A 144179-nucleotide genomic window follows, 5' to 3' on the forward strand; every position below is an offset into this window, starting at 1 on the left:
GCCTTAACAGACCTATATCTATACACTTAATTGCAATGACGTTCAATCTGTCCTATAAATGCCCTTGGGAATTACCTGAACATCAAACACTAATGCATAGTCGGGGTTGAGCTGAGTGAGAGAGCAGTAACACAACAGAAGGAAGAATGTGGACTCTGCTCTTGACTTTCACCATCTGTGATGTGATACCTGAATCTCAGCACTTCTTATCCTCTCCCATGTGAAGACAAACATGTTAGCTTCAACCACACTGTGTAATACAGTAATGGTTTACAGTAACCTGTTTGGCTTTCTGCTGAAACGGATTAGCAGTGCTCATGTAAGCAGACAGCCTGTCTCAGATTGACCGTGATAACTAACAGCTGAGAAACAGGAAGAAGCAATTCCTGAAAATTCCCTGCAGCTTTATGAACTAGGCATAGTCAGAGAGATGGAAATATAGGCTGTACATAAATGATGAGGCACACTGACAAAATAAGCATGTGCAAACATACGTAGTGAGAAGGCAGTAATGACAAGTTGGTTGGCACACTGTTCAGATTTTAGAACAAATCTCAGCTGATAAAGGCATGGCCACAGAATATCTGATCACTATTTACAACAATTTTTTTTTTTTTTTTTTTTTTTTGTAAGATCCAGCAGGATGATTCATCATACCATTATTCCACACCTCTCTTATTAAAAACCTGTTCTCAGACCAGACATGCACTGCAAGTAGAGAATAATAGAGCTTTTCCTAAGCAGATGACTCTTCTGGCATTAAGGCAAAAATGTAGAAGTGCAAGATCTCTTTATGAAAAGATAAACAATTTCAGATACAAGGACTCATCTGAAATTAAGTTATTTCCAAACACTAGTAGTTTTCAGAGCAGCAAGAATTATCAGATGAAGATTACTATAATTCACCAGAAGTTTGGAAACCTTTTTTGTATGAAAAGGAAATTGTTTATACACAATTAAGATCTTCAGACACATGAGTAGAGATGTAAAATTTTGTTCCAGGAGGTCAGCAACAGTACAAATTTAATTAATCCTCTAAAACTATTCCTACATTCTTAGGAAACTATTCTTGACAATGAAGAAAGTGTGATACTATCAGAGCCAGTGATGAAAAATATTATATTTCTGGAGATTTTTCTTCACTTTTATATGTAATACATATATATCAGTTTAAATATAATACAAAGAAAATCTATGTTTTACCTTTAACCTTGAAATCATTGCTCCCACACCCTTTCTTCCACTTCCAGTTTAAGTATACATTTTAAATTACTTGAAAATCATTGTACACTTACCAATATTAAATTTCACTAAGATGTATCGGCCCATTTTTTTTCCTTTTCTTGCAGTTTATTTAAAGGTGTAGCTTTCAACTTGCTTTAACATTACCACGGGAAAGTGTCTAACAGAACACACATTAACTCACTTAACCTTAGGTGGCTGTATTTATTGTACTCTTACAGAATCCGTACTGGTATGTTTTCAGCTTTGAGCTCAGCAGGATGCTTGTTGCTGGTGTTCACCTTTCACCCACGCACCTTGAATGTTCTTCCCTGTCTAAGAGAAACCATGATTGTACATCATAGCCAGTAAATAAAGCCAGTATATATGAACTCAACAGAATTGTAATAAAATAAAAAAATTGTAATTTCACAGCATAGATTTTGCCTCATTTTAAATGGCAGCAGTGCACACTTAATAATCCCAGAGAGCTATAACACAATATCTCCCTCTGCTATTTTAATTTTGAGCTGGTGTGCATTAGTAAATATGTCAAAATGCTTCTGCCTTTTCTTCATTGAGATGCATACAAAATGCATACTCTGCCTGCCAATACTGTAAAGTGATTTTCATTGTGTGTTTTATGGAACTGTTAGATATGTTGGATGAAATCATGGTCTCCTTTGAAGTTAAGGAGAGCATTACTGTTGACTTAATGAGACCGAGATTTCTTTTATGTTCAAAGTTAGGCACTGTTTTTCACTTTTTTTATTAAAACATACCTCAGAAAGTTAAAAAGTAAATCAGTACTTTCAGTGTTGCATCCACAACATCTAAAAGCCTAAAAATGTCAATAATTTAAAAATCCCAGTAAATAGCTTTGAATGCCAGACACAAAGTTAGAAAGAATTTGTATGAAGTCAGAAATATCTTAAAGTGCTTCCCATTGCCAACAAATATGAGTTGGATTAACAAACCCTTATAAAAAAAGTTCTACAGAATTTATTTAAAACTACAGCTGATCTTTTTATAACCTGCTTACCCCCATGAAATTATAAATGCAACAGGATTTGTGATAAAATATTATGCCAAATGATTTGAAAAAGAAATACAGAAAAGGTACAGTTCTTTACTAAAGGCTGTCAGCTTTTAGATTAATTTCTAAGGAAGTCAGTTCAATCTATATAGACTCCTACTGGCTGCATCTCTGTTATTTATTTTCTATGTCATTTACATAGTGCATGTGAGATCATACATGGGAGCTATAAGAAATATCACAATTTCAGTTATACCTTTCAATAACTGGAATTTACAAATTCTTCACACATAAGGGTAGCATTTTTGAAGAGATGACTTCACATATCAGGATATTTTACTGGGTAAAATATCAAACATGTTTTAGACACATTCAGAGGTCATTCTTCAACGGCTGTTTTCTTGAATGAAAGTTGAAAAGCATTTCTCTAAGTACAAGTTTATCTATTTTTGAGATAGGCTTCTATAGACACCTTCAGTTCAGATCCAGATCCTAAAGAAATTTTAAGCCTTTTTTGAATGGAAAACAAGGATTAACTAGGTTAATGTGCTTTACTTTTCTTACTGTATTTTAGTATCTGGAAGACAAGGTCATGGCTCGTGTTAAAATAATTACACAAGGTTGGAAGATAGTAGAACAAGTATTTGACATTTTGATGTAATGTTTTTCCTCATTATTGAATGGGTATTACAAGAAATGTGGAAAGATAGCAATCTGACACCTGGTAAGAAAAATCTGCAATAACTAATCTGAGAGTCTTGAATGCTTAAAGTATCCACTGACATCTAGCAAACATGTCACCATAGTAAAATGGACAACTTCCAGGATGCCTTGGCCAAGTGTTTCTCCAGAAGCAGACTTTCCTGAGTGGATGGCTGCTGATAACCAGCTGATAACCAGCCTATTACTAGGATACAGAATTTGTACTTGAGTGCTTTTGGAGCTCTTTCTGCCATATATTCCATGTTCAAAGACTTAACCTGTATTCTTGGTTCAGATTAGCTTTAGATAATACATAATAAACAATGACTGTCTTTAAGAAAGAGGAGAAATGTGAGTCTAAATCTCTCAAGTCTCCATCTAGTATTGCCTGAGATCACTAGACAGAATAATATTAGAATTCTTGTTTGATATAGAAATAAAAATGCTAAAAAATACATGATGTAAATACACACAAAATATTTTTTAATATAATAAATGTGTTAATCAAACATACACAAAACACAGATACTCAAACTTTGCTTTTACTGTATGTCACATCAATCTCCCATTTTTAATCTATGATATGTCTATTTACACTCTGATTTGTACAGAACAAAAACGCTCAGAGATATATATAACATATAATCAAGCCACTTGTCACTTTTGGAAATGGAATTAATTGGATCCTATACTCAGCTACATCTTATGACTTTACTTATTCATAGCTGCAACTCAAAACCAGGGAGCTATGGATTCCTGTATCTTCTCTTCCCCACAGGTTTTAGCACCCAGGATTAATGCCTACCCACAGTGACCTCCACCACAGGCCTGTATAGGGTTTCCAATACACTGCAATTCCACCAAGTTAAAGAATTCTATTTCCTTTCTTTTGGGACTTTGCAAACCAATACATGTTTTATTCCTTTCTTCTTTTCTCTCTCCTTTCCTGAAACCAAGTCTTTTCAATTTATTATTTTTTTTGAATCATCTCACAAATTTTGTTTCTGTATTTAAAAAAAGAATTGAACATTTTTGACAGATTGTTTTCTTAAACAAGTATCTGTGGGAATCCTGGAGCCATGTACTGTATTATAGGTAACCAGAATAATAACATAATGACATCCAAACAGTATTCAAGTTGCTTTACTTATTCTAATAAGGAAGAACAAAAGATTTTTAAAAGCAGGATATGTCTGACATTATCAAGGTCCCTTACATGGAGTTACAGAGAATGGGAATAGGTACAATCAATTTATCATGAAAGAATCTCGCTCTGCAGTATACAGAGTATAGAGAATTTGTTCGGTATGCAGCAGTATAATGAAGCAGTGAGAGACAGAGATTAAGCTTTCAGTTTTATTCATATTATGCATAAGAATTCAGAATTCGTTCTTTGGAGGATAAGCATCCTAAATCACCTGTAAAACATTTGCCTTATCTTTCAACATTAAAGCAGTGGTAGAAGTACTGCTGAGTTCTAAGAAAAAAATAACAAGCTTAGGAAATCAGTTTAACATGCTGCAAGTCTTCAGTGAAATGTTAACTTTTTATACACAGAAGTGCTTGTGAGCACTTAGGCCTAGAAAAGCAAACCCACCTCCCCCTCCTTACACCAAATTTTTTTATTTTTTTTTTTTCGAACTGAGTAGAAAATATGTAGAAGAAAATGAAACTATATATACTTCTGACAGCTCAAATGATACATAAATATAAGGGCTGACAAGGGTTGGTTTGTCATTGTAGTTCACTTCGATCAACTCTACATGGTTCTGTAGGACAATGAAATTCAATGCACTTATAATTTCCAAAAAAGTGAGCTCAGATTCTTTTAAAAGCATTTCTATGTGAAAACGGATCATTTACATGCCAAAAGCACTTTTAATGTGACATATTTAGCACATGTATTATTGAGAACGAAAGCTGCTTGAACTTAGTGAATTTTAAAGTCTATAAAATGGCACCCTGCTGAGCAGAAAGGTAGCTGTTCAGTGAATTTCCCAGTTATGTGATTATTTTGAATAATAGACTTGTACATAACTTTTTACAAAATTAAAGGTATGACATTTGCTTTAGTTCAGTCCTGTAAATTGCACTTTAGAACATAAAGAATGGGCTGATGTATGAATTTGTTGTTCCTCCAAGCAATTTTACTGATTTTTTAAAGAACAGTTTTATGTTTCATCTATTGAGTAACACATCAAACAGTTATCTTAGTAGATTTAATGAGCATTCATGTATAACTTAACACATATAAGGAAGAGTCAGGAACCTCAAAAATAAGAGTATTGTGTATTACCTTGGATGCCTGGACTCACCCAGACCTGATGCAAGATGATGACTAGCTTGATGAAAAGTCCTAACACATACAAAGCTTAATTAAGAGAAGCATCAGGTAGTACAGAGACATAAAAAACTCATTTAATTTGGCTGAGGTTCTCTTTGACTTGGTTAAACATAGCACAAACTTCAATGTCATGGAATTAAGTAGTGCTACCTGGTTCCATACAAAGAACAACCAGTAGGAGAATAAGCTTATCTTGGATCTTATTTTATTTTATTTTTGTAAATTTGTTGCTAATCAGGAAAAACACAAAAATCTAAAATACACAACAGAAATCCTCCATGTGTGATACATACATAAATATATATATATATTATTTTTATTAGACCTTGGACAAAGGGTAAAAATTGCAATTTTTTTTTGCATGAGATACATTCAGTTGAAAAACAGCATCCATAACAATGGTGCTGCATCTACTAGCATTGGTATCACATTGGCCGATGATAAAAAATCATCTGCACCAATGAGCAAAGTAACAACTTTTATCACCAGAGACCAAAAAGGTTCATCATGACTACCTACGGTATGATACAGCACATAGCCCCAGTTAAAGCTTAAAAATGAAGAAACTATTTACATTTAAGCATGAGCTTAAGCACTTTGTGGAATTTGGGTCTATGAAACAGAATCCAGAGGATGAAATGAGCATTTGTGAAACAGATTCAGGATGCTTTCTGACTGTAATTATTTTGTTCATACTATGTATATAGTAATCCATAAATAAGGTGCTTGCAAGGAGTACAAGATAATCCTTTATTTCAGGGATCACTGTTCTTTTAACCTAAACACCAATACCAAACAAACACACACCATAAATTGACTCTACCTGGAGCGATTAAGGAAGAGAGCAAGTCTCTGGTGATTTGTAAAACACCTGCACTCAGTATCAAAAAACCTCCTCTAAGAGTACAAACACATCGTGCAAATATTTCTTGCTCTTTTAAACAACTCAGGGGCTGGGAAGCAGAACAGTAAGAATAAACTGGAAAAAAGAACATTTGAAGAGTTCACCCTTTTATTTTATATATATGTATACATATATTTTAAAAGGGTGTTTTCAGAAAAGATATACAGAGGTATAAGACCAAAATAATAACATTTGGTATTGCACATGACACATGACCCTTAATTGATCACTTGCTTCCCTTCTACATTTCATTGCCTTAGTGATGGGACTGAGAAATTTCATTTTCTTTTGACTTCAAGTCTGATGGAAAAACAGAAATCTAGAAATGAAGAGTCCAGGGCCAAATGAACCCAACAATTTATCACAAAGGGAATGAAACTCTCTGTTAGGTAAGGAAGCAAAGGCAACGCATTTAAAATTTGGGGGGTATTCAGGGCTCCTCACGACAGACTGCAGTCTGCTAAAATGTGCCCCTAGAAAGGACAAAGGGCTTAAATGGCAGATGGGACACATCACGTCCTGAACACACATCCACAGGAGTGTAGGTGCTTTGCCAGATGTTTTGTGCCTCAACTCATTGCTCAGACTGATGCATTACAAGTTAAACAAAATGAATACATTAATTTAAAAAAAAATTGCTTCCTTGACATATTTTTTATGTGTGCCATTAAAAAATAACAAAACACTAGATTTTCAAAATTTAGTAAATGTGACAGTTAAACAAAAGTAAGGGCTTAAAACAGTTCCCCATTCACTTCTGAAACATTAGGTTTTGATGGATTGCTCAGATCACTCCCTATTCCTCGTAGCCTGTAGTAATCCAACAGTTACTAATCTAGACAAATGTTAGTGGGGGGAAAAAAAGGTTGCTTTTAGCAGACATGCGGCAAGGTTTTAATTTGTAGCTGATAATTTGCTACTGGAAGCTTACCCTGATTAGTCTTCTTATGGCACTAACAGTTTTTGAGGTAGTGTGAATTACCTACTGTGTATGTTTTTACCACCCATTCAGGGATGAAAATGAGTTACAACCTAGGCCTCAATTAAAGCTTGAAATAAGAAAACCTAAAACTTCTTTTATGTCCTCACTTCTAAAGAATAGAATTAGTTGCTTCTGATATTATTGGAATTGTAATTCACACTCCTGGAAATCCAGCAATGGATCTTTCAACCCTTTTCAATGAAGCACATTTCAGCTGTTACCCAATTATGCTGCCTTTGCTCCAAGTCAAATCATCATCCAACAGCTGAGAATTGAAACAGACTCCATTTGTGAAAATGAATGGTGTATTTATCTGGTAATGCAGAATGTTTTTAAGTGTTACTCTAGCTGTCGTGTAGAAATTAGGATGTTATTGCTTGTTCTATTAATTCTCATTTCTTGGAAACTGATTTGTAGGTTGGTTTCATCAGAGCGGTACGGTAGGCTTTTCTATCAACATTATATGCAAACCATGCCATAGACATTACAATGAGCAATGTATTGCCCATAATCTAAGCATCTGGCTTAAAATAAAAGAATCATCATAGGAATCATTATTTCTCAAAGGGGAATCCATATTATCCTCTTTGTAGGCTGGTACTTAATAGTTCACTAATCTTAACTGATCACCTTCGCACAGGATGATAGAAACTAGATGGAACTAATGAATACAAATGACAAAAAATAATACCTAGCTGTCCCAATTTTCTCCTAACACTTTGCAAATACTGTTCAGCTATTGTTTAGGGCACACTGTAGTAAATAGCAAGACACAAAGCATCCTTCACTACTACCCTGCAACCTAGTACAGCAATTTTTGCAAACTTTCACAGTAGCATGGAGTCTTATTTTAGGTTTCATTAACAATACTTTTAAGGAAGGAAAATTGGGACAAATGATAATGGAAAAGACAATTATGATTATTTTATTTCATCACTGTTCACAGATTCCCAAAGATGATTTGAGACAGTGTAACAACGATAAACAGTAACACAACTGGTAGGTGTTGAGGATAGTTGATAAGAAACAGGAGATTCTTCATTAAATAAACAACAAAAAAATTACAATCCAGAGGTACAGGAGTCATGGGGAACATTTTGGCATACAAAAAATAAAACATTTATTTAGGTGGCTACCCTGTGAAATGAGGTGCAATCACTGCTTCTTAGCAAATGCCAGCCACTGTAGCTTGATTAAGGCTATCTGTACTGAAGTAAGTTCTCCTCCCAGTTCTGCCAAAGTAAAGGCGGGGAAAGAGAAGGAACACACAAGCAAAGGGAGGCTACCACACTGATGAGTGGCAAGTGACAGCTCTTGTCCTCTGTGTTACATTTCTTCCTATAACAGCTTTAAAGAACTGTACAGAGATTACAAATACACCTATCAGTTTTAATCTCTGTTAGGGTAAGTAAATCTTTCTCAGGCAGAAAAAATGTCCTATATATATTTCTTTCTCCTCTGTGTATATTAGCATTATGTATGTATCTGATATATGTACTTTATTCACAGTACATATTCATATCTGCCTATTCATCTTTGTGTTTGTGTTAAATGGACTTATTTAGACTTCCTTTGTCTTTTACCCCTCATTACCTTTTCAGTAGCAGTTTTTGCCATGCAGCCACTCTCAAGTTCATTTTTTTATTGTAAAAGTGACATTTAGAATAATGAACTTAATCTAATTCCATTTTTATAATAAAAAGGACAGATTCTTAGCTGCCATAAACTGGTATATCCCCTGTGAGGTCAGTACAGATTCATGGCACTTGAGTTCGATTTTAAGAAGGCCTACCCAGTACAAACAGTTCTTTCAAAATGCTTAAATTCTATGAGGATTTTCCCCTAGGTTCATCAGGCTTTGTTTTGGGCAGATAATTTAGGCACACACCTGTTCTGTCTTTTCTCTACTACAGTCTCCTGTGGAGACTCTGTCTTTCTCTCAAGAAAAAGTAATAACACTTCCAGAGTGAACACAATCTCTGAACTGCCTAACCCAGGAATAAATTTATACCTTTCTTATTTGTTTTTCACACTTGAGGTTACACAGTTGCAGTCAGTAAGTTTCTCCAAGATGGTACAAAGTTAAAAAGTCTTGACTGGCTAATGAAAATGCTGTCTTTGTCTAGTGATTGCCACAGAAATACTACAGTATTGTTCACCACCACTGTTCACCACATGACACAGCTACCTTATGAAATTGTCTGGATCAGAAATCTTTAAATTGGAGTAAAAATAAGGTATGGGTCAAACATTTCACTGTGTTTAATCAGGGCAACACAGACCCTAAAGGAGAAGCTGGTTTCTGTTATCCAATTTCTCATTTGTAGCTATTCTTTCATTTAAATGAATATCCAGTCACTGCTTGCCAGTCCATTCATTTTGAGAATTTGCAAGGCATTACTCAGGGTGACTAGTCACCCAAGTCACTTTTTTTCCTGCAGCTCTTTTGATGACACAAATGTTTCAGATATAGGACGAGAAAGTTATGAAGGCCAAACAGCAGTTACGCCTGTTCACACCCACATTTTCCTCACACAAACTCAGCTACTCACAACACATCCTCCTGTCCCTGGCTCCTGTTATCCTGAATTCACCACAGTTGTCTCATAAAGCTTATTAAGTTGTCCCTTCTATTGTGAATCATCCATTGATTGATTGACATCCACTGATTGAGTGACACAACTTACATTTGTTTTACATTTGTTTCATACTGCTAACAACAGAAGTGAACAAAATCAAGTATCTTTTTCAGTTGTAAAGTGTTTAAATTGTTTTTCCATCTCCCCCAAACTGAAACTAAGAAGGCCGAGTGTAAAGGAATTTAAATCTCAGAAGTTTTAGACTTTAAGTACGTCTTCAGACACGTTCAATATTCAACCGGTTTTAATAAAGATCTGAAAATAACCATGATGAACATACATTCCAACAGCAACAAAATCTGGGAGGTTCAAAACTAATTTGGTATTATGCAAGTTGACATTTCCCCTTTTTGTCAGGGTATAGGTAGATTTGTTTCTACAGACTTGGAAGTAGAAAGTATTTGGAGAATACACAACATCTGAAAGACCTGTTTCTTGTAGTAAAAAAAAAAATTCCCTCATTTGATTAAAAAATGCAGATCTGCTTGAGATGAAACCACCATTAGAATATAGAATATTAGAGAGACTTTCTTTCACAAGGTCCTATTAGTAGAAAAACAGAATGCTTCAGCTCATCATGTCTGTTCATAAGACCACAGGGAATGTACCTACACCACATCCCTTATACCACACACATGAAAGATTAAGTGTCAGGCTAAGTCTATAATTTTTTCTAAGTACTGCATATTGGGTCCTGCCACACATAAACTTGGTAAGTACAATAATAAGCAACTATCTTGTGCAACACAAAATCCAGTTTACACAGTGCTTTGAAACATCAAGACGTTTCAAGGTAATTTACCAGAGATATACAATAATTGAATAATACAGTCTGCAGTTCCAAGCTAATGACGGTAAGCAAAGGGAAAACAAGTGAGTCTTCTCTACTATCAAGGTAGGGAATCTTTCTGTTCCTTAATCTTCTCCTCTCCTGGGGCTGTCAATTGTGCAAAATGGCTTGAAATTATGGATTTTTTTCTCATGGACTACAATTTGCTCAGGGACTATTCAAGTAAACAAAGTCATTCAATTTATGATCTGGTTGCCTCTTTCCCTACTATATTTACAATGCATTTTCTGTAATTGTTACAATATTGATCAAGGAGTGTTTTGTAAATATTCTATGGAGTGGTGTTGTGGTCTATGTGTAGAAAAAGTCAGATGATGTCAGTGCACATTTATTTTATATACAAAAGAGATGAATAACATTTTTACTTTGATCAAGTCATATTTTTATCCACTTTGCATATTATGGAAAACAAAACAAACAATAAAAAACAACAACAACAACAAAGCCTACAGCCTGACAAACACCACAAGCTCAATAAAACTGGAGTTGTGGCTCTATTGAAGCCAGTAAGATTTACTACTGATTTCAGTGCTGCAAGCATTGTACTCTGAAAGTTAAAATGTACATAGTTCCCAAACAATATAAAAGAAGTTTCTTTTGAAATAGAAGAATAACCTAAGTAGACTTCTTCACTATATTAACATAGAAAAAGGAGAAAAAAAAAAAAAAAAAAAAAAAAAAAAAAAAAAAGTAAAAACTAGCCACTGTGATGTTTGTTTTATGCATTTAGTATTCTGTGGGTTATCTGTGATGCATATGATTTCCTGTGTGCATCTTCTATGATATGCACCACCAAAACTCTATACTGAAGTGACTTCAGCTAAAAAACACTGTTAAATTCTCTATGCCTCCTCCAGTTCCTTACCAAATTCTCTGAAGAGAAGAACACTTCAATTACAGCATGGCTTTTTTCATAGATAGGTTAACATTCGGAAGAGGTGCCCAGAGCAGCGTGGTGGGGTGAGCACTCCTTGTGGAGTCTCTCTAATCTGCTGTTATAATTCCAGCACCATCTGCAGGTTTGAGGGTTTCACGTGCATTTCCTTATGGCCCTAGGTGATACAACAAGCAAGCAGAGTTGTACTCACCAGAGCTTTATCTGGTACTCTGTCATGGCTCTGCAGCCTGTCCCTCAGCGACACACTCACCACTTCACTTTCCTGAGTCTCCAATGCTTCTTCAATCACCTCCTGAAACCGGAAGCTTTCTCTCACTCCAATTTGATTGGTTACTCTACAGTAATTGTGTAAAGGAAGTTACATAGCTATGGTTTCCACAGCCCAGGAGTAGGCTTTTGAACTTTCTAGTATGCCAAGGCATGAAACCTGCTATCACAAGTAGGGGTAAATATTTACTCCAGTCCCATGGGGAGCGACATAAGGGGTGCACCTCATCCATTCATGCAGTTGCAGAAGGGCTGCTACATATCAGTGTAAGGGTGACAGTGACTCCTAATGCTTCTTCAGCCCAGGGCATCCCTAAGAAACACAGCCCTTAGGCAGGATACCGGCCTTTCACCCCCTCCAGTTCAGCAGCACATCCTGCACCTGGCACATGAAGGGGGCAAGAGACAACAGAGTCATGCTTACAGTCAGTTCAATCTGAGAAGAAGAAAGTGTGAAGGAGAGAGGTTAACATCACCTATTAGAGTGTACAAAATATCAGTGAGCCAGTATTTTGCAGGTTATGACAATCTGTGCATTCCTGTGTACAGATGACAGGGTGCAGACCGAGCAGTGAAAGACAAAGGTTTTAGTCATCAATTGGCTCCATTAACTACAAAGCACCTACAGCCCAGCTGTTGTGCAATGCTCACCATTCTCATCCTGCTTCACAACTGCAACACACAGAATGAGAATTCATGGTTGTAAAAAATAACAAGAAAAATATTTTTTAATTCTTAACACACCCGATGTCTAAGCATTGACAGGGTCTGTCAGTGGAGCAGGGTATGCACACAGCCACACACCCAAGGAAGGGGAACCACGAGTGAGTAGCTAGAGCACTTTGCTCTGCCCTGCCACTGACCCTGGCTGCAATCAGGGCACACCACACTTTAAACAAGGAGCAACGGGGGTGAAGTGAAAGCAGTTCAGCTCCTCTGCAGCTACAGGTCATTTCTGAGCAAAAACTCTTTTGAGAAAAGACTGCCAATTTAGGTGAATTATGTGTGGTGGCTTTGTGATGCAGATTACTGTCCATGAGGGAGTGGGATTAAAACACTGAACTCATTGTGTATGCACATATAGATTATGCAATAAAGTTAACTATAAATTAAGAGATATATACTGTCATAAAAACTGTCTCAATAAGACCATTAAAACTGTATAGTAGCTGCATTTTAGATTTAGACTGTGGGTCCAAGTTTTTATTTATCTTGTCTACTGAAACTGCACTCCATATGCGACTCTTCCAGGATTTTGGAGATACAGTGAGAAGCTTAGAAACAGCACTCTATTCTAAAATGAAGCAGAGGTGTCTCTCAACCAGCTGTGTCTCTGTTCATCAGTTTCAAATCCTTTTTTCCCCCTCAAACATCAGAAAAAATATCAAAATATAGGAAAAGGAGTTGGGCTGGGTTGTTAGTTCTGATGAACTGAAGTGAATCTGAACACCATTAAATATCTCTAGGTTCGTTTTTGGGTGAAGATTAATTTTTAATGGTTATCTTTGGCTTAATAAGATGTCACACTACAATTTCTGAAACTTTATTCCATTTAGATATTGTGATAGCTCACCATCAGAAAGCCATATGATGCTGAAAAATGCAGGACCAATATTGAAAAGAATTCCTTCAAAATCTATCAAAATAAATTAAAATATTAAAGTAAATTAAATAAAATTTAAAAATGGACTCTAAAGAGTTACAGAGAAGCTAGACTCCAGTACTGTACTCTGTGTCCCTAACTGTGCTTCAATAACAGCCTGCAACCTCAGAAAAATTTTTAAAAGTCATTTTAAAATACTCTGCAGTATGCGACTTGTCTACTCTAAATAGAAAGACCACTGAACAAGAGTTGAAATGAGCAATTCTATCAAAAACATAGATTTTGACATCAGCTAATGTAAGTCCTTCAGAAGTAAGATTCCCCTTCTTTTTTGTTTGTTGTAACAGGCTGACTACTGTGCAACATCTCACTACTTGCCATTCTTTGGGGAATAGATGTGAAGACTCCTCTGCCTTAACACTGCCCAGGGAAAAGTTCAGTTGCCCAAGGAGAGTTCTGAAGGTCAGAAAAGCCATGGCAAGGCCGCATGCAATGGATCTTTGTATACACCACACATGATGCAAGTTAAGATAAGCAATGACCTGCTTTGTTGTTTCAGGATTATTTTACCTGCTTCTTGTAGAAACAAAGAACAATTTAAAGGAGTAAAACATTTAAATTATTATCAAGCATCTTAAGTTACCATAAAAAGAACCAGGTAGATATGACACCACATAAAAACAGGGCAGGGCAGCTGTTCTTTTAATGTCTGATCTGGTTTGTGGGTAGCAAACTCTTCTGCCTACTCTGAATTTTTCAGTTTCTTTTTATTATTTCAAAGTCTACCTTTATAGCTCTCAGGCTTATTCTGCACTATTGAAGCATCCCACTTGCAACCTCAACCACAGAAGACACAAACCACATTAGCAGAAAGTGGTTATTTATGTTTGCTATAGATAAGATGCTCCCTTTATCTATGGATCCTCCTGTTTCTTTGCCAAAAAAAATCTGTCAAGTCTGTCAAGTGTGGGCCAACTGTGGGCAAACTTTCTGTGCTTCCTAGTCTGATTTGAAAAGATTCTTCTGCAGAACCCTACCTTCCCATAACAACATTTATTTTATTCTCTCTTTTGGGGCATTCCCATTGACAGCAGTAAATGACTTTTAATCTTCAATTCAGTCATTGATTCTTCATCCCCACAGCACACTGAACACATACTTGGACTGGACATAAGAAAACTTGGTTTAGGGCAGGGTAAGTTATTACCATGGCATTTAGTTATGTTATGCAGGTCAAATGAACTAAGAACTGACATGCTGACAGGTCCCACAGGCAGTCTTCAGTGAAGAATTGCCACCAGATCTGGGTGTTTCTACTGTGTGAAACTGGTATTGGGCTTGACCCTATTTAAAATTTGTGTACTCATCTGTCAGTAAATAAACAATCAAGACTAATAAAATGGGCAAATAACACGGAGATAAGAAAGTGGTAGTTAAAATCCAGGAAAGCCATGGCTAGCAAACAAGATGGTATAGTATGCTAGGTCCCTCCATGCAAAATACTGACATAACTAAAAGCAAAGCTATATGCTGAAGAACAATAAATGAATATTCAGAACAAGAAACTAACTGCATTTTGGAAAAAAATGTCTGACTGGGATTGGAGGTTACAAGAGAAAGCCCATGTCCTACCATGGGCTTCCTGAGCATGTAGAAGGGCTTCTACAGTGAGTGGCTGAGCAGTCCCTCTGTGCTCCCAGAACCCAACTTTACGAGGCTGCATTGCCATGTGATAGCAGAGTCCGTGTTGTACCTGAATGGTTCAGGCTCTCAGATCAACTCAGCCACCTAGGCTGAAGCTGATAAAAGCAATGACATCAAAATTGTGTTTCTATGAATAATTTTACATGAGAGAATGAGCAAAGGGACTTAGTGGCAGAATAAATTAGTATAGTATCCACTTATTGTTAAAGAAATACTGCAATACAAATCCTAGCTTAGGTCACATTGAACATGAGTTTTGATGTCTTTTGCTGATTCTTATTTTTCCATTTGAAAGACCCAGATAGAAACAGCAATGGCATCACAGGTCACAAGCTACATGCTTTTCAGGGACCCATCTTCTTGCAATGCCTGTCTGTATCCAAGTCTACAGGTCTCATAAACAGCACATTGGGATGTTATATTTTTAAAATAACAATGAAGGAAACTCTGAACAATTAATCCTGAGGGAAATATGTCATGTTAATGGTAAGCATATTTTTCATCACTCCATCAAACAAAAAATTTAGAAAAAAACATAGTGACTTTCTTCCCCAGAGAATATGAAAATTGTAGCATGACACTGTAACAACATGCAAACTAAGCACATTCTTAAGAAATGAGGCTCAGCTCCCATGTTGCACACTGCCTCGCTGGACAGAAAGGCCATACATGGCTAGTTCTACTCAGAAGTATTTGGCATTGGCTCGCATGGCTATGGGCATTTTAAGAACCCACATAATTAGACAACAGTGAGCTCTACTCCGCCACAGAAACTCCGAACTTTTATCCAAACTTTGTTATCTCTGAAGCATTTTAGAGGTCTCAGGTGGGTCAGAGCACAGTGACCACACAGTAGTGTGGGACCTCACCAGCATGCTGGAAGAGCACTATTCACCATGGTCATTATTAGGTAGCTCTGAAGTGGGAGTATTAGACTGAACCAAAAATAAACAAAATAAATGCATTGACTGGGAAAACAGAAAGATAAGTTCCCCAGGGAACTGGACGGGTACCTCAAAGATGTCTGTTCTGGGTTAACACCTAAAAGGAGGTTTTTGTGGGGTCCACAAATTAAGCCCTGCCACTGTCTTCATATGGTTCAGTAAAACATGTAATGAATCAGGACCCCAATGAGTAGTGCTAGAGCAGATGCAGGATCAGGCCCACTCAAATACAACATTGTATAAGTAAGAAACATAATATATTTTTTGTTTGTTTGTTGCACCCACCTATTTCATGCACTCTTTAAATATCGCAGAAACATACGCAAAGTTACGCAGTATTTTTTCTGCGTAAAAACACACAACTGCAAAACTCACACCTAATAGTTTCCTTGAAGTCACTGTTGTTGACTTCATGAAAGGTGTTTACTTAAAAAAAAAAAAAAAAGTTGGTTTGGTTTTGTTGTGATAAGTGTTTCCTTTCAGATTTGGAGATTTTTACTGGTGATTCAACACATACAGTGTTGAAAAAGGAGTCAGGCTGTGGTTTGTAATAAAGCTGAGAAAGGAAGGAGGGAATACAATAAAACAGAAACTTGTAACGTTATTCTCTAAGGGGGAAATTGGTTTTATGTATTAAGACAGGCTTATAAATATGCTAAAATTAAATTTAGCATAAACATGTATCATTCATCCAATATAGTGTAATGTAATTTTAAAAATATAGAAAAAATAAATGGAAATACATCAATTTAATTTGCTCTTTTTCTTTATGACTGAAAACACACAAATAGGAAATTTATACAATAGTCACCACATTTCTTTACCTGTTGTTTCAAAGGCAATTTCATTTTCAGTTGTAATTGTTTTAAATGGCTTTTACAGCAACACAACCACAGGCTATTGCCACTTGTCTTATGGAAACACCCCACTTTCACAACTCTCTGAACCATAAGGCCATGTGAATGTTGTAATTTCTGAGTAGCAGGCCAAGCATATGTTTTTATACAATTGGATAGTAATGGTTTGGGTGTGATCTGAGACAATGCCAGATTAGTTGGAAACAATATCTAAAAGCTTGGAAATACTGAACTCTGAAATACATTGTGCTTGATATTTGGAAAAGAATATCTGTATATATATTTTTTGCCACTTTTCTCATGACAGTAAATAAAAATAAAAAGAATATAGAAACCCTGTGTCCACTCATTTTTCTCAAGACAAGAAGCTATACCTTAAGCAAGCAAGCACCGTGCCCTGCAAAGGAAGGAAAATAGTTCAAAGGCTACAGTCAGCTGAAAAGGAGGCTAAAGGTCTGTGCACAATTGCTCCCTGACATTTCTGCATGTAATTACCATCTGTCTATTTTAGACAGACACCTATCTCGCTGTTTTTGCATTCAGTCACCCCATTTGCATGCACGCTTATGGTAATTGCAAGTGTAAATATAGTGGGTAAATTGACCTCAGGCCTTCATTTTTATTTTTACTTTTTAAAAAATGTAGTCCACATTTATAACAGCACAGTTGGATTTACCAGTCCAAGATTCTGCTCCTCTTAAATATATTTGGGTTTTTATTTCATTCTAAATATTCAGAAGTGAAGGAAAGGAGAGGGGAGAACAGCTGTAAGTAAGAATAAAGACATGTTTGAAGGAGCAGGCAGAGTTTAGGATAAGAAATATAGTGACAATATTGTGATTTACAGATCAAACATTCCAGCCAGAAGCTCTGTAGGAAAGCAAGATATAGTACGGTTCCAAATAACAGGATAGCTCTTCAGCTGATGCAATTCAGCAAAGCTCTACTGGAAACAATGAAGTTATGCTGATTTACACTGGCTTGAGCTCTTACTCAATATGTTTATAGCTTAATGGCTCAATATTAATCTAAAAATCAGAAAAATAACAACTTGTCATTTATTTAACCCCAGCATGATGGAAGGTTAAACTAAATACAGAAAGCCCATAACAAATAGCAGGGACATTCTAAGGTCACCAAATGAAGGCTGTCGTTTTTGTATTCAGGCCAATGATAAAAGAGTTTTTAAATGTTTGGACATTCAATCTATGTAGTGCCACAACCTGAACATACCCCTTTGCCAAACACAGGCTCACTAAATCCTCTTGGAATGTTGTTTACCTCTGAATAAATCAAATTTGACAGCATAGGTTAACTTTACAGATTCATTTTTCAATCACAAGTGATTGATATTTCTTACAGAAAGAAAGCTACAGAATTCTTACTACGATACTGACTATTGGAAGTCATATTGTTCTTGGGTGTCATATGGAAATCCAAGCCATTTTTCAAGTACTTTGTTTCAGAGTCATCTACCTTCTCTGTGAGAACACAGTAGTGAGTGTACTCAAATGGGGATAACCTAGCAGAGATAGTTTATCAATTATTTTAAGTCAGTGTCTATCTCCCAGAGGCTGAACAGGCTGTACTGTGCATTTTTCAGCAGTGGGCCAGTACTAAAATCTTACATCCATTATCCAGGCTTATGTCACACAACAATAAAGAACAGGCTATTGCAAGAAATGGAATGAAAGCTGATATATGGGAAGGTTTATTATTAGTTGATTAAAAACAAATCATAACAAAATAGGGAAGGGAGCTTGAAGCAATCTCTATCATTTGATTATGAAAAAAACCTTTTGGAAAGGCCAGAAAATAATTTTAAAAAAATCTTAAGTTTAAAAATTTCTATGTATATCTTACTCCCATAATTAACAAATAAATATGCATATGAAATATGATGTCAGCAAGAATGTTCATATATTGCATTACTTGTTTGTTCAGCTGAATCTGCTATTTTGGCTACTAGCTGCTTAATTATTATATGTAATATTGCTTAAGGCTATCTGATATGGGTGTCTATGAAAAAAAATGATTGTAATTCACTTTTATTATTATAATGACCTTGGTCTATGACAGGACTGAATTAAATATCAGTAAGAATTTACACAATTCACCATGCTCACATTTATGCCACTTAACATTCAGTGTTTAACTGAAGCACCTAAGTCAGGTGGATGGATTTAGATGCACATTTGTCCCGAGGCTCTCTGTACTGTCAATGAAGACTGATAGGCACTGCCAAAAGGCAACTCAGGCCTAAGATGAATGGAATTACCCTTTGGGGTGCTTGCTTCCTTCATTTTCCATAGAAGGTACCTATGATAAGTACATTTCTACTCTCAGTGCTTCTGCTGAGTGTTTTACAGTTATCTTGGAAAGTACATTATATACACATTCTGGGGAACAGGTATCTTAGGTATCTTGTACTTTTTTTTTTTTAATATTTAATATTATAATATTATGTAAGAACACTAAGATTTCGTGGTTGTAAAGTCAACATCTAGTTGACAAAAAAAATAATAATAATAATCCAATGTTCAAATCAACAGCCTCACATAGAATTTTCCCTGTGTCTCATAACTATGTAGTCTGTAAGTGCAACATCAGCTAATTTCTCGAGTCATCTATCTAGGTACTCATCAATCTTTATTTTTTTAATCTAGTCTAAAGCTATTGTCATATGGTCCCAGATACCTTCATTACAGATGGGCAAATAACTAATTTGAGAAATTTACTTTCTACCTACTCATATATTACAAACAGACTCTTAAGAAATCTTAAGGCTCTTCTTCTGGGGATCTGCTTTTCTGGGGAAGCAGGAAGGGGACTGATAAGTATCAAGTACTCTTAAGTTGTTATTCATTCAGAGCAGCTAGAGTGCATGTTTGTTTCTTTAGATTATAGATGTAAATCCTAGAGATGTCAACTAAAGTATCTCCCCTGGTTTGCTGAGTAAACCTCCTTCACTGAGTAATCCACCAATTGTTGGGTAAAGCAGTCTCAGACTGAGAAACCATTCATCTGCTGAGTGAATGTTGTACTCACTATACTACTGTATAAAGAGAACCACTACCTCCACTACTCTCATCATTTTTAAAGGAAAAAAAAAATAATCCTCATTTACTTCTTTGGAAGTAGAGGCCTAGGCACCTATCTTCAGAAAGGATGCAGTGCTGTGGGTCTCAAAAAAAAAAACCACCACTCTTTGCCTTGAAAAGACACTCTCAGGAGAGTGGCTTCAGACTAGACCCAAGCATTTCTGGAGTGAGTTTAAAGCTTTTGTCTGTTCCACTTACATGCTTTTTTTGAGATTCTCACTTGAAACCTCTTACAGGGCATCTTAAGTACGTCAATTGCACAGTCTTCTAGGCTAAGCCTTGAACTAAGAACTTGAGTTTGGTATCACAGCTCCTATTTTTTTAATTATTTGGATTGAACATAAATAATACTATCAGGATGAGAAAATCATTGAGACATCACCTGCTGGTTAGTGGCTGCGAGAGCACACTACAGAAGCACTGCTCTCTTACCGTCTCGTCATCTGGACACCTTTGCTACCAGCTACTAACAGAGAAAGGATTCCAAACCCAGTGTCCCCACCTGCATTAGCAAGTAGAGTGACCAAATAAAAATAGATCTGTGCAGCAAAACAGTCCTTGCCAAGTACCCACTGCATATACTAACCTTGTATTAGATGAGTTTGCATCAGTTATCCCTATCACACTGACATGGACTTACTACCCATTAGCAATTCAAGTGGATTAAAAGTACTTATGGAACACATCTTTTGGTTTGGCACCAGCTCGGAGTCCAGCCGGCATGCTCAGAAACCATGCCAATGTCTGAACTAAAACTAGATCAGAGGGAACTACTGGGATATTCACATGCTCCTTAGCCAAAATAAAATGCTAATTGACATATACCCAGTGTGTCATTGCACATTTGTTTTCTGCAAAGCTGGTATCCTACAACATATACATAATTTTGCCTGTTTAGTTTCAGTATTAGAATTCTTGTTGTACTAGGAGATTATAAATAAATGTAGTTTCCACAGATGGAATACAAACTAAAAGATCTGGCAATACCCAGGGATTTATTTTTATTTTTATTTTGTAATATTTGTAGGAAATAACCAAAATGAAGAGTATCTTCTTGCCAGAATTTAAAAAAATCATTACAGTTACTGCTACATGCAGTAAATTTATGCTCAGTAGCCCTCTCCCCATTTCAAACACCATATACATTCTGATATCCTGATCATATGGAAAGACTATTCAGTACTCTTTTGCTTTTCCAAAAGGATTGCCTATGGAGTCTCCTCTTTAAGGAGGAATGACCTAATAGGAGGATGTAGGATGGTCCTAGACAGAAGTAATTAAAGAAGTAGGTAAGACAGGGTATTTAAAACACACATTTTTTTTAATGTTTTGTAATACAAGAGAAACAAATAAGTAAGAACAGACTTTTCTTTCCACTTTGTATTCAAAATTTGGATTTCAAAATCTGCTATGAAGTATTTTAGGATACACAATTCACGTCAGACACTTCGGAGGTCAATTTTTGATAATCTAAGTTATTTTCACTTGAACATCCAGTTATCATTTTCAAGTAGTGCTGTTCTAGACAGACTAATGCAGACTTCAAACAGGGCTGCAAAGTAAAGACTTTCCTCTAGTTTTATTTTCATGTAAGAGTAAGACAAGTATTTTACAATTGACTTAGAAGGAAAACAAACAAGCAAGAAGAACACAACTTTGAAAGATACACACCAATTCTAGTTCCTATGGTTCTCAGCTGGATGTATTGGAGAGTTGTAGTGTTGGATAGGCATTTTTTCTTTTTTTAACATTTCTCCACACTAGTACACTAAAGGAAGAATTCAAGACTTTCCAAGGACTTGCAAGGAAAGAAAGACAAAGAAGGAAGAAAAATGTGGAGGAAAGGACCACCAAGTTCCAAATACCAGTAAGACAGTATCCTTTATAGACATGCAGGATGTGATAGTTGTGGGTTCGTTTTTGATTAACCTAAGGCTCCCATTTCCAGAAAATGAGCTTTCTCCACTCTAAGAGTTGGACTCAATGATCCTTACGGGTCCCTTCCAACTAGGGATATTCTATGATTCTATGATTTAACTACCCAGCTGTATATCTGAGTAGGATGAAGATTTTCCAATTACATCAGTTCTGTAAAAATTTATATTGTTACACATACGTAGGTAGCTGACCCAGTCAGACTAATCAAGATCAAGGTCTTTAATTTAGGTCTTGCATCTACCAGAGAAACTACACAAGCATGCAATTGTTTGCAATGTTGTGAGTTGTTCTAACCTAGCAAATCTTTTCATTAAAAATAAATAAATAAATAAATAAATAATAGTAATAAAAAAATAAAGATCTTATATTAGCAGCTATTGGCTTCTATTTAGTAGCCTTACTTTTTCCATAACTTTTTTTAGTAAAAGCTGCCATTATTTATTAACTCCCTTAATTTAGGGAAGCAGCTGCAGAAATGATTGTACTTCACAGAAATTTCCCTCCTTCTGGCTGCCTTCAATAAAGAGGTGCTGAAGAAAGTGATTACATCTAACAACCGGAGTTAGATCTAAACAGAAGAGTTAGCTGTTATGACCCAGCCATGCATAAAAAGCAAAGAAGAATGTTTAGTGCAAAGTTCAGAGTTTAACAGATGTGCAGTCATCAACTCCAGCCAGCTCTCACTTCTGCCTAACATAGACCCCACAACCAAATCCAGTAATTGATACAACACCTGACAAGGGAACTGCCCTTATTTTTGCTCAGGATTCCTGACACAGTTATTTAACCATTCACACATATATCCATCCACCTTTCTACCTTTTACTGGTAACCTCCTTTCTCAAACTCTCCCCTTCTCTCACCCTAAACAGCTGCAGTATGTAACGTATGCTATCATTTTCTTATAAATTGTTCCTAAAATTACCATAATGAAAATATTGTTATGCATTTTATCTTCTATTTACAATAATCTTACATAATAATAATTGTATTTTGCTCTGCTGTAAGGACTTTAAATATTTGGATATATTCAAAATTTAATTGAGGGCCACAACATCCTCATTCCTCTCAGGAAGTCAGCTGTTGTTGAGCAAAAGATAAGCAGAACTGATCTGGTCTGATGCAAAGCTTTTCAGACCTACTGAAGCCCTGGCAACAATCTCATTACCCTCAACATAGCCAGGATTTCACCCTTAATGTTAATCTGAAACTTTCTTCAACAACTAAATCGCTTTGTTTGTGAAACAAAAAGGTCTCCATAACAAAATGACTTGTCTTGTAAGCTTTCCAGTACTTCTAGATAAAAAGCAAACACCAATGAGATAAAAGATAATAACAAAAGATAACAACTGAGTGGTGCCCAGTGACAGGACAAGAGGGAACTGGCACAAACTGAAAGACAGGAGGGTCCATCTGAATGTCATGAAACACTTATTTTGCTGTGAGGGTGACTGAGCATTGGAACAGGTTGCCCAGAGAGGATGTGCATGTATCTCCCTCTTTGGAGACCCTCAAAGGCTCTCTGGATGTGATCCTGGGCAACCTGCTCTAGGTGGCCCTGCTTCAGCAGGTGGTTGGACCAAATGACTCCAAGAGGTCCCCGCCAACCTCAGCCATTCTGTGGCTCTCTAACAGTTTCCCAACAGACTTAGAGTAGGTACCCCAACTAAATGCTATTATTACTTTCTAACCAAATACAACTGATCAAATTTTTACTTGGACCTTGTGATGAAAAGGTGCCTGCAATAAGCCTATAGAAGGAGATTAATAAAGCAAGGTAATCACAGCCTCCTGAAGTACCTCCTAAGACATCAGCCAGCAATGGCTATTTCCCTCCAATCCAATTCATAAAGGAGTATTTCCGAAAGATATCATAATTCCTTGCATTTGCACAAGTTTCCTGTAGGACAGATTTCCAGTGACCTTAGCCAGAGGCTGTAATTATTCATTACATAAAGACCCCTTTTCAGTGCTCAAGAAAGTGAGGAGCAGCTTCATACTATCTAGATGACAGTTCAAGATGAGCAATATTAACTTTAAATAGCAAATTAATCTTTTTATAGACCATGCTTAATCCTTGGGCAGAACCTTACAGTTATTAGCACCACCTGGTGCAGTATGCATAAAATTCATTGCCACTGGTGAGACAGACCAAAGCTTATACTAAATTTCAATTCCACTTAAGGTTTCAAATAAGGATTTAAATGGGATTTGGGGACGTGGAGTGAAAGGGGTGGCTAAGCTAGTCATTTGCCAGGGTGGTGCACTTGCTGTGAACTCATTGTGTGTTCTAACTCAACTGCAGACCTAAATAGGCAAAGTAATAGAATATGTCTTTTATTAATTATATAAATAAATTCTGACTGCAGTGTCATATTTAAAAATTATATGTAACACAGATGATTAAATATATAAAAAACAACAAAAAGGACAATGCCGTATTAGGTCATCTATCTTACATGCCTTGCCCGATCACATGAAACTCAGCTAAAAATACTTCAACATTTTTTGCAGGCATTACAATGATGAGGATTAAAAAAACAATAACAAAAAGCAGAGCTTTGTCTCAATGATTTTTCTAGACCTGAGACACCCACAAACATGCAAAACTGAAAAAAAATAAATAATAAATTCTTTTTCTTATTGATTTGGTCAGTTGGTAAAAAGGGTATGACAGTAAGGGGAATGTACAGTACATGTGTTTTGATCTTTCTTAAGGTTGTAATAGAGAGGTTATACATTTCATCTGAGCTGACAGCAGTTTGAAATGTTATAGATAGGCTTCCCGAGCACAACCATTATTTACTGTTTGACTGTAATGTCAGTCTTTTTCTGCTTTTTCAATATTGTTTGCACTTTGCCTTTGTGAAAAGGGTCTTGATTGAACCATACAAGGGGAGATATTTCTATCTTTCCATGGGATCAATGAAGATGTGTTTACAGGTCCAGGACACAGTGTACACACCACAATAATGGATTTTAGTCTGTTTGTTGACTGAAAGCTCCTTTTCTTTGTACCTTGTCAATCTTGCATCTATTACTTGATTGCAACATAAAAGGCTATTTGGACAAGCTCTGAAACAACAACTGTATCAATCTGACTGAAGTGGTTACCTGCACTAAGTATGCTGCCTTTAGCAAGATAAATCACTTAAAACTTGAAATCATGCAGGACTTTATTTGCTTCTCCATCTGTCATCTCCACTGAGTGCGGTTTTCTTTAAAATATTTTATTGAAATGGTAGCAATCAACATGTGATTGCAATAACAAAAATTAACCCCCCCACTAAGCTTTTATTTTATAGTTCTGAACATAAGCAGAAACTGTACATGCAAATCATTGCCCCAGCACATATCTTTTCTATCAGTGATCTCTTCTACCCTGCTATGACCAACGCATTATTTAGTCAAGATGACTGTCCTTGGCTTCTACTCCTCAAATTGTATCATGGTGTCCATTAGAGGAGAACACTCTTTCCTTACCCCTCTAGCTAAGTGATATACTTGTATCCTAAAGCATCTGATCTCATTACACTTATTGAGTCTTGAAAAAATGCATGCATTCATAATCCCAATAGAAGTATTCATCCCCTAAAACAAAATACAGCTAAACTGTTTGATTCAATGACCTCCAACAGCAGCAAACTCCACAGGGTGACAGCATGAGGCATAAACTCTGTCAGAGTGCTTATGCTGTTGCACAGAAAAATAAAACAAAAGACTCTGGTTTGTAAATGTCACAACGATTCTGAAAGGACTCGTGACACCTCAGGGAACATCAGCCAACAGAGGGGAAGTTTTCCCTAGACTCCCACCAGAGGTAACTGCTGAGGTAACTGAGGTAACTGAGAGGTTGCAGGGGCAAACACTATAATTACAGCAGCAGGGATAGCAGAGACAGAGACTCAGAGTTCAACAATAGCTGTAATCAGCACTGAAGCTGATTTTTTTTTTCCTCTGTTTTGTGCTAACTAGAGCCAGCAGTGGGAGCACCTGATCCTCCTAACTCAACAGCTCTCCAGTTCCAGGGGTCCACATGTGTGCAGCCGGTCTGCCACATACTGTAGGACACATGAGAGGAAAAATTACTGCTTTTATTTCACAATTGACTTTCAAGACATGCATTAACTTTGGTTCAAGTACACAGTATTACTTGTAGCAGACCATAGCAGCTCTACAGAATTGACTGTGCTTTGCTAGGCAGCCAAATACCAAAGGTAATACCAAAAAGAAGCACCAACACAAAAGTTGACAGCTCTGAAAACTACCCAGCAGAAATGATGTCCTCTTAACAAGGCTCTGTCATTTGAAACATATCACAGACCGCAGAATACTGATTCATTTTTTTCTAACCATAGTGGTCATTTCTAAAATTATCATTACTAGAAGCAGCTATTTCTCATTCAGAGTAGAAGAACAATAGTTTGATTGACCTGCACTCTGTTATTCCCTGGTAGCAAGCACAGGAACAAGAAAAGGACAGCAAACACCTGTTTCAAAATAATTTCCTATACAGCAGTGATTGGACTGCTATCAGGGGAAAATGTTGCCATCTCAGTGCTATCACACTGGAAAGCTTCACTGGCAGTAACATTTTTAGTAACACAGCTCTTCAAGCTAAAATGTAGCTTGAAAATTCTTTCTAAATTGCATAAGGCTGTGCCTGTTTTACTCTCCTTTGTTCATAGTTGCTCATGAAAGTCACAAGTAATTAACTTTTATCTGAATGAGTCATGGTTCTAAAAGCTTGTGCTTTTTAAAAGACCATGGCAATGAGTTCAAAAAGAACTGAGAGATATCAGCATGTAACAAACTCAGAAATATTATTTTCACACACATTTCATGTGCTACTTCTGAAGATGCTTTTGCTCTTTGGCCCTTACATTTCTAAGGCTCAGTAAAATAAGCTCCATCATAATTTTAGAAAACATTTGTGTGGTTAGTCAGTGATGACAGTCCTCTTGCCTCTGCAGAAATCAAGCAGAAAACTAAAGGCAGCAAATGTTTTTGGGAGCAGTGAGCAGCATTACATATAACAAAAGACTCTTAGGCCATCTTACACTCTTTTCTGTGTTAACCTACAATACTTAAGTAAACCGCTTCTGTACCTACATGGAGTTTCAAGTATTTCTCTTTGGTATAAGGCAATTACAGAAATGGTGACATGGTTCAACAGGTCTGCATGCACACCTAGCAGACAGGCCTAAGAGGTTGCTCTTAAATTGATTTGTAATCGTGTGGCCAACAAGCTAGCCAAACTCCACACAACTCTGAACAAAAATGCATTAACTGCAGTCTGCTGAATCCTAAAAACCTTTAAGAAGTTTTATAGAACTATTAGTTTTAAAAGTACTAGAAAATTAATTGTAGAGCTGTATTTCCAATTCCTGTAAGTACCTTTGTTTCAGTCTCGATACCATGTAATTTATCACATTAGTCACTGTAATATGGGGCATATGATGCAGCTTGAAGAAAGAGAATGAATAAACGAAGTACATTTCTGTCTTATCCTGTTTTCACTGTCTAAAAAGGAAGTTTCTAAAGATAGAGGAGGAGAGCAGCAGGAGCACTAGTAAAGGATGGAAGCTGTAACAAATCAGTATTCCATTTACAACACCAGGCAGCGAACAGCTTTCTGTGAAGCACAGTATGCAGAGAAACAGTTAAGAAACCTCATTTTGTTGTATGAAGAGAAGGAAGACAAAGAAAATATTCACTGAATGTATATAATAATATATATATTACAACGCCTTGCAATTGCTGATACTATGATAGCCAAAAATCCCTGAACAGGATGAGCTGCTACAAGATGTTTTATAAAACCTCTGAAAAGATCCGAGTTGTGAAAGGCTTACAACACAAGTCAGTGGCGGGCTCTCAGTGCCAGCAATTTAGGTTCATGTAACCAGTTTATGCTGCCACTTCAAATGGTGTTGAACTGAACCTTTTAAATAGGAAAAGCAAGAATGAAGAACTTCAATTCCAACCACATTAAAAGGACATGATACCTAGTGCTGTTTTCTCATAAAATTGTTATAAATTCAGCATCCAGAGCAACTTAAAAGCACTTTCTACCTGTGAACTAATTTGTAAACATCGGGGACATAGCATATTTTCCCCTTAAAGGCACACTGTGTATTCCAGTCAAGTCAATGGAAGCTTCCCTGTTTTTTTGTCTTAAACTGACTTTCCACTTGACAGTCTCATGTCACCTCAATGCTGCTTCTTCTGTCAATCTCAGTTTTTCTCAGCCACAAGTAGATGGAAAAGAAAAATTGTCCACATATGTTGCTTTCAAAGCTTGACACAGAGAGTATTTGTGTAGCTACTGCACAAATGCTCAAGCCTTAGCTGTTTAATTCCCACTAATACACCTGATCACAACAGACTGGCAAACCCTGATCTATGCATGATCTACATGTTGTGTTATGTACACTGAGAAAATAAACATCATTTTCCTATATTTACACATGCATATCAGTGTCATGCACTGGCTGAGACTGGCTGTGCCAACTTCTGCCCGAGTCAAAGATTTTACACTCTCACTAGTGACAGTAAAGTTTAAATATAGAGAGTGACGGTACCACAGAAATTCAGAAATTTGAGAGGAGAAAAAAAATCTAAGAGGACATGAACAAACATCTCCTGTGTGCCAGCAGCAGAAATAAGAATATTTTTGAGTCCAGGTATTTTTCATGAGAAAGAAGTGTTTGCCTTACAGATCCTGGTGTCTCAGATGACATAGCCTGACATCATTTGTCGTGTACCAATTTCTCCACTGAAAACTATCACTTATCCTTAACAGAATTTTTCAAAAGCTTTACAGTATAATTTCAAGTGTGTTCATTTAACAGCCCTCTAGGTACGGTGTGGCAAAAAATAATTTTGCTTGCCTAATTCATTTAATATTAGGAAAGTCTGATTTGGGAATGAAGTCTGATCTTTCCTCAAGTTGCTTGAAAGACAGAAGGAAATGGCTTACAAGTTAGATCTGATCAGTAGGTTCAGGCTAAATTTCACTACAAATGGGACCATAACCATTTGGAAACTCAATTTTCTTATTGTTTAGCAGATACAAAGATAGGTATTTCATAACAGTGTTGGTTAAAAAGGAAAATTTCACCCTAGTGCTGAAATTCTGCCACTTTTTAAATGAAACGTGCAAAATTTACAACATAGTGATATTAAAATTTGTTTTTTGAAAGACAATATATTAAATTAAAAATCTTCCTTTAGAAATCAAAGATAGTTTTCATTAAGAAATGTCACAATAAATTTGCAGTGCCCCTGTCACAAGCAAATGCATACTCTTGCCACTCCCCCTGAAAGAAATGAGAGTCAGAGGTTCTGATGTGTGTGAACACCTAATTACTACATCATAATGCAAATAAGAGCATGAAAGTAGTCTCACATTCAAACTTGACTTTTGTGAGATATCTGGATAGTTTAAAATTAGGTGTATCTTATGTGTTTTGTTGATTCTTAATATTAAGAATCGTAGAAAGATGCACTTTGGTATTATAAAACAAGGCCAAAAAATAATCATTTAAGTTTTGCACTGTTCTCAGTACTGTGACTCAACAGTCCTCTACCTGACTCCACTCTAATACAAAAATAGATTTTGAATGCCAATGTGACCTCAGCAGAACTTTTTGCACTTACGTAAATGTTCCAGTACTATAAGCCTCTTCTCAGATGTAGCCCAGCTCTGGCTCCAAGTTTTCTATTGATATGTCATATGTTAAAGGTTGTATAAGTAGCTGTAGTGCTATCACTTTTATGCACACCAGAAGCACCACAGTTTGATATCACCGATTTTCATGCAGAAGGCTGGCATTCCTCTGTCTGGGTCCCTGAGGAACATGTATGATGTATACATGAGGATCATGTATGATGTGCGTGATACAGATTACCCAAGCAGTGGTATTAAACTCTCTTATTTATTCAGCTATTAATTTTTAACACCGCATTGTTCTAGTGGCAGAGCACTAATCTAAGTGGAAAAGGCTGAATGCTCTGCATCTGAGAAGAAATGAACACACCTCTTCCATGTGCCAGCATAGCATCCAGTCATAAAGGCTTCCTTTGGTTCTGAAAGGCCAGTATACTCCCCATCCTCATGCTGAAGCTGTTCTGCTCAGAAAAATTCAAGGATCAACCTTCAAGTGACAACATCGATGTCTAAAAACACCCTTCTAATTACAGCAATCTCAGGACAGCTGTCAAAAAAACAGTTTGCTTTCAACTCAACAGGAATCCCATAACTAGTCAACTAGTATTACTAGGCTTCATGAACAACACGCCTACCCATCTTTCATCCCATTTGTGAGGGAAAGAAGAAAAAGAGCCTGCTCCATTTCTGTAAACTAGAGTATTCAGTTCTGTCTTCAGGAAAGGATCTTCAGCTGTGGACTTTGTACAACCATCTATTATCAGGCCTCATCAAGACCTGGAAAGGTGTCATACTTAAATTATTTTCTGTTTTAGGGCTGATGCAATGTTTAGTGGTGAGGTAAAGTTTCTTATGTAATGGCTTAAAGTCACCATGTAACAGAGAGACTTCCATGAACAGTCTTAGTGTTTATGAACTTGGTAAATTTGATCAAAATAATATCTGTGGAATTATCTTCCTGATCAAGGACTTCTCAAGCATCATAATTTTATGTTACAGAATCATTGTTTATATTTATAGGTATTATAGGCATTTGTACAATCAGAACATACATGTTATATGAATTTAATGTATGCATAAATAAACATGTATGCTTAAACATTTTCTTAGTGGAAGTGATAATGAAATACTACAGCTGATTAAATCAGTCAGGTAAATTGTCCCTACAAATATAGAAGGAAGTACTGCAAATATTTCCCAGATTTCCTTATCCTGAGAAGTTGGTTATCTTGTTAATTCAGGCAGGTATTAACTATCCAATAAATTCAGCATATCCCTAGTTGTAAGCTGTCAGGATGTGACATAACATCCTATAACATGATGCTACATGGTACATAATGCCTTAAATTAAAAAGAAAATGAAAGCAAGACATTTCTTTCAGAGAAATAGTAGGTAGCTAATCTGAATATTTGGGGTAATTGGCTCTAGGAAGAGAGAGAGAGAGATCATTATTTCAGGTTCCCTAGTGAGTGTTAATTAGTCATATTGCTTCATTGTTTGACAAAGAGAACATTGCTCGTACTGCTAAATCTATAATGACACATAGGCTTTTGCAGCACAGGTATTTTAAACTACCTTGACTGACTGACAGGTGGGTATTTCTATTCATAGTTGTGTGTGCTCACAGAGTCAAAGTTATGTTGTCTAGAGGCACAAGAGTTTTCTCATACAGATCATGATAAGCTTTATTTTTAAACAGCAGAGAACAAATTGCACTCTGACCATTAAAATGGGAGTCCTCTCTATTTGTAAGCATAAAGGGTACATGCTCGCCTTTGAGAATGAGACTTGGGTGCTACAGTAAGGTAGCTAGCAATCAAGAGCTGCAGGTAAATTACAAGGACTTTGTTGTCACGCTAGCCACCTAAGCCCAACACTGAGGTAGGTTCATGAGTGGTGGTATCACACCTGTCAAACCTTTATTGTTTGGCTTTGACAGCCTGATCTTTAGCACAAAAAACTTAGGTAATAGTATCACAGAAAGAACTGCATTGCTCTCTATATCTTTGAAATTACTACATTTTACAAAGAGAAAGAAGATAAATATTGCCTCTACTCTCTATATGAACCTCAAATTAAGGTGCTTACTCCAAATAACGTTAATTTATTGAAGTGAACAAATAGGTTCAATAGAAAGGAATTAAAGAAACAACTAGAAAAGTATGTGATAGTCTGACATTCCCAGACATGTAAAACATTTTCAAATTGTGCTTCCACCCCCTTGAATCTGAAATCTCTTTCCTCCTAACAATAGGATTACTGATTGCAACAAGACGTGTGGTAACTGTTGAGCATTTGGTTATTGAATTTTTTTTCTTTTATTTCCTTTTTTTTTTTTTAATGAGTAACAGATGACCTAGCTCAGGCACTCAGATACCTGTGATGTATCCAGCTTTGTCTTCTTCAGAATATCTTACTGGTTAGCAGGGAGCATCCTTGTTCAGTTCATTGACTTCTGTGTGCATTCATGTCCTTACTCAAGTGCACTCAACATATAAGCAGTGACAAATTAAAGCTAGACAGATGAAGATCCTGCTGCCAGTTTTGTGCTTTCTTAATTTACTAAGCTAAAACTTACAATGCTTTGAGAGACTACTAATGAATCAATTAGTTTTACCTATCTTGGATGTGTTTTCAGAGGGTAGAGCAATAGCTAAGGATGAGAACAACCTCACTCATTAAGTCATCGATGCCTGTCCAACAGAACAACCGGTTGCCTATCTCTTCCCTTGAACCGTATGAAGAATCCTGGCAACAGTTAATGGAGGAGAGCAACCACAACAGTATCTGAATTTCAGTTTGGATCTACACATTTGTCAAAAATAACACTGTACTAGAAAAGACAGCACCGCTTTTTGTACATTTCAACTTTTCCCTTGCTGCCAGATCTAATTTCACTACTTTTATCTGAAAAATAAAGGTATAAATAGACTTCCACAAAATATAAGATATTCAGACTTTTATATGATAGCAGTGTGGAAAAAGCAAACAAACAAACAAAACAACGTAAATTATAAAGGGTTATGCTCAGTGTGTTGGTGTGACTTTACTGGCTTCAGTGAACAGTGCTCAGTGACTAGAGAATTGGACAAGTACCAAAGTTTCTTTTTTTGACAGAACATTTGATCTCTGTTATCTTAACTACCTCAAAAATGTAATGAAGGTTTGTTTTCATAGCATGTACAGGCCTACAATACTGTGTAAATGCTAAGAATTAACCTGAACACCATTGTTTAGCTTTAAAATGTATGTGTTGCATTTGTATCCACTATATTTAAAGAACGAGGGGATTCTGTCAATGTCTACAACAGAAGCACCATTTATCAGAGCTGATTACACCGTACTTGACATTGAAGGGTATAAAAACTCCACCCATAGTGTAAAGACATACATTAATGAAGAAAAGATGCTACTGATTCATAATGACATTTTAAAAAGGTATTAGGTATGGTAATTGATATGATAATGGTCATCTGTATCCAATCTTGTCCACTTAAACTTCAAAATTTGTCATAAGAATTTTAAATAGCAAGACTCCAGATGTGCTGTAACTAAATTTTTTAGGTCATTCTTCTATGAAAAGAGAATTGGTCCCAGTGTACCCTATTGGACCCTATTCCCCTCTTGGGGCACATGAGAAATCCCTATTATCAACAGAATTATGTATATAAATCAAGAAAGGAAGGTACCTAAAATGGTCTTTTTAAACTATTCTAATGATACCTTGCTTTGCAGCATGTGGCATTTAACATTTTCAAGGCACCACACAGGCATTAACTAATGAATCCTGACAATATTCCTGTGAGGTAAGTGTCTATAATCATCACCATTTACAGGTGGTAAAGCTGACACAGAAGGCCAACTCTGTACATGCGATACAGTAGGGATACATTTAGCCAGATTAGTTAAGTGTCATAAGGAATTTTAAGTAAGTCCTTTCTCCATGTTCACAGCAGAGCTAGTACTGGAACTTGGGGTTTCCTGTCTTCAGCCCTCACGCCCAGCATACAACATATTAACTGATGATTTTAAGTAATTCTGGGCTGCACACTCAACTGCCATAAGCAACAGCAATTTTTCTGAATCCAACAGTTTTAACTGCTTACACCAGCACTGAACTTAGTCTAAAGACTATCTGAGCAGTTCCACACCAAAACACTTTATGCCTGATTAAAAAGATATGATTTTTTTATTTTTTTTTGCAGCACCTGGTCTCTTCAGGAACACATGTTTACATTTTGCTGAATTACACAAATATGCTTTTTGGATAGCAGCAGACATATTAATATTGAACTGCAGACAACCACATGTTGGTAATGATCCCATTTTGTGTCTTGGCTCATGGAAAAGAATGTGGAAATACCTTGTTCTGTGGTATTTTTGCTCTGACAGTACTGATACAGTGCCGCAGGCACTCTGAAAATAATAGCATAAGGTTAACTGACAATTGCATGTGTATTTACACCGATAGCCTGATATTATCATATTGTTAAAGAAAGAAAAAATCTGGGGCTAGAATATGCAACTAAATAAATTTCTAGCTGGTGAAAGCAAGTGAAGCTAGAAGAGACATTACGTTCAAATTGTTCATATAGCTCACTTTCTGTATATATGCAATTTCAGAAACCACTGAGAATCCTAGGATGGGCAAAGACACATGGAAAGCTTTAAAAAGCTGTAAAGCATCAGTCCATCAATACCTGGATATCTGCTGCTCCCATGAAACTTAAAAGAAGTTTTCAGCTTTCCATAAATGCACCATCAGGTTAACCAGAAAAAGCAAATGAAGCAATGAAAGATTGATCTAAAAATGGAGAGATTTTGATGGCTGAAATTATCTATAGAGTTTTCTTCAAAACAGTAAGATGTGTTTTCAGGATCTAGAGGAGAGTCTGCAGGACCTAAATGGTAAGGTCTCAAGGAATTCTGCTTGGAGGCCAATTAAAAAATTGTATCATTATGTATCATGCCCCACAAAATGCTCTAATGAGACACCCGAACCAAAACTATCATTCTGGCTTCTTGAAGGCTCCCATCCATGCATTCTTTATTAAGCAGAGAGACAGCTGTTACATTCAATGCAAAGATTCTGAATAAACAGCCTAGCTGTGCCTCTCGCTTGTGCCATACCTTGCAAATCAACTCCCCTCCGTCTGTATCACCTGCACTCCTTTTATGTCTCTTCCTGTGCACACAAGTTTCCATTAAGCTGTACAATTTACTGTAAAACAGCTGCTCCTAAACAGTGCTGAACACTGTTCATACCTACAGAGTTAAACCAGGTTTCTTAATTGTACTTATAAAACATGTCTTACCGTTTTGTTCCATGTAAGGCTTTTGTTATGATTCTGCATGTTCATGAAATTATTGTTTCTCTAAGCTTAGAATTTGCTACCTTTGCTAAGTATATACTTTTTCCCTTTGACTTTGCTGACCTGCCACATAAAATGTCTTGCATCGTATCTGTAAACTAATTACTGTGGAGGTTTTCATTTTTCTTTAGCTTAGAAGGACGAACAAGTTTGACTTACATAATTTTAATGTAGTAAGAAGTTTGTTTCTTGTTTACATAATCAAAATTGAGTATCTTAAAGCATATATTCTGTAACTAGAGATGATTACCTGGAAGTTTAGGTGGCATCGTGGCTTTAGTGTTGATCACTGAAGAATTTAAAGGGTGATTTCTGGGAAAGCACACTATACCTAACCTTTTCACCAACCTGTCTCACTGCCTGACTTTAAATATATTTTTTACTCAATCAATAATTTCTTAGCTGACAAAAACAATTTTCTAAAAGCTGTGGTAGTATGTAGAATCTGTTATACAGCAGTAATTCAACTTGTCATGTTGTCCAATAGAAATATTACCAGAAGGCAATCCACCAGTTTCAGTCACTGTCACCAGAGTTTAAACAACAACATGGCATTTGAGAAACTGGGGGTTGCTATAAAATCTACATTAGCTAGCGGTGGCAACTTTCCATACCATGTCACCTTAGGTGGTGGACCCAGTCAATACCTTTTGAATTGTTTCTTACTGAAAGTAAACGAAATTGTGCAATGCAGAGGACTGAAAAAACTTTCCAGTCCAACGTGCCACTGGCATGTTGAACATGATGCAGTACTGCTATCAGAGCAAACCCTTAACAATTATTAGAGCCTTTAACAAATTATTAGAGCAAAGCCTTTAACAAATATGTACATACATCCCCAGTGAGACATTCTTGCAAGGAGAGGGAAAATAATAGAGCATCTTATGCTCTCCTTGCCTTCCTCCCAATTGGTGAAGCCATCCCCAGTGTCCCCAACCAGTGAGAATGAAGGACTGGAGATGAAGAAAATATAAAGCAGGACTACAGCTGTGTGCCTGAAGGGAGCAGGCAAGGGCTGGTTCAGCCCCTCTGCCACTATCTATTGAGCCAGTGCCATCTTCCACTATAAGCAGCTCATCCTCGGCTAAGACACTGACATGCCACAGTGCTCAGCACTTTCAGGTCTTCTTTGGTGAGCTTGTGTCCAAAGGTTAACACAGCTAACAAAATAGATTTTAACACTAAATATTGTGTGATGTTAACACTGAAAACAAAGGCCAACATAAAAGAAAATTTGTTTCTTCAGTCCCCACAGCATCACTGATTTCTGTGCTTTCCTGCTTTGCATGACAACCGCCTCCCAGCCCAAACAGCATGACCTTTTTAACATTTTGATCTTGTGTATCTAGCACTGATAAAAGAAGTTGTGTAATGCTGACATGCTCCTAGAAATGGTACCTTAGTAGCTAAAACCTAGGGCTCAGACTTTCACTAATTCCTGCTATATTTAACATTGTGCTACCTTATAGTTTTCCTAATAGCCTGCTATTAAGTTAAATGTCATATGCCTACCTCAAACATGCCAAAGACCCAACAGTAATGAAAAAAATATCCCAACAGCAAGGTCACTTGATTCATAAATCATCGTAATTGATGTCAAATTTTCACAGTAACTCCAAATCAAAGGCTTTAACAGGGAGACAGAAGACTTAAAAACAGGGAGAATTCATCCTCTTTGTTTCCCTGACAATACAGTTTGTCTTGCTCAAAACTGTAGTTTATAATCTCTAGACAAAAAATAGTTTCAGATACTTTTCAAGAAACTCATTTATGTATTAAATCTAATTAATTCCTTCAGTGTATGCTTAGTAACTTGTCACTTCTGTGTTTTTCTCTTCAGGATATCATTCTCACTAAACTTTTAATAAAGCTCAACTGTATTTACAGAGATCTGAAAATAAGTAAACTGCAAAGCAGCTATAAGTTACTCAGAGAGGATGTGGAGTCTCTCTCTTTGGAGATCTTTTGGCTTCTCCAGGACATGGTCTAGGTTGTAGGTGCCAATGCTTGACCAGGGGGTTGGACCAGATGACCTCCAGTGGTTCCTTCCAACCTCACCCATTCTGTGAATAACTGTCATTTTAGTCTAAATATGTGACACAAAAAGCAGCACAAATGATCCTAACTGTTATTTTCTAAAGAAAATTGCCTTACCGTTAAAATCTTATTACTGGCTTTTTGTAAGTGGTACCACAACACAGAAAAGTAAGGCAGCTTCCCACCAAAACAATTAGTTTTACCCTTTCAAGTATATTCAAATAAATTTTGTGAGAAATAATTTAAAAAAAATCTTAATCTTTTTCCATTTTTTTCCAAACAGGATTTTTTTATTTATTTTTTTTCATATTTACAGAACTTTGCAATTTGTGAAATTACACTAATTTGTGAATAGTGGTAGCTGGCTTAAATCAGCACTTTCAAAAGATTCAAATATGCTACCAATGCTACACATATCTTCCCATTTTGCACTTGTCGCAGTAACTCAGGCTCTATCTATTGCACCAAGCAACACAGCACTTCCCTTGATTACTTTTCCTGACTGGTGCTACTGCCTTTTCCAGGAAGGACTACACCTTCTCTCCCACCTCATTGCTGACTTGCTGACACAGAAGAGCGAACCCAGGGACAGAAAACTCCACATACTGTCAAACTCCACATTGCAGTATGCTCCATTAAGATGACATTGCATTCAGGGAAAATCTGAAAGAGATTGTAAATGCAGGATCTTAGCCACCTTGCTGTCCTCTGGAGACACACAGAGCTCAAACAATCCCACACGGCATGCTGCACTGGGCAGCTATTAGCAGGCAGCCCTCCTGTTCTCTTAGTCAAGCCTTTGTCAGCAATTCACATCTGTTCTAGTTCTATGGTATGGAATTACCATAAATTGGTTATTTTCCAAGAAGTAAGCAGGGTATTTTAAGATCACTTAGGTACAGATGTTACAAATGCACTCTTTCCAAGGAAAGAAAGGAGTGGGGCACTTAAGAAAAATGAATTCTTTACGTATTAGCAGAAGATGTCTCTATTAGAGATACACTTTATGGTTATGTGTAAGGCTCTCAAAGGCCATACTTATAGCAAAACAGATTTTACCTGTCTGTTATGAAAGTACATCAGCATGAATCTGATTCAGCTCCTCTTTCATTAGGCTTCTCAGATTTTAGGAACAGTGGTGATTCCCAAAGTGTAATATTAACATTATTGTAAAGGATTTCCAAATAATTCTTTAAATATCTAAGTTGATTTTTTTTTTCTATTCCTGAGATTTTTTTCTATTTCTCCTTTTCATACTTTAGACCTGGCTGCAACTGTTTCTTGCTTTACAATGGCAATCATACATTTTTCTCTCCTATCTCCTTCTCAACCCCATGAAGAAATAATAGGAGGCTCTGACAAAATTTTAATTCTTATCATAAAGCCATTTAATGAAAGCTAATGAAAGCATAACAGGGTGCATGTGCTATGCAAGATTAGATTAGAAAATTTCTTAAGAACTGTCATACATTCAGAAGTTGCATTTCTTTCAGAGGAAGGAATACAGAGTTATATCTAACCAAAGGTCATCATTAAGTATTTTCATAAGGGAATATACCTTAGCACCAGCTGTACCTACAAAGAACAGCTCCCTGCTCCCTGTTCATCAACACTTCTCCTCAGCCATAGTTTCTCTTTACTAAATTCAGTAACTTGAAAGCTCCACTTCATTTCCACAAGTTATATTACTTATATTTTCTTTATACTCCAGACTGTCTCCACAAACATAAAAACAAGAGTAAACCTACCTTTGTAATATTGGTCAGGTTCAATACATCAGAAAAGGCAGGTAAAATTGACACTTTTTAACAAATGAATACATATTTTCTTAAGCAGAAAATATTTTTAAGAAAATAAAGATTCCCTAATGCTGAAAATTGGACATATTTCCCATTTCCTAAGTTTGTAGAATTTCTTCATGTGTTTCATACTCACAGTCTCTATTTAAATATCCAAACTCATCATTCACTCTTGATTAAATATTTGCTCTACTGATAATGCTTTCATGTTGCAATCCAGAACACAGAATTGTTAGGACATGTTTAGGACAAAGTATTTTTAGCACAACTTAATATTGTGGTTTTAAGGCAGTCAAAAACTGCTGAAGAGTTTCAAATCTTTTATCAGACTCACTTAATATAACTACAGAAAGTACATGAACTTTCAGCTGTACAAGCCATTCTTCAGATTCTTCTCTGCCTTATATCTTTTTTTTTTTTTTTTTCAACTATGTCTATTAAATATTTTACTTTTCCCTGTAATCTTTACTCTCCTCTTTGTAACTTTTGTATCAGTAATACTACTGATAATAGCTCAGGTAACTGCAAATGCTACAGTGGAAAGGCAATACTTGGAAACTGCATTCCAGATTTTTCAGATTCTGCATACAAGTCCTTATAGTTTCAATCATTGGGGGTACTGGTTGTTATACATAATAAAGATACTATTTAATAATTTAGTATTGAAGAAGAATTATTAATTGGAAAAGATACATTAGACACCACTCTTCTCCCAGTATATTAGGGAAGGTATTCAGAACACAAAGTGATGGTAACTTTCTGGGTTTTGAGTGCACACAGATTCCTTCAGCACTGTAGTTTACTGTCTCCCACTTTGCTGGGCTACACCACTTGGGAAAACTGTTATATAATACGAAAGAGCATTTATTTACCTGTCCCCCTAGGCACCAGCAATTGCCATGGCAGTTGTGACAGCACAGCATCATACCTGCTGGGATGAGGTCGAATGTTGTCATACAGCTGAAAGAGATCTGGCAACTAGTAACAGCTAGGTGGACCAAATAAATATATTTTAAAATTAGACTGAGAATGTTTTGCCAATTGGAACACTTTGCAAATAAACTTTAATTTATGTTAATTTCTCAAAAATGTACAGGACGGTTTTGTCAGTTATTTGTAGTCTGGTAGATTTGAGAGATAATGCTAACAACTTGACTCATTAAGTCTTCTTTGTTTTAAAAAAGAGATAACTGCCACTTGCAACATTTGGTTCTAACCTCCCAAATAAATGATGAGTCATGATTAAATCAAGACTTTCAATCTGGGCCATTATTAAGCAAGGGAAACTGCAATTTTTTGTTCCACAGTTGCTTGTGAATCCAGTCCTCATCAAAGTGCAGCAACACATGAATTAAAGGTTTCAGATTAAACTAGTTTCTCATTGTTATTGTTTGAGATTAGAAAAGTATTTTTTGTATTTTATTTTATTTTTCTTGAAATAGAAATATTTGATCATATCCTGTAAGATAGTAAATTATAATAGCCAGATTGAATTAAGTGGACCTATGTTGGTTTATATTAATAGAGCATGTGTCATCATGTGTAATATACCAATGCTACAGAGATTTCTTTTTTATCTAGGACTGTACAAAGAGATTAGGTATTAAGAGTACTGAGTCTCAGTACTCTGACAAGAGTACTCTTCTCTTACTTCTACTTCTTACTACTTCTCTCCATGACAAGAAGTGGAAATTCAAGCTTCACCGTACCTCTTGGAAGCAGTACCCAATGTGGCCAGGCTCTAAGGCTGGAAACTCCTCACACAACCCCACCACATCCTGTGTCTTTGACCCTATATGCAGCAGGGCATAGCTCCCGCCTGTACCCAGTGCATGGGTGCCTGTGGTGGTGGCAGCAAGGCCCAGTCAGCTGCTGCCCCAGCCAGCAGGGACCCATGTGGTGCCAGGCTCAGCCCTTAGGCTTCTAGTAGGCCTGTCCTTTTTCTTCCCATTGAAAACATTAAGTGTTCTTGTTTATGTCCTGCTAGGGAAGGAATGCTGAGCTGGAATGACATCTGATCACCCTGAACAGTGCCCAGTTAGCAGGAAGCTGAGGCTGCACCTCTTCAGAGCTGTAGTCAGGATGGGGTCCCATCTGTGAGGGGTTTCAGCAGCCTGCTTTTTGGATGCCTGGTGCCCACAGGTGGGCCAGCTGCATGGGTGGAAAGCAGCCTTGAAGCTGTGAGTCTGGTAACACTTCTTGTGTCTGAAACCCATATCAGCATGACAGACTTGAGACTACCTTACAGAATGAGGTGGGTAGAGATGTAGATAATAGACCCGGGAGCTGCCTCATCAAAGGAGTGGGCTTTTACCACAGTGGTCAGGAACAGAGTGGTTACCACTGTTTCTCTGTGAATATGACTCAGGACATTTTTGTTTTCATATCTAAAATCAATCTGTCAATACACGCTAAATGTGCTGTGAAACTGCATTTCTAAGTAAATAAGTCATCCACCAAATAAACTTCCTCTAACTTTACCCGGAAGCCATTTAAAAAAAACAAGACTACACTTTGCTGACTTTGCAGATAACAGGTTTGCTATTCCAAAAATAGTGTCCTTAGTCTTGTGCCCCGGGGACTGACTAGTCAATGACAGAAATGACTGTTTCTTGCTACTGAAGAGATCCTCCAACTGGTCAGCTGCATAATAGATAAAGTGAATGAAAGGGTGTGTTTACACAGCAGCCTGATGGCCTCTTCGTTAATCAATCTTTCAGATGCCTCTAAGGTCAGACTGCTCTAGGCAATATGCATTGCCTTTTTCCCTCTTTGACACCGTTTACATACTTTTTCCTTAATTAACTGAGTTATGCATGTGTGTTTTCCTCATGGGGCAGGTGTGCTGGCTAGGTGCCATTCATCTGAAAAAGAGTTCAAAATGCTCATACATAAACTAACATTTGGGCACCTTGTTTTCACTGACCGCATACTTCAGGAGGGATTTTTAAACAAGGATTGATATAGTTTCCCTTTTCATATTTCTCTACCATATAATGGCATAGCACATTTTAAGTAACCGAATAGCTTTTACTAAATTCAGCAAGGAGTGGTTGGCATCGCTTTATGGGAAATGGAGAAAGTAGACGGTTTAATAGCATAGTCTTGGAGAATTACCTCAACATCATTTCAGTTAGTTCCTTTGCTTTAAAAAATTGTTGCATTAAATCATCTGCTAAAGATGCTGTCGTTCAAAAGGACCATTCCTACACAAGGATCAAACACAAAATTGTTGTACAGAGTCACAGGCTTATGGGAGGAAATGTGAATTAAAAAGATGGTTATCACTTCCGTTCTTAACTGCAATGTATGCAGACTCTCACAAGAGCAGCTTTAAATTTATACCTTCAGGTTTATGTTAATCATGCTATTCTTAAGTTATCAAAAGGGCACTTGCACACATACATTCAAGTATGTGTTCTAAAAAACACTTGCACAAAAACTCTAAAATGATACAAGTGTGTATTGACATAAATAAGATCTTCAACTTTTCTGCCAGCAACATGCTTGCACTTTACCCAGAGAGGGTGAAGGGAATAGTTTTTTTTCATGAACTCCATGGCATTTTGAATTGTCTCTCCTTCTGTTTAGCACTATATTATAGCAAAACTATGCCCTGAAGATTTGACCCTATCCTCAGTCCTCACTTTTGATTCATTCTGTTCCATTCTCAGTCTGTTCCCCCTTAAACTTCCTGCTACTGCACTAGGCTTGGACTCTTTTCATAACTGTGAGCAATTTTTTTTTTTTTTTAAAAGTGACAATCCCCATTTTTTTCTACTAAAGATCAGATGGATCTCTTGATTAATTAAAATTAACTCTTTCTCAGAGGAGATATTGCTACTTAGTCATTCTTCTTGTTGTCAGAGCAAAGACAGTGCAGTAATATGATTAAGACAAATTTGGATGAATGAGGAAGCTTTGAAGTTTTATTGTGAAATAAGAAAACAAGAACATATTTATTCCACTTACTGGAAACTCTATAAAAATGTAAGCAAAACCCACTGAAATGAGTAGAGAGACACTCCAGTGAATTTGAAAGGCTGACCAGCCATGACTATGAGTACATATACAGCTTTATGGAAGGAAGACAGTACCATAGAAAAGGTTTAACTCTTCTGGATAATATTGCAGTGCACTGATGTGGACAGCTTAATTCTGTGATTGGTAAAGCATTGTAGTGGACTGAAATTAAAACTTGTTTTACATACTATGGAATTAAAAAGAAATTAACACACCAAACATTTTTGTATATATAACTGAGAACATTGTTTTAAATTTTGTAAGAATCTGATTTATTTATTTATTTATTTTCCTCAATTTGAATAGAGATTATAGCTGTTAGGTAGTCACCGAGATGGGTTTTGTTTTGATTTTTTTTTGGGTGCGTGTGTGTTTTATAATATGATCCAGAAGTATGTTATATAGTATTTCTCCTATATGCCCCCCTCAGTGATATGATATTTGCCAACTAATAAAACTTATCTGGCCTTAAACATAAATTTCCAGAGCTAACTGGAACCACTCCTTCATCTAACTAGGGTTATTTCTAACCCACTTCATTCTCTCACTGCTTTATTGTTCTTTTTCTCATGTGGATTGCAGCCAATACCCTTGACAACAGCTGACATGTTTTGAGGTATCAGGATTCATATGTCAAGTTTTGAAATGAATTTATTCCTCAACTTCAACAGTTTTTATATCTGCCTTTGCTGTCCTGGTTAGTTGGTCCCAATTTATGAATACGTGACATTGCCTAAAATGTAAAAAGTAAAAATGAAGTTCAATCTCTTTTTTATAATCTTCCATATAATAGATGAAATAATGTTCCTGATTTTGCATCACTTCATGACTAAAGAATATACATTGAGCAGACAATACTGTAACACTGCTTATCTGCTAACTCTAAAGCAACAAGGACAAATATTTGCCATTGAATGTAAAAGACAGCAGACAAGCTTCTGACTTGCTTATTATTTTCATTAAGAAGTAACATATTACCTGTATTCATTGTTTTTAAAAAGTGTTTTTTCTCTTATTCCTTCCAACAGCAATACTATTTTAGATCTGACTGTGGATAACGATTAGAAGCTTGAGTAAGTTGCTTTGTGGGAAGAGGTGCAGCACTGAACTTACACCCAGTGAAACAGGATTAAAGCTGTGGGAAATACATGTGTTCTCCACTCTTTGTTGGCTTTAGGTGATGAATGGGTTACTTATAAGGGCTTTTCACCAGACACCTGGGGAAGTAACACTATGTAGAATCCTGTAGTAAAGTTTCACACCTTTCCCTCTTTTCACGCACCTTATTTCCTAGGTCTTGTCCATGGTGTGCTCCCACTTCGGAAGCACTGGAAAAGATAGTCTGTAGGTGTCTTCTTCAATACCTTCAGCAAATATAGGAGTAAGAGGGCTTTATTCTCCTGTTATGCCTTTTTGCCCTCTGCATATAATCTATCAAACCCATTATATGTGAAATGATTGTAATGAAGATGTTTGACTCATACTAGAAAAACGTTCAGTAATCCACTGAGGGATAACTCCAATATTATCATTTAAAATCTAACCAGTATTAAAATATTTAGACAGAGGACAATAAAAATCCATAAAATAAAATATGGATCTGATTCACTGAACTCAGCAACGTTTTGAGAAAAAAGAACTACAAATGTAACTGCAAAAGTCTTTTACAATCTCTGTAGGACATTTCTGTTCATGGTTTGTCTGATAAATTTCAGATGCCACTTCAATTTAATTACATCAACAGAAAGATACTTAAGTGAAGGTGCAGGAAGACAGCAATTTGCATTGTCTACAATTTCTTAAACTGCAATGGTTTTGGCATGTCAATCAATAGGACGTGATGTCTGGTTATTTGAAGTTCATCATATATCATTTAGTATTGACTGTCACACCATATCCTCAACAGGGCAATCTATTATAGGTGAATTCAGTCATGTGGTTAGAAAAATGGGTAGAAATTTATTCCTTTATAGTGTTATAAGCATATAATTAATAACAGAATAAATAATTAGAATAAAAATGTAGTGCATACCATAGATTTTTCTGTAATTATGATATTCTCTTCACTCTTTTAGGAAATAGCTGATTTCTTTTAGTTGCCACAAGTCAGTTACTGCCAAATAGAGATAAAATATAAATACCTTTCTAGTATTAACAAATACAACGTTGTGCCCTGTTGTTTTTTGTTGTTGTTGTTTTTGTTTTTGATTTAAAAAAAAAAAAAAAAAAAAAAAAAAAAAAGTACCACCTTAATACTCCTGAGACAATACCAGAGATCTTTTAAAGGCAATTGCAGGAAAAACAGTAGAGCAAGTAAGTATATGGATCTGCCATTCTTTTAAATTTACTTTCTGGTATGTTTTGATTGGTGACACTATTTTAGAGTGAAATGTCTAGAAGTTAGGAGTGTACATTATGGAAATAACATGCTTGTACTGTTCTTGAACTCTTTTCTAAATTACGACCATTGTAGGAGACCTGTTGTTTCCAGTGATGAAAGCTATTAGTTAAGAACCAAGTAGGATACTGAGCTACTCTAAACAAGTAACTCTTGCTTTTATTTTGGTTTAGTTGTTGTTTTATGACCCCACTCCCTCACACTAGCGGGTCTAGTAATGTCACAATAGAGCTGACATTACTTGCCATGATGTGAGAACTGTGTATACAAAGGTTCTTACCCTGAGGACATACTGCCCATTAAATGTATCTCTAAGAGCATGTGAAAGTAGAGTAGAGCATGGAAAAGTAGAGTAATGCATAAGACAGGAGATCACTTCATTAGAAATTGAGTTAAGGAAAGAAACAGCTGTGAGAAAGTTTTAGCTTGCTTGAACACAAATCAGGATAAGAGGGAGCCCTTGGTATTTGAGCCATACCACCTTCTTCTTGGATGGGCTCCAGCATGAAAGATGGTCGCAATGCTGAGTGCCATTTTATGAAATTTTCTGAGTCACTCAAATCTTACTGACTACCCAACCAGCTGGAACCTTTTTTATCACTACTGCATACTCCCTCCACCTTTTTCTGTCCATATCCATCATGCTATTTTCAGCAGCTTTCACACTTAGCTGTTTCCTTTTCCCCTTTGCTATTGAAGAAGGTGTACTTGCTCAGTTCGTTCTAACTTAATTTGCCTCAATGGTGGAAAATCAGGAAGGAAAAAAGTAGCAAATATTTCATTTTTTTCAAGAATATAAATTGAAATGTTGAGCATTTTTTAAGCCACGTTCATATGAAATATCACTATCCACAAAGAAATGGTTGGTGACCTGCTACAGCACTTGGATGTGCGCAGGTCGATGGGGCCGGATGGGATCCACCCGAGGGTATTGAGAGAACTGGTGGAGGAGCTGGCCAAGCCGCTTTCCATCATTTCCATCAGCTCCATCATTTCCATCATTTCCATCAGCAGTCCTGGCTATCGGGGGAGGTCCCAGTTGACTGGCGGCTAGCAAACGTGACACCCATCTACAAGAAGGGCCAGAGGGTAGACCCGGGGAACTATAGGCCTGTCAGTTTGACCTCAGTGCCAGGGAAACTCATGGAGCAGATTATCTTGAGAGTCATCATGCGGCACTTGCAGGGCAAGCAGGCGATCAGGCCCAGTCAGCATGGGTTTATGAAAGGCAGGTCCTGCTTGATGAACCTGATCTTCTATGACAAAGTGACGCGCTGGGTGGATGAGGGAAAGGCTGTGGATGTGGTCTACCTTGACTTCAGCAAGGCTTTTGACACTGTTTCCCACAGCATTCTCCTCAAGAAACCATCTGCTCATGGCTTGGACTGGCGTATGCTTCGTTGGGTTAGAAACTGGCTGGATAGCCAGGCCCAAAGAGTCGTGGTGAATGGAGTCAAATCCAGTTGGAGGCCGGTCACTAGTGGCGTTCCCCAGGGCTTGGTGCTGGGGCCGGTCCTCTTTAATATCTTCATCGATGATCTGGACAAGGGGATCAAGTGCACTCTCAGTAAGTTTGCAGATGACACCAAGTTAGGTGCATGTGTCGATCTGCTCGAGGGTAGGAAGGCTCTGCAGGAGGATCTGGATAGGCTGGACCCCGATGGGCTGAAGTCAACTGCATGAAGTTCAACAAGGCCAAGTGCCAGGTCCTGCACCTGGGGCGCAATAACCCCAAGCACAGCTACAGGCTGGGAGATGAGTGGTTGGAAAGCTGCCTGGCAGAGAAGGACCTGGGAGTATTGGTAGAAAGTCGGCTGAATATGAGCCAGCAGTGTGCTCAGGTGGCCAAGAAGGCCAATAGCATCCTGTCTTGTATAAGAAGCAGTGTGGCCAGAAGGTCTAGGGAAGTGATTGTCCCCCTGTACTCAGCTCTGGTGAGGCCGCACCTCGAGTACTGTGTTCCATTTTGGGCCCCTCGCTACAAGAAGGACATGGACATGCTCGAAAGAGTCTAGAGAAGGGCGATGAAGCTGGTGAGGGGTCTGGAGAACAAGTCCTACGAGGAGCAGCTGAGGGAGCTGGGTTTGTTCAGCCTGGAGAAGAGGAGGCTCAGGGGTGACCTTATCACTCTTTGTAAGTACATTAAAGGAGGCTGTAGAGAGGTGGGGGTTGGTCTACTCTGCCACGTGCCTGGTGACAGGACGAGGGGGAATGGGCTAAAGCTGTGCTAGGGGAGTTTTAGGTTGGATGTCAGGAAGAACTTCTTTACCGAAAGTTTTGTTAGACATTGGAACGGGCCGCCCAGAGAAGTGGTGGAGTCACCATCCCTGGAGGTCTTTAAAAGATGTTTAGATGTAGAGCTTAGGGATATGGTTTAGTGGAGGACTGTTAGTGTTAGGTCAGAGGTTGGACTCGATGATCTTGAGGTCTCTTCCAACCTTTCAATTCTGTGATTCTGTGAAATGGTCAGATCATATGGGATTCCTGCCCTCCCACAAAGACCATTCTGAAGATCTCTGTCTTGTTTATATTAGGCAGTAACTTGGTACTTATGGATACTTGAGATAATATCATGCCACAGAAAGGTATCTGATACTCTTTGGGAGAGCTGTTTTTATATGTTCCAAAAAAAAAAAAAAAGATGCATTAATAGATGTTTCCAAGATAATGAATCAGATTACTTGGTTGAGATGGCCTAAATGCACCATGATTTCAACAGAATAAAGTTGAAATTCTAAAAGAATTCTCTCTGACAGACAGCATTATTTGACATTGATTTCTTAGGGCTCATCTTATTGTAAATTCATGATCAAAAGGCTTTTAGGGTCTATGACCCCAGAGGTGCCCACCATGTAGACTGAAGACCAGGCATCTGACAGCATCAACAGCTCTAAAAGAGATACTTAAAAATAATAATAATAATAAAAAAATCCAAGGTTGGGAGATGCTAGATGTTGAAATCATATGAAATAGAGTTATTTTTCTCAAATAACAGGTTCGTTTTATTAGCTGTATATGAAGACATAGATTCTCATACACCCCTAGTTTGCTGGCCACATGGGAAAGAATATGTGAGGCCACTGTGTTAGAACATACAACATGGGGGGTTAGACAAGGCAAAGCCCCTTCAGCAGCTTCTCTGAACTGATATTGAGGCAGAAGAACCAGGAACAGTCTGAAACAAAATAACACTATAAAGTCACTGGCATATTATCTGTAACTTTCTGGTCTGCTGCCAAGTGGTGAGTAACAATGAAGTGACTGGGTCAGAAACAGTAGCTTACCGTGCTGATTTGAAAGCATAAACTTATCTGAGGTCTCCAGCCTAGTGGCTCTAAAAGTGGTAGACTTTGTCATGTATCCTTGAGGTCACCAGCTCATCAGTATATTGAATGCTGCACTGATGTCAAAGCAGGGCCCTCTCTGGAGAACTGACTCAGGCCTTCTGTCTTTCTGGACTGATGTCAAAACTTCTGTAGGATCAAGCTGGACAAAAGCCAAGGAATAGGCTCTTGTAGAATTACTGGCACATCCCCTTGAATTTTCTGGGTTTATGTCAAGATACTGACAAGGCCATTCTGTTTCCCTTAGCTTCCGTAGAGTATCCGTTTTATTATGCAGAAATTGAATTTAGGCAGAAGATTTTTACTTTTGTTTCTCTTCTCCAGAGAATCTTACAGTAGCAGAGATCAAACAGACACTAGATTTTTGGTCCTGACCTCAGTAACTTGCCTTTTAAATAGTACAGATTTGTTACTTCTGTTAGGGTGGAGGCAGAGGGAGATCAGGATTCTCACATCCCCAGTATTTGGCACCTTCTTTAATTGCTCCCTCCACCTGATGAGTTTCTTATTTCCCCTACTTGAAATGAAAGAGTAGGAGATAACTGCGGTTGAACTCATGAATTGATTATTGATAATAAATATTGATAATATTGCCCCACCCAAGTCATTAAAATATTATGTAAATATTCTTCTTAGAGTTGTGATGAGAAATTTATCCCTGTCTTACATGTACCTTATGAAAATTTTGTTTAATATAAATACCTCCCCATGTCCTGTGAAATCTGTAGGCTGTAGTTAACAAAACACAGTGTTCTTATCACATCAGATCATCATTACAAGGAAAGAGAAGACTATTATAATCGTTTTATGTAACAGAAGAATATTATGAGTTCTTCTGAGTTTTCAAGTATATTATTTTAGGATATGAAAGATTCTGAATATACACAGTGACAAATATCTATATTCAAAAAAAAAAAAAAAATTATTTGTTGAATCAAGTGATTCAACCGTGCCAGTTTCCTGACAGCAATGAGTCCAACATTACATTGCATTCACAAATAAAAGGATCATAGTCCTTTTGATGGGGATGCTTAAATAAACTGGAAACCTCACAAAGTGGCACTTGAGTCAAAAGGCTGGCTACTATTCTAACTAGGGTTAATATTTCAGCAGTTCCTAAAAGTGACCTGAGATACTGTGTGTCATTGTTTGAAGTGGCAACAATCAGTGACAGAAGCCTCACTGAAAGCTAGTAAATTTATGCTGTTATCACAGCATAAATGTTATACAGGTTTTTAAAAGCATTTAAGCACCTATGATAAAGGACTTATGAGCTTCATACTTTCAAATATCTCGTCCTAAGCCCCTTCTGAAATTAGAATTTAGTATCCTAATTGGTTTGGATGCTTTTGAAAAATTTTGCCTTGATATTCTCCATAAGTTGTATACATTGTGGGCACAGTGCAATATATTTTTAAGTAGTCTTTGGTATCTTTGCCCCATTTCAGTTGAAAGGAATTAAAAATTGTAATGCAGATGAATTTATTGCAGTTTAATTTTTAACTGAATAGTATATTTGATTGATACTGTTTCAAATCAAATTTAAAGGGATAACAACTTAACTATATTTAGAAAAATATAGTGCAGTGTTAACAAAACTAGCTTCTAGAGCTGATACTTCATCAGCCTGACATGTCACTATAATTTGAATGTGAAGCTTTCAGGAAAATAAATATCCCATAAAAAAATCGTGTTCATGCTTTATCCATCAATTTTTTTAAACATTTGATTTTGAACAGAGCATTTAGTAGCTCTTTCTCTGTTTACTAGAGCCATGTAAAGTAAGTTTGGCTTGTCTTTGAAGAAAACAGGAAAAGATCAGTCTCATTTTTGATTCTGTAGTTGTGTAGCCAACATCATCATATTTAAAATGCTAGTTTTATGAGTTGTAAACCATATTTCCTAATAATTACTATAGATAGAAACATAATTTAGTATATTTTTACAGGGCTAGTACATTTTGTTCTATTGTAAACCATATTTCCTGATAATTACTATAGATAGACAAATAATTTAGTATATTTTTATAGGATTAGTACATTTTTATAGTATGGTAAACCATATTTCCTTATAATTACCAGAGAGAGAAAAATAATTTATATTTTTATAGGTTAGTACATTTTTATTACTGTACAATTTCTGCAGATAAAGTACTTTGTACTTTTTCTTTTTAAAGCAGTCACATTTCCTCAGTAACCACTTTTTTATTATTTATATAATTTACAGATGATGGCTTCTTAAACTTGTTTTCCCTATTTTGCATTTTGATGTTTCTATATGAATGTATGTGCTGCTAATTTTGAAGGAAGAACAAAGCATCTGTGAGACACTGTAGAAATTAATGACATTGTTAAAATGATGACAGATTGCTTTAATGGTAGATATGCACTTAATTGGAGGAAGTATAACAAAATGTGCTATTTCATACTACTAAAAAGAGTCAGTCAGGAGCCATCACCCATTTACAGTCTTGCCTTCACCCAAATCACAATGCATGTACAGTGTGATAGACATTGCTAGGCATGTATTCATGTACTGTACATTCATTCCGACAACCCATTAAATAGTGTTTGTTAACCTTTAATTCAGATGTCTGCAATAAGATAATACAATGTAAAACACAAGTCAATGGAGGGTCGTAAAGCTGTTTCTGCTACAGTTTTTATTAGCCTGTTATTCAGTGCTGAATGCAGCTACACCCTGAAGCAAGTCTTGTATAAAAGTACAATGTCAATATATTATGATACAAACTCAACCTATAAAATCAATGACAAGTATTATGTCTGTTGCTATCACCTACTAAAATATAGATACTGTTTTTAATGGATGCAGTGGTGCTAGGCTCAACATCATTGTGCTATTAAACGTAACCCCTTAGGCATGAAACATACTTACAGGGTTCCTGGACAATGACTGCTTATTGTAGGGTACTGCAACAATCAAGACAGCATATGTAAGTGTAAGACCAAAGAATATGTAAGTGTTACATTCCTTTTAAAAGGACGTTGAGGCAAAATAGAATTCCAATCTATGCAGTGTTGTGATTCTCCATTGCATTCCACTTCATAAAGCTAATCTGTTAAAAAGGGGGCCATCTACCTCATTATTCACATGTTTGTATTTTGATTAAGGACTGAATAGAAAGTTTACTTGTAATATCTGAAAATAGCATCAAGCTGAGTATTTTGAAGAGCATGGCTAGCATTCAAAGAGATAAATTGCAAGCAGGACCTGAAATCAATAGCATATTATTCAATATGAATAACTGCAAAGTGGTAAGGGGAAATATCTCCCCAACCTGACTGCATAAATAGAAATGGAGTAAAAACTAGAAGTGATAATCACACTGTGTAGAATCCAAGCTAAAGAAAAAAAAAAAAAAAAAGTCAGCAAAATTATACTATTATTAATAATAATAAACAGACAAATGTCATACTGTAACATACCAGTAAAGTAGATGAATGTAAGACTGGAAGCAAGTATCACTCTACAGTTGTGGTTTTGTAACTGGATTATGGTGTCCAGTTTTGAGTACCATGGGGTTAAAGATAAGGAAGAAAGATAAGGATGGGATAGAAACTCTAGAAAGTGGCAAGAAAAGTCACAGGAGATCTTGTGGAATATAGGATCTGAAAAGACGCATTGCACAAGAAAAGAAAGAACTAATCTGCAATTGTGGAGTTTTAGGCATTCCCATACAAGGAAAACAACTCTAGCATCAAGAGTAGTTTAATTAGGACAGGTCACCTGGAGATTTAGAAACTTCTGTATAAATATACTTACTCACAGTAGAGGAATGAATTAGATATTTTAAAGATTTGTGTCAACCCAGCATTTCTATGATTCTATGAAATCATGCCTAAATTGCATGTAACTCAGAACTGGTAAACAAAAACACTTGAAGGGCAAAAAGAATCAGAACCCTATAAAAGTAGTTTTGCCAATTTGTAGTCTAAAAACTGTTTACTGTATCTGAAGTAACGAAGTAACTACTAGCAATACAAGATTTAGAAGCATTTCATTCAGAAGAAGCAAATACCTGTAGAATTACTGCTATTGCAAGCTGTACCTTTTTAATTTGTCTTGTTCGTGTATAATACACTCTACAGTATTGCTGTTGGTGGAAGAAAGTGTGTCGTTTCTCACAATGATGTAACTATTGGCTGTGCATTTATTGATGTCACAGCTTCTGACTGCTCTGCTCTTTCGATTTCATTTTCATACTTAGCTGGTGGGAAGGTTGTTTGCTATACGCTCTGCTTTGGATGGTGTGTAAAGTCCATGTAATTATCATACAATATGAAAATAGTTGTGCAATAATTGATGGATGAAGTAATTCATTATGAATATGATATAATGAAATAGACACCATGATTTAATCGTCAGAGGAGATAATCTGTGGAGACCACACAAAGGTATTAAAGTCATTCCCATGATAAATAGCATGTGATAAGCTGTTTAGAAAACCATAATGCGAGACACAGAAAAATGTACAGATTGGAGGCATACAAATTCCTTAGATGGAAAGCAATTGACTCTTGAGAACCAAAGAAGAGATAGTTTAATTATGAGGAAGGGAAAGAAGAATGTCCATGGATCCATCATTCTTTTAAAAAATGATCTTGTTTTATAGGCATATTTGTTAGGATTAAAACTTACTTGGTAATCATTCACAAAGCATTACATCATTCACAAAGCATTTTACTTGCTATTTACTTAGGAGAATAGTTTAAGAAAATGCTTTTAGGCATATTTAGGCAGAAGTGTGACCCTTTTATTTTGATATTTTCTTGTATGGGCAATTTTTCCAATATATATATATATTTAATGAGATCATAAACCAATTTTAGTTTGGTCAAGGCAGTAATTGCACCTTAATTTCAGCTGCGGTATCTTCTCCTATCAGACATTATAATACCAAATGCGCTATTTTGGTTAAATATAGGAGATCCTCAGTGCAAATCAAAATTCCATATATGCAATTTATAATGTGAAAGATAAGAACTGAAAAATTAGTAGAGGGAGGGGAATGGTACTTCTTGCTCTGTAATAGACTTGTCACAGTTCACTGCTATTATGTCACTAGTTATCAAACATCAGCACTGCTACTATTACTCCTCCGGGTCTTTCCATGCCATCAACAAGAACTGAACAACTGAGATTGAATGAAGACAAAATAACTAGGTTATCTTGATATAAGAGCTTTCAATGAGAAAATTACCAGAGATTTCCAGAAACAGCTTAAATATTACCAAAGTCATCAGGGAGACTAGTGAAGAGTAAAAGCATATGCTCTTGATCTGCTGCCATGTTACTTTGCAGGGAATATAGTCATCCAAAGGAGAAGAGTCATATCCTTTCCAAGCAGAAAATATGTTCCCAGTGTTATATTTTCAGATTTCATTTACAGTACCTGCTAATCAATGTAAGCCTTGTTTTCAGAGAAACAGTGTGAGGAGCTTAGTATCCACTCCAAAATATGAAAATTCACATAGATTCATTCATTTTTCCTGTAATACCCTCAGGTAGCCCATAAACAGTGATTGTACTCAGTTCTAGGGTACATTTTACCCTGTTGGCACAAACCCTTCCACAAATCAAAGTCTGCCTATTTATGCCAGAATATGATGGGAAATGATGGCTCTTCAAATATCTTAATTACCCCCAGATTTCCCAGCAAAGAGCAGTCAACATCCAGAGGATCTTGTAAACTCTGTTGGGAAAAAATGAGAAGCACATACTGAGATACATACATACATTATGCATCTTTTCTTCAGCCAGTGCCCAGATATGCATAGTGTTTGCTTTCTTATATGTATTTTCAGATCCCTGGTAAGCACACAGCATAAAGTTTGTACTCATTTAGAAAAAAGTAACCACATATGATTCTTTTCCCCTGATTCTTAAAGTACAACTAAAATAACTCATTTTGAAGAAACTGACCCAGTGGCATCTCCTGAACGGACCTCTGTTCATGTTTGGCATCGCTATAGAGGAGATAACTGGATGCCAGGAACTATAAGACACTATTCTTGATGTACTAGGCTTGTCAGCCAGGTCTGGGAGAGAGATATCAGTACTCTCGAGGACACATGGAGCTCCACCTGGCAAGGTGCAGACATATGGTGTCAGAGGATATGGATGCTCAGTGAATTCCTATAGAGCAGCCAAGCATCATTTGCTCCAGATAATCAAATATATTCTTTGTGGTGAAACTGCAAAGCTAGAGCTTACAGCTCTAAAAGATGAAAATGGGAAGATATTGCTTGGGTGGCAAATATAAAAGATTTTTCTTGTCCTGTCACTGGTGTGTTCAGGTCCAGGAGGCAACCTAGATATCTCCTTTAAGAAAAATTGCTACATTTACAATTCAGATAGACACATAAACTCTGAATAAACACGTATATTTGGGGGACTCAGCTAAAACAGACAAGAACCACAACATCTTTTGAAGTAGGCCCATCACTGATAATTACGAATGTGAAATTAGCTACCGTCATTTATTCTTGTAAATAATGTCATCTCTTCCAATTAAGATCAACTACTTGTATCTCCTCAATTGCTTTATTAGCATTGTTGTCAAGTTGTGCAGAAGTCTTAATTAAATAGTTATCATAATTATGGCTAGTTTCCCAAATGATCGAAGTAAATAATTTATATATGGGTTATAAGAAAAGTTTGTACTTACTGGAAGACTGTATTTCAAAAACTTTCCAAGTGCCTATTTACAAAGTACTTTACATTCATCCTTCAAACAAGGTATGTGTTACAAAATAAGCACGAAAACTGAGCTAACTGAAATTTTGTTGCTTCAAGCATTTATATTTCTCCAAGTGACAGTAAAACAAAATTAAAAACTGAATGAAGAAAACTTCATACTTCATAAAACTACACAACTGAGGCTTTGAGCAAGCAGTTAAGTATTTAATACAAACTGAATTATTAAAAAATATTTTTATGATTTTTGTATCTTACTAATTAATTATATTACGAATACTGGATCATACAAAGAAGAAAAATAATAAATTTCAAAATCCAAGATAGAGGGACTGAAGGCGCTATAACAATGCATCTGTATCAATGAGCAGTATACTGAGATATTTTTTTACTTTCTAAAAATACTTTTTCCCAATAGAATTATCTGCAAAGCTTTTTCCTAACTTTTATTTGTGGGCTAAATGTACATTTTCTCAATATTCTTCTCAATGCTAGTAAAATGGCTTGCAGATTATTATTTTTTTATTTATTTTATTTATTTTTTTTTCAGTTAGGATAGAAAGTAGCATTACAAAAAGTTCTCAACACTGACCTAGTTCTGTAAAGATGAGGCTATATTCCTTAATAATCAGTATTACTACTAACAAATATTTAAATGAAATTTTACATGTTCCCCTTAGTAGAGACATGTCATTTCCATTACCCTTAATTAGTGTTATATGTGCTCTTTGAGAGAAGAAGAGGCCCTTTAGCTATAAGTTCTGACTTTTGAAACAAAAAATCATAACCTTTTTGTGTTTCTGGTTGAGGTAACTGCAACCTAAGTTCATTTAACAATTGTGGCAGATCAAAATCAAAATATGGAAAGAGAAACATTGAAATTATAAACATGTAAGACTGTTTTTTTTAACATTATAACTCAAGATAAAACTAATATAAACATTTCATTTTTTATTAATGGTGTTATGCTTTTTGTGTTGTGTTTTGTTTTGTTTTCTGTTTGCATGTCCCCCAGATTAATCTCTTGTTTTTGTTTTTTTTTGACGTTTGTCTTTTTCTTTTTTTTTTTAATATATTAATGCATCCTGTCAAAGGACACTTGCTTTGCTGGAGTGTGTACATTTGTAGCATTTCTTAAGTCACCACTGATCTCTGTTGAATGCACCTATTTATTTTTAGTTCACCTACTTATACAGCACAATATTTTGAATGTTGTGGCTCTTACAAAATTTTAAGAGAGTGCTCTAATTCCTATCTTCCTATTCTCATTAGAAGCTTGACCTATGAAATTTTAAAGACGTCAAAGATATTTATTTTTATAGTGCAAAACCTTTAATTTAAATGCATCCCCTCACCCCCAAGATTGATCTAATTTGAAAAGCAGTCTTGAACATAGGGGCACATTCCTAGAAGTTCTTTCAGAGAAATTTCTGGCAGTACTGCAGAACAAATAGGAGGAAAAAGATATTCTGAAATAACAAATAAAAAGAATTTATTTTCAGCATCTCTACTGCCTAGTCAGTATTATCAAGCCAAAAACAAGGTTGGGAATAGCTTTCAGCTTTTAACTGAAAAAAAAGTTCTTTAGTTTTGAGTGATCCGTGAGACTATAATTTTGGCAATTTTTGTTATACAAGATTCTGTTTATCTGAGCCCTTGCCCAGTTAGTATCCCTGCATCCGTCTGTGTTGTGTGGCTATGTAGCAAGATGTAGGAATCAAATAATATTCTGAGGCACATAATGCCTAATGCATGAGAAACTGTTCTTGCTTTATGAGAATAATTTTCAGTCAAAATTTACAAGCTGGCATTGTAAAATAGGTTGTCCTGGTTGCGTAGAAGAGACTACAGGAAACTGCATTCTCATTATGAATGAAAAGGGAAAGATAAGTTCAAAAAGTGCTCAGGGTGTAGAAGAGGGAAACCAAGATGATAATCTGGGGGAAACTATGCCAGCTTGAAAGAATAAAGTGACATGTGTATGTTATATTAGATATTATAGAAATCTTTCCACTGAATAACTTAATCAGTGAGATAACTGAGAGTCAATGTGTTCTGAAAGATGAATGCTTAATTTAGTTTTCACCAAACAAATGCAGAAAGTTTTCAGAGCAACAGTACAAATACTGGAAAGACCCTTTCTGGCATTGCTCTGATAGGAATCATACCACTTTAATTATACTGTATATTTTAAAAGCCCATGTATACATATAAAGCAATGTATGATAAGGCAATCTGACTAATTTTAACCTTGGAGATCTCTGACTTTTTTAATTTTTTTTATTTTTTTTTTCTGAAATTAAATTCTGTAGCCAGTACTGAAAGAAGTTTAGCCATGCCAGTAATGGAGTGACTGCCTATGCATTAACCTGGGAGTATAGAAATTCATGCAGTGACCCTAAAATGGTTGATGTCAAGGGAAAAAAAAACTCATCAAAGCTAGAAAATCAGAAAAGCATCTGCACTATTTCCCCCCACACCTAATTTTCTACTCAAAAGGCTAAAATATGCAAGTACATTAAACATTGCCTAGTGCAACTGATCATATTTCTGAGAAGTGTTTATATGTGATTACAAAAAACTAAGATTCAGCAATGCCCTACTGCTCTTTGTGCCAGATATAGCTGACCAAAAGGGTCATAGTGTAGGTATAATGTCTTCCATGTGTCTCAATGACTCTTCACTGTTACATGCCTTCTGGAACTGCAGCAGGAAGGAGATATTATGGCAGTTCCCAGAGCTGCCCTAATGTGTCCCAGGGATTTGACTTTCCTAGGGAGTCTAAGAACAAGAGGCACGAAATGATTCCTATGAGATTCCAACTTAATCATCTGGAAGCCATTAATCCAGTGATATTTCAAGGAAATCCAAGCAAATATTTGTGATCATTTATTATATTCAATAAAAAATAAAGATTTATGAAAATAAAAATGCTTGTAAAATTCTTGCAAAACTGATGCCAAATTTTAAGAACAGTTTCAGCCAGCTACAAAATAGGAAAAGAATGTAAAAAATTATTCATTTAAAGCTTTTTAAAAGAAATATTTAATATTTTCATTTCAGTTAGTGTACATAAGTTTAAAAATAATAATAAAAACAATGAAAATGAAACAAGACATCTTGTGCTACCAGAGACAGATTTTTATATATTTTTTCCTGATTGTTCTATGGATAAGAAGAACCAAAACCAAACAATCCTTCCTAGTCAATCTAAAATGATCATTCCCTCCCCCACTTCCAGTTTTTCAATCGTGTCAGTGAACCAAAACATCCAATTATTTGCTCAGCTCTAATTTCAAATATCTACCAGCTGGTACCAGTGATAATACTAGGAGAATGAGGAAATAATGGATCAGGATCAACACCAAAAGAAAAAAAAAAAAAAAAAAAAAAAAAAAAAAAAAAAAAAAACCTACTTACATCATTGTTACAATTGAATACCATCTAAAACATGTAGAGCAGATTTTTTTATTTTTTTTTTAATGTATACCTGGATACCTGGCTGAAAGAAATCTAGTTAGTATACGTTCAGTTTGGTTTCAGGCAATTATGAGAATTTGCAGTAATATTTCTCCTTTTTGTGTGTGTGTAAGGATTTTCTATGTCTGGGTTTAGTCTATGATTTTCTAATCTATTTTGTCTCTCTAGCCTTTAAATAATGAATATCATCAGTGAATATATGCTTAAACAAAAATATCAAAGACGCCCTCTTTGGTGTTCCTGATTTTCTGCATATTGCTGTTTTCCAATTTGATCTTCATTGATATACTGCATTGATATACTGCATTGATATGCTACTATGTAGTAGTTGTGGCAGTGTAATATAATCTGTGGACATTTGGTTTCTTGTTGACTTGCTGCTGAATGACTGTATCTTGCCACTAAACTTCAGTATCACAGTCTCATTGCAATCATAAACATAGCTTAGAAAAGCTTTTTTTCTTATCAGAAGGCAAGTATTTCTGAACAGCAGCGCAACGTGATTCCAAAAGGCAGTGGAGGTTGCATAGAGTGATTAGTCCCACATATACCTACTAGCAACACAAATGTTGTCAGCTCTGCATTATCCAACCTGTAGCACCTTATGGCACAGCACAAAACATGCTAATAAAACAATCCTATATGCCACATGTTCAGAAATAGAAATGTCCTTATGAAAAGCTTCTCAACCGTCATTAAGACTTTAAAATTTATCTCTAAACAGTTTCAATACACTGTTTTATGGATGCCATAGAAGAGCAGTCAGATACAATTAGAGTATCTAGCCTACCTAGCATAATAAATGACCAGAAGAAGGTAAGGGAAGGGTAGAAGTAAGTCCATATTTAAAGGTATATCTTATGGGAACGTACATGTATATTTCAAGTGCCTGGCAGTTACAGAAGCAGGCAGCTTCTGAGTTGAAGGTGGAGGTTTCACTTCTACCATTATGTTCAGTAGCCGTCAGTTGACCTTGACTAGTATAATCTCTTTTTCTACCCTGTTTTACTTTGACCTCCACATTATACCCTGAAAATGAGTTGAGAAGAGGAAGTGAAGCTGATGACAGAAAAGACTTTCTTTACTTTGTTCCCTTTCAGTTGCTGTACTGTTTTGCCTTTGATTAAATAGAATCTCTTGTGTTTCTTTCTAAAAACATACACTGGTCCTCATCACACAGAGATGACATTTTTATCTCCCACTATTTTTATTTTTTTTTTTTCAAAGGTCTTGCAAGTTGTCAGGAGTCTTTAAAACAGCAGCTGTTCATCACCTAAGAAGATGTAAAATCAATCTGACTGTTGCTACACATGTAGGGAGGAGTTGGAAATTGTAATAAAGGCAGTAAAGTTAAAATTATATCTGCTCTCAAACCAAGTAGTCATAGGAAATGAAAGCCAGGGACAACTATGCTGAAAGAAAAGATAATGATTACATTAATCTTGCTAATTTTTAATCAACTTAGTAGCAAAACACAAATTACAGGGAAATAAAAATTTAAAAAAGGATTTTGGCAATAATACTTGAAATCTTTGGCATCAATACTTGAAACAGGATGGTCACCTGTGATGTCTGTGGAGTAGTCAGGTCACTCTATAATTACAATCTCATCCTTCATGAAGAACTAGCAAGCTTGTTTTTTAACATATTTACCTTCCAATTTATGAAAAAAAAAAAAAAAAGGTAAATATCTATGCCTTTTCTGTTTTCAGTAAAAAAAAATGAAAACAGTGAAAGTTTTTTGTTGTTGTTGTTTTTTTGTTTGTTTGTTTTTCAGTAAAAAAAACTGCTAACCTTACTGCTGTTCAAATCCTAGTAAATATCGAATACTTGGAATAAGGCTAGAGTATTCTCCATGATTTCTCCCATGTACATTAAATGAGTAGCAAGATGTAAAAAGTGAAAAAACTGTCCTATTTATGCTTAGGTCTATCCTTTGCTATAAGTAGCACTGAGTGTTTGATGTAGTTCTGAAAAACATTCTTGTACGTCCTATACTCAGAGCTATTTGTAGAACTTGTGTCAAAAAAAAAAAAAACAAAAAAACAAACAAAAAAAACAGATAAAGCAACATGGCTCAGTTGCAGACCCCATACCTCATTTGAATTTTTCAGAGGAAAGTTTTACTGAAAAAGGAGTGAAGGAATAAGAATTCAAACCGTATTAATGCCCCATTTGCCCCATATAAATGTGCTTCTTAGAAACTGAGCATAAAAGGTGATTATATGCATTTGTCCTTAGTGCAAGACCTTATATATTTCAAAATCTCTTCTCTAGGAAAAGGCTTATGTCTGTATCCAAAGTATATTTTGTTACATCAGATTATCTGTAATAAATCTTCATTATTTCTTCCACAGAAAATATTAAAAATATGCTTGTATGCAATACAAGCTTTCATTATGGGTGTATTATGCATAGATTATGGAGTTGGTCTTGTAATTGAGCAAAACAACTTTCCATTTTTTGTACAGTGTATGAAAAACTCATAAGCAAGGAGCATGTATCACTATTGTGGTTTACCTTTTGTGTTAAGATAATAGAAATCTATCTAGGATGGTTGCAGGTTATAGCCAAATTTAACCCTCTTGAAATATCACTATCAAGCAAGTAGTCCAAAATATAAAAACATCATTCATCTCTTTCTTTTCAAAGGATATGATTATTCAACAGCTTCATGCTAAGAAAAAACATAATCTTAAGAACACACTGGAAAGAGTAAATGAAATGGCAGCAATAGGTTTACTTTTACAACTGAAAAAAATGTCATATGTATTAATGTCAACAACTGGAATTTTACCTCATTAGGCAATTTCTGATCTAAGGCTCTGATGATTATTCTAAGCAGAAAAAATATGCTAATTATCTGCTCTGAATGTAGAAGGAAAAAAGGTGTAAAATCTTCCTTTAGCCGTGTGACCATGTACTAATTGCATGTCATGTGTCAAAATAATGCAACCCACTTTGCCTAAAGCAATTAGACATACAGAACTCTATTAATGAAGCACTGTCTGTCACTAAAACTGTTTTCAGAGCTATAGTTGAAGATTAAAATATTAACTTCTCAAATATTTATGATAGTTACTGACAGCATTTCAAAATGTTACTTTTAACAAAAGTATTTTATTCAGCTCCAGTTTTTAATTTGGATTTTATATTCAAAGACATTATTAACATATGGGAGTCATGTGAAATTTCTATGATCTCCACTGAGACTTCTTTACAGAGGTACATTAGCTCCTTGAAGCTTACAGCACCTTTTTCTATTGTAATATAAACTCTTTCAGAAAAAAATAAAATAAAATAAAATAAAATAAAATAAAATAAAATAAAATAAAATAAAATAAAATAAAATAAAATAAAATAAAATAAAGTAAAATAAAGTAAAGTAAAATAAAGTAAAATAAAAACTTGTCTTTTCTTCAAAAGTCATTAAAAAAAAAAGAAGGAGGATGGTCTTATTGCACTGTACCTATTTTCTGTATGTGAGACAAGAAAATGGCCCTTCTTGTCAATATATGATTTGGTGCTCTCTTTCCTTTTAGGGTCATTGGTCATCTATGTTCATGAGCACAGAGATTATCCTTGTTCATACCCTTATTCCATAGGAAAGCAGAATGTATGTTGCCAAGTTGTTTATTGAATCTATCAGACATGCTGAGGAGGAGCAGACTATTGCATTAAAAAATGTAATGCCTGCTCTGTATTACCACTGCTCACCAACATGCTTAAGAAAGGCTATTGCACAGTTCTTCCTTGAGCAAAACAAATCTGAATGTACAGGAGAGGGCTATGGAACATAACTAAGGCTATTCTCCTTTATACTGGAGTTTGAAATGTATCAAATGCTGTTTAAATTACTATTGCATTGTAACTTGTGGTACCATTTTTAAAGTTGCCTTTATTATTTTATTTTTATTTTGAGGTGGGCTTTTATTCTGCATTCTTAATTTACAAATATATATATATATATATATATATATTCATGCACTTGCCCCAGTGAGCTGTACAGGGATATTTGTATGCATAAAAGTTGAGTGGACAAGCCCTTAATTTACTTTCCATATGGATGACTACTGTGATACTTGAGGATTTATAGCTTTACCAGGACTATGCAGGAATGATACCACTGTAATACCAGGGAATTATTGCCCTTCTATTGTGCCAAAAAAATCATCAAATAAAAAAGCCATGTTGTTAGCACTGTATCATCTTCTAGTACCATGGTGGTAAAAACTGACTACTATTATGTATTAGTCCTGCCACTGCTTTTATGTTTGGTAAGGGTATTGCCTTGGTTTTGGAGCTATTACAGTCTGTGGGAATCAATTATATGTACTTGAACTAAGAAGGATTTACGTGGTAACTGTAATGGCTCTGAAAGAGCCATTATGATCTGTCATGTCAAAAATGCACATGCCTACAGTAGATACAAACAGAGCTGTGCAAAAAGTTTTATACATAAAGTAAGCCGTTTTTGTCGTTTTTGTTAGTGTCTCTGACAAAACAAAACAAGCACTTTTTGCTGAAGTACTTTCACAACTTTTCATAATAAATGAAAAGTTTTTTCAGTTCTACTGTCTTGTGCTTTGCTAAAGCAAAGCTTGTGTGTTGTCTGAAAGGGAATCAGGGGAGACATTACAGAAGAACTCAATGAATCATAATGTTCTGGGGACAGAACTAATCAGATAAAAGGAAAAAAAAGAAGTGAAATAAATAGAAGTGAAGACATTCTGAAGTAAAAGGCAGCAAATGTGTGCTTGCTATCATTATATACATCCACGAAACAGACACAGTAGCTCTTAAGAATGAGCAAATAGGTTGTACCCTGGCAACCAGTCATGATATATCTGCATGTACAGAACACCAGAATATCTCAGGACTGGAATGAAATACAAATGGGGCCAGTAAGAATAAGGTTTTCTGTGTCTATGCTGCAGGACAGATGCATTCCATACTCAGTTTCCTCAACATCGAGATTGCTGAACCTTATGGCAGAATGGGACTGCTCCCTCTGTACATGTTTATCTAGGTTTTCACCAAAAGGAGACCAAAACACATCAAAGGATTGCACATGCATTTCTATTTCTGACTTGGAGTCAGGGCAGAGAGAGGGAGCTGAGGCCCATGCCCAGCATCCTGCTGGGTGGACCTGGGCCAGCACAAAGGTTGAAACCCAGCTGTGCTGGAGCAGCGGGAAGAGCAACTCAAAGGTGTGGGGAGCTGCATGGAACTGGGTAAATGAGAGGATGGTCTTGTGCTAGAAGCATTGTATCACATGGTGCTCAATTAAATGTTTCTAGCCGTGTTGTTCATTTCTGCCTGTAAAAATTCCTTCCTGAGCAAATGAAGGCAAGATTGCTGCATAACTGTGTTTAGTTTGCATGCAGGATGTGAGTGGTAGTAAGATGGGAAAGATCAGCTGTAATGATTTTTTAGTGATTTCCCTCTTTAAAGAAATGTTTACATTATCAGATCTTATAAATTAATACAAACTATGCCATATTCTTGCAGTCATCTGCAGATATCATTATTTGCTTTTAAATAAAACAGAAAGGTGGTAAAAACAGGTCTGGAATTCATGGTGCTCACTGATATATTACTATTATTTTCTGATACAAAACTTCCTTTGGTGATTTTATTTTTGTTTTTACATAGCTTTTCTACATATGTACCTTGCTTTAGGTAATTGTGCCAAAGTTGACTGAAGCACTTTCCCCCAAATGATATTTGCCAGGTAGAGAGTGAAAAATGGTCTACAGCAGCATAGCTGTGTGGTTTGCAACTCGCTTGTTTGTTTATTGGGCTAATTTTCAGTAACAGAAGAATGTTACTTAGAATGCAGAAAAAACCTTTCAGTCCCAAATGAGCATGTCCAAAAAAAGAAACAGATTTTACTTTTAGCTCATCTTCAGATTCACAAGGGACAATAAGGGAGATTCATTAGGCCATTTGTTACTGTCATATGGCATGATTCAAAATGAAATACTAAATGTTTCATGGACACAGAAAAAGAGCAGTATTTGTCTTTGTGTTGGCTATGCAAAGACTGTATGGCTTTCAGCCTCCATACAAGAGGTCTGATGGATGAAAGGGGGAAGGGTGGTGCCATCTGAATGATGATGGGCTAATATCATCATCCTCTTGTCAGCTGTAATAGGCTTTTCCTCACAGAAATAATTCATAAAACTGCTACATTATATTCTATCCCTGACAGGCCCTATCTATCCTGCAACCCAGCAGGCTCACAACTAATAAGAAAATATGTGGTTCAGGAACCCTGAAAAATTAAACAGGTAGTTTATGAACAATTTGTTTCATGGGGATGTTTATTATGTTTATTAAATATTGAGCCTTTAATGTTTTCCCAGTACAGATGATATAAAAATGCTGACTTAAGCCTCAGTTGTGTTCTTAGAAAGTGGCATTTTATAGCTCTTGTAGTACACAGTAAATAACTAAATTGCAGTGGTTTATATGTGTACACAGAATAGAATTTATAGGGAGTGAGTATATTTTTATTGTGCATACGCAATGTATTTAATATATTCGTAATGGACATATGCAAACTACCAAAATATTGATCACATTGTTTGGCTTAAAAGAAGTTTTGAGAAGACCAGTATTTCAGAGCCTTAAGTAGGGAAGACCAGGCATTTGTTTTATTGCTTGTGCTAATGGAGAAAGACTGAGCTTGGTGTTTGAAGTGTCAAGACAAAAACTCTGTAGACTCTAATGATAAAGTTAACCAGGAATATTGTTTTGTAGATATATTTTCAATAGAAATTCTTTATACAGGTTCTCATTACAGGAAAAACAGGATGAAATTGTATAAGCTGAATCCAATGTTACCATGTTTTCCATGAAAGAAGGGAGGGCTGCCAGAGCTTACACAGGGCAAAGTTTCTATCATCAGTTAGAATGCAGGACATGATTCTGGAGAAGACCTTGAATTAACAGAGGAAGCACCTTGCACAACCACAATCTTTCTGTGTCCATACCTTTTTATTCCAACATCTTCTATCAGAGCTTATTGAATAATTTATAATTCTCTGGCAGGGTATGAAAACTGGCAAGTAGAAAACTTCCATTCTTAATGAATTTGTAATAATAAAAAATGCTTATGATATTAAAAAGCTGTATTCCACAGTCACTGCAAAGACCACATGCATGACGTGATTTACAAAAATAAAAAATAAAACAAAACAAAACAAAACAAAACAAAATAAAATAAAATAAAAAATGCATAAACATTTCATTAAACATATGAGGAATCCAAAGCTATTCTCAAACCCATTTCTGGTTAGAAGGTAAACTCATAATAAAGAGTAAGATCACTGAGCACAGAAGTAGAAACTGTCCAGAATCAGTTCCTGTTACTTCTATAACAGGAAATTCTGCCTTTCTTACCTGCTAGAGTCCTGTGAATGTTTCAGAAAGCACGTGGTTTAAGAGGATCCAGAAGACATAATACATTTGGATCTTCAAAAACCAGGGTTAGTAAAGAAACCCAGTTACCACAAGTGTTGAGAAAACTACTTTTATGGCTTGAAATCTGGTTAAAATATAGGAAGGAAATGGTAAGGCTTGTTGGTTGTCTTGCAGGATGGAAATTTCATTTTAAGCAGTCAGATCCCTGGAGGATACATGCTGACACTGGATACATCAAATATCTTCATCAAAGACCTAGAGAAGAGCGTGCAGAGCGAAATCTCTAAGTCTTATCAAGATCTTCTATGAGGTATAAGTCAATGTCTACTGGCTGAAGGAACTTCAGAAGGACCTTTTAAAACTGAGCAAAGAAAAAATGTGACAAATGAGCTTCAGTGTAGATAAAAGTAGGGCAACGTATCTGAAAATAAGAACGTGAAATGTGCCCCATGGTGTTGAACCCTGGATAACTGTTTAGAACTCAGAAAAGTCACATTGGAGTCATCCCTGGCAAGTCTCTAAAGTCATGAACTCACTGTACAATATTAGTTAAAACTAACAAAATACAGTGCGCCATCAGAAAAGATTTATAGAACAAGACAAAGAACATATTTTTCTGCTATATAAAAATATGGGTGTGCCAATATTTTTAGTACAGTGTACAGATCTGATTTCCATGTCTCAAGTGAGATGCCATGTCTGATGACAGGACGAGGGGTGATGGGTTAAAGTTGCACCACGGGAGATTTAGGTTGGATATTATGAATAACGTCTTTACTGAAAGGGTTTTTAGGCATTGGAATAGTCTGCCCAGGGAACTGGTTGAGTCACCATCCCTGGAGGTCTTTAAAAGATGTTTAGAAGTAGAGCTTAGTGATGTGATTTAGTGGAGAACTTGTTAGTGTTAGGTCAGAGGTTGGACTACATGACCTTGGAGGTCTCTTCCAACCTAGATGATACTGTGATTCTGTGATTCTGTGATTCTGTGAACAGAAGAGGCAATCAATAATCAAAGTAATTAAGAAGATGGACCAACTGCATTATTACGAGGCTAAGAATTCTGACATTGGAGAGGTAGCTGAGGAAAATAGTGATGGAAGTTTATTAATAAGTACATAATCTGAATGTAGAACTGTTGGACAAATTACACACATTATGAGGACAAGGACTACACAGTAAAACCTGTAAGGAGTCATCTAAAAACATAAAATAGAAAATACTTTGTTCAGAGAACAGACAACCAGAAATTTGCTTCCGCAGTAGCCTGTGGAGGACAATATGAGCAGCTTCAGAAAGGGATTAGAAAGGAAACAGGGCCATGAATGTCTCTAGCAAGGACAAGACAAGGATATACCTTCCAATTACCTCATGCGGCACTTCTGAACACTGGAATATGAGGGGAATCAACTGTAAAAAGAGTTGGGCATGCATGTTGTCCCTAATAGGGTTTCCTGTGCTACTACCAGAGATGACGCCAGGCTACCATGACCATGGAGCTGAACCAGAAAGAATCTTCTGAGGCTCTTAGCATATCTTAATTTTATTCCACATGTCTAATTTTCTTTTCATTAACTCCAAACTTATAGCTCTGCAGTTTCAAAGACTAATGTGTGTTCACTTCTACTTTGTATTGGTCTATCTAAAAGGTGAATCAGGTCTCCTCTTCTCTTTCATATACATGCAGTTTTAAAAGTTGTCCTCCTGTACATACACACAGAGCACAAAACCTGAAAATCCAAATAAAGGAAAACATGTCAGAATAAAGAGACTAAAAGCTTTAACTCAATGGATTACACCTGAAAAAACAACGTACCTTTTAAAAACCCTTGCAATTTCTTTCATTTTTCACTGAAAAATGTTTGTTTATTCTTTGCATTTACAAAGGCTTGGCACACACACTACTTCTTTTGAACTTCAAGAGTAAACAATAAAAGCTGTTTCCATGTGCTGCCCCACCCCCCAGCCCTAACTCAAACATCTTTCATTTTTTCCTTAATGTAGCTGGAAAAATAAAAAGCTACTCTTACATGAAATCTTTACAATGAATTTTTCAAACAGAAAAAAGAAAAAAAATGTCATTTATTGTTAACTATGAGCCACATGACTACCTTGCCATCTCTGGGTTTTATAAACTCATTTCTATAATTAGCCAGACAAGACACAATCCAGTTAGAGTAGTAGGGTCTCAAGGTGTACATTCTCTTTGGAAGTAAAATCATCTACCTTATCCATGGCAAGAGGTTGATAAGGCACACTGAGAACACTAATTATACTCTCCATTTGACAACTCTTTTATTTTTTTTTTAATGAAACTTCAACAACTGCTGAAAGTTGGTTAAAAAGTTGGTTGTATGGGTCCTTCTCCACTGGTAAGACACTTGGAAGCAATGGCTCTGGGCTGGGAGAAAGTGGCTGTGTTTGGCAGTGAGGCATCATGCAAGGTTACCATGTTTATGACCCACTTGGCACTGTGGTGCAAACCACATCATTTGCTGTTGATCTCTGTGGGATGTCCTATGGACAGTCTGTGTGCTGAGCCCCAGAGGCAACAGTGGTCATCCCAGAGCTGCAGCAAGCCTAGCCCAGACCCTGGCAGTACTGCAGGGGAATGCACTGCTCCTCAGCCACTGCAAACATGTACATAACAGTAGGTCAAATATGTTGAAAGTTGGACACACTCTGATGTACTTAGAGGCCCATGATGTGCTGTGTCACCAGTTTAAAGAAACACCACTTGCATTGGCAGGCAGTTGGAAGCAATTAATTACCCATGGATGGCATGTACAGCTGTTGCTTATGTATGGAAACAGAAGAGAAATTAGATTTAATTGGTTTAGCATAATGAATAAAGTGGCATTTATTTCATTATAGCTTTTGTAAACTGAGCCACTTGGTTTTCATTTCTCTCTCTCTCTTTTTTTTTTTTTTTTAAATAGTTGGGCAAAACTCTCTTGATAGTTGAAAAAAATCCTAGAAGAACAAAAGCTGAGAATATCCACTTGCCTCTTATTAGAAGTTTACAGGATCTGAATAGGAACAGATATGTTAGAATAATGAATGATCAGATGAAATATATTACTATATATTTTATATATAATATATATTGCCTATTATTTGCTGTAGTTTGGTCTAACTCCCAAATATGCATCATATTTGTATGCATATACAATAGCTGTATATTTTTAGCTCTGAAGGTCATAACTGGCAAAGAAATGTCCAGATTTCAATGGGAAAAACTGGTGTAAATTACTCAGTCTCTGTGAACAGATATTTCTGTTGGTAGGTATTAGACCTACCAACACAAAGTGATAGTGAAGAGGAAAACAATATCTGTACGTGAAATCTAAACATATTCTATAGCTACAAACTGAATCCTATTGCCCTAACATTTAGTTCATTCATGTTTTTGAAAATACTCCTTCTTAAGAAATGCTGTCTATGTACAAAGTATGGTATGTTTCTGGCTATTAAGTCTTATAAATAAACATATTTTTGCATTACCATCAACTTAATGTTCATTTTCTAATTATTTAATGTGAATAAATGCAATACAATCTGCATTCATACAGTGTTGCTTTTGAAAGCATGTTCTGTAGTTCTGTAAAAATTAATGCAAACTAATGTTTGTCTGTTGATTAACACTACATTTATTTTTCACATTCACTGTTAAAGAAAAAATCTAGGTGCATATTGTGTAGCTGCATGCAGTGCTACATGCAGTGAAACTGATGTTAAAACGCTGGGGGAAGAACAGTTTAAAATGATTCTGAATACAAACATATCCCAATTGATTCGAGACCAGTTGTATTTTACCTTCATATTGTATCCCCTTTCAGAAAGCCAAATATTTAGAATTATTATTTTTTTTAAGAACAGCCTCTTATAAATGATTATAATGAGACCTCATGGAACTGGCAGGCAGAATGTGGCAATCTACAAATGTTTAAAAGAAACCATAATAAAATCTAAAATGCCAATGAGTGTTTAAAAATCAGGTGGCTCAGCTGAGAGTACATTCCAATTCAGTCCTCCACAAAAGCGAATGGAGTATTTCACTGAATAGCAGCCACAGAGTAGTTATTAACATGAGGGAAGGAAGGAAAAAAGAATGAAAGAAAGAATGTTGTGTAGGAGTGGTATGTGTGCTGGTTGTTTATATATTTATATTATATATATTTAAATTAAGCATTGTTTAAAAGAATCCAACTGACATTTTTCATAGAGAAAACTGCTTCTCTGAATTGTCCATGTGGTAGAGTCTGCTGTGAGACAGAGAGATATCAGCTGATGCATGTGCTGATGTAAAAGTCAGGGAGTAAAAAAAGGGGAGTAAAATGTAAAGCAAATACTCCAGAGTGAAAAACTGTAAATGATTTACTGTATTAAAACAAGTAAGATTTTAATAAAAGGCTAGGTTCTGCACACACAGATCCAGTATTTGATCAGTCAATTTTGGCAGCTTTTTCAAATTACTGCTATTGAGAGACAAGTATAATCTGTAAAGTAAAAATGACCTCTGGATGATAAACAGCACGTTATACAGAAAGTTTGTGTAAACACAATTAATGTAGGATTGCTTATTGAAACCATAAACTGATGACAGATATTTTCATTGTGAGCATTTCTCTATCAGAGTGTTGTGAAAAAAACATACTGTCTAATGCTACTAATTTGCTTTATTTACCTTTTTTAAAAATCTCAGATGCACTTAGTAAAAGCAGCATGTACCTGTCTGTCAACAGAGCAGCCTTTAACGTTTACTCACCTACTATTCTACTGAGCACATGACTGGAGCAGCTGGCAGAAACATTCAGGAAAACAACTGGTCCCTGTCAACACCACCCAACCTTCTGAGGCCAAGCAGGCACTTACAAAGTCACAAATAAAGACCAGTGTTTTGTTTTGCCAATATCCTGGTGTGTTTCCCCCTCCTCTTTTGTTCAGAATGTGCAACACCATACAAGGGACCTGATTAGAACAAAGGAACAGGGATCACTGTAACAATTATGATAGAAATGAAAATGCATAATAAAAAAAAAAATCAGGAAAATAATGCCAGGTGAAGATGAATACATATCCGCTGGGAACAATTACATAGCAGATGCATCCAAAAATTCATTATCAACGTATAATTTGACATGTTCCTAGTAATGTTATTCATTGCATTTACAAATAATTCATCACAGGTGTTGTGAACTAAAATGGCATACAAGATCCATATGTTATTCACTGGGACAAGAGGAAATGTCCAGTTTGTAAACACACATTGCATTCAATTTTATAAAATGGTTTTGTCTTTTGTTGTGTAAATCCTTCTGCCATGCCAAATAAATCAGATATAGCAAAACCACTGTCTTCCCAAAGCATATAAGCATATTTATTCTCTCTAAAGGAGTGGTAAATATTCCATTATTTCCATTATTTTATTCACCTTTTTACCTTTACGATTTTTCTTCTTCAAAAAAAAAAAAAAAAACCAACAAAAAAAAAAAACACCTGATTATTTTCCAAACTCTTGTTTTAAACTCTATGTTTATCTTGTTTATGTTAAGCTCTTGTTTAGCTTCACTGATTTCAGTTTTTGTATACTTCAGATGATGCAGATCCTGTTCATTTAAGCTTGTTTCTAATAATCAGATCCTCTGGCAGGGGCACGTCCTGTTCATTCAAGTATAGCACCATTCTTTGATATAGAAACATATTCATGAATGAAGGGAGCAGGGGTTGCTGCAAGATATTTTTTCTATAAGCTAGCTCAAGGCAAATCTCTTAATCAAACCTTTTTTTTTTTTTTTTTTTTTTTTTGGTTCAGGGTTAATTCTTCAATGAAGTTGTGGGAGTTTTACTTGTTTAAATAGTACAATATCCAGTCATCAGTATAAACTAACAAAAGGCAACATTTCATTCCAGGTCAGATTTCATAAATAATGACCAAAAAAATACACCTACGTTACTCTCATAGTTGGATATTCATCAAACAGGCTCCCTGTCTTTATTATAAAGCTTTATTGCAATAGTATAGCAATAATTGATTAGCCCTTGATACTAGCAAGGGGCCCAGCAGCACTGTATCTTTAATCCTAGTATGGTGTGTCAAACAGAGCCTTCAAGCACATAGGTAAAGATGAACACACCTTTGAAATAGAATTAATAAAAAATTTGTCCTCAGTCTGGATGACATATGATGTATTCCAATCTTTTTTTTTTTTTTTTTAACTTATTTACTTATTTATTTATTTATTTTTGGCCAGGAATTTGAGATCACTGCTGTAAACACTGTCAAAGGTTTTAGGTAATAATTGATTTAGGGACTGGTTGCTTCATCTTGAGTTAATTATAGTTCCTTTTTATGACTTCTCACTCCATGAGACTACTTTAGTAATTGTTACACAACAATATTATGACATAAATGCTAGAATCATTGAGGGACTTGGAGGAATAAATTGCACCTGACTTTGGTCATTTAACTTCAAAACTGTCTCAACCCCTACCTACTCACCTGCTGCCTAATCCCAGAAAAGTATGAATTCTATTATTTCGTTTCTTTTGTTTATTTTGTTTCATGTTGTTTCTTTTACATTCCTTAACTAAATAACACTCAACTGCTGAAACTACTAATACAACCTCCTATTATGATTAGCCAAGGTATGGTACAACCTCTGTGTGGTGGTGTCAGCAGTTGGGCATGCAACTGATAAGGGCATGAGACAATGATTTTAAATTGGAAAAAAAAAAAAAAAAGGAAAAAGGAAAAAAGGAAAAAGGAAAAAAGGAAAAAGGAAAAAAGGAAAAAAAAAAAGGAGTGGAAGGCAGAGAAAGGGAGGAGAGGAGGGAAAGGGAAGGAAAAAAAAAAAGAAGAAAAAGAAGAGGAAGATGAGCCAGAATCTCTGTGTGCATAACTGTATTCACAGTGCATTTGCTGTCTATGACATAGACGTTAATTAATTATGTGCCTTTTATTTTATATATGCAATAATTTATTTATTTTTATATGAAGATTGGCAGTATAGCAAAGTACCAAAATTTTACAATAACAATTAATCATTCTGTATTGACTATTTACCATCTAATCCATGTATTTTTTTGTTTGTTTGTGTTGTTTTGTTTGTTTTTTGTTTTGTTTTGTTTTCAAATATTTTAGTCAATGAATAAATGATGTATACACTTTTTTTTACTGTCTATATATTATAGAGAGTATTTATTACTATATTATATATTACTATACTATTACTATATTATATATTGCTAAACTATTATTATACTACTATATTATATATCACAGTCTATAATGATCAGATTGTTTGAAATCCATCTTTGTGATTTCTTTATGAATACTTACAAATACAGACATTTATAGAAGTCAGGTTTGGTTCAGGAACAGTAAAAAGAGTGAAATATGCTGGCTAATATATCTATAAGGAATAATTTGGCCAGTTCTAGTGATATGTCAAAGAACTCCATTAGGGCTCACACAATAACTTTTTTTATTCAGTGTGTTGTGCACTATCACAATGTAATCAGCAAATTATTCACATTGTCATTCCATATGCTTGTCTGGAAGTAGAAGAAAATATTCATTAAAATTCTCATCTTGCATTTCTTATTTTTCTGAAGTATATTTCTAATAAATAAATTAATGAAATAGGAGGAGTAATGGGAAATAAACTGATGTTACAGTTTCATTATAGGTATTACAATTATTACAAAACTCTTTTTCCCTCTAACTCATCATCTATAGCAAAGCTATCATTACATTTGCATGTTTTATGCTGTTGCTACTTGGGGGCAATATGTCAGTAAGCATCAGCTTCTAAGTGACTAGAGTTAAAGTCATTCTCACTAAATTTTCCATTGAATCTTTTAATAGCAATGCTAATAACACTATATAAAGTGTCATCTCTTATACTTTTTAAAAAGCTAATCAACTCACAGTTAAAGATTTCATGAACTTACACCACTATTTGGAATAAATAAATACAGCCAAAGGACAGTGGCAGTTATGCTTACATTTTCCTAAATAATGTAAATAAAGAAGGAAGTAAAAATAAAGAGAAAGTTTATACTAGTGGCTGAAGAGTATGAAGGCAAGTCATTTGTTTTATATATTAACAGTCTTGTGTGGATAAGAGTTTACCCTTTGGGTTTGAAAGAAGTTACAATAAAAAGAGAATGAAGGACATTAAACAAAATTAAGGGACTTCCTATTTACACACCCTCTTCCCACCCTCATTTGCCCAAATTATATCTGACTTCAGTCCCACATAAACATCCTGTCACTACTTCCCCCACAGGTAGGGTGACCTCCTCCTAGATGTGAAGAAGGGCGTCATCTACATGTGCTGCACCATTTGGCTTAAGCTCTCTTAAGTCCTGCAATTAAACTGTAAAATATCTGTCAGTTCCTATGCCAGAATATTTTTTTTCCTTGTACAATAGTACAAAATGTGTTTGCAAACTCTCCCAATGTTTATAAGCACTTCCTTAAATTCATTCTCTATGATTTTTGATAACCTTCTACTCTTATTTAAAACTGTAAACACAGGGTAGATAATGATTCCTGGCAATCATTTTTGGATTACAATGCAGAAAGCATTTTTATTGGGTCGAATGTCTACAGCAAAATAAATAGAAAAAAAAAAAAAAAAAAAAAAAAAAAAGTGGCAGGACTCTATTCTATGCTTCATGATACCAAATAACCACAGATATATTGGAATCTCTTACTAAGCTATTTTTACCAGAGCTGGTTTAGGTGGTTTTTATCATACAATTCTTTTAAAAGGTCTCTTCTGTGAGTTTCATGTTGTTTTTCCAAAGGAGACCTCCAAATTCAGTTTTACATGGTCCCTCCTGAGGAATTAGAGAAATGAGTTTCTTGGGACTCATTTCTGTACCTCGGTAGCTGTGGTCACCAGAATGTTTACTTAACAGTTCAACACTAGCAGTATAGTCTGAGGATTCCCTCTCTCTCTAGAACAGAACATATCTGGGCCTTGTGAATTGCTTTTTCAATATTACAAAGCTCATTGTCATTATAAAACAGACAGAAGCTACTTAAGCCTATGGATGAATACTAAGCACCTGACAGCTCTGAGAGTATAGGAAGTCTTCTCTTGCTCTTTTTTCATCCCTTTCTCCTTCCTCCAACTGTACTGTTTGAAAAGCAGAAAGAAGTGCAGACAACAATTTCCAATATACAAAGAGCTCAGGCTAGCATTTTTCCACTTCAGTCTCGTCTTTCCCCGTGACTGGTATACTGTCTGCTTCATTTACTGCTTTTCTTTTGTTGGCAGCCTTGCTAATATCCAGTATTCAGCAATCTTAAGCAAACCAACTATCACAAATAAATGGTCTGCCTTGCTTTCTGCAGCAGTGGTTCATATAAAGATGTTTGCTGTCAAAGGACCTCAGCTTTCAGAGGAATATAGGTCTATAGAGGAATGGTCTCAGGTCTATATCTGTCTCAGGAATAAAGGAATGAATGATTTCATATAAAGGGTAAAGGTTTTAGGGAGGGATCTGTAAGAGGAAAGAGACAGTATAAGGTGGTGGTTATTAAGGTTGTCTGGACAGAAGGAAACTGTAGTGTAAGGTCTAGTGAAGAAGCAAAGTGTGGGGATGATATATCCCAAAAAGTGTCAAGGCAAATGAAATCCTAAGTACCAAGTGCAAGCAAAATGTCTTTGTCCACACGAAGATTAAATTTGAAAAGCCACCACTGTTGGATTTTTTTAATTTAAGTCATTATTTTAAGCACAATTTTTAGTGAGGAAACATTCAAAACTGCATATGACATTTTATAACATTAAAAATTCATAAAAACATTATTTACTGGGTTTTATTTTTGGTTATCTGGAGATTTGGTTACTCTGGAGGACACTGTTCTTGAAATGGTCCAGAGAAAAATGGCATACTTGCATAGATTTTGTGAAAGACACTTGTAAAACATGTTGTGAAATGAAGGTATACAATGCTGCCTTTTATTTTGCCATTTTTTCCACCATCATCACCACCATTATGTCCTCAAGCAAGAAACTACGATTTTCATGTCAATAGAAGAACAGGACATTGTCCCCACTAGTAGGTCTTTAAGTCTTCATAGTCTTTAAGCTGTGAGATATCCATCAAGTCTATTATCTGGAGAATTATTTAGAACATTAGCAAATTTCTTCTTGAGCTCAGTGGAGTTTCTAACAATGGCTGTATGAATTTGTACACCTGCAATACTCTAATAAATCCCTATGCTGAAAATTTAGAAACTTCATGGTGGTCTCAGTAAGAATTCTTTCTGATCTACTTCTCTACATAGAGGATTTTGCAGTTAATGGAGAGGATCACAGTGATATATAGAGCATACAGCAGAGAGACAAATTATTTCCTAAATGCAGTTACCTGCATTAAGTCATATTCTAAATCAAGAGAGGTTCTTACACCACCTGTGAACAGATAGAATGGTTCTGAAGTATTATGTCTATCAAAGTTATACTGGTCAAACACATAATTCTATGGGTACAATAGGTTGGGCCACAGACTCAATTTGATAAGTATGTAAACACTTATTTACTTTTCACAAATACTCTTACAAGATATTCCTTGTTTATCAGAATGTTTATGGGTGCATGAACACCTGTGCATGTATGCTTGTGCCACAATTAACTTTGCAAGTCCTTCTCTTCTGCATGAATATTTCAGCCATCCAGTCAGAAGCCATGTTTTTCAAGTAACCAGTAACATCAAGGAATAACAATTGGTAGCAATAATCTAAACTATAGTCACGATAGGCAATTCATGACAAGTTGTAAGACTTAAATTGTTTGCATTAAAAAGGGAAACAACTTGAAATGAAAATCACTTCAAAACCACAAAATCCCTATTTGTATAAAATTTGTGAACTGAAAAGGGTCTACATTTATGAAAAAAAAAAAAAAAAAAAGCAAGTAGTTCAAATAGCTGAAGTAGTTCAGAAAGCTCTAACAATGTAAACAACTTTCAGTATCCAGAGCTTTAAAAGTATTCAGAGATGAGATATATCTTCCCTGTTGATATTTGTCTAGTACAAAAGAAGAGACACTCCTGAAATATACAAAAAACTAGAATGAAATAATTTGTAAGCAAAGCAGCTCAAAAAACAGCAAATAATATCTCAATCTTCCTATATTCTTCTTTAGTCACTGCACCAGTAATTTTGAAACTGCAGCATTCCATTTATTCTACAATTATGTTGTATTATTTTCCTATTGCCACAAAGCTTCCATGAAAACATGCTCCATATATGCCTAAGCAGTTTACCTTGTATGAATATTTGCATTAAATAAATGAAAATTCACCTCTTTCTAAAGATATCATGCAGAGACACAAAAGTGTTCCCTGCTATTAGAAATGTGCTTGTACAGATGTAAAAATTGTAAATGAATTTGTAGATGGTTAGTTCCATTTAAGTAAAATAGACTAAGCATGGATCTTTATGAAAATGTGTTTACTGATCCAGAAAACACAAATATTTCTATTAAATATACTTTCAAGTTTAACTCCAAATTCCTGATTTCTTATGGATACTTGATTTTACAGAGTTATACTTAAAAACAGTATTCCAATGAAACTTTCTAGTCTCAGCATTTTAGGGTACAGTATAAGCTTCAGAAGTGTAATGGACAATTTACTCAAATCCATGGTACATCATCTAAAGCAGAGATTTATCCATTTATTTCCCCAATACTGAGCTATCTAAAGCATTGACTTACTTATAATGGGGAGCTTAGACATTACTTTATAATTATGCTTACAATTGTGAATTTAAAAAAAAAAAAAAGAAAAAGAAAAAGAAAAAGAAATCAAGCTGACTGTGTATTACTTTTGTTAAATTCAAAGTACATACTATTGCATTTTATTTTTATTTAAAATTGCATTATTTTTCTGAATGGTTAATGAAGAAAAAACAAGGGGAAAAAAAGACTGGCAGTGTGTATGCATGTGTAATACACAATGCCTAGGGTTTTGAAAATGGAATTAAACACCAATAGGGAAAAAATCACATGAGGAGAAAAGAAGCTTCGGAATAAATGTATTTTTGTGATACTGTCTGTAATTCATGCAAGATAATCATGAACCCAGCAGTTAATGACCTCTACTCTGATACATTAAGTCCAACCAAAGATAATGGTGTCCTGTGTAAATTAACAAACCCAGTGGTAAACTTGCTTCTAGTTCAGCAGGAGACAGTGTGCAAATTAGCAATGGTTCTTAATAAGATCAGTGTCCTGCAATCTACAGTTCTGTAGTGTTCATAATGCTGTTTCTTTTCAGGTGAAAATTTTTTCTCCAGAGGACACTTGCACAATACGTTCTTCTGACAGAGAATCATCCTCACCCTAATCAGTTTGCTCCTGGAAAACTTTCCTTATTTCTTACACTTTCATGCTGTGAGTGCTGCTGTGAGTTGTTGGGAATGATTATTCATTTGTAAGCTTCTTTAATAACATTTCCTTTAGATGTTGAGATACCCAACAGAGCTAACCAGGATTTCATTTTATAATTATAACTATTCAGCAAAAGTAATGGTCACTCTATTGGCAGTCTTTGTGCTATTCATTCACAATAGTTTATTATCTTATGAAAAATTCAAATAAACAATTATCTGTTACATAATTCAAAGGTAAACTATTATCAAGGACCTAATTCTGGGAACTGCACTCCATATCATCCTGTATGGTTAGAGTCAAACTCTATCTATCCATTTCTAAAGTCAGAGAACTTGACAGCTGCTCAGAGGTATCCTGCAGCAGCTGGGCCAGGACCAGAACTAGGCCAGGCCTAGTTCTCCACAGATTTTAGTATGCTAATAGGTGTGTTCATGAGAAATTTAACATTTTCCGTCGAAGATCAATGATACATTGGAGATCTAGCAATACTGTGCATCTGTTTGAAAAACATTTGTTAGAGTTTCACTTCTGGGCTATAAAACCACAACTGATTATTTGAAAGCCAGATATTTGCCTGTTTCTTTGTTGTTGTTTTGTTTGGTTTTGTTTTTGTTTTAATTACCTTTGAAAACTGGTACATGGGATTACAGTCAGAACCTATGGATACACTATTTTGTTTATTCTTTGCTAACACATTTAAAATATTATTCACAGGCAATATTTCCACTATTTAGCTCTTTCTCTAGATGATCAGAACATATGTGCCAAGTAAATAAGCTACTGTCCAGCAGTAGATGAATACTTTTGCTATGAGAAAATTTGTTACAATATTAGTTGAGGTCTAATGAGGACATGTCACTTTTAATTTATGGGCTGAAAAAAAGGACATTCTCCAATATAGTGATTTGATGATTGTATGGTGATCATGATTATGATGAGGAGAAGAGTGTTGTTCCAGCACATACCTGATAGAAAGATGAGAATGTGGTATAGTCTTCACACCCTTATAATGGGAGTTTGTAAGAAAAAGTTTAATACACAGCTCTTGTCTGAACAAACCTCTCACTGTAAAATGTTTACCTTTAATGACATGTACTATTATTTCATGATTATTTTAAAATACACTTAAAGAGTTTTACATGTTAACCAGCTACTAAGAATGCCTTAATAGAGAACTAATTTTTGTTAGAGGTGTCTCGACAATTTGAATTTTATATGCATGCATTATGTTTTCTTAAAATGGGGAAATTATGCATCTGAAGGAATCTGTCTAGAATAATGGGGTTCTATAGAGGTTACTTTAATCACGTTCACCAGCAGTTATAGCTGTTTTACATCTTATTTGCAACAAAAGGGAACTCTAATTATCTTCAAAAAGAGCATAAAATGGTGTGCTTTGCTGCTGATGTAATGTTGATTCGTGAATGCTGCTGATAGGAACTGACAACTAAATACATGTCACACTTTTAAGAAATCAGTGGTGGTGACAGGATAACCCTCTTTTGTGACCTGGGGACCAGGAGATGGGGTATACATTTTCTTGTTAAGTAGAAACAATTTACAGTTTTCACTTTAAAATAAAAATAAAAATGCTGTTATAGATGGGTTATCGATTATTTTTAACAATGTACCACCTCCGTTATGACTTATAAGCTGCCATCCATAAATTAGATTTAGTGCTTACGATCCCAGATAAAACAGTATTATTTTTTTTTTTTTTTTTGCATATTAGTCTCATTTTGTATAAATTACTTAGTCTTTATTTCATCTCTTTATTTATATAAAATATCTATAATAGATATATATTCACTGTACTTGTAATGAGGGACAATGAAAAATATAGATATCTTACAGCATGGTTTCAAATGCTTGTATTTCAAGTTCACATTTTTTACTACAAATGAGAAGCATGCAGTCCACCACAAGGTGCAAAATTTATCAAACAAGATTCAACTATATGTGAACACTCATGCCACCTGTGCATAAGAAATGCTAATACTTTTTTCCAGTATAGGATTAATCAGTGGAGATCTAAAAACATTAGACATAACCAGTGTTTCCTATATGATACTAAGATTCATATTGGAAAGTTATTAATTCACATCTCATTCTAGAATGTTTTGCATTTTACCTAAATATTGAAATACCTGCCCTGTATAGAAGTTTAACTCAAAGCCTCTATTTATTTGAACTAAGAACAATAATTAAAATGTTTATGTAGGCTGAATTTAGACATATTTTTGGAATGCCAACTTCTATCAGCATTAATAGATTTTAACACCTTATTAGGTGTAACTGTGACTGTGTAAGGGGTTAAAATAGTCTTCATTCATTATTTTTTGCCTCTTACATGACACTTATTGGGTAATACATACTTGTACAATATTTCTTTTCATAAATTTGTCATCTCTTCATACCAATGGTGTTTGTATGTGTGACTGTGTATTAATATGCAGTTAATCATTCATGCATAGTTAAATACAGCCAACGATTTTACTAAGTTGAAAAAAAAAAAAAAAAAGAGGAAATATGGACCATTTTTAGTTTTATTCTACACAGACATATATGGGTTAGGAATTATTAAAGTTGGAAACATGTTCTGCCGGATGTCTTTCTGATTAGTTGTCTCTCCTTCTGTGTATTTTCTCTAACCCTTTATTATAATCATTTACTCACATAACACAAGCCAAATCAGTATCATTATTTTCCCAGTGTTTTCACCTACAGGTGTTGTCTGATCATTTATTTTATAACCATTTTACAATATTTATCATGCAAATACTAGATATCATCCAAAAACACCTATGAGTGGCTTCAGCAAACCACTGGCTTTAGAGCACGAATTGACTAGAGATATATCTGACTAGAGATTGGTTTGAATAAAAAGGAAAGAGTCTAAAAAGATTTGCTATCTAGTTTCCTAGAGATTTTAAGTAGCATTTTTATCAGATGTATTATATTTACTTTATTGTATTTGTATTTACTTATATATGTTTAATTTACTTTGCATCTGAGGAATGTGCATTTGCAGCAATACTTTTTTACATAGTCTTCTATTGCCCCAAAATGGTTCTTTTCTGCAAAACACACATGAAGTGTCCTTTCTATTTTATGGTCTATTTTTTTCTACTTGCTAACCAGGCATATTTTGTTGTAATTGTCACTACATTACTCAGATGGAAAGAAAAAGAAATTTTATGAGATTACTGAATGGTACTTTTCTATTCAAAAAGAAATAGATCAGGCACAAAAATGCAAAGTTGGTTAGGTTTTTATTTCTTAATTTCCATGAAAAAAAAAATCCTCTCTTCAAATCACTGCTAGGTGGAAGCTCTACAAATGTGAAACAGAAGCAGTTATATTTGAATATTTAAAAAGATGAAAAATCTTAGTGTGTCTTATGCATACACTGGTACTTTTTAGCCCTACTTTTCCATTAGAAATATATATTTTAAAAAAATCACATATAAATGAGACTATGTAGGATGATTTCGTGTACATTATCTTCTTAATGAAATTCAATATCCTAAATAAAATGCTTTATACTGTTTTAATTTGTTGTCTGGGGTGTCATGAATATCACTTTACTCCAACAAAAAGGGGGCCTTAAATCAACTTAAATCAACTTAAACCAATCCTTTTTGACATTTTTCAGCATTTTTTAAAGGGCTTCCATGAGAGCTATGGCAGTCCTATGGCTTCAGGTCTAATACCATTTCTATCATATAGCAATCCTGGGCTGGTGGGAGAGTCAGGTCAGCCTTGTCTAGCACCTTCTAATGCATCTTCCTCTTACAGTAAACCTCAGAAGATTTTTGTACATTTTGCAAGAGTTGGATTGTGATAGCTCAAGCCATTCCATTTGTGAGTCAGAACAATTTTTACATGAAAAAGAATAAACATAGGGATGTTTACAAATATATACATATTTTATATATATACATACATATATATATATATACATGTTTACAAATATATACAAATATACAAATGTAAGTCTTCTTATTTTCCTCAGAAACAATAGTTTTTTCTAGGTCTTGACCCAAAAAATTTTCTAGGTCTTGATATTTGCCCTCAGAAAACAGGAAAATAGTATATTGTTGTTGTTATGCTTTGTTTAAAATCAATATATACATATATATATTCACCTGTGTTTCTTTTTCCAAATTCTCTCTGTCTGGATTGTGTCCTTGTAAAGGAGAGAGAGAGAGAAAAGAGCAATGTGATTTTATGCATTTGGAACTACATAGCCTCTCATTTCTTCTCTGCTGAGTTTCTCAGCAAATACTTCCATTTTCTCATCATCCTAGGACCTGCACAAGTCTGTTTCTTTTTCCATCACACTGGCCCTCTTGCACCTCCATGTGCACAGCATTCAGCCAGATGGACCAAATGTCCTGGTTCTTTGCCCTCAGTTCACATTTCCTTCAAATTTTCTCACAATCTCATATTCCCAACCTCCTGTCAATTCTTGCCAGCCCCATTTTTTGCTGGCAAGAATTTTTTCTACATTTTATGTAGATACCTTGTTTACCTTTTATTTTACCAGCTTTTGTGTACTAGTCATGAGCACTGTGAAATATATTTTCTTTTATTTTTTTCTGTTCCAGCAAGTAGACATAGCAAGGAATGTCCTGTCCCCCTGCATGTGAAAGGTGGGGAAAGAATCAAAGAGTCCTTATCCTAAAATGATTATAAACACTCTTCTTCTTTCTTCTGAGAAATGGCAGGTTGCTAAGAGAAGAGGAGAAAGCCCTCCCACAGCAGGCTTTTCTGGCTCCTTTCCTCAGGAAGCAGGCATGCATGAGAGGCAGGCTATATGAAAGGCTTCCCTTGTGACAGAGCCAGAATTTTTCAGAGGCCTGGAGGTTCCCATGTCATCATGTAATCTCAGCCAAAATCCCATTACTCATCACTAATTCATGGGAGCTGGCATTACCGCATTACTCATTAGCTTTGTTACAACTGTGGGTGGGAGCTCAAAGCAGACATGTTGCTCTCCAGGCCCAGTGTACACAAGCTGGACCCTTTCACAAGAAGTATTATTTTTAAAGGTCAAATATGTATGAAGTAATGACTCAAGGGACTAACAAATCAAAGCTCAAAACAGAGGCGCTCATCTGTCTAATAAACATGGAGATAAACGGCATGTATTTCATTAAACTACCAAGAGTCCTCTGAAGTTAACATCCAGTCTGATACCAGGTGCTCAATTACCCTACTCAGTAATTAAATAATATATGCAATATCCTTAAACCAGTACCTTCCACAGGTAGCAAGGCTGAATGTAGGAAGCACTTACAAAACCAAACTTCAAGTATCAAGCTCTTGGCACCTGAAGAGCAACATAAAGGAAAAGAATGCTGTTCATTGACAAGTTGTTTCTTTTCATACTATTAAGAATCTGGTCTCCAAAATATATGACTACAGGACCTGATCAAAGCCCATTAATTTCCATAGGAGTCTTAGAATTGACTTTGATAGGCTGCAAATCAAGCCCATCCTAGAGTAGAACATATGGGTTTCCTGCACAGCCTATTTCTATTCATATTTCACATCTTTATTTATTTATTTATTTATTTCATACATTATTCACAGTTTGTGATGGCAGAAAGACAGTTTATATCCTTGACACAAAGAAAACAAAGAAAATACAGCATATGTGTTATCATTATTATGAAACCGAGGCATATTGGGTACAATGCATTTCATTTTTTTCTATATTACAGGATTCTAATAAACATCATTGACAGCTAAGTCACTTGTCCTTAGCACAAATAAAGAAAGAAATGAAAACTTTTCAGGTTGCTTTTGAAAATCTTATATTACGTTGAGGCATTTTAGGCACAAATTTAATTTCACTTCAACATCACAAGTTCCTTTGATGAAAAAGTCACGTATCTTTAGTCCCAAACACAAAAGTAAATAAGACATTTAAATAGTTTTCTTTTACTTTGAAGGCAGTATTATATTGGAAAATGTGAGTGCATAAATCAGGCACATTGAATTTTCTGGTTCAGTCCAGCTCTAGGCTTAGTAAGGACAATTCTCTAATACCTGCTAAAACACAGTCGTGTCTATCTGCAGGTCTGCAGGAACATGTGAAGTCTCTGAGTAAATATAGGTTAGGATGAAAAGACAGGACAGAACTGTCTGTTATGGCCAGGCCTCTGGTGCCAGCCCTACACAATGTGTATAGTCGTAGTTAAATTTCCATGTTTGTGTAATCTATGTTATAACTTAAGGTCTCACAAGACCTGAAGAATGTTGAGGATTCACCATATATTTCTTTATCTGAATTTTAATTTAATGCAATTAAAAACATCTATCAAGGTTGTTGCTTTTTTTTTGTTTGTTTGTTTGTTTGTTTTTTACTTAGAACAGACAATTTTTTGCCTCACACACTGTCTGCCTCTGCTCTCCACCTACATCCATTTTCTGTACAGATTACAAATTGAAGTCTGATTGCTAGAAGAAAAGAGTGATTATGAAATCATAACCCACAGTAGCAACACTTTAAACAAATAAATAAAAACACCTGGGAAAGTCAACAGGATCTCTAAGACAATATTGCGTCTCTTTTGACAGCTATGGTCAGAAAATTTCCCTGTTAGATGTAGAATTGGTATTCCTAACAGCACTCAGCGACTAGGAAAGAGAACATGGAATGAAAATAGTCTTTTGTGCTGTGTTTTTTTTTCTTTTTTTTTTCTTTTTTTTTCTTTTTTTTCTTTTTTTTTTTTTTTTGGCTGGAAGGAAAATGAATGAGCATGTTTTTACTTGTGAGTCAGTGATGAATGTTTTCCACGTATGCCACTGCTGAGCTTCCTGTAGGTCATAACAGATACAAGTGGGAGGATAAGATAGTTATCTGGGAAAAGATCACAGCATTAACATGAATCCTCAATTCCACTTCATGGTTTTAGCTAACCAAGATAATTCTATTTAAAACTTGAAGATATGTTCTTAGATTTTCACACTGAACTGCAGTTCAACTCCCACCAGAGCAATAAGGTCATATTTGCATGCCTTTTATTTTGCAGAAAAAACTTTCATTTATCAGTTGTGTCCCTGGGTCCTATTAATCCTTATACGTGTGCTTCTTTAATTGGTTAAAAAAGTAATTCTTATGAAAATGATTAGACAGTTTCTATATACATAGCTCTCCGCTAATACATTTTTAGGGATCTACTACTGCCTTAATAGTTTAAACAATTTATATCGCTGGCTATATGGACTTGTCATTTGATCTTGGAATAGCAAATCGATCTACTAACAGTTGCCCATGACACTTTGCCTATGTTGGAGTACTGTCCACCACCAGTTTATACCCACTTTATTTCTCAAAAACTGTATATAAACAAACTCACTAGGGAACAGGGAGGTTGCATAGCCCTTGCTAAAGGAAGTAGCATTGGACACCTCATACCACTGTCAGAGCCCAGCCCGCTCTCAAGTCTCACACTGTGCCAGACTTTTCCAGGCATTCTCCTTCCTTGCCTGTGTCTCCTTCCCAGCCACACACTCTGTCTCTTGCACATAGGAGTTTGCACAGGGAATGGAAGGAAAGAAGGCACAGACATGAAGAATGTGTTCTTTCCATCTCTCTGTCATTTCCAACAGCCCTTCAAATTCCTCCTGACCTTCTAAGGCCTATTATAAATTCTCTCTTTACGTCAGTTTCTCCCAAAACACCTTTGCTGATTCTCAATACACTCACAGTGAAATCCAACTGTGGAGCTTCCACCTAGTTTTCCAAAAGGTATTGTTTTTGTTAGCTTTTTAGAGCACCAGTCTGCGCTACATGCTGCTCCAACTGTATTTAAAACATGACTTTTTATTAATATAGTTCTGATTGCTTTCTTTCCTGACTCCATATAAGAACTAGGATTTGTTTAATCTCCTTTCTCTCCAAGCTTACTTGTCATCCAGATTTACAATTTAGAAAAAAAAAAAAAAAATCTTAATCTGACTAGTTGTCTGGTAGTATTTGGCTTCTCCTAGATTAGGGTGGTTTTTGTGTCTTTAATATTTTAACAGTAACTCAGTACTGACTACTAAAAAGAAAAAAAAAAAAACTTTTAATATTGCTGACTTAAGGACTATTACAGATAAGGTATATTTTGATCTACTCAGCAACATGAAAATGCTATATTTGCAGAATATATATATATTTAATATATATATTTAATCCAGCCAAAACCAGTGAAGAGAATAAATTTCAAAAGCTTAGGAACAAATCTTTACAGAATATAGACATTTCTTCTATAGTCTGAAATCAATATGCAAGCAAAAGTTTCACATTGAAAAAATGTACAGACATAGGTAAGACTAATTTTTTTGTTTAACAGTTTTTCAGTCTTAAGAAGGATAGTTTTCTGATCATCAGATTTTTATTTTTATTTTTATTTTTGTCTTGCATTGATAGATAGTATAAAGGAAATTTTAAATAACATCACACACAGAGCTGGGTTCTTAATTTATTTTCTTTTAATGACATTTCACATGACTTAGACTTCTGAAATACATAATTCTGGTTTACATTATGTAAAGGGGATAAGAATCAATTCTGCAATTTGAAAATAGAACCTAAAAAAGTCAAAATGAAAACTGTACTATAATAGGAACGTGCCAGAAAATATCAATTTAGGAGTCTTATAATGAAATGGCTGAATTTATATACAAGACAAATATAAAACTGAAATTTACAAGTATTACTTGTTTAAGACAATGCCTGTATGCCTCAGTCATAAACCAAGATCTTGGGGTTAATGTGCAGCACTAAGAAAGCACAGAAGAGTTTTCATATAGCAAACACAAGACAATTATTCAGCAAGAGTTTGTTTGTTTGTTTGTTTGTTTGTTTTGTTTATTTTGTTTGTTTTGTTTTGTTGCCAAGATGTTCTGAGAGTATTGGCAAGAGAAGATTTATAAACAAAGTTGTAATAATAAATTAACTCAAATAGTACAGCCAGAGAATGCAAACCTTTTCAGTCATGCAAGTCCTTCTTCAGGTCATACACTATATAGTACCACAGATATTTCATGATTATGTCAAAGTCAGTTTTGCAAATATTTAGAATCAAAGTAAATGAGGTCAGTATTTTGTGGAAAAGACCAGTCAATTATCCTATAATTAAAGCCTGCATAATAATGCATTACACCATGGAATATAATTCACATTCAATATGCAGCTGTACAACTGGTATTTCCTATCAGAATAATAGACTCTGCAATCTCAATAATTGTAGCACCGACTTGAAAATCTTGAAGATACAGAAGGTGTAAAAGAAATTCTCCCCAGAATAGGTTGCTGGTTAGTGTTTTGTTTGATAAGCACAATGGCTTTATATTTTCCCTCTTCGTTCAAAACTGGGGAGAGTTGATTTTTTACCTTCCATTGATAAAATTTCAGAATAGTTTTGCAACACTGACATATATATAGGACTAACATAGCTACACTTTTTTTTTTTTTTTTGGCACATCTTATTTCATGTGGCCTTCAACTGCTTGTTTTATTGAGTCTACTGTACCTTCTGCCCAAAGGTGGAAATACATGTATGCTTCCACACTGCCTTAAATATCTTTGTAGAGCAGAAATGCTCATACCTGTAAAAGAAAAGGAAACTGTCTCTCTCTGATCTATAGAATTAGGTTGTGGATGGTTGATTTGCCAGTCAGAACCCAGCCTTCACATACCTTCAACTGTAACTTACATGCAGGTGAGTCTTTGTGGTTTGTTTGCTACAGTGTCAGCACCAGCAGGATACTGATATAAATGTCAGTTATTCATGCTTAAATCTGTCTATTTAATGACATCAGAAGTTGACAATGAAATTAAAAGCTTCAAAAGGTAGTAAATAATCTAAAATATCAGGCAAGAAATCAGCTGATTTACATTCACATAAAATGACAGTCTTTTAGAAGTCTCAGCAAACATAGAATACTAGAACATGATTTTAACAAGAGTCTGTCCCAGATGACCAGCAAAAATCAAAAGGTTTCAAGGAAGTCCCAGAAAATGTAGCTGGTACATCTGGTATTTTTGGTGTCATCTCCTCAAGATATCTTCCACTGGAAAATGAAATATTAACTAATGCAACATTATTCTATGATTCATAAATGGGGAAAATGGCATTAATTTACTTTATGTACATCAGAGGCACTTACCCAACTCAGTGTTACTCAATACACAGCATTACCAACTGAAAAGGTGAGTAAATGAATTATTTCTCATGACTATGTTTTTCTGAGGTTTCAAACACTGGATGTGAATCTATAAAACTCAATTTTTTATTCAAAGGAGTAAACAACTGTTTATGCCATTAGACATGAATTGCTGCTCCATTAATTATTAGCTAGCCACTATGTCCAAGAACAGTGACAAAAGAATTTAGCTTGCACATATCTTCATGCAACTTTCACCAGAGCTGGAGTATTATCATTAAAATAACACTTGTGTCAGTCATTAGGGCTTTCTTCCAAGTTCTGTTCATGCTTATATACTCATCATGACTCTTCTTATTTTTGTAACTCAGTGATGCACAGTGAGTTCTAAATACTGATTGCTTGTTTGAAGCCTGGATTGTTGGCTCCTTCCCTTACAGCACTCTGGGCAAAATCAACATTTTTCTCATTTGTTCTATTCCTTTGCTTTTCAGGTGCAGAGCTACCAGTGAAGATGAAGATGATTTGCAATTTTGTTTGCACATCAAAACAGAAGATAGATCAACATGGCTCTGAGAGCAAAAGCTGTCTTGCAAGAATTTAAGCATACAGCTTAAGGAAAGGAAACACTTCTTTTGTGTATGTAAAGTTTATAGGTAATTATCTGTATTGCCTTAGAAAATGAGCAATGTTTTGCGCCAAAGGTGCAACACCATGCTTTTGCTAAATAAACGTTTCTTGTATTTGGTAAAAATAGAACGTGTGCATTTTTCAGTTCAAACAGAGACATATTAAAAATAGCTATGTGAACAACTGTTCAAGGTGCATTTAAATCTCCTGGCATTTTAAGACACAAAATTGTAAATCATGTAACAGAAAACACCTGGATGCTTTGTATAATTGTTCTCTATCATCATAAGCAGAATCTTCATTTGGAATTTTATTGCATATAACTTCTCTAAGCATATTGGGTCTTTTTTTTTTTTTTTTCTTTTTTTTCTTTTTTGTGCAGATTTCCTGAAGTTGGATTGTTACAACAAGCAAACTTGCAATGGAAAACAAGGGAGAAATAAGTTTCTCTCCCTTCTTGGAACAGGTCTACCATGTCAACAGAAGCAAAGACATTGTAGATTTGTTTGGGCAGTCAATATTTCTACAGGAATTCATCAGTTATTTTGATGTTCAATTTAATCTTTATTATGGGCCCTTGCAAACGAACTATCATGCAGCTTTGGGAGTTCTTGATCAGTCATCAAAAGATTCCATAAATTTACTTTCAAGCAGCTCTGGTGGTTTGCTTACCCTCATGCCCTTCCCATAAAGCAACTTAATCTCTGTGCAAAGGTCTCTTCAGCTTTCTATGCCAAGATACAAGTTCATAAATTCCTCACGATCAGTCTGAATTGCCAAAATAATGGTAATAGTTTCCAACTTGAATCATTAAGAGACATGGGTTACCAGAATGTTTTTAGACACCCTAAAAGGCAAATATAGGGTGTCTAAATCTATTGCAGGTTTTCCAGAAATATCAAAAATCACAGGATGACAATGATCAAAGTTGGAAGGGATCTCCATAGGTCATCAGGTCCAACGCCTTCCTGCTCAAGCAGCAGGTTGCCCATGACCATGTACAGATAGCTTTTGAAAATCTCCAAGAATAGAGACTTCACAACCTCTCTGGGCAACCTATGCCAGTGCTCAGACAGCCTTGACAGTGAAAAACATTTTTCTTTTATAAAAATAATAAGAAAAATTAATAAGTGGTGACAAGGAGGAACATCAATTGATATAAGCGTTGCCCTAACGGAAGCTAGGAGTGAAAACTCTCCTCAGGTTCTCTGTGACCACTTCCTTGCAATTTCCACAGTGGAAAACTGTAAAGTTTAGTTTTTGTTTTTATGGCAGTAGAAGTGTAACAAGTCCTGAAGCAAAGAAAAAGCCTTAATATAAATTAATGGAATAACAGGAAACCCCTTGCCTGAAGTCATAAGAACCTTATGAATGAGTCAATAAATACACATGCACGAATGATCTTCATTCTTATCCACAATGTGAGACTTGTCATCACTACTGGTCCTTAGCCATGATAACTTTACTATTGCTTCTTAGTATAAGGGGCTTCATCCTATACATGAAAGTAGCACTGAAAAAGTGATTACAGAGAGGACAACAAAGTAACGATAGCAGAAGGTACCATCTTAAAAATGCTTCACCTGCAAGGGCCTTCATCCCAATCAGGAAAACATTGAAATAGATGGGGAATAGGAAGGCTAGTTGTAGTTGCTAGAGAAGTTTCCAGTGGATCTTTTTATCAAGATAATTTTTTTCATCTTGCTCTCAGAAATCTTTTTCTATATGTTTGTCTAATACATCACATACAGCACATACATGATTATTCTTATAGAAATGCTCTCTTTGGATTTCCAATGCAGCTAGAGCAAAAGTAAACAGAAATTTCTTTTGCCTAGTCCTGTCTGTGATGGCAATGTCCAACCCTTTTTTGAGTGTTGTTTTGCCTTGTTTCTCAGTTTGAGCCAAGAATTAGTGCTGACCATATCAAAGAAGGACCGCAGAATAGACGACCTTTTACCTTTAACCTCTTATCTACAATGGATACAATTTATTTTGGGTTTGCCATAAGTAAAAACAGCAAACTTTTGACAAGTGTTCTGGGATGACTCCATGATCTTTGCTTCCTGGAAAATTTGACAGTCCCATTTCAGTTATTTATTTGTGGAGCTCCACTAAAGATCAACAGCAGAATGTGCATGTCAGCCTTTTCAGGTGTGGAGGTGTCCTTTCAGGGTAAGTAGCTTTTAAGTTTATTACATTTGGGGTAATAATATCATTACTATGGTAATGACATAATATGTGTCACTTTTGGAAATGAGAAATTACACATAATTTGTATTTGCTTCAGTCTTGTTTCTATAGTAACAAGACTAGTAATTCTCATTAATGACTAGGTTGTTAGCATTGTTATTTTTGGTAATGCCAGGTTATTAATGTCCTTAGTTTTTCTGCATCTTCTTGATGACTTAATCTTGGCGAATGTTGTAAGAATAACTAAGTCCACTTTAATAAAACTATATTTCACAAAAATCAGAGAATATCCTTTGAAACTAGTTTTAAAATTAGTGCAGAATTAAGCTGAGAGAATAAAATCATTAATTTGTTTGGACTAAAGGCAAAATTCAGACTGGCTGATAAACACAATTATTAACACAAACCATACAACTCTAAGGGAAGTGCTGGCATTATCATTTAACATTTCAGTTCACCAAATTCATCTTTCCAGTAGAAAAGATAGCCCTCTCCCTGTCCCCGTCCCCTGCCTCCCTGAGACAGAGGAGTTATCATGAGCTCACCTACCATTGGGATTCAATGTTAAAGGTTACACCTGGATGTCAGAAGATCATTATCTCATTTTGATAACCGTGTATTCTGTAATATTTTATTAATTTTATGAGCAAACAGCAGGCTGAATGCCTGTGTGATAAAGAATTACATATATAATCTTCCAGTTACACTTCATATTAAGACTGCATTTAAAATGTTTCTCCTTTAAAAAGTTATACAGATGTAATAAAAAATTCTCAAACAAATTATAAAAACCTTATAACCTTATTTTCTTAATGGCGCTTTACAATACATTTGGCTCCTTTACCCATAAATTCTTATATATGTCCATACCTTTTCCCACCAACTATTCATTTAAGTGAAGTCACGTGTTAAAGGATCTGCAAAACTAAGCATCATTTATTTGCCTTTTTTTTAAGGAAATCTATTTTTTCTTAAGAGGGCCTTAAAAATATAATTTATTGAAAATGCTTTGATAGTACAGTTTATAGTGTCTTTTATGCAATTTTATTAAAGAATGTAATGACATCTCACAATCATTTAGTAAATATTAATAAAGCATTTGTAACCTCTTTCAGTTTAAAATGCTACCATTATCTTCCTAATCAATATTAATCAGTAGAAGTTAGTGACCTACTTCTGCGGTTGGTGAGATACAGTTGTATTTAAGAGAAAAACAGATGACTTGGAAGTAAATGAAAGAACAAGTGAAAGTAAAATATTCTCATCCTTTATTTTTCCCAATCCTAAGAAGTTTACTTTGAAGAGGTACAAGTTGACCAAGATAAACAAAATTTTAGCTTGTATTCTACAGCTGTGAAGATAAAATATGATTAACAAATCTCCTGTAATTAGACATGCAAAAACCACCGCAGGTCATGAGAATTTTCTTTTGAGATGCCTCTGGAACTCTTGCTATAATACGTCATACTTCTGTTCACACTATTCAGCAGCATGGCTGCAACTTACACTTTTGTGCAAAATCAACAAGAACAAAACACTTTTTTGTTTGATAACATCTACCAGTTCTGATACATACACAAAGAAACAAATCTTATCTCTCAATTCCTTGTCCATGAAGATATCTACTTAATTTCTTCCATACATTACAAATCAGCTCAGAGCTTATTTTCACTGCAGGCTACTGTACAGAATTTATGGAGCTGAAAAGGATAATTTATTTTAATTAATAATTTCCTATCCTAAATGTTATTCAAGTTAAACATCTTTTCTTCTTGCATTAAATATATACATTTTAATATTTAAAATTACTATTAAAATAAGGCTTTAAACTCCTGAGAATGGATTCTTAGGCCTTCTGTCCTCTCTTTAGGCAAAAGGAACAAACTAGTTACCTCACCTACTAATCACTCTAGAAAGAGGAGTTGTGGGAGACAGAAAAGATCATGGCAGAATGCACTATGCTGCAACATTAGGTAGTTGCCAAATGGCACTGTGGGTCAGCAGCCATTTAGCATATATTAAAGCAATGTGTAGGTTGCTGCAGTCTATTCCAAGACCAATGAATAACTCTTGCTTGGATGAGGGAGCCTGGCTCATTTGCAGTCCTTTTCAACCTCCTGTGCTTATGGCTTCCTATCATATCTTAAGAATGTGGTAAGTATTCAGGTTCTTTACCGTAAAAAGATAATCAGCTTCAAGGAATCATTTAAGAGATGGATCTGTGAAAACTGAAATTAGATCAAACATCAGCATTAATTTTATCAGCTATAAATTTTTACATACAAAATCAGATAAGGAAAGGCTAATGAGAAAAATCAATTTGTTTGAAAATATCTAATGCTTCAGTGGAAAATTCTTTCAGATACATTTTTGCTTGTAGAGCATAAGAAATTTCAAATCACATTTTGGTATTTTTTAAGCATTTGACACAAAGGAATATTCAACACTAGCAGCTTCCATTCAGTGTAGATTAAGAAATGATCTTTAGTGCTTGTCAGAAATTTTCTGTCAAAAGAGATTCTAACCAGAGTTTGGCAAAACTGAGACTTTTGATAGGAGGTTTTGCAGCAAAAGTTCCAGTAAAATCCAGAGTCAGGATGAAATCTCAAGAGAAGCCATTAGTTACATGGGGCTAAGGAAAATTCAGTTTCTTCATCAGCACTACCAAATGCTGTTTACATGTTTGAAATTTCCAGGAGATTGACAACTTGGTGAGAGAAGTAGCTTTAACTGACTTTTTTATGACTCTAAAAAAATGACCAGTCCAAATCTAACAGCTTAACAGTACCTTGTGTATGCAGATCTGGAACCTGCTTCTGATGTTTTGAACTCTGTACATGTTTTGTGTGATATATACAACCTCATGTTTGTCCAAATTTACCAACATGCTCAAGAGAACAGGTTCTACAGCTTTGCAGTCCATTTGATTGCCTTTACTGTACGTGTCTATGAAGTACAGCCAAATACTCAATCCTTAGAACATTTGATGGTGGTGTATACAAAAGGATTCAAATTTCTGTCCTGCCAGATTTAGAAGTTGTATCTCTGATAAGAATGATAAAACCTACATACTGCTCTTCCTTGCCAGAGCTGATTAATCCTAAACCAGTAGTTCCTCTGCAGTGGAAGAAACTTTTCCTCTTTAAGTAATAATTCTTCCAAAAATGGAACCAATTTAGGAAGTCTTAGAAGGTCTTATTGTAGAACTACTTTTTCACCACCTTCAGCTTTGCTTTAAAAAAAAAAAATATTATTTCATCTTTACTATTATAAAAACTTGAGAGTCTTCTGAATTCACAAGAGCATCTCAAATAATGGGAAAAACAAATTTATTCTCTTTCCATAGTCTTTAGTGATTCAGATCCAGTTTAGAAGAATAAACCTGGGAGAAAAGAGTAAATTCATGCTATAAAGGAACTGTACATCATATTTACTGTAGATAATTATTTTACTTTTTTTTTCTATTTCTTTGAAACATTTCTCTTTCTACAGATTTTCCTTTAATTGTAAACACCATTCCATTCAATGGTAAAATCCCCAAACTTCAGTAGTTGCCTGAACAATGAAAGTCACATGGAGGTGACTTTTGCATAACATTCTAATAAATGATGTATACCCCATGCAATTTTCTGGAGTTTTTAGCTGTGTCCTACAATTTTCATTTTTATTTTTTTCTGAGCTTCTAATTAATTTTCTGATTAAAAAAAAAAAAAAAAAAAATGGGGGGAAACTTTTGTGTCAAAATATTTTCTGTTCTCCCTTACTTTACCAATACTGTATTAATACAAAAAACTCTTCAGATTCCTTTAGAATTTTAAATATATATACATATATGACTTGGCAGCTCAGCAAACTGAGACAGACACAAACTACACAAGTTATATTTTGCCCTTTCAATAATTTCTGAAAGTTATAATTTAAGTAGCAGTACTACGTCTTTGCAGTTAACAGTGGCTGCTAACTTTAACCTTTGTATTGCTGATGTTAAACCACATTTCATTTAGAGTCTAGCCTTTTGTGCTAGGGTTTAAATATCTTAGTAAAGACATTCAAATACATTTTAAGAATACTTGACAATACTGTTAGTTTGGTTACCATGCCTTATTTCTATTCACTCATGTGAGTAAAAAGATATATTTAGGGCTTGGGGGGGGGGGGGTGCAGGGTTGGGGGTGCTAGAAAAAGTGATAATACAGGAGGTATCACATTCCTTCAAGATGAACAACATACTTGCCAATTTTTAGCATACAGCATTCATATCCTACAGTTACGTCACTTGTCAAGCCTTGAGATCTTCCATGACCAGAACTGACATAATATGCCAAACATTTAACAAAACCACATTTTCAAAGTGCTTTTAGAATGAATGATGCAGCACCATTCATACAATAACAGCAGATAACCTGAAATACCCTACATAAATATTGGTACCTCCAAAATGTACCAGTTATTTGGAATCTGTCATGACACTATTTTTTTTTAAACTGGCTTTCAGTAAATTTTCACGTTTCAAAAGTTTCTACTGATTTTAGATTCATAAAGGGATAGCACTTATATTACTGAAAGTTGCTGTCTTCTGTTCTTTGTCTTTTCTCAGTGAACTAATTATTAGATTTCCAGTTGTATAAGAAACTAAATACTGAACATCAGTTGTTTTCACATGTAGTCACATTAAATTAGCTATGGACATTGTATCCTAATGTTTGCGTATCTGTATTTATCTCTATTTTTTCTCACATTATACTGTGCTGTATAAATACATGTATATATGTGGGTTTTGTGTTTTGTTTTGGTTTTTTTTTGTTTTTTTTTTTTTTCCAGTAAAATTATTTTAATATTTTTCTCAATTTTTTAATATTGGTTGCTATTTTCTTGCGTATTTTAATATGTACCATTAATATGTGTAGAAATAGTTGACTCCACAGTGAGAGATAATGTATTTTGTTTTAATCTCATTAATTCTTTTTCTGGTAACCAATCAATCTTGTAGTAACTTCAGCAGAGAATATGCTTTAAAGTTAAAGTCAAAAGCTGTGTAATTTCCTCACAAAAGCTGTTCTCAGGAAACACAGGCACTTTGAGTAGGTTTTGTAGAAGCTCTGAATTTGCAGATAATTTTATGAACTAGAACTTGATAAACTTTAAGGTTCCCCAGGTCTACAATGTAGCATGTAGCAGTGAGTTTTTGCACAACAAAGAAAAAAAAAAGAAAAAAAGAAAAAAAAAAAATCTTTGAAAATCTAGCACAAAATGCTAAAAAGATGTAAATTAGCATAGTTTTATCAAAGTTAGAAGAACACCAAGGGCAATCATGAGTCACTGAATATCATATACTGCATTTTTTTCTATAATGCTTTGTTTGTAAGATATCCATCATTTCAAATTATGGATGTCCTGAATATGTTGGGTTTTTTTTCATTTCTAAATGACTTAACATCAATTTCACTTCACTTCATCACCAGACAGTCTTTGTCATTAAACACACAAAAAGCTGGTTTGCTTCCTATGTTCTCTAAAATCACATTAGATTGTCTAATGGCCATCTTTAAAAATTACAGAATGATAGAAAAGTAGGGCTAAGAAGGGAATTCAAGAAGCCGTCTAGTTCTCTCAATGCCTCAGACAAGACCAACTATAGCTATATTACTCCTGACATATTTGCCTGAACCATTCTTAAAAACTAGCAAATAAGGGAGTTCCTGAAACCTCCCTGGGCACTCTTCACCAGATTTTCACTCTGTCTACTATTTTTTTCCCAAAGCCTAGCTTGAACATTTTTTTTGTTCCTGAATTTAAGCCCTTTACTTCCTATCTTGTCTACAAAGACATTATAAATAGATAGTATTTTTAATCTGTAGGTCTTTGAAGATGGCTTCCTTCCTAAGTGAAGGAAGTACATTCTTTCAGCCATGGTCATACTCCCAAGACCTGTGGTCATTACTGCTTTTGTTCTCCAGGGTTTCTACAGCAGTGTGACTTCTGAGATGCCTTCCTTAGCATTCTGAAGCCATACTAGCACTGCTCAGAGAAATAGGACAAACATATACAATGCTGGTATTAAATGCTGGAGCTGCTTGCACTGACACTGAGAAGAAGTAAAAGGAAGTCTGCATTCACAAGAATAAATTTAGTTATTTGTATTGCTAATACAGTGTGATGGTTTTCTCCAGGCTGAAACTGGCAACATAATCTTCCAAGGACTTAAACAGGGAAAAGATTATATTCTTTGGCAGAAAATATATAACTCAGACAGATTTTCTGAAAAAAAATTTCTCTCTTATCAGCTGACATTGAGTGAAGTTCTGGAAGGGAAATTAATGAGATGAAAGGAAATTCCAAAATGTGGAGACCTAAGCAGGTACTCTGAGGTCTCCTAAACTCAGAGATCTCAACTCTGCATCTTAGGATTGAGGATCTGGAAGCAAAGCTGGCATGTCCAACTGCTCTGGGACTGGATCAATTCATCTGCCATTTCCCCACACCACCATGAAGTGCACAAGTTTGAACAAGTGGGGACAGTTCCTCCATCTCTAATTATCTTATAGTATTTTCCTGTGTGGCTTGGCTGCACCAGCTTTCTGTCTTAGGGTTTGGCCACCAGAGGGTAAAAGAAAGTATGAATATCACACTAGCTTTTCAGATGTTAGCTCATCAGAACTAGGAAAAAAGAGGGTAAGATTTGTGGGAGTGTTTGCATGGAAAATATAGACATACTCTACTCCACAGATTTCAGTCTCTTCAGGTGAAAAGGTAGAGGTAGTGTTATTTACAACTAGGTCAAACAGATGTAAAAAATCCAGCATTGAATAATATGTGAATGAAAAGATAGTTTTCACATAAATGGAAGACATACTGGGCAAATTCCCAACCCTACTGAAGTCTACAGCAAATCTTCCATGGTGCTAGAATTGCTTGTTGATTTGTTATATATTAGATCCTTGAACAGTGTGCATGTTGGAACATAAAGCTGAGTTTATAATCAAGAACACATGAATAGCTATTTACATTTCATATTGATAATTCAGTGAATATCCAACTGAATGACTTAAGTTATTTTTTCAGAGGACTGTATTCTGTAGTTGTAAGTATATCCATTTATCATGTTTTTCTTACCATTAATTTCTTACTTGTGGAATATGCACTATTCTTAAGTTGCGTTACTGTTGTTTATCTATCCTTGGTCTCTCTTCTACTAAAATCTTTACAGGGCTGAAAAGACAGTAAGTGTGTGCAGTTTGCATAACAGGAGCTGAGACATTCATTGAGATGTGTTCTGCATGTATTCTTTTTGTTACTGAATGTGATAATAGAAGTAGAGTGTGTTAAGGAGCCAATTCTTTCATGCAAGACAACCTGCCATAGAGACTGTCCATCTTCAGTGTATGATATTACAACTAATCAAGTGTTTAGGCTTCCTCTAATGCTTTGCTTTATGCCCACAGATAATCTTTTGCAACTAGCAATGAGACCACATTGCATGATATGGAAACATTCTTAAGAACATCTCAGGGAGAGACTTCCTTACACATCATAGTGACTCAGAACAAATTATACATATTTTATGTAGTCCAGGTTACCATGGTAAACATTTTCTTCATTAATAGAGAATAAATTGAAATAGTGAAAAGAAGATACATAAGACTAGTTTTTAAGAAAAGCAACACTATCTTAAGCTATGAAGTGTGGTAGCATTTCGAAGTTTTTCAGTAAATAAACCTCAATACTTCCTTCCATTAAAACAAAGGGAAAAAAAAAAAAAAAAAAAAAAAAAAAAAAAGACAGCTTTTCTAGGAGTACAGAAGAAAGTATTATGCAATCACCAACCTGATTCAGCTAGCGCAGAGGCTGGAAGTCCAGTGTTCACCCTTTCAAATGAAAATTATGTGGTAGTACCATGGGGTTCCGTTCTCTGGCTTTCATTTTTTTCTCTTACTCTTCTTACAGCTGGCATAAACAGCCAGGCTAGGAACTCTACTTAGGATGTGAAAGTCCATGCTTTATTCCCTGTATTTGTATTATAACTGGCAAGAATATGTAGGTCAGTCTCTGCCTCGTTATGGCTCTTGAAGGTATTACCTCAAACTTAATACAAGGACAATCTCAGAGAACTAGATATTAATCTTGCTTTTAATCTTACAGTTAAGCCTAAACAATTTACAACTGCAGGAAAAAAAGACAAGAAACTTTTCTTTGAAGAACTTCTCTTTCATCTAACTCTGGTATGGACCTATTTCCCAACCCAAAATGTTAAATGTTTGACTTGCACAGTGGAGGTTGGAGCCCTTTTTTGTGTCTTCTGTGAAAATGGAGATAAATGCTTCCTAGTACAGTAATTTCCAGTAAAGCGGCTTTGGTGCATGAAAAAAGAAACTCTTCCATACCTACTGTTCTCTCCTGTCCAGACATACAATGGGGCTATTCCTTACAATTTCACTGAAGACAATGGCCTTACAGACATGACCCAGCTAGAGGGTAGACTGCAATCCAAATGTACTAATTACTGCAAGAGATACTTGCCAGAGCAATTTGCAGGAGGCCAAATAAAAGTATGTTTTCATGGCATAACATCTAAATGTTTCTGGAAATAGCTCCAGCTACTAAAAATTTTATACCTGTATTAGCCGTATTACTGACTTCCTGTACCAGCATGTACAGTACAACTCAGGGAGAACATCACTTACTTTCATTTCAGGAAAGCAACACTTGATGTAATGACTGAAACCAACTTGCTGGCAGTGAGGAAAGTGTAGAAGAAACATACTGACTGAGGTTTCCTATTACCTGTCACTTCAATATTCCTGGGTAATCTTCACGTGTTTATTATATTGATTACGTAACAGTTTAATTTATTATTATTTGTTGTTGTTGCTGTTTGGTGGTTGTTTTTGTTGTTGTTGTTGTTGTTTTAATGCATATATTTTTTATTATTATTTTTTCTTTTTTCTTTTTTCCTTTTTCTTTTTAAGTGTTGTGGAGTTCTGTTTTATACTGCTGCAGAAATCACTCTTCACCTATGAATGTAGTTGGACTTCAGCAATGGATATAGCTATACCCATGCAAAAACAGTGCCTTGTTTTTTTGTGTGTTCTTTTGGTTAGAAAATGTAAATTCAGCATCCTCCTTACTATTGTATTCAAGTCTGTGTTAATGAGGTACTAATGTCTTTGGTTGGTAAGAATGTTCCAGAGAGTGTATTTTCATGTATATGATGCAAACAAGGGGAAAGCTATTGCTGTAATTATTATTGCATTGCAAGATCTAAAAATATTCTTTAATTTTTCATCCACAAGCAAGACATTTTTGAGCTTATTTAGTTTACTTTCATGGCATTTCTTGGTTTAAAAATAAGAGAAGTTATCAACCAATCCAGAGAATATCATGAATTGTTGCAGTCTCTTACGTTTTTCATGGTAAACTTAAGGTCTAAACAATAAAAGCAGATAAATAGAGGAAATGTCAAACTGAATTCTGGGTAATGATCAGATCAGCATGCTTTTATACAATTTCCATCACTTTGAATTTTAAATCACCTTTTAAAGGGCACTAAAGCATTCTTGCAAATTAGTCTGCACTCCAATTAATGCACCCAACATGACAATAAGACCAGTTTCAGCTTGGCTAAGCAGACCAGTCAACCAGGAGGATGTGACTTGAGGACTTGGAGAGCCTGTGCCTACACCTTTTTTCCTCTCTCTTTACAGCAGCTTAGGTCCAATTAGGCCAGTTAATCTGTCTAAAACCATTGGAAAGGAAGGATTTATCTAATAAAGATGAAGCATAGTCTGGGAGGACATACAAATTAAGTCTACTCTTTTCAAAAGATAGAAAATTCCAAGATTTCCCTCATCCTATCTTAAAGAGGTACTTCTTTTGGTCAAGACCAAACTATTTTTCTCCGCAGGGATTTTAACTTTAAGAGACCTTTTTGTGCCATTTGTTAACATTTAAAGGATTTCTTTTTTGTCTATTTATTTTTCATACTGTGCTCATTTTTGACATCCATTAAATTTTATAAGACTAGACTGCAAGCGGTAGTGATGAGAAATGCCAGGTCGCATTACAAGAAAATGTTCATAAATAGAAATGACTTTGTGTTTTTCAATCAAGAAGTAAATAATACTTGCTTGAATATAAAGGCGTTTGAGTAGCCTAATCTGCAATTTTGAGAGGAAAATTGAAGGGGGATGAAAAACAAATGATAAATTTGTTCATATACGGAACACATTTTAACAAGATTAAAGAAAATTCTTGCAGAATGAATATGCTGTTTTACACAGTATTTAGCTCACTTGCTTCACCTACTTCAGAAAAAGAAATACTAAACCATCTCAGTCTTCTTTATCATCATCATTGGTGCATGGGAGCTCTGGTGTATACTCACAGCACACTGTTAGAACTTTTTCATTCCTACTGTGCTTTACTGATGTTATTTGATTTAATTTTCCACATAAAATTCAAAGATATCGTAATTCAACAAAATCAGATGAGAAGCATTCAGTCAGAAGGAAAAAAAAAAAAAAAGCATAAAGATATGATTGGTTTTGGAATTGCTTCCATTTCTCCTCAGAGAACTCATGTTTCTCTTGACGTCTACTTTTTGTTGTTGTTGTTGTTGTTGTTGTTGTTGTTTTATTTTATTTTTTAAAATCTCGAACCGGGATTTGAGAAAGAGGAGAGAAGCTTTAACACCTGTAGTTCACCAACAGACTGCAGCCAAAAGTAATTATTTGAGTTCCAAAATGTTGGACTGTGGTAAAATGTTGGACTATTCAGAAATTATTAGCAGGGTTACAAAATATATATGTGTATATATATATATAGAGAGAGAGAGAGGCCTGAAATATTTTTGGAATAAAAAATTGTGATATTGAAATTTAATGATGTTGAGCAGATCTTTATCTAAACACACAGAATTTCACATTAATACCTCTCTCTCCTACATGGATATTCTTAGTCATTTTTCCTCATCAGGAAAAAGACAGATGACTGTGTTTTGAAAATGAATGTCTTTCTATACGTATGTGATAGGCAATTTTTCCACAATTTTAATCAAATAAATTCTTTAAAAAGTTGGAAAATATGTTCATTTAAATTTTATATTTGTTATTTTGTTCTATTATGTTATCATATACTTAAAAATATTGTCTTCTGGAGAAAGCAAAATAATGTATTAAAAACACAATATTTCAACTTCACTGATGTGAAATATTTCAACCATCTCCCCCTAAAAAGTTCAAAGAATATAAAAGATTTTGCAAAATATAGCCATTCAGGTCAAAACTGCTCCACTAGAGAATATTCACACCACTCTAGAAAAATCTTTATGTTTGTAAATCAAATGCATTGAACTGGAAGCATGTAGCTGTTCTGAGCACCAGCAAGGTTTACTGATATATTGTGCCTGGCAAACTTAAGGTCAGTTACAGGGAAACTATATTTAATTTGGGGAAAAAAAAAAAAAAAAAAAAAAAAAAAAAAAAAAAAAAAAAAAAGCATGAGAAATAAAGCTTTTGCAAAGCTGACAAATTAAAATGTTTTCAAGATGAAGTTAAATATTAATTCTATATATTGTCCAAGAGGAAAGTTAAATATTTTTTCCTACTCCAGAAATGGAGAAACTATAGTGAGCAGAGATAAGTGCTTTACATGGTGATGTACATGGCATGAAAAAGCTAGTCAAAATTTTCCTACCTTGGCAAAAAAAGGTTGTGCCTCTTTTTCACAAATCCTCTTTGTTAAGGAATTTCTAATCATTTTCCTTAGCTCTAACTTAAATTTGTTCAAAAACTTGCAAAAAAATATTATTATTATTATTATTTATTATTATTATTATTTATTATTAAATCTCAACATTAATATTCCAAGGGAAACACTCTGTTCAAAAGAAAGCTGAAGATTTTTCTACTCTTTTGTCCAACACTGAAGCCACTAAAATCTTATTTAGTCATTGCATATGTTGTGTGTATTCTGTGGATATTCCACCCCACAGAATGCCTCTCTGATGTAGCTGTTCAATAAACATGCTGCCAACAGAGCACAGTTTGGTTCTGCCTACCCAGTAAACGTCAAGAGGAGAACCTGTTCTACCTCTGAAGAAACTATCTTTCTTGGCAAAGATGGAATTTTCAAAAGTTGCAAGTTCAGTCTTCTCCATGTTTTCTAGGCATGTCAGGAGGCAGTTCTGGGAACATCAGCAAATAAGCCACTTGGCTCAGCCATTGGACAACCCTGACTTCATCACAGGTTTTGCATTCCTACTTATTAGAGCTATGTTGAAAAGGCTCTTACTCCAGATACTATCTCAATCTCTTTGCATATGTAGTTGCCTCAAAACAGAATGTTCTGTCATGCAGACAAACACTTAATGTAAATGCTTTAATTGAAATGAGTGAAGGAATTGGTAGGATATTTTTATGGAATTGGTAAGATATTTTTTAACAGTTGAGCTGCACTTTGGCAAAAACTTCCTTCCTTAGTTTGAATTAGCTCCAGAACAGTTGATAAAAAAGGTTAGTGTAGTCCTGCTGATTTATGTAAGCTCTGCATCTGCAGTGCTTATTCTAAACAATACCAAGACAAGACAGACTCTATAAAATTCCACATACCTCCAATGGACACTATTTGCTAAGCCCTGGGATCCCCCATAATGCTATGCCTGTTATGTCAGTTTTGCTGTTTGCTTCACAGAAGCAGTTGTGCTCAGGTTTTTTTCATTCCACTTTTCTTTCACACCTTATTCAACTAAGCTTTGATTAATGGTTCATGCAGCCAGGAAGAAGCATGAAGGTTGCAGATGAAAGAATAGAGAGAAAAAACTTAGATTTGGAAAGCAAATTTCAGGCATTAAAGCTGGAACATAGGAGCCAGAAAATATACTGGGAAAAGGAAATTAAGAGAAGAAAAGTGAGAACAAGAAAGCACTTCAGGAAAATCTGGGTAAAAGGCTACCACAGGGGAAAGTCATATCATAGGTACAGGAAGAGTAAATAATAATGAAAAAGGAAATATTGGTTGTGTGCCCAATCATAGTTTAATTTGATTTTGTCCCATTTTTGTCCCACATATGCTTCAATTTGGCACACTTTTTGGAAGCTCTGAAAGAGAGATCAGTAGCATTCTCAAGCAGGGAGAAAGGATAATGGACAGGAGTGTGATATTACAGAATAAAATCTCCATTCGACAAATACATTTCAGTGTACATTTGAACCACAGTAGTCCTTAAAGGTTTACAGAAAGTATTTCTATATTTTAATAGCAAGCACCCTGTATTAATTAATTCCTAAATGCCAAAATGTTTTTTGATTTTTTTTTTGTTCCATCTTTCTCAAGCAGTTTTTGTTCTGTAAGACCCCATGTGAAGTGGCATGCTAGTCGTGCTATAAGACAAGTTAAGGGTTAATCTCCAAATTATCTTATGTTTGTTTGCCTTGCATTCTTGAAGAAGTCTTCTTTATTAACTGATCTTCCTACCTCAGGTTTTATGTAAATAAAAAAAAAAAATCAACAACAACAAAATGAAAGGGATGATAGTCTTATCATAGGCTGATATAGAATCATAGAACCATATATTATTGTTATCAGTTACACTGGTCTTTGTTTCCTTATTCAGACATATAACAATGTGAAATAAAACCATACACAAGCCTATTACAAACACCTATTACAAACAGGAAGGAAATAATTAAAATAATGAAAGGCCAAGTTGCCAAAACGTTTCATGGATAACTGGGGAAATCGGATATACATGTGTAGTTTCAGAATCTGAGCAAAGCATCTACTGTACAATATGTGAAGGTGTACCAGAAAATGCGATTTAAAAATGAATGGGAGGACATGAAAGAAAAACTTAGCAAGTGCCGTATCTATACCTATAATTACAAATATGAACTATTGCATGAAATGCAATTAAACTTTTTGATAGATCAAAGCTCTCTTCTGCAATAAAAAAGGAAAATATTCTACTGTATATTTAAATTGTACAATTGAATTGTATGAGGGACTAGTATGAATACTGTAAAACAAAATTGAAATAATACAAGAGATGCTATAGGGTTTGCCTTGTGCATTAACTAGCACAGGCATGATGCACAAATGCAATTATAAAGATCATCTCATAAAGAAGATTAACTGCATGGAAGAATAAAAAACATCTATTGTCTAAAAACTTAATCACTGGTGTCTAACATTTTGCACATATGTTCACTAGGTTCTATGTACATTTATGAATAAAATGACTGCTACCGAGTACCAGTTCCATTCAGGAAGAGGCTGCTACATTTTGCTTTCTGAGCATTCCTTCTGCAGTGTTTCAGTGCAGTGGAGTTTGGTGGCCTGGGTAAAAACCTCTGAGTCAGGAGATGAGTAGTTCTAGTTCAGGATGAGCTACTGGTTTGCTTGCACACCACAGGCAAGTGACCTGACCTCTCTGTGCTTCAGTTGATCATGATGGAAAACTATGAAAAGCAAGAAAGCAAATCACCTCAGTGCTACAGCAAAAAAAAAAAAAAAAAAAAAAAAAAAAAAAAAAAATCAAAGGTAACATTTGAGCAAAGCATTGCTGAATAGGTACATTTTGTATTTATTTAAAATAAAATAATTCAATTAATGAGTATTTTCTTCAGAAACAAGTAGTGGATTTTGATAAAGAGCATTTAGCACAGAAATTTATGAAGTGCAGGTATGCTGGATGCAAAGAAGTCAGGATCACACAAGTTATATGCTTACAGAACTACTATAAGATTTCATTCTTTTGGATAAATTGATAAGAGAAAAAGTGCTAACTCACTTAACTCTGAGAAGACCATAGCAGGACGGCTGAACTACAACCAATGGAAAGGTTTAAAAGAAGGAGCTGTGCAAAAATCAAGTCTGTAAGCGAGGGACAGATAACATAATACACATTTAAGCTGGAAAATATGTTTATATATTTGCATGTAAATGAAAAAGATTATACTGGTGACATTCTGTCTGTATCATACATATAGCTTCATATTTGCCAAATTACATGCTGCTGGAGATTTATAAAGTGAAGAAATTCTGAATAACCCATCACAAAAGGATAAATAATATTTGAGAAAAAAAAAAAAAAAAAAAAAAAAAAAAAAAAAACCACTGTAAACCATGTTTTGCATTTTTAACCTAAACAAACTTACCTTTCAGGTAGCTACATTGGTAGTGAAAGATTATTTTGGTTATAAAATTAGGAAATTATAGGAACTGCTCTATCAAAATGTAATGAGATAAAATAATAAATAATTTTGGTTTAAAGTGAAAAATACTTTGCGAGTAATTATTGTCAGCTTGTAAATGGTGTCTTTCTATAACCAACCAAGCATATAACAAGAAGATGAAGACGAGGCTTATTTTCACTTCATTTCACTTCTTTGTAATTGACAAGCTCTCACTGGGTGTCAACTTTAAAAGATGACAAATCCTAAATCTTATAGGACTCAATTCAATAGTTCACCTCTATAAACTGTTTGCAAATTAATCTACATTTTCAAATGAGCCAAGCATGAAATATAAGATGACATCTATATTACAAAAATATTAATTTGCTTGTCTTTTTTCAAGACCCAAAGTAGCTTTAAAATTGTTAAGAAAATGCATTGAAATACATAAATGTTCAATATTTTTTGTTTCTCAAGTTTACCTATCTGTTTTCCTGCTTTGTTCCAGTAAGAATGAGTTTCCTTCCCCAAAAATATACCTATTTGGCATTTGATAAAGCATAGTAATTATACTTCAACTGCTTCAGTGACATATACCAAAACACATGAAAAATGTTTCACGGCTATATATATAATATATATATATATATATATATATACACACACAATATATTTATATACTTGTATATATATACACAAAAGAAATTGGAGATAAATTTTCCTCTTCTCCCAGGATGTTATCTTATTTCCCTTGATGACCCTTCCCTTGTTCAAATTTTATATTGGAACTGCTTCAAACATAGTCTGATTCGGAGAAAATCAAAAGCATTAAGTGAGAATAAGAACATAGTACTCTGTTTTATAGCTGTGTTCTTCTTCCTGGAACACTTGTCTACTTAAGTGTAAACATGGCATAACTTTCATCATAGCATATTTTTCTCTCTTTACTAACTGAAAACCCACAAAAGCAAATTTATTCCTAAAATTAGATTACTTTTTTTTCTTCTATACACAAAAGTTAAATGCAAATGAGGTTCTTCAGTCAAGATATGTAGCATTTGCAGAGCTGTTTAAAACTAAATGTCCAAATCATGCAGGAACTAGATCGAAACTTAGCACAGCCCTCTCTTGGAGAGTAAGTGCACCACCACTGTGCTTCTGAGCTTCACAGTGTTTCTATATTCTTGATCCATTCTCAAAACAGAAACTGCACCTGTTGTACTGTTTCTTCAGTTAAAAAGGAACACTTCTGTTTCTTACTTAGGGACCAGCTTTCTGAGCAGTATTCTCTGCCACTGCTTACTGAATTAAATGTACACAAATTAAATGAAATTTAATTTCAAATACAACAACACTGAGCTGGAATGTAAGCTTTTAAGTGTAAAAACAATAAAATAAATGGATTTATTTAAAGGATATATCGAAAAATCTTTTCTTAAAAATTTTGAAAAGCATTATAAAATGCCAAAGGGGGAAAAAAAAAAAAAAAGGCAAAGTTTATCAGATGAGATTCATGAGATTTAGGTCTGCTCAATAGAAGGTTTGGGTTGGGTTGTGTTGGGTTGGGTTGTTTTTTTTGTCCATAGCTACTACACATCAGTAAATTATATTTCCTCTATTCACAATGAAATGTTTTTGTCTATGCCTATGATACATAATTATTTAAAACCCAAAAGGCATATTGTAACCACACAGTATTTTTGAAATAAAGAATAGGGGATTTAATGGAAAGATCTCATAATGTGTGTTCTTTGACTTTTACCTCAGGTTTTCCTTATAGTTATCAATCCAACTAGAATTTTATCTCAAAAAATGTCTTGCTAGCATTTTTGCAGCTGAGACCTATTATAGGTGGTACCTGTTTGTTAAATACTCTAGCTACTTCCCTTCACAAATGGAAGCTGACAAAAAGTAAACATTGCCTTGCAGAACAGATTAGGAACAAGTACAGAAAAATGACAGTACTGAAAAATGAAGTATATATATTTACCTGTAAGCTATTCTATTATATTTCTATTTCTCTTTTATTTTTATTGTTTGTTAAAGCAACAGCAAGAAGGTAGTAGGCACATGACTGCTTCATGCTTAAATTAAATTAAATCTGATTTAGGTAGGAATATACCCTCAATTTTCCCATTTCAGAAAGAAAGTCTTACTAGCTTTGTTACCAGCCAACATCCAGTATGTACTCAAAATCATATGCTCCCACCAGCAACCACTTGCAGTCTACAGTAAAATGTAGACATACAACAGGTGTTTCAATGATTATCTATTCTACAATGATTTTCCATAAAGTAATCTTCATAGTTTTTTCTCTATTAAAATATGTGAACAGGTCAGTTCTTTTCCTCTCCCACTCCGTTTTTTTCTGCCTCCCTCCTTCACAATGTTTCTGAAGATTCATTAATACTCTTGTATAGTGTTAAATATCCTTATCAAGTTATTTTATATCTATCACTTTTATACATCTTCTTGCATGTTTTGTTGTGACATGTCAACAGGGTTGACTCTAGAGAAATTTTAGAGGCATTCTATCAGTCACTTTATCATCAGATGCTTGCTAACTCTGTATCTAGTCTTCAGTGTACCACTATCAAAAGCCATCTTGATGTCCAAGCAGATTATGTTTGTTGCTTCACCCCTGTCAACTCTCATTGTCACCTCCTCAAACAAGTTAATAGCATTTGACAAGCATGGCTTCCCCTTTATAAATGTCCTAGTTGTCTTTGAACAGCCTGCACCTGTCCAAGTGTTCTCCCATTTTGTCCCTAATCAATGACCCTAGAATTGCTCCCAGTTTCCTGAAATATTTAGTTGAGCTTGAGAATCTTGCTCTAAAAACTCAGGAAATGTTAGTTACTCCATGTATAGTATATCTAATGTGTGTATCTGCACGTGTATTTTTAGCAACCTTTGCCACAACATTCCAGAACCCCAAAAGTGCTTATTTCATATTAAAAGTAGAAATATTATATATCAGTTTTCCAGAGAAGGAACAGAGCACCTCTATAAAGGAGACGGTGAATCAAATCTTTTATGCTTGAATCACTGAAGTATCTTGTCACTATAAATCCTTGTCATTTGGGTGAAAGGAAAAGGACAACTTTCAAGATGTTTTCTAGTTTCTGGTGCAACAAGGAGTGGATGACTCCTGGCAAGTCAAATAAACTATCTCAAGTCCAAAATACAACTACTTTAAAATACTATTGAATAAAGCTGAGTTTGTTCCTGACTGATTTTGCAAAAATGTATTTTAATCTATATTAACAAAGCTCAGGTTCCCCATCTTTCCTGAGGGCCATCTCATTAGCTGTGTAAGAAATTAATCTTTTAGGTAGAATAATGAACTTAATAGCAAGTCTCTGAACTTCCATGTGTAGGTGGAGGATGAGCTGGAATAAACAAATTCTGCAAGTCTAAATTTCAGTATTAGCAGTACCAGTGTCATTCTCATACTGTTGCAGCTCATATGAACACAAAAACACTAATAAAGGTTTAAATGTTCCCCTTATTTCACTGAAAACAAAAGGTGTTTGTTTGTTTTTTTTTTGGTTGTTCTTGCCAGTCACTCTAGAAAAAAAAAAAAAATAATAATAATTGGTGATGGATTCAGATCTTTATTGTATGTGATCTACAGAGAATACAGAAAGGTACGTTACTGTTCCATGACTCTTCAGAATGCACTGAGTCCTAAAACTTTCTCCCTACTACAATAAAAGGTTGCATCTATAAACATTTTTGAATGTTCCTTTAGCCCTTTATTTTCTCTAGTCTTACATGTATGTCTTCTCCATGATCCAGGAAGATCCCAAGACATTTTTTAAAATAGCCTCTGGAGGATTTGCACCCAGTGTCACTTAAAGCAGCAGTGGTTTTTGCTATTGTATAAAACCTGTCATTCTGAGAAAGAGCAAGTAAGAAAGAGCAACGGCCCTTGCTTGAAAAGGCAGGCTTTTCTGCCTCACAGAAAAAAACCCTACCTTGCATTCTCTTTTTTTAAACAGTACAGGTTCTCTTTTTGGTTTTATTTTCCCTAATCTATAGTTACAAGGAAAAATCTTAAACATGTTAAAAATGTATAATATATAACATATATGATATGCAGTATATAACACAATATATATAATTAATATATATCACCTATATATAAACTGTAATATATAATGCATTAATACATAATAATCTATAACATGAACTGCTCTCTTATTTTTATCTTCTCACCTCCATTTAGATGGCTAGTTATTTGCTGAGCAGTTAAGGACATAAATATCAAGTCTGTATGTGCCAGATATCAAGAATGTAAATATTTTCAATAAACAATGTAAAATCTTTCAAATTTCAATTGTGTATAAATATCTGAGGGGAGGGTGTTGAGAAGATGGATCTTGTCTCTTTTCGGTTGTGCTCAGTGACAGGACGAGAGGCACGAACTGAAGCACAGGAAGTTCCAGCTGAATGCAAGAGGGCAATTCTTTACTGTGAGGGTGACAGCATGCTGGAACAAGTTGCCCAGAGAGGTTGTGGAGTCTCTTTCTCTGGAGATACTCAAAACCCGCCTGGATGCCCTCCTGTGCCATGTGCTCTAGGTGATCCTGCTCAGCAGGGGGGTTGGACTAGATGATCATCAGAGGTCCCTTCCTACCTTGGCCATTCTACAGTTCTGTGAAATGACATTTCTTCTTCTTCATTTAGAAGGCAGAAGATTTTCTTTTGTTTATAGACTTCAGAGAGAAAAAAAAAAAAGGACAAATAGCTACAGGAACATTAGTTGACCTTAGGGAAATGACGGTTAAAGTCCCAAATGGGATTTCAGGATCCAAGTACTACCATCTCCTGCAAAAAGTTTTTCCTATATAAAAATACTTTGAATGAAAACTTCAAGGGATGAGTATTACACATCCACTGAGCTGCAAAATGTGAAGATTTATTCAACATCATTACATCCAAACATATACATCATTCCAAAGAGAACACTGGATATTGAATTATTCTATATGTAGCAGATGGATTAAATAGCTGAAATATATTCTTAAAAATTCATACACATTAGCTCAGCATTGCATTTCAAGAAATTGCACGTTTCAGGTGCTTCAAACTGAAAGAAAAATTACAAAGTGGAAGTGTTCCAAAGCACTCCTTGGAGGTGGAAGGCTGAACCCACTACATTTAAGGGAGAACAGGGCAGTTTGTACTATACTGGAGTCAATGCTGCATAAGAGAATACATGAGAAACAGAACTGAAAGTTACTAACCTTGTGGGGATAATGATTCTGGAGCTGGATTTCACCTTTGCCCACCAAAGACTCAAACAGGCTAGCAGTTAGGCTCTTAGACCAGCTTGATAATATGATATTTTTGTACAACACTGTCTAAATATTATTTAGCAAGACCTATTATCACCTGTCTATATTATTGTGGAACTTCCTGGAGGAATTTAAATGACTATGTGAGACAAAATCTATGATTACAAGGTAGCTTCATCAGTTCTCTTTGTAATAACTTACTTTTCTTTTGTGCAACATGGTAAGCATAATACCAATACTTTGTGTAGTAAAAGGACGCTCATACTTCTAGGCTACTTTTGTTGTCTTCTGTTCAGGGAAAAAAAAAAAAAAAAGATATTTCAGAGTTGAAGGATTCAGAATTAACTGTCATTGTCAGAAGGCACACAAAACTTTACACAGACAGACTAAAGTCTCAGGTCTTCAAGAAACAAATCAGGCAGAAAAAGCTACCTGTGAAGATTTTGGCCAATTTAGAGCTAACAGGAAAGGCCACAGATCTTGCAAAAGCATCTCCTCCTTCAGTTCCTCATAGTTGCTCTGCTGTGAAAATAGTTGCTCTGTTGGTATCTGCTGCCCAGATACCAACTTCATTGTCAAATCCTGTTTAAAGCAATGACAAGGTAAAAAGAGTTGCTCAAACTGAAGTTACAAAAGTTGTGTGACAGGTACTTTTTTGTGAAACAAAGCATTATGGTGACCTGTCATTCCTCTACAGTAGGAGAATATATTTTTTTATTTATGATGTGAGCCCTTCGTTGCATAAATCAACAGGACAAATGATTAGGTAACCTTGCTCTAGGGCATTAAAAAAAAAAGAAAAAAAAAAGTTTTCCATAGAGTATGCAAAGGAATGTTATGTCCATAGGATAGGATCATATCTGATATGTCAATCTCTTGTTCTCTGATACAACAATGGATGTGTCTGTTTCTGAACATTTACAAAAGCTCCATACATTCTAATTAACCTTTATTCAGGAATGCTACTCTAAATATGTTTTATATTTTTGGCAATGTATAGCTGAATGTATAATGACATAGTAGGAGAGTATGCCTTAAAGGATTCATGGGTTCTCAAAAACAAAGATGAGTTCAAAATTAGTCATACATTTTTAAAATACTAAAAATCACATTTACAAGGAAATTTGTTAGATCTTATATTTCGTTATATATGTAATCTCTCATTTGTGATTTGAGACAGCAGAGTATACTTAGCAATATATGACTTTCCCTGCAGTGCTCACATTTTTTGACCAATCGCCTTTGTGGTGTTACTATTCTGATAAAAATTCCATTTCAGATTAAGCAGTACATAAATAAAGCAGAATAACTTTCTGAAATAAGGCAGAATAGCTTTAGTCTCAAGTGTCTTGTCAGTTTTCTGCCTTTCCCTTTTATTCTTGAATAGTTTAAATCACATCAGTAAACATTACAAATAAATACCAAATTTTTAAAAGTTATATTACTTATGACCAGAGCAAGTCCATTCAGAGATCTGTTAGGCCCCTTTCTGTGTGATATGGAAATCTAATGGCTCTTTTTTTGCCATTAAAGATTATGAAATACTTTTCAATCATAAGGCAGGGTTACTCTAAAATTATAAGTGTTTCAAAAAGTGAAATAGCTAGACCAGCTCGATGAAACAGCTAAACAAATAATTGGCAAAAAAAAAACAGCAGATGTTTAATACAACATCATTTGTGAAGTATTTCTTATTTATTTTTTTCCAGAAACTATTTAACTGAACTATCCAAGGAAATCTAACACACATCCTAATGAAAGTTAGAAGCAGCTTGCAAAACTATCTTTCTCTTTCAAGTTTTGATTGACTACAACTAATAATGCTCAAGAAACCCACACACATGCAAAGGTTCAAATAGAGTTACCTAATCAATTCAGAGAAATGTTAACCTAATTCTGGCCATTGGTGAAAATTAAATTGATTTCAAGTCAACAAAATTAAAAAAAAAAAAAAAAAAGGAAATTAAAAGGAAGTATTAATATAAACAAAGTATATGAAGACCTATGGCTTCTATGTGATCTTAACAACTACAGATAAAACACCAAGGAACTATGTAAAATCAGTAACTATGCAAGCCCAAGCTCTATCATAGCAGAATCTACCGGTGGAGTTTACTGGAGTTTATATATCTAGAACACAATTACATATATTAAATTACATTATATTAAAAATTATCAAATTACAGTGATGGATATTGCCTAATGGTCCTTCATGTGTAAACAGAAATTTAAGTAAGAACAAATAATACAAAGATTGGTCATTAGTTTTCCCAACAATTTTGTCAGAAAAGAAAGATAATACATCCAATGGTCACCAAGGAAAAGAAAAATATTTTGTGAGATATGTCAGTCTAGTAACTTAAAACATGTCACTGATATTCATAGCAATATGTGAACCACCTAAAATGATCTTTTTGTTGTTAGAAGTTAACAATCATCATTTCTGTTGTTAATAATTGGAATAATGGTTTGGTAATTCTCTTTACAGGAATTAATGGGACCATTTTTTTGCATGATAAAATTAAAGAGGCAATGTTGAAATGTACTGTATCCAAGCCTTCCCTAAACTAACAAATTCAGTTCATAGGAAATGTTTTCTGACATTGTGCAAAAATGATTAAAAGATTAAAATCACTTGGGTTTTGTGGGGGATCAAATACAATATTTACAGATTCAGAATCTAAACACTCCTAGATTCCTAGTGATTTTATTGTATTTTACCTTCAATTTTTACATGGATGGTGGCAAAGGTTGCTGTGGTTGCAGGCAGCTAAGCACCTCACAACTACTCACAGTGCAACACACACGGTGGGATGGGAGAGAGAATCTGAAAAAAGTAAAGCTCATGTATACAGATAAAAACAGTTTAATAGGTCAGAAAAGGAAGGGAATAAATAATACTAAAATTAAAAAAATAACTAACAGGAACAATAAAAAAAAGAATATGCAACACAAGTGATGCACAATGCACAATTCATCACCCATCCACTGATGCCCAGCCAGACCCCAAGCAGTGGCAGCCCCCACACTGTCCAGCTCCTCCCGTTCTATTTGGCATGATGCCAAATGATATGGGATATATTAGGGTCATGCCTGTGTCCCCTCCCAGCTCCTTGTGAACCCCCAGCTTCCTCACTGGCAGGGCAGCACAAGAAGCTGGATAGTTCTTGGCTCTGTGTGAGCACTGCTCTGCAACAACTAAAAGATCTCTGTGTTATCAACATTACTCTTATCCTAAATCCAAAACACAGCACCATACCAGCTACTGGACAAAAATTAGCTTTATCCCAGCTGAAACCAGGACATTTGTACAGCCTTTTTTTTCAGCACAGCTAATATTTTTATTTTTTTTCTGAATGTTTAGTTGTACTTCACAAGCAGATATTATTTGATACTTTAGAAGACAATCAAACTAGCTTTACTAGATGAGTAACATGATAGTTTCTGCAACAGTAATTTTTTTAGCAGGTTTTTACAAAAGCAGATTTAAAATGCAGGCTTTTCTTTCTGCTGTTCCTGGAGGTGATTTCTGCAGAATATCTACTGATTTTCTTTCAAAATGTTATTGAACCACCAGGGTTATTTGTTATGTTTTCATTTGCTATAGTGTCATTTTATTTCAGCGTTGTCATGTGAATAATAGGCAATCAGGGCTGAAACTTTTCAAAATTGCAGCCTCTAGATGTTACAATTAAATGAATTACAAACCCAGAATAAACAGTTTTTAATCACATCTAACATTTCTGCTGCATTATACTATTCAATTCTGTTATGATGGAAATCTAAAGTCCATAGAGTACTTATAGAAAAAATACTACCATTTATACAAAATTCCTGCTTAGCCTGATTAATAAACTGAAGCTCAGAAAATGATGTGCATGAAAACAGCTGTTCTTAACAATAATGACATTTTATTTTCAATTTTACTACTAACACTGTGTCAATCTAAACAATACTTAAGTACATTATGTAAGTATAACAACATAAAACTAAATGTACCACATTCAGGAAGATTCAAAAGTAAACAGTGCTGAGAGGAAGGCAATTGTAGTTGTGCAGCAGCTGGTGATGAACCATTGCCATCATGAAGAGGAATGTGAGGCAGAGCAAAACAGTGCTGCCCAATTTTGCCATGCAGATGCACAAAAAAGTAAAATAAAAAATGAACACAGTCCAATGACATGGTTTTAACAGTACAGTGCTTTGTACATGGGCAAACACAGCCAGGAGAAGAGCTTTGCTGGAAAAGATAAATTTGACAAAGCCCCACTTATTGTTTATAACATGGTATTCTAACAGTTTCACCTATCAATACAGGTAACTGTATATATGGATCACTGAATCACACTGCTTATTTTCAAAAACATAGCACCAGAGATGTAATATTTAAGATCACGTCTTGGCATTCTTTTAATTATCTGCCTGAATCAGATTTTGAGTGATTCACATTTTAAATATGTATATTACTGCTTTGTTGGTTTGGTTTGGTTTTCCTTGGGTGCCATGTAAATACATCTTATAAAAAGGGACAATTTTAATTTACCACCGTTTATTGTTCTTATTTAGGTATATTCAGAAAACAGCTTAATCTGTGATCTGTAATAGTAACACCAATGACAGGCACTTATACTCAGCAGCAGTGAAATTGTCAAAATAATTCCTTATTTTATTTAAGGATCATGGTAAACACTGAGATTTCCAGTTTGGGAAACATTCCAAAACATATTGGCAAACTGAAACACTTCATGTATACATAATGGAAGTTGTCCTTCCTTTTTCACTTTTAAAATGTGCATGTATGAGTAGAATTCAGGCAAAATCAACAAGATGCTTTTGTGTATCCTTTGAGTCCAAAAGATACAAAGATTCAAGAGACATCCATAAATGTCAGAGACACAGAGAAATTTGTTTCAGCAGCAAGTATACAACAGGTAAATTTAGCTGTGTACTTATCAAACCTAAGAAGAGTCTGTATAGCAGAATTGTCTGCTCCCAAATACACAGAATAGTGATCATAGAGTAGATAGTCAAGGACGGAGCAGTTATGCATCCAAATTGTTTGTTCTGATAGCATAAATATGAAATGGAAGACTGAAAAGATGAACATAGTGAGCAACTGTAAGAAAATAAATTATAAAAAAAAAAAAAAAAAAAGCACTTCCACAGTTCATTCTCTAATTGGGTATGTTATAATTCAAGATACAGTCTTAATCTACCTAAACAATGATTAATATGAACAAAATGAATTGTACTACCATATGCCCTTTCACACCTTCAGACATTCAAAAGACAAAGACAGCAGAGAGCACATTCAGCTCACAAGCTGAAAAAAAATGTTGCCAATGATGTATACAAAACTGTTTATGCTTTCTAGGATTCTAGGTATTATTAACACTGATATACCCAAGTGTTAAAACAAGGAAAAGGAAAGTAATTTTGTGGCTTCTTAAACTACTTTGCTTTCTTTGACAGGAAACTGTGTGAGCAGATGCTGTTGCAGTTTACTAAAAGTGTAGCCCATTATTATATCATCAAGGCAGGAATACTAAAATTTACATAGTGCTTAGTACATCTGTTCCCACCACTCTAGAAATGAATTTGCTTCTGTATATCTAATTCTTCCACCCATGTTCGTCTACACTTATGTGCAGATGTCATGGAGTATACCTGGTTCCCACATTTGTCTCCACTAGTACACAATTTGCAGGGCTGTCACAGTATACTCCAGATTGACTACCAGAGTATAAACTGTTGTAGCTGGCATTTATTTCTTGCCAACTTTGGCTGGTTAGCATTCTGATAGTTGTTTATAGTTCAGACACAAATACTAATACATGCTGAGCAATGTCACGATCTTCTCTGATGGAATTCATGTGAATCAGTACCTTAAAGTATAAAATTCAAGTCTGAGATTAAATATGTTAACTGTGTTTTTGTGAGAAAGAGCTACCAATGTAATGGTAAACTACTGCTTACAGAAGCTGGTGCTCACAGGTATCACTCACACTGTTGCAGCCTATACGTCTCTTTGTGTGTGTTTTGGATGTTTATTTTCATGTTTTGTATAATTTTTCTTACTTGAGTTCTGGTCAAATATTATTTCATGCCTATTTTATTTTTGCTTTTTCTTTTGTTTTTAAACCCATGTACATATATATACATATTTGAGAACATTCAAAGGAGATGATGACGTGTCTAGAGGGCAAGATTACAGAAGCAGCTGAGGTCTCTTGGTTTCTTCAGCCCAGAGCAGAGCAGGTTGAGGGGAGGCCTCATGGTGGCCTGCAGCTTCCTCATGAGGGGAGCGGAGGGTAGGTGCTGAGCACTACTCTCTGGGGACAGCGACAGGACCCAAGGGAATGGCATGGAGCTGGGACAGGGGAGGGTCAGGATGGGTGTTAGGGAAAGGGTCTGCACCCAGAGAGTAGTCAGGCACTGGGACAGGCTGCCCAGGGAAGTGGTCACAGCACCAGGCCTGCTGGAGTTCAAGAAGTGACTGGACAATGTTCTCAGACATAGGGTCTGATTTTTGTGTGGTCCTGTGTGGTCCTGGGAGTTGGACTTAATGGTCCTTGTGAATCTCTTCCAACTCAGGACATTCTGTGATTCTGTGATTCTATATCTCTCTGAAATAATAAATTAGGAATTATTTTTGAAGACATTTCTGACTTTTTTTTTCCTATATTGGAATTTCCAGAAGGATACAGAACAGTATGCTTCAATATCCAAAGTATTGGTTCCCTTGCACTTTATAATTAAGATAATAATAATAATGATAATAATAATAATAAAATTCTAAAACTTTTTAACTATTCCATTAATTAAAAAAATATATATTTAATTCACAGTTTTACTCAGATTTCAAAAAGTAATTACTACATGTCTCAAGTGGACTTTCATATACTATATTGACATGTGAAAGAACTAGAATCTTAAGAGGAGAATGTGGAGCATAGAACTGTAGATATGAATTACAGAATATACTTCATAGTTTAAGGGAAGGTGACTGAACTCTGCTAAACCTGAGACATAGTCAGCCCATACTTTCTTAATAAGTGAGAAAGCTGAGACTGAACTATTACGATGTTGTTCCAGAAAAAAAAAAAAAAAAAAAAAAAAAAAAAAAAAAAAACTTATCCTACAGTATGTGAGAGATGTTTAAACCTGCCAATTATTTTACTCTCTAAAAAAATCTATTCCAAAGGAAAAACAGAATTTCCAGTACTGTCATTTTCTGTATTGCCCTTGGCCAAAAAATTTATTAGATTTAACAATGCCCTGCAGCCTAATATTTTTATTTTTGCCAGAACGCCACTCTTCCCAATGAATTGTACTTTTTAAAAGCTCTTTTGGCTACCTGAATCCCGTGTTTGATTATTCTTCCTATTAAAAGCAAAAGCATAAGAACAATTCTGCTGAATGTTTTAGGAGCTCTTTGCACCTTGCAGCCAATGAAATCTGGCAGGTTCCTTTTTCCTCGCTTTCTACACATATCAGCCAACAAGTACTAAATTAAAAAAAAAAAAAAAAAAAGGCATACAAGAGCTATTTTCAGTGACACACTTGACACACTTGCAGCTAATGTTAAAACTCCCAATAACTTTTACATGTATTTTGAAAGACACAAAGTCAACTTTGGCATTTAGAGAGATACATTAACTGGAGGAAATGATATCTTTAAAAGCCTTTCTAGTTATAGCAGCAAGACCGAATGAAACACAACTGCCAAAGAACTAGCAGGTTTTGAACAAAAAAAAGGGCTTGTATTACAGTGATAACATGAAAATACTCCTAAGCTTAATTTTTCCCTAAAGATACTGTAAATTCTGAACAAAATCCGATGGGAGTGGGACATGTATTTGTGGGCAAAGAATTTACCCCCTGTGCTTGTATAACAGAAAATGAAAATAGTTAAAATGGCACCCAAAAGATGAATGAATTTCGAGGAAATAAAATTAGGTTTGAAATTACTATGGAACATATGCATTATACAAAGATCATGAAATCCATTCATCTGACATATTATACAATGAGCTACAAGAACATTTGCCACCGATAGAAGCATGTAAGATCTCATGTATTATTCTTAGAATAAAGATTGCAGCATGCAAGCCCAGCTATTATACTTCCTATTGTGCTCTACCAACCTGAAGGTCATGAACAGGGGTATGTCTTGAGCACCTTGGCCAGGGTTTGTGTTGTAGAGCATACCACAGGAGTTAAGAGTCTGATATCTCATGCACATTTAGTTACCTACAACAACTTTGTCCCACAAAGAATAATGAAGAAAAGGAATTAGAAGACACATTGCAACAACTGAGAGAGAAAATATATCATACAAAGCAGAAGCCTTCTTCTACAGGAATTTTATGACTACATGGATAAAATAGCCAGATTTAAATGGCTGTGTTTTTCTTTAAAATTCCAAAGGAAAGCAACATATGGGATGCTCTATGTTTAACATAATGAAAAACAAACGCTCAAACCCCACAAAATTCCATTTAATAAGATGAAAACTGCACTCAAAGTCAAATGCAATATGTCCAAGAAAATATAGACCTGTAACAAGAATGTCCTTCTATCCAGAATTATTAAATCTACATGATGAATCAACCTTTAGAAACTATTTTCAAGTGCAAGGAAAAATATTACATATAAATTTTTTACATTTTTGCAGGAAGCATGAGCTTGAAAAGGCTAGTCCACATTCCACAGTGAGAAAGAGAAAATACATATGAAAATAAGATAAAGGTTGTGTTGGGTATAACCTCACAATGTCTGCAATCTCTTTGTACAGTACGCATTATTAGTTTGAATTCTGGATCGAGTGACAGCTGCTCTGTTTGTTTCTCTTCAATTGCAGTCAATCAGGATCCTGTAACATGAGAAATAGACAGTTTCTTCAAACATGGTGAAAGCTGGTAGTAGGGTTTTTGAATACCGCTGAGCAGACACATAGCTCAAAAGACTTTGGAAGGACCGTTCCTGCTGATGATATTACAGCCACCCCAACAGAGCAGCCTCGGCACCTCCTACTGACAAACTATTGCAGCCACCTGTTTTCCTAGGCTGGAAGTTCAAATAATTGTATCTGATGTGTATCGAATTTGCTTAGCTCTTTGGAGTCAGTGGATGGTAAAGTACCTAAATGTAACATGGCTCAAAAAATGTCTGCAAAAATATATCTACCACCTCAGGAAAATGTCAAACTATGGTTTAAATCCATTCCTACTAAAAACAAACTTGATTCTGTGGGATTTACATATTGATCTAAAGTTAAATATGAAATGAGTACAAAAAGTATAAAAGCTGAATATGAAATGAGTACAAAGTACAAAAGTACGTTGTAAAACACCTACATTGGGACCCTCTGTCCTAATTGGCTTTTATATAGCTTAAAGCAGACCTGAGTGTAGCCACTGTAAGAGTAAGAACATGGAGTCTTTTATCCAGAATGGCTCCACCGCGCAGTTAGGGATTTGTACTAGGAAGCTGCCTTTAGGGTCAGGTCCGGCATCAGAAACTACATCGATCCTTTAGAAAGCTGCAGAGCTACTGACTCATATCTATAATTTCTTCATGTTCATAAAGCCTAGAAAATACTTTTATAAGTACTTAGTTACTTTACAGAGCAGAGGATGCACTCAACATGTCTTTGCAGCCTCCTTTGAACCAGGCTTACACAGCTGGAAAAATCTTTTTTTCTCGTTATTGAATGTCTTTGTGGAGTAAAAACAAATGGATTTTACAACTTATAACTAAATCTCACAATCGTCAAATGTTAACACATTGCTCTGATAGAATGATAAGGACACAGAACATGGATGTCAGACTCTGATTTTCGTAATATATTAATGTGAGATAATTTTTCCAATTAGTGTAACACTAGGTCCTCAGGCACCAAGATGGTAAGGATTTCATAAACATCATGAGAATATATCAAATATAATATTAAAAAGGCAAACCAAGTGTACCAAAATATTATTTTTGTACATTATGCCTATACTAAAGAATTGGTGTTATTTTGTCAGAATACATATTGCAGTCAGAGATTACAAAAAATATTCTGTTCCCTGTAGTTAAATAGGACAATCAAAGTGTAAAACTGCTGTGCTATGCAAAGGTTCAAATGAGAAAATCAGAGGTATTGGGAAAGAATGAGTACATTTTAGTGAATAATTTTCAAAGAAATTTCCTTATTGTGGAAAAAGCAAGTAAATTTATATAAATATGAAGACATTTTGGTAGTTTCAGTGAAGTGTCTTCAGTAGGAACAGCATCTTTTCCATATCAGCATCAGAGCATAGACAGCACTATGTGTCTTCCTGTACTGACCAGCCAGTTAGAGCAGAATTTAAGTGACCCATTGTAGGGATGAGAAGTTGGGTCTCACTTTTTGCTTTGCATGCATGCTTATAATCTATTTGAAGTACCTCTCCACTGGGAGAAGGACTATCATGTACATTTAGTACAGATTGATTACTGAACCGTCATCAGATGGTAATGACTCTCAGATAGTACCAACACCAGGCAGGTTTGAGTAAGTGAGGTAGAACGTTGCATGTCAACTGTAGCAATGCTGGGTTAGTCAACCACTCTTACATGACAAATTTTACGTCAATAACATGTACAATTTATGGCAAAAAAATGGGGTGTATAGATGTGTATATAGACCAAGAAAGAACAAGGCCCATAAATAAGATTGTTTGGAAAACATTTACTGCTTTCAAACTGATAATGCATTTTAAATCCTGGGGTTATCAAAAAAGTGTTGTTGTCCTCATACCCTCCCTCTCTCTCCTCCCCCTCCCCCCCAATATTATTTGACAGCTGAAATTAAGCAAATCCTATTGAAGTACAAAGCTAATAGAAGGTTTACTATGTGTGTCATTAGCACCATCCTTATAAGGAAACAGAAAATATGAGGTGTGGATTTTTAAAATATGATAAAATGAGAGCACCGTTAGATGCATATGAAGGTGTGACTTCAGGCCAGGCATTTTCTTATTACAATCAAAGTGACTCTATCTTATGTTAGTAAATAATCACTGTTGTGTGATTCAAGTTGACATCTTTTAAATTATTTTATCATGCCAAAAATATATATTGCATTTGAAATATGTTTTAACTGTTACTTCATCTTAATAAGATAAATGGCTCAAAATGATTACCATATGCTGCTAAACTTTATGTTCAGACACACTAAACCTTAAAAGATCAACTTAATTTATAAATTAGAATATTTTTAGTGCTTGCTTTAATTTGACATGCTATTATTTATACAGATGATCTAAAATTTGATATGCTATATTGCTGAAAGCTTATATCAATGCTCATGATAGACACAAACATTCCACTATATTTCATTTTTCTTTCCTTCAAAAAAATGAAAAATAAAAGTGAAATTGAGTTAAATTAAAGAGATTTAGCTGTTGTCTGGATCTCTGAAACATGTTGTCTGAAACTGCAGGAAACCATAAACTCCTCAGGATTTCTACATAAAGTTTAGATGGCTGTGTTTTGGAAACTTAACCTAATATCATTGTCAAAGATTATTTTCTAGGACAATTGGATGAACATACTATAATTTTAACCAGAAACCAGGAACTTAGAAAGTGACTTTTAGGACTGTCATTTTTGAAAGGAAAGTATATTTGAAATGCTTTATTTGGAATACTGATTTATTGTGTACTTCCAGTTAATTCTTTAATGTGGCAAATTGTTGTGAAGATTATGTTAGCTAGGTTATGGATAAAATCAAAACATACAGTTTCAATAAAAATGCAATAACATTTTGTACCGATTTTCTAAGTGTAAAGGCCAGCTTAGGACACTGACACATATGGTTCATATTTTGAGGGTGACTTATTTTAAATTCCAACAATAGGTATGGAAATTTCCCCCCCCCCACACACACACACACACACACACACTGAATTTATCATAGCTGCTTTAATATGTCTTTTTCTAATAGACATTACCCTGTGCTTCTTGTCAGTTTATATCAATTTATCTTAAGTTGATTTTTGTTGTTTGTTTGTTTGTTTAGTATTTCTCCCATGATTACCTGACTACCTTCCATTTGTTAGTTTATGTTAGAGAGCTGCCAAGCCAGAAATACTTCTCATATACACAAAGGAAATTTTAAAATGTTTATTTCTTATTGCTAAACTCCCTCACATCTCCAACTTATTTTTCTGCATTTCTGAGAAGTAAATGCTCAAGGCAGAATATATATGTTGCTTGCTCTGATGCAACCTTTTCTGAAAAAGATGCAAATATTTTATAACTAGCTAGCTTGACAGAAGCTTTCACGTGTAATTCTGCAGCCCACACTTGAATCCACTTACTTCAATGGCCTGGAATCAGGAGCAACAAATGGTTAAAATTTGCTTTGAGCTTTTTTTTTTTTTTTGAAGCACTGCAACTCTGTAGTGTATTAACAGACACCAAAAATAGTTACTTGCAATATAGGTATGTATTTCTATTTAAGAGAATAAATCTTTTCTTCAACTGGGTTTTCCATTTGGAAAAAACTAACTTCCCTCACAGAAAATATAGATTCTCCAAAATTCATGGAGCTACAAAAGAAAGAAACTTTTAGCAAAGTAAAACTATCTCAAAGCTTTGGGGAGAACTGAATGATGTGATTGGCAACCTGCATTCTGTTACTTTGTTACTTTCTTCCGTGTTTATGTACACTTCTATCCCTGAAGCACATAAATACTGTTTGTTAAACTTCTGTTGTTATGGCAAGTCTAAGTCACTGCAAAAAATATGACAGGCAGTATCTGAATAAAAGTAGCCACGCATACTTTTCCAAAGAAGTCTGTTGAAAGCAAGTGGTCTACATTTCTATGAAACAGTCATATATTTCAAAGCTCTATCTTTCTCCTTGAACTGCCTTTCTCTAATGTAAGTTATGCCAAATGTATATTTATGCCAATATTATTGATGATGTTAGATTTGTTGCACAAAGAAAGAAAAAAAAATAAAAATAAATAAAAAATAAATAAATAAAAAGCTTTGTTTTCATTTTTGAACAAAGGAAAAATACTGCTAGTATTTTTCTCCCCAAAAAAATCCAAAATGAATACAAAGGCAAATGCTTATCTCATGTACAGCAAAAATAAATTCTTCACAAACTATAAAAAAAATGGTGTCATAATAGCAAAACATTCTCATATTGCTTGTAAATGACCACTAGCAACTAAGAACAGACTGTAGGTGTCTTTATCTGGCCATCAATCTACTTCTGGTAGTGACCAAAACTAGATGTGAAAGAAGTAGTACCAGAAAACATTTAATAAACAAGCACCTTTCCCTCAAAAACTATTTCATCTATCAATTATTTGTGTATCAGACACTTCCTAAGCAAGAAGTCTCTGATAAACAAATTACACGGCTAATTTTATCCTGACCCCAGACAGGCTTCTCACATCCACAATGACCTGTCCTAAGGAGTTACGCAGTAGACATGGGATAGTTCTTCCCTTGTTCTTATTCAGAACATGCCACCTGCTAGATTTACTTGGTGCCTCTGTTTCTCAGAGTGGAAGAGCTACTTCCATGCTACTCTATGTCATATTCTGACCAGTCCTTTATCAACTGCATCCTATACACCTATAAGGTGTATACCATGGTATCTGCCTGCAGGATATAGATGCAAAATGGGTTTACACTGTTTTGTTGTACATTTTCTTCCTAGTAATTCCTAATATAGTTTGACTCTTGAGAACAGAGATGGCCACGACCTTTAGGTAATAAATGCCTATTATAACCTTGAGATCTTGCTCTTGAGTGGCAATCAATGGTCAGACAGGGACCATCAATTCTATCTCTTGAGTTAGAATAGTTTTTTTTTCCCCTATATACATCACTTTACATTTACAGACACTGAATTTCATTTGCTATTTTATTACCCAGTCACTCAGTCTTAGGAATTTCTTTGCACTTCTTCAGTCAGCACTAGTATTAACTACTAATGACCTTGTATCATCAGGAAAATTGCCACCACATTATTCATCCCCTTTCCTAAATTATCTGCACTGAGCAGAACAGATCTTGGATCCCAGTGGAACACCAGTGGAACTTCCCATTTACTTTTTTCCTGTCTTTATCATGCTTTTTAGAGCAGAAAACATCTAATAAAGCCTGAATTTGGAGTAGTTTATGTACTCAAATAACTGTCTTTTTTCTCAAGAATCTCTGGAGCCTGTTTCAGGTTCAGTATAATGATTTTGGGATATCATTCCCAATCATTACCCTGTTGGTTGCATTACTTTTAGAAACTTCATATAAAACATATCTAAACAGTAAGAAATTAAGTGTCAAGCTTGAACAATGTCACACTGTCAGTTAAGGAACTGGAACTAATACCAATTTTATAAAGAGCTGCAAGTAGAGCTATACCATTGCTAATATAACTACATGCATAATTTCTCTAAAAATGCACTTTCTATTGATATCAGAGAAATGACCAGCTCTGTCAGTTTAAACAGGTGAGTAATTTTTGTGGCTACTTCTCTAATAAAATACCTACCAAATGCCATGGCTTATTAGTTAGCATCCTAAATGTACTGTGTAAATTTAGCATACAGACATCTTCTACTTTGCAGCCACTGTGACTTGAACTGTCTATTGTGGTCAGTATATGGCAGCCATATCAGGTGTCTGAAAAGACAGTAAGATGTTTTCTGGCCATGCCGATTGGATCCTTCCTTAGATAATGTTTCCCTTTAAATCTCATGAGAAGGGGAACCAAATTCCAGTATTTGGGCCAGTCAAGAGATACTTTTTAAAATTTCTGCCTGGAAAGTTTATACTTAACAATATTTTATAAGTGTCATAATGTCGTATTTCAAAGACCTGCCAGATGAGGTCCTTATGTTCTGTTTGTCTTTCTCTTACAGTGGAATACATATTATAGCATGCATATAACAACAAAATGGAGATAATGCTATCATTATATATAAAATAACAGCATATGTGTAACACTAGAAAATATGTATGACAGGGCATCTAATTTCTTAACCAATACAAGAATGAAAATCTGAATGTGCAATGCTGTTATGTTGGAATAAAACTGTGTTTTTTCCAGTCCAGGTCAATCCAGAAGATCCTAAATATATATATAGAAAGAGAGAGAGAAAGAGGAAATAAAATAATTTATTATGAAGCAACTAGATATGTGTAAAGAAAAAGTTTAATTACATCTAAGCATATTTGCAGTGATTCATGATGGCTATTTACATCAAATGATTTTTTAAATATTAAATATTAAGTCCATTTAAATGTAATAACTTGTATGGCAAATTTTCATCTTTATTTCAGAGCCCTGCTATTTTAAAATTTGTCATTAGAGCTAATAAGAAATGATATTGAAGTTACTCCGTACATTTAAATGAAGCATAAATCAATTATTGAAGCAAGGAATTTTTTCATCATTGTAATGATTATTGGAATAAATTTAATCTTGAGATGTTTCATAATGAAATCTGCAATAGTAAAAAAATTACATGGATTTAATTTTTACTATGTGCTATTTAAACATGTTTCCCACCGGTGTAACATTTAAGGGAACACACACACACAAGGAGAATTTCCCAAATACGGAGATAGAAAAGCTAGGTTAAAATTGTTCTATATGGCAGGAATTCTATATGTGATTTTTCATCAAAAGACTATTGATTATTTTTTCCTCTCTCCTTCAGCCTTTGGAAAGAAGTACAGAGGATCAAAACAATCAGCTTTCTGAAATATACAGATAATGTGCATGAAGCTTGGGAAAATTTAAAAGTATAAAACACTTATATACCTGTCTGTGTCTCAGACAAGGAGAAAATTAGACTAGCTGTGATGTGACAGCAGAAATGCCTGACCAGCGCTGTGAGAAGTGTAGCATGGTGGATTCAAATAAGATTCACTGTGACCATTTCATTGTTCTCAGTTATATTCATACCCACCTTAGCTCTACTGTTCATAAAAAATTCACAAAAACACAACAATGCAATACGGAAACTGAATGTCTTTGTATTGAACACAAATATAATGTGGACATTAGACTTTGGGAGACTGATCCTGTGACCTTGACACAAGAAAAACTGTTTTTACTAAGCATGATTTTCTTGAATAGAAACTGGGGAGTAACTTATGTTATAGCAATACTAAAAATATAAAACAAAATTTCCCTCAGCTTCTGTGGAATGAGCTACTACAGTCTCATACTTCTCATTTTCTTCTGTCTCATAAATGGAAAACAGTTTGTAGTTTTAGAGTTTAAATCTGCTTTCATTAAGAAGGGTCATCTGATTATCCTCTATATCAATGTTTGTCTCTCTTAACCTTGCACAATTTTTACTTCGGTTGACAAAATTTTAACCAAACTTGACAGATGTTTTGTAAATACTTAGCCTGGTAAAGTGCCTTGCCTGAGGGAAACCTGACATTTATTCTTGACAAATGTACTAAATAGAAGATGAAACCATTGCAAACCAGCTTCATTATTTTTCTGCCATCAGAACTGCATATTTTTTTGAAAGGTGTAAGTCTATTTGACTGAGCAGTTCTAGGGAGTCATTAAGACAATTTCTAAATCAGATTGTAATCATTTGATTTATGATGCAAGAAACATTTGTATTTTGCATTTGTTTTCATCATTTGAATTAAAACATAAAAGTATGGCTGGTCTTTCCTTTGCACTGGCATGCATCCTTATACCTAAGTTTATTTAAAAGAAAGGGGAAGGGAGAAGGAGAATGGTGTGCCTGCCCCATTACTCTATGTGCTGTTTAAAAAAAACATTAAGACCCTTTTTGTTTACTTAGTTCATTCCCTACAAATACTAGATTTGTTCAGACTTTGTCATCACAGACACCATGAATATTCTTTCAAACACTTTGGGCAATGTTGTCCCATTTTTCTTCTCTATAGCACTATATTAAGCCTTGTTTTAGTCTTACTAACGCTATGTTGAAGGAAATAAGCTAAGTATACATAACCCTTTTAAACACTCCTGTACACACTGGTAAAACAAACCCTTACTTTTAACAGGTGCACAAGAGAGTCAGGACACTGAATTCCAAGTATCTCCTAGCTTTGTTTTTTTAATTCCATGTTTAAAGACAGAACATTGTGTGGGTTTTTTTTTCCTTGCCCATGGGGAAAATGTCTTCTAGAAGACAACAGAAAGAAGCTGAAGGATAATGTTGCCAACAGCATGTCAGAGATGATTACTGCAAAAGAAAAGAAAACCTCCTGTTTTGACATTGGGCAACAGTAGAAGAGATCAGAAAGAAGCTACAAAAAATTGCTTACATATATAACTTAAATCCAAACTGTATAATTGTTAGCCAGTATTCTTTTCTTCTTTGAAAGCACTCTAAAAGGAAGGAAGGAAGGAAGGAAGGAAGGAAGGAAGGAAGGAAGGAAGGAAGGAAGGAAGGAAGGAAGGAAGGAAGGAAGGAAGGAAGGAAGGAAGGAAGGAAGGAAGGAAGGAAGGAAAGAAGGAAAAGAAAAAATCTCTTTGTTTTTTTTTTTTGACTGGATCTTGTCCAGCAGAATGGTATGTCAATATTGTAAATGGAATGAAGATTTGTACTAGGTCTGGCTGTGATGGAGTTAGCTTCCCCTGCAGCGGCCCATACAGTGCTGTGCTTTGCACTTTTAGGTAACACAGCCCTGATATCATGCCAAAGTTTTATCTATTGCTGAGCAATGCTGGCACAGCATCAAGACTCCCTCCAACCCCACCTAGAGCCAGCAGGCTGGAGTTGGGCAAGAGGCAGGGAGGGGACATCACCAGGGCAACTGACGTAAACCAACCAAAGGGGATATTCCTTACCGTATGGTGTCATACTCACCAATAAAAGCTGGGAAAGGGGAAGGAGAGAAGGCATTATGAAGACATCTGTCCTCCCAAACAACCACTACGTGTATAGAGGCCCTGCTTCCCAGGACTTGGCTGAACAATGCTCATTGATGGGAAGTAGAGAACAATTGTTTTTTCTCTCCCTTTCCTTCTTAAACAGCCTTTCCCTGTTTTTCTTTCTTTCCCATCATAATTTCTCCTTGCTCTCCCTTTGAGGAAGTGGTTATGGTGTTTAACTGTCCATCATAGTGAAACATTTGTAGCGTGGCTACAAATGGCTAAACCAAAGGACTTCTGTGGTATATATAAGCTCAAAAGAGATGAAACTGCATTTCTCATGGTTCTAGGTCACTGGCATTGGCCAAGCACTTGTTCACAATTACAAATGTAAGGTAATACATGTTAATAAAAGTCAATCATTAACACAGTGTGCCTTGAAAGACATCCTTGGGCCAAAAGTGGGAAAAAAATGAAGAAGGGGATGCAAAATCCTCTATGAAGTGATTAAATTCTAAAGAGAAATGAAAATTAGGATTTTTTATTCCACATAAGTTTAGCGCATTTCTGAATTTCCAACTCCAGTTTGCCACACAGTTACTGTGAAATTCCCTCAAAAAAAAATTAAAGAGGCTCTCTTCACTTTAATACTTCCCCAAATAACAATAACATTACCTCTTTATTTACAGATATGTTTTCTAATACACAAATAACCAATTCTAAAACCATTCTTAATTGCTGTGCTACAGAAGCTAGGATTAATTAGCCAACATACAAGCAAAAGGACAAATGTGGTACTGAAAGGTTGCATTCAGTATTTTTATAACTGTGCATAACTTCTGCTACATTTATATTATAATTGGCAGTATGGTTACAGATTGCACAAGAAGGTTCTAAGTGATATTAATTTACTTAGATGAAAATAGTCAAATTATTCCATCTTAATATGAGCTGTTTATATCTTGTTTGTGTATTTTGAAGCTTCTATTTTCACATCTCTGCTACTTTTTTACTGGAGCTGGTCAACCTTAACTCCATTTTTTTTCCACTGGGGTGGCTTGTGTCAGGGGCTTGAGCCAGTGCAGGTCTGACACACAGAAACACCAACTATGTCCTGTGGGACAGATGCTACTTCTTGAAATCCTGTAGTAAAAACTTGACCAAGAAGTCTGTGACAGAGGCTGAACCAAACCCTGAGCTTTCCAGATTTCATACAGGCAAATATCAAATATACATCGTGTGGCAGTCAGTTGGGCTGAGAACAGGTTCTGTTCTTTGTTAGACTCCAATTGCTTAAGAATAAAGCAGAGGCAGAATCCTTAATCTACAAAGACATTTGACTTCAAGGAACTTAATGATATATTCCCTACCATCTCCTAATCCATGTATTTTGGATTAATTTCAGGGAACATTTTCATATATTGTTTATAAATAGATAGCTAAATCTTTAGCACCAGGCTTTACAACATTTCACTTATATTCCATAAAAGACATGTAAGGACCTGCCACTAACTCCTGTGAAGATATATTTCTGTGTGACTTTTCAGGAAGCCAGGCAATTAATATAGATATCCTACAACTTCTTCTGTCTTTTCTATCAAATTCATAGAAATACAAGAATTCATGATGAAACAAAAATACAAATTGTAAAAGTGTTAAAAAAAAAAAAAAAAAAAAAAGAGAGAGTATGGAAATACTACTCTGCATTTCTTACTCAACTAGAACAGTTAATGGAGTAAAGAGCAGCTTTCTCTCATTAAGGAAGGTGAGCCTCCAAACTGGACATTTGCATGGCTGTAGCATGTAATCAGTTTATAAAGTTACATCAACCAACTATCTCATTACTGTAAGTTGCAAAACACTTAATTTATTCATACAAAATTGAGTGTTCTATTTTACAATGTGTTAATCCAGAGGGATCAGAAAATGATTCTAATAGTGAAACATTTAAGTATTAAGTACTGTATATTTTATTGATTTACATGACAGGTGAAAATATATCTTAGTTATAAGGCTGTCAGAATAAAAGAACCTCCCACAATTTCAACTTAATATACATTTGAGGGTGAAGATGTAGATATTCGTGAAAAGAAGAACAATTTAACCTTTGAACATCATATTTTTTGAACTTTCAGAAAAAGTCTCACAGACTTTTCTATATATTTATATAAAAACTAGAAAAAGACTTTCATTGAGTAAAATGGACATGTAAATGTCACACTGGAGTCAAGCCCAGACCCACTTTTTTTTGCAGTTGTTTCAGAGAGAGAGAGAGAACAGCAGCTGGAGTGACAATTCACTTCACATTTTTTGTTCCAGGAGAAAATCTGAGCTCAGACATAAAAAAAGGAAGTACAAGAGGTAGAAGCTGGGGCAGGTGACCCAAGTGAAGTATAGAGTTACTGTCTCACCTTACAAGGATGGCATTAGGAAAGCCAAGGCCCACTAGAATTTGAAAGGGATACAAGAGTAACAGGGGTGAAAGGCAGGAAACTCTGGAGTGAGGAAGACTTACTCTCAATGCAGAAGGATCTGGTTGGCAGCACTTAAAAAAACTGACATATGTAAGTCCATGAGTGCTAATGGCCTTAGCTGAAGTCTGTCCTCTGATGGAACCAGATGCAATGGGTGCAACTTAAAATACGGACATTCTATCTGGACATGAGAAAACACTTTTTTTTTTTTTTCAGTGAAGATGGTAAAAAATTGAAATGGGTGTCCCAGAAATGTGGAGTCTCCAGTTGTGGAGATATTGAAAACCGGACTGGACATGGTTATGGTCAACTTGCAGTAGGCAAGAGCCTCTAGGCTCTTGAGCAGGGAAGTATGAGTAGATGATCTCAAGAGGTCCCTTCTGACCTCAACAATTCTCTGATTCTGTGGCAGCTACTTCAACTGAAAATTCCTTAAATCTAGGGACAAATATGAACTTCTGAATCTGTTCAAAAATAATTAGTGTGATTTCATTGCCTTCATTAGGCTCTGGACTACAGTGAGATACACTTAAATATAATGCAATGTGTTTATAGTAACGTAACTCTACTCTCTGTTGCTAGGATCAGGGGAATACTATCCTCATAGTCTTTGAGGCAAAAGGCAAAAAGACAAAGGTCTAATATTAGGTCATTTGTGTATATAAGTTTGCACTGCTTGTGAAGAAGCATCCATGCAGAATGTGAGGCCTGGCAAAAATTTTACTGTTTTCCAAGGTCTTACTTCAATAATCACAAAAATGTGTAAGATTTAAAATGTTTCCTGAGTTGTTAACCTCACTTCAAGCAGGACAAAGTGCTCAACATCTTTCAAGCTTTCTCTTACATCATTTTGCTATGTCCTTCCCTTCTCCCCCAGTTCTGGCATGTGCACCAATTCACTTTACTCAGACAACATAATGCAGTAACAGTGGATAGTCTCACAGTGGAATTAATGAATCAGAAATACACATAGCATGCACAGTTCAATCTCAGGTTTGAATAATTACAATTTAGAAACAAATCAAATGCCTCAGTGAATGATCTAGATACGGGGAAAAAAAAAAAAAAAAAAAGACTGAAATTCATCAGCTAAAGTTGGTGGGTTTTTTTTTTGGTTGGTTGTTTTTTGGTGGTGGTGGTGGTAGTTGTTTTGTTTTGTTTTCTTTTGTTTTGTTTTTGTTTGTTTGTTTGTTTGTTTGTTTTTTCATGCAAGCAGTTCACCCAGCTCTATTAAAGCTGCTGGAGAAATCTCTTAGAAGAAATCCATTAAGCACTTCAAGTGTGTTATTTTAGCTCTGGGCTCAGAGAGTCTTTTTCTGTGTCATTGCACTGGTCCAACTCAGATGAATCAAGCGAATATAGAAATATTGGCAGCTTTCATACTTGCTTTTTGTCCCGAGCCCAGTGGATGAATAGCACTGAATTTCCTTGTTTGCAAGCTTTTCCAAGTGAGCCTAAAGGTTCTTGCTCATCAGGATTGAAATATCTGGCAAATAGTAACAGCTCTAGATTGTAGCTTATAATTAGAATTGCTTGAGCAAGTTCAAAGTTAGTGAGCCAAGCCAGAACATAATCTACTCCCATTTCAAATAAGACCCTTTACATAATGAGAGATTCCACATTTAAAAGTTCATATGCAACAAAATATCACCAAAACACCAGTAAGCTTTGCTAAATATAATTTTATTTTTAAATCATAAGCCCTGGAATCCTGTCACAAAGTATAGTTAATTTGAGGTCATTTGTGAAAGCTTTTCTGGAGAAGTAACCTGAGAATGACTAAGCTGAGAACGACTAAGTTTCACAGACCTCATCATCTAGTACGTCACACAGGAAAATTGGGCTGGGTAGATGAGAAAAAGAATGAGTGTAAAAAGAGGTATCAGAAGATAAAGGTGGATCCACTGAATCTGAAACAAGGAAATCAGAGGGATGACTGCACTCCTAAGCTAAAAATAAAAAAATAAAAGCAAAACAAAACAATCAGATTTGAAAACATTAATTCTGATGAGGGACACGGGCAAAAATGATGCAGGTGCTACTATGATTTGGGAATGTAAGCAGGAATTTGGGAAAAAAAGTAACTTAAAAAAAATATTCAGTTTGTCTTGAAGCATTATTTTTGACTGAAGCTATGAGATGCAAAATTTCCATAGAACAGTAAGGATTAGAATCTTCCCCCATATGGTCATCCAGTTTCAGTTTAGTGCAACTAAATTTAAAGCTAACATGTTTTAACTAATGCATTTTAGCTTTAAAGTTTGTTTCCTGATTTTGTCCCACCAAAAGAAAAAATACGTAAGCACTTACACAATTACATTTCATCTTTGCTACTATATCAAGAGAGATTATTACCAGCTCTGGAGACAAAAAATTTTTCTTATCCCAATAGAGCTAAACACAAATATTGTATAATAGAGATGTAACAATATCTTCATCTGTCTTATGAAGATCAAACATGAAGAAGTATGAAACCCATTCATTTGGAGGTAACAGAAACCTTCCAATGTTTAAAAGCTTACTCTCATTCTTGTCTCATTGCAAATTGGCAAATTCAGAAAAAAAAAAAAAAAAAAAAAAAAGTAGGATTTCTTGCAATATGTTGCTTTTAGCTGAACTTTTTAGAAATTTTAGCTGCACTTTTTTTTTTTTTTTTGCCAAATTTTGTTCTATTTGCTTTACGTCATGATCAATGAGGTATAAATACATGAAAATAGAGAACAGATAATAGATAGAATGAAATTAACATTTCAGGCTTCAAGAATTAGATATTTTCCAATCAGTTTTTGATTTCACAGAATCACAGAATCACAGAATTTCTAGGTTGGAAGAGACCTCAAGATCATTGAGTCCAACCTCTGACCTAGCACTAACAAGTCCTCCACTAAACCATATCGCTAAGCTCTACATCTAAACTGAAACCTTTTCATTTATTGCTATGAAATTTGGTGTTTGATTCTGGAATAAATAAATATACAAAGGTTCATTCAAGGTAGACTGCTTAATCGTGTTATCATGGTCAATAATGCATGTAAATTCCTCATTTGTTTTTTTTGCTTCCTATTCTTCATAAAAGATTTGTGCTAGTCCTAATATGTTTCCCGTGTGCTTGTGCAACTGTGAAAGGAAAAAGATACTCATTTATACTTTTGAAACTGCCTCATAATTGTAATACTTTATATACTTCATGTAATTTGCTAATAAATACACTAACCTCATGTGAACATTTGCTGTTGTAAACAGCAAAAGTATATAATCTGTTCTATTCAGTATTTTTAAATCACAAGAAAAAAAGTTCCAGGAAGCAACACTGCCACCACTAGCAATGGGATTCATGGTAGCTAGAGTGAAATTCATTTATACAGAATATCTGAAGCTATCACAGAGCACAAAGACTTGGAAGCAATTGATTAGTGCTTCTCAGGCACTCAACTCCAGCCTCTCTATTTACTGAGCCATGCTTGTAATCATCTCTAGTTTTCTCAATGAAGATACATGGGACTCTAATGAAGAACTACACCCAGTCTGATGGCATGAATGTTGCTTTATTTACATCAATAATTTTTTAGCAAGCTACAATAAAAGCACTTAGAGGTCTGGATACTCTAGTGTGTTTGTAATACAAGGGTGAAAGGGGGTGCAGAAAGAAAGAGAAAAAGTTCCATTTCTCAACAATGGATACAATGCAGTGATCACTAAAAGTTGAAACTATCACAAAAGTTCACTGGTACATTGAATTGAACCACTGATCTCAAACTACAAAAGATTTTCCACTAATGCCTAATGGGTTAAGCATCATTCATTCAAAAAAAAAAAAAAAAAAAGAAAATAGTGAGACATGAAAGACCCCAAATCACAGAATCACAGAATCACAGAATTTCTAGGTTGGAAGAGACCTCAAGATCATCGAGTCCAACCTCTGACCTAACGCTAGCAGTCCCCACTAAACCATATCCCTAAGCTCTACATCTAAACGTCTTTTGAAGACTTCCAGGGATGGTGACTCCACCACTTCCCTGGGCAGCCTGTTCCAGTGCCTCACAACCCTTTCAGTGAAGAAGTTCTTCCTAACACCTAACCTAAAACTCCCCTGGCTCAACTTAAGCCCATTCCCCCTCGTCCTGTCACCAGGCACGTGGGAGAACAGACCAACCCCCACCTCGCTACAGCCTCCCTTGAGGTACCTATAGAGAGCGATAAGGTCGCCCCTGAGCCTCCTCTTCTCCAGGCTGAACAAGCCCAGCTCCCTCAGCCGCTCCTCGTAGGACTTGTTCTCCAGGCCCCTCACCAGCTTCGTAGCCCTTCTCTGCACCCGCTCAAGCACCTCGATGTCCTTCTTGTAGCGAGGGGCCCAAAACTGAACACAGTACTCGAGGTGCGGCCTCACCAGAGCTGAGTACAGGGGGACGATCACCTCCCTAGGCCTGGTGGTCACACTGTTTCTGATACAAGCCAGGATGCCGTTGGCCTTCTTGGCCACCTGAGCACACTGCTGGCTCATATTCAGCCGACTATCCACCATCACTCCCAGGTCCTTCTCTGCCTGGCAGCTCTCCAACCATTCCTCTCCCAGCCTGTAGCTCTGCTTGGGGTTATTGCGCCCCAGGTGCAGGACCCGGCACTTGGCCTTGTTGAACTTCATGCAGTTGACCTCAGCCCATCGGTGCAGCCTATCCAGATCCTCCTGCAGAGCTTTCCTACCCTCAAGCAGATCGACACACACACCTAACTTGGTGTCATCTGCGAACTTACTGAGGGTGCACTCGATGCCCTCGTCCAGATCATCGATGAAGATATTAAAGAGGACCGGCCCCAGCACCGAGCCCTGGGGGACGCCACTAGTGACTGGCCTCCAACTGGACTTGGCTCCATTCACCACGACTCTTTGGGCCTGGCTATCCAGCCAGTTTCTAACCCAACGAAGCGTGCGCCAGTCCAAGCCAAGAGCAGCCAGTTTCTTGAGGAGAATGCTGTGGGAGACGGTGTCAAAAGCCTTGCTGAAGTCAAGGTAGACCACATCCACAGCCTTTCCCTCATCCACCTAGCGCGTCACTTTGTCATAGAAGGAGATCAGGTTCGTCAAGCAGGACCTGCCTTTCATAAACCCATGCTGACTGGGCCTGATCACCTGCTTGCCCTGCAAGTGCTGCGTGATGACTCTCAGGAGGATCTGCTCCATGAGCTTCCCTGGCACTGAGGTCAAACTGACAGGCCTGTAGTTTCCCGGGTCAGTCCTCCAGCCCTTCTTGTAGATGGGCGTCACATTTGCTAGCCGCCAGTCAACTGGGACCTCCCCCGATAGCCAGGACTGCTGATAAATCCATACCTGAAAGGGAATAAAAGCCATGGGAATGAGTTTTTGAACCCCATACATCTCTTCTAAAAATGTTGCATATGCCTAAAACAGAATTAAGAAAAAGTTTATTGTGAAAACTCACTATGATAATTGCAGCACTTCAAACAGGCACCTTGGTAGAAATGTAGAGATCAAGACATGAACACAGCTGAAAAGCTGGAGATCTTTTCAGATATAAAAGGGGTTTATTTATTTATTTATTTATTTATTTATTATTTTTTTGGTGATAATAGTCTCATGGGGGAACAATGAAGCGAAATCTCATGTTGTTTTTGGCCAAGTAGGCTAGAAATTTTCTGGACAGCTTATACTTTTGGATAAAGAATAAAGAAAACAACTCCCAGTCACTCAGATTGCAACTGCCTATTTGTGGATGTTGTCTCCTCTGATCTATTCTCAAGTGCCTAAAGAAGAAATATTCAGTTCCTCCTCCTGAATAGAGTTGCACTTGATGTTAGCTGTATAATACTTGAGATTCCTAAATTTTATTTGTCTGCAAATTCATGCACATCTTTCTGCCATTCCAGATAATATTTAAGTACAGTAAGACTTCCACTGGGTTGAAAGCTTTTATTTTAGTTGAGCTATAAAATGAATCTCTAGGTCATTGGGACTTATTCTTTTCATTTTTTATTGGAAAATGTCTGCCCATAATAATGTCTGAATGGCAAGAATTTGCATGTCCCACGCAAAGATGTTCAGGAGTGAATATAGTTAGAATGGAATTAATAAATACAATAACATTTTGGCAGTTGTCCAAGTATAGTATGTAATGCTTTCTATTGTTGGTGGCATGCACAATGAAATGCTGGAAACAAAATTTAATATACACAGAGAGGGAAGCTACTTGCAGTTACATATCTCCTATAATATAATACATTAGGTAACACGAGCTTTTTAAACCCCCTAAATTAAGTCTTTAAAAGACTGCTGTGTTTCTTAACATGGTGTAATAGTAAACTAATACTAATACTTATCACATCATGCAATGATCTCAAAATGCTTTACAAAAGAAAAGAAGTAACACTGTCCCCATGCTACATGGAGAAACCGAGGTATGATAAAATATGCTAATACCCATGGCAAGAAATAGGTCTGTAATACAAGAACATAACCTATGCCTCTTAACTTTTATCCCCATCTTCTTCTTGCTTAGTAGCATTGCCTCTGAACATTTTTCTAAGCAATCTATGATTTTAAATACATTATTTGCCACTCACTATAAGTATTTGAAAAACACTGATCACTGTCCAGACACTTGCTATTTGCAGTCTCTGTCCTAATCCCCATGTAATCCTTTCAACCATGACTTCCTCATCCAAAGTATCATATTCACAAGCTACTGAAAATATTATAGAAACATAGACCTGTAAAAGACACCATACTGTGAATCTGCTATTGCCATGAAATCATGGAACTTTTCACATGAAACAAAAGCTCATGATGATTCCTACAGTTAGTAAAGTGCTTTCTCGTTGACAGCGTTGAATGAGAAGGACAACTGAGGTGGCCCAAAGCATAGAGGGATAATTTATATATGAGCAGTGCAGAAACTCTTATAAAACAATCACAGTGATTAGCTTTTTCAAAAAAAAAAAAAATCTAATCACCAAATTATGCAGAGGTATGCTTTGTTAACACCTCTGCATAAGGGGATGCATTTAAAAATTCATCTGGAAAAGATTTTCTTCTTCCTCAGAAACTTCAATCTATCTTTCCTGGAAAGCTCAGGTAAATAATATCACTCCTGCACTAATGATTCCATAGAGACAAGAGAAAGAGTAATTTCACTGTCTGATGACTAAAAGAAAATCCTCTTGGCTTGTGGTCATGTGGATTTTTAATTCTGCAGATACACAATATCCACATATTAGCTTATAACTGAAGTAGATCAATTCCCTTCTGATTCAGAAATGAAATATCTCTGCACAATTACATAGAGTTTTAACACCACTTAGAATATTGCTTCTTATTAGGAAAGTAAGTATAGCACCATTTACTCACTTTTTAATAACATTCATGGCCAGAGGAATGGCTACAGCTGCCATTTCAAATCATAAAGAAGTCAAGGGTGTTTTCAAAATTGGAGATAATGAAAGATCTGTTTTCTTTCTTTCTTTTATTTTTGTTTCTTGGTAGCTATTCCCAAGTAATCTTTAAACATTCATATTAGAACTAGAATATGTCATATTTAAAGTAACAAATACCATTTCATCTGTTTTTGTTGTTGTTTTTTTTTTTTTATGAATGTTTGCATTTAAATGGTTTAATCAGTAAATATCACTTTGTATGTAATGTAGAAGTTATATCAGAACTTGCATATCAGATATTTTGATGATAGTTTATATTTGTGACAGAATTAAGCAACTTCAATAATTTTATAGCTAATACCCTAGTTATCTCTTCCAAATTTCAGTACAAATAAAAGTATAGCCACCAACCAGGTAATCATACCACCATGCAAATTACTTCATAATGTCATATGGAAAGAGCTCTTTATCAGAGTTTTCAAGTGAAGTGCCAGGACAGCAAACTCCACAGAGGGATTCTAGGGATGTGTCACTAAATGCTTGTCCTCTCTACAATGCATCTAGTCTTGGCCACTGCTGCATAAGGATATGAAGATCTGCAGACCTTTGGTATGTCCTGGTACCACTGTCCTTATTAGAGAACATTATAAGACAGTGAGCAAATAGTTAAATTACGTCAGTGTTGGTCTCTTTGTTGATGATACCAAGAACTGAACAGACGAGAACTGAACTGCTAAAAGTTTGTTCTCTCTATATATGGCTTGAAACATACTGGGAGGAGAGGTAGCTAACATATGCTCTACCATTATCAACACTTTTCTTGTCCTGTGAAAAAATCAAGCTTTCAAACTGTCATTTTACAAGAACATCAAATACATGCACTTTCACACTGAAGAGGGAAATTTCAGCAGAAGTATTTGAGATTAATTCTTTCTTTTGTGATACTGCTTGCATACATGTACAGTAGCTATAGCTTCATAATGTTATAAACAACTGGCATAATGTAAAGTAATAAACATTCCTAAAACAGAAGCATTGATCATCTTTCAAATCACCACATTAAAAAAGGAAGAAAAAAAAAAAAAAAAGACAGGCTGGCAATGCACCCAAAGTCAATGATGTGCGTTGTGTCTTATTATCAAAAAAAAAAAATAAAGAAAGAAAGAAAGAAAAAAAAAATCAGAAAGAGTGGCTCTTCACCAGCCCTGCATCTGCAAATGCAAAGACAAATAGCTCCAACAACTCTAATATCCACGGTTTTCACCCTCAAGTCTCAAAAAAGTTGGTTCCTACTCAAGAAAGACCTAGGGTTGGAACTGCATAAGTGTTCTCAGCTGGAGTACAGGTCCAGCAGCAATGTTGAAAGGAACATATGCAGAATCCTCTGTCATTACTCCAGGAAATGACAAGGTTTTGGCATCATAATTTAACATTGCAATGTGGTCTCAATCATTTTATATAACATTGTTTTACCATTGTCTTGACATAGTAAAGTGGTCTCCATAGACTTACATTGGCATAATTTTGCCATCGTCTTGACACTGTAATATGGTCTCTATAGACTTGAATTGAATTTTTGTCATTGCCTTGAAATTGTAATGTCCTCTTCCCAGCCTTGTCTTCACATGCACATCTTCACCATGTGCTTGTATTATCTTCATTCTGAAACCACTGGGCACTTTTATTTCCTTTTCAATATTGATACTGTTTGAAATCTAACACTTGCATGTAATCAGTGACTATTTTAAACATACTGCATATCACTGTTTTACATGATTTGAAAGAATTCCTCAAATAAGAAGTTATTCAAAGAAAATCCAAGCACAGGTAAAATGCTAGTGGTACATGCAGATATGCTAGGTATATGTTTCACTTATGTTCATTACTTGGTTTTAAGAACATCATAGGTTAGTCCAAATCATAATGGTTTTGATTCTGTATTCTCTACTGTGTAGGACTACTTGGAAGACATGATAAAATAGCATAAATCAATTAACCTAAGTACACTGAAGGAAAACACAGTGAAACAGACTCTTTACAGATCAAAATCACTTCAATCCTCTGTTTAGTACAATGAGTCACCAAGAATTTTCTCTCCTGTCTTTGATAAACCTGTTCAGGTCACTTTCTATCTGGCGACTGCTACTACTGGTCCCTCTTTTTGATTAAAAATTACTAAACATAAACAATAAACATAAACAATTCATCTTTATTTCCTCTACAAATAAGCCATCCCTTCATGAGGATAACAACATTACACATGTAAATGCTTGCTGATTTTTTTCCTCATTTCAAAAAATGATTGCAGTTTTGTTTCTTATACTATCAAACATATAGCAAAATGTTACTTGAAAGAATAACAAGGACTTAACATTGTAGAACAGTCAGTGATGCTGACTACCAAATTAGGAAATTCTTGCTTTATTTGGCAGACATAAAATAGGATATCTAAAGGAAATGAGCATTTTTCTTACACTGCTTCTAGAACATAGGGCAAACTGGGCAATAAGGGCAATTCTTCATATATTGGGCAACTTAGAGCAACTTGTTTGTAATCAGTAACTTGCCTGTTAGTCAATGTACCAGCATGCACCTCTTCCTCCACTGTCTTCCTCACTAAAACCTGTCCTTAGAGAAAGGTACGGAACCTGTCACAGGACTTCAGCTGAAACAAGCACCTTTAACATTATAAAGTATAACATTTTTAAGAAAATTAATCTCAGGATATTTATACAACACTTTCCTTCAAAGTGCTTCACAGATGCAGATGAAATTCCTCTTGGTTTGGTAGAAACAAATTACAGGCATAGAAGAAGCATGAAATTTGTTTCACTGATTTGTGAAATGATTAATGCCAGAAACAGAATATACCTGAAAATTTGGCATACTGAAATAACAGAATATTGAAATTCACAAGTTGATAGTGTATCTTAAATAGAAATAAAAAGTAATAAGGTAGCACTCCTGTGATACCAAGGGTAAGTATCAGACACCTTCATACATGCTTGTGGTCATCCAGCCATGCTTGGGTGCCCTGCCTGTCCTACACATTCCAGAAGGGTGCAGGCTTCCTGTAGGTCCTATGTGACATCTGTCAGCTCTTGCAGATGCCATGTAATATCCCAGGACACTTCAGCTGGTGGTAGACACTTGTATTTCTGCATCTGCAACACATCCTGAAATCTAAATTAAATTTAGAACTTATTTGGGCTTTCACTGACTCATGCCAGTGAAGTGAAAACAGCAGGAGTAATGTTAAGGGGCTTTTGATAACACGTAAATGCTGCTTATGGCAGGCACGGTTTATGCAATTTTCCCTACTAAGGATGGCACAAGATTATTTTTTTTTTTTTCAAGAGAACTTAAGAATAGAGGTTAATGAAAGAAAATAGTTGAAGATGATAAAAGAAAATGCATGTCAGAATTTACAGAAAAAGCTATAAAGACAACTTTAATAATAATTTTTATGTTCTTTTAAAAACCTCAATGGTATAGCAATAATCTGACCTAAAAAATGTTCTCTCTCAGAATTTAACATTCACTTCCCTTTGTATCAAAAAAGTATTTGTCATAATGAGATGCAAAATAACTGAATGCTGTGTAACACAACATGACACAATACAGTTAACAGAATACATTTAAAGAAAAACACTCTTATTCTAAAATCAGATAGCCATCACCATTCCATAGAACAGGTATCTAATTATAAGTATGTGTGTGGCCTCACGCAGAGCAGACAATGAGATATCTTGGCTACTTGCAAACCAGCAAGTAGCTGTGGTTCACTGAGTATCCAGATTATTTGAGTGCAGCTTGTCACATCTCTAGATATTTCTTTACTGAGTTCTTTTTACATTTACTGAGCTCCATGTTCACTGTTTTGTAAAGATTATATTTGTTCAATTCTAGTCTAATATTGTTGATTTTTTTCCATGCAAAATTAACTAGCTTTGGGGAAAAAATATATATAAATTTAGCTTTGCAAAGATTTTCTATGGACAAATTAGACCAATAGCAGTAAATTTACGGTGTTGAATTGATACATCATAACAAGAAGGATGACCGGAATTATCCACTTAGTTCAAGTAGTGGCAAAATAGGACACCAGAGAGAAATTTATGGTAGTTTCTACAATACCTATTATCCTATTTAGGCCCTGATCCTATAATTGGGTTTGCCCAAGTGGATCTGATTGCAGGACAAGGGCTATATATCGTTGGCTCTTCAGGGTACATGCAATCCAGATTTTTTTTTCCTATTTGGGATTTTTTTTATTTTTTTATTTTTTTCATGAGGTGAGGCCTAGAACAAAG

The sequence above is a fragment of the Aythya fuligula genome, chromosome 5 (genome assembly GCF_009819795.1).
Source record: "Aythya fuligula isolate bAytFul2 chromosome 5, bAytFul2.pri, whole genome shotgun sequence".
Lineage (NCBI taxonomy): Eukaryota > Metazoa > Chordata > Aves > Anseriformes > Anatidae > Aythya > Aythya fuligula.